The sequence below is a fragment of the Xyrauchen texanus genome, chromosome 41, assembly GCF_025860055.1.
Source record: "Xyrauchen texanus isolate HMW12.3.18 chromosome 41, RBS_HiC_50CHRs, whole genome shotgun sequence".
Taxonomy (NCBI): Eukaryota; Metazoa; Chordata; class Actinopteri; order Cypriniformes; family Catostomidae; genus Xyrauchen; species Xyrauchen texanus.
This window is the reverse complement of record NC_068316.1, coordinates 32,824,739-32,968,917: the sequence shown is the minus strand read 5'-3', so window position 1 is coordinate 32,968,917 and position 144,179 is coordinate 32,824,739. Positions and strand designations below refer to the sequence as shown.

General features: G+C 39.9%; 2 protein-coding genes across 2 annotated transcripts; one reads left to right on the top strand and one right to left on the bottom strand.

Moving 5' to 3' along the window:
* The first annotated feature begins 38,937 nt into the window (after positions 1–38,937).
* On the top strand, positions 38,938–60,829 carry txndc5 (thioredoxin domain containing 5). The gene is made up of 10 exons (XM_052113780.1): positions 38,938–39,270; positions 40,824–40,976; positions 41,210–41,315; positions 41,412–41,508; positions 44,297–44,412; positions 44,546–44,632; positions 51,442–51,591; positions 52,127–52,209; positions 58,414–58,543; positions 59,164–60,829. Exons 1-10 carry the CDS (start codon positions 39,083–39,085, stop codon positions 59,284–59,286), a joined length of 1,233 nt encoding a protein of 410 aa, XP_051969740.1. The 5' UTR covers positions 38,938–39,082; the 3' UTR covers positions 59,287–60,829.
* A 226-nt stretch (positions 60,830–61,055) lies between these two features.
* bmp6 (bone morphogenetic protein 6) lies at positions 61,056–139,400 on the bottom strand. The gene is made up of 7 exons (XM_052113779.1): positions 138,407–139,400; positions 105,391–105,583; positions 93,681–93,829; positions 91,651–91,845; positions 69,279–69,355; positions 68,991–69,101; positions 61,056–63,264 (listed from the first exon to the last, which is right to left on the bottom strand). Exons 1-7 carry the CDS (start codon positions 138,777–138,779, stop codon positions 63,115–63,117), a joined length of 1,248 nt encoding a protein of 415 aa, XP_051969739.1. The 5' UTR covers positions 138,780–139,400; the 3' UTR covers positions 61,056–63,114.
* Between the last annotated feature and the right edge of the window lie 4,779 nt (positions 139,401–144,179).

Sequence of the window (144,179 nt, the reverse complement as noted above, 5' to 3'; positions counted from 1 at the left end):
ATCCAGCAATTTGAGAACAATGTTCCCCTAAAAACAAATTGGTTGGAATTTCGGCATTTCACCCTCAACAGTGCACAATATAGTTAAAAGTTTTAAGGAATCTGGTCAAATCTCGGTGCGTAAAGGGCAAGACGAAAACCACTTCTGAATGCACGTGATCTATGATCCCTTCAGACGTCACTGTCTTTAATACGTCATTCATCTGTAATGGATATCATGAACATGGGCTTGGGATTACTTTAGTAACCTTTCTTAATCAACACCACTCACCGCTGCATCCACAGATGCAAGTTAAGACTTTACTATGTAAAGGAGTAGCACTACATCAACACTGTCCAGAAGCGTTGCCGACTTCTCTGGCTCGGTGTCATCTTAGATGGAGAGTAGAACAGTGGAACTGTGATTCTGAAGAGTCTCACATTTCAAAAAGTTTTTGAAAAACACAGCTGTAGTGTTCTCCAGGCCAAAGAGGACAAGGGCCATCCAAGCTGTTATCAGCATCATGTGTAAAAGCCAGTGTCTGTATGTGCCAGGGGTGTGTCAGTGCCAATGGGATGAGTAACTCGCACATCTGTGAGAACACCATTTTGGAGCAACGTATACTGCCATGAAGCACCGTCTTTTCCAGTGACGTCCCTGCATATTCCAGCAGGACAACTTCAAATCACATACTGCCTGGATTACAAGTGCATGTCTGTGTAAACAGAGAGTGCGGGTGCTAGATTAGCCTGCCTGCAGTCCTGACCTGTCTCCAATTGTGAATGTGTGACACATTATGAAGCATACCATATGGCAACGAAGGCCCTGTACAATTGTGCAGATAAAGACCTACATAATGGATGAATGGGGGAAAATTCCACTTTCTAAACTTACAAATTGTTTCTTAAATGGCACAGTTGGATTGGTTTCACGCTGAAGAACTGTTTAAAAGTTATTTTTTTTCTCTCGTAAATGTAAACTAGTGTAAATGCCAACACCATCATATATGTTGAAAGGATTTGATGCCTGTCAGCCAAAACATGAGCTCATTGACGTTAAATGAGTCTGCTTTTTTATTCCATCAGTTACTCCTGGTCGGAGTCTGCTGTAAATATTTTGTTTATACGTAGGATTACGTCCTACCTAAGTTTAATGGTGTAACTCTCAAATAATTAGCAGTGCATAAATTGTGACTTAGTGCCCATTTATACCACAACTAGGCTAAGTTTTAACTTATGCACAGCTAGTGTAACTGGCCCCAGATCCTCAGAGAGTGCAGAGAGTTGGCATCAGACTGATGATATGGAGATGGTTGTAGTGACGTGATCTTTTGTTTAATTTGTTGTGTCAAAAGACCTCACTCAGTTTGTCAGACCAGTGGAAACAAAAATATTATGAGTCTGCCCCAGTGCTAAAAATGTTTGACAGCTTTTGATTGGTCATTTGTTTTTATTCATTTTAACTTGAAATACGCGCTTCCAATCCCACACATTGTATACACCTGCACTCGTCCCTATCACCTGTCATTGTTTACACCTGCACTCGCCCCTATAAATACACTATCCTTCCGTTTGTATCTGGTTGGTTATTGTATTTAGTTCCCCGTATCTTTGCCCCGCTAGTCTCGTCTAGTTTTGCCCCCCCGCTAGTCTCGTCTAGTTTTGACCTCCCTACTATTCTTCCTCTTAGCTTGCCAGCTCCCCTAGTTCCCCTGTCTTTGCTCCCACTTGTTATACAACCTGTTTACCCCGGCTTTGACCCTCGCTCCCCTCGACTACTCTCCCGGATTTGCCCCCTTTACTCTCCTTGATTCCCCGGCTTTCGACTCTACGCTTTCCCTGACCATTCTTCACTGGATTTGCCCTGTTTTTGTACTGTTGCCTGCTCTTATACTAATAAAAGCAGTTTTTCTCCGACATTGTGACTGCCTCATCTTGTGTGATTGTGTGCGGGTTACAGAATAACCAACCTAACCGAAGGCAGTCACAATGCACCCCACGGATTCGCGCAGCTCACTAGAGCGGATTTTCGTGGCGTGTTCCGAGCGCGGATTTGCGGCTGGGAGAGATTACCACGCATTCACGGCCCAGGGACAGCAGGTAAGCACTTTGTTTGACTTTTGTCACCCTGTTCTGCCTGTGTCTGTCCCTGAGCCCGTTTATACTCCCAGCGCATTTCTGAGCGCCGTGAGCCTTCAACCCCCTGAGAGGTTTGACGGCTCTTTTGACGCTAACCTAGGGTTTTTTATGCGAGGCAGCGGTTGTGTAACTCATAACCCCGCCCTCGACATCATGGACCCAGCGGCCCAACTCATGGTTTTGCGTCAAGGGAGCCAAACCTTGGAGGCTTATGTTACTGATTTTTGTGCCCTGGCCAACCAGGTGAATTTTGATGAGGTGGTTCTGAAAGACATTTTTCAAGATGGACTGAATGAGCCAGCCTCATCATACATGCCTGGTGGTCGCTGCTCTCTCAACCTGGCTCAGTTTATTGACCTCGCCCTGCTGTGCGTTGGTTCCTCGTTTACTGTGGGGGAGGCAGATACTGAACCAGCGCTCTACACCACGGCCCCCGTCTCGAGGCCTACCACGGCCCCCATCTTGAAGCCTACTACGGCCCCCGTCTTGAAGCCTACTACAGCCCCCGTCTTGAAGCCTACTACGGCCCCCGTCTTGAAGCCTTACCCGGCCCCCGTCTTGAAGCCTTACCCGGCCCCCGTCTTGAAGCCTTACATGGCCCCCGTCTTGAAGCCTTACACGGCCCTAGTCCCGAAGCCGTACACAGCCCCAATCCCGAGGCCTGTCACGGCCCCAGCCTCGAAGCCTGGCACGGCCAGCGAGTCAACGCCCATGCCTGTCAGGGCCCCAGCCTCGAAGCCTGCCACGGCCAGGGAGTCAACGCCCATGCCTGCCACGGCCAACGAGCCAGCGCCCACGGCCAACGAGCCAGCGCCCATGCCCGCCACGGCCAACGAGCCAGCACCCCTGCCTGCCACGGCCAACGAGCCAACGCCCCTGCCTGCCACGGTCAGCGAGCCAGCGCCCATGTCTGCCACGGTCAGCGAGCCAGCGCCTGTAGCCTCGACCGTCCCCATGGCCACATCCCCTGTTGGCCGAAGACGTAAGAGAAGGAAGAGGGCCCCTTCTCCCCAGTCTCGTCTTGTGCTCAAGACCGCAGAGGTTCCCTCAGAGTCTTCCATGGCTCTACCGACCTCTGCTCCGCCCTCAGAGTCTTCCACGGCTCTGCCGGGTTCTGCTCCACCCTCAGAGTCTTCCACGGCTCTGCCGGGTTCTGCTCTGCCCTCAGAGTCTTCCACGGCTCTGCCGGGTTCTGCTCCGCCCTCAGAGTCTTCCACGGCTCTGCCGGGTTCTGCTCCGCCCTCAGAGTCTTCCACGGCTCTGCCGACCTCTGCTCCGCCCTCAGAGTCTTCCACGGCTCGGTCAGCCTCTGCTCGCCCCTCAGAGCCCTCCCGGGCTCCGCCTCACGAGTCTCTCAGGGCTCCTCCTCTCGAGCCTCCCAGGGCTCCTCCTCTCGAGCCTCCCAGGGCCCCTCCTCTCGAGCCTCCCAGGGCTCCTCCTCTCGAGCCTCCAAGGGCCCCTCCTCACGAGCCTCCTACGGCTCCACCACCCGAGCCTCCTACGGCTCTGCTCCCTAAGACTCCAGAGCCTTCTAGAGATTCGCCTCCCGAGCCTCCTGCGGCTCCGCCTCCCAAGCCACCTACGGCGCCACCTCCCCCAGCTCTGCCTCCAGAGCCTACCAGGGCTTCACTCCTGGAGCCTTCTACGGCGCCACCTCCCACGGCGTCACCTCCCTCGGCTCTGCCTCCAGAGCCTTCCAGGGCTTCACCTCTGGAGCCTCCTACAGCACCACCTCCATGGGCTCCACTTCCTGAGCCTTCCAGGCCTTCGCCCCTAAAGCCCCCCTTGGCTCCACCTCCAGAGCCTTCCAGGCCTTCGCCCCTAAAGCCCCCCTTGGCTCCACCTCCAGAGCCTTCCAGGCCTTCGCCCCTAAAGCCTCCTTCGGCTCCACCTCCAGAGCCTTCCAGGCCTTAGCCCCTAAAGCCTCCTTGGCTCCACCTCCAGAGCCTTCCAGGCCTTCCCTAAAGCCCCCTTCGGCTCCAACTCCAGAGCCTTCCAGGCCTTCGCCCCTAAAGCCTCCATCGGCTCCACCTCCGGAGCCTTCCAGGACCCCACCTCCAGAGCCACCTACGGTGCCACCTCTGATGGCTCCCCCTTTCACGGCTCAGCCCGGACTTCCTGACCCTCTACCTGTCCTGTGGCCTCTTCCCTGGCCTCCGGACCCTATTCCTGTCCGGTGTTCACCTTCCAGACCCCCGGACCCAGTCCCTGTTCTCCAGTCGCCTTCCAGACCCCCTGACCCAGTCTCTGCCCTAAGGCTGCCCCTAGATCTCACGACCACCCGCCTGTCCGCTATGTTCCCCTTGACCTTGCCTTGAACTGCCCATTTGACCCCCATGGACTGTTTCATTTCCCTTTGTGCCTTCTGTCCCCCTTGGACTGCCCTCATTTTGTTGGTGTGTTTCTGTTCCCTCGAGCTCACATGCTCGTTCTGCCCCCGCGAGCTCACACGCTCGTTCTGCCCCCGCGAGCTCACAGGCTCGTTCTGCCCCCCCGCGAGCTCACACGCTCGTTCTGTTCCCTCGCGCTCCACGCAACCCAGCGTGGCCGTCAGGAGCCGTCCTATTCAGAGGGGGGAGTACTGTCACAAACCCCGCTCCTCTGCCCCATCTCCGCTTGCGCGAGCACGCACACATGCACTCCGCGAGCGTGCTCGCTTCCCACTCCCTCGCTCCGCCTCCTTGAGCTCGTACGCTCTTTTTCCTCCCTCGGGCTTCCACGCCCGGTTTTGCTATTACGAGCTCTCGCTCGTAAACTATCTCCCCCCTCTGACTCATGCTCGCTTCTCACGCGCTTCAGCCAGAACATTATGACCACCTGCACTCACGCGCTTCCAATCCCCACACATTGTATACACCTGCACTCGTCCCTATCACCTGTCATTGTTTACACCTGCACTCGCCCCTATAAATACACTATCCTTCCGTTTGTATCTGGTTGGTTATTGTATTTAGTTTCCCGTATCTTTGCCCCGCTAGTCTCGTCTAGTTTTGACCTCCCTACTATTCTTCCTCTTAGCTTGCCAGCTCCCCTAGTTCCCCTGTCTTTGCTCCCACTTGTTATACATCCTGTTTACCCCGGCTTTGACCCTCGCTCCCCTCGACTACTCTCCCGGATTTGCCCCCTTTACTCTCCTTGATTCCCCGGCTTTCGACACTACGCTTTCCCTGACCATTCTTCACTGGATTTGCCCTGTTTTTGTACTGTTGCCTGCTCTTATACTAATAAAAGCAGTTTTTCTCCGACATTGTGACTGCCTCATCTTGTGTGTTTGTGTGCGGGTTACATTTATATATTTATTTTACTTTCTTAGTGATATAGTATATGAACTATTCAATTTGCATATCCATTCAACTTTCTTCTGGTTATATAACAAAAAAATGTTTAAAAACTAACAAAAAAACTGAAAAGTAATAATAAAAAGTAAAATAAACGTAACGTTCATTCATTCGATCTTTAGTCAAATTGCTGACTTTGTGATGTTGCTGTAACTTTGTCATTGTTTTCAGTTATTTTTTGCTAAATTAATTATTGGTGTATGTATTTTGTATGTAATTTACACATTGTATTTGAATTATTAGTCATTAATGAATCACTTTTTAAACCCTTGACAAAGTGAAGATTAATGTATATTGTAGCTTAACCCTGCAATTTATTCATCAACCCCCTGCAATCCAGTTTAACCAAAGTACTCTGTGTCTTGAGTATTTAAATTAAATCATTGTAATTCCTTCAGTGCAAACATCCCTCCCATACATTCTAAATTCGGCTCATTATAAATGTAATTTTTTTCCACGCTATTTGCCAGGTGAAATTAATGTTAAGCTTTCCACCCACAACAGTAGTGCATACTAACACACTTCAACTACAGCACACACACCTGGCTTTTGTGGTATAGAATCCCCTGTCTAAATCATCATGCTGTTAGGTAGCCTATGCTCTCCACTGTGATGTTTGGATTGGACAGACATCAGTGTGCAGTGAACAAATCATGGCTTAGATAAACAAAATACATCTGTGTGGAGACTTGCCCTGCTCTCTTTGGCAGGGTCACACTTGACTTCAGCAAGGCAGGGCTGTTTTCCATGAGAGTAGTAAGTGACAACATCTGCTATTTCTTTTCAAGGAGAAAATAAAAACAAACCTTGATGCATTGTAGGCTCTTGCAATATGAATAAACAGAACCAAAGGGCTCAGAGTTTCCTCCGCAGCTGAGTTAATGTCAGTAAGCGTTATGATGTTTCTGAAAGGAGACATCACTGTCATCTCTAAGCTTCATTTAATACATGACATACAAATGTTCAGCAAATCTTTGAAATTAATTTGGTGGCATTGCAGGAAACCACCCATAGTGAGCAAAAGAGACCCATGATGGGCTTGAGTTGATCATGGTATGCTGAATTGCAACAATGCTTCAATGAGTAAATGTGATGTTCAGCCAACTGTGTTCAGCCAAGGCACACCAGGGAAATATATATGATAACTTCTCACCATTACTGTAATTACATCAGTTCTCTTTTAGATACCCCACAGGTTGCTCTGTATCATCATGTGTTTATCAGAGCTGTTTATCTGCTTAGGAGGGGTCATTTACACAGGAGGCATCCTTGTGCTAAATGGATCTCCTACCGTTGTGATGCCTCTCAATGCATCTAAGATCTTTAAGATGCTTTTAAGTAAAACTGTTAACCCTTAAATGCATACATCAGGCCTTTAGTGACACAGGACCTTATTCCACCCAGTTTTCCTCATCCAGAGGCTCCAAGATGGTAATAGGGTCTGGCAGCCATGGAGGGGAATCCAGAAAAGCGGGGGGTCCAGTAAGTGGGTGGAGGACAGAGAGGTGGGTTCAGGAAGGGGGCAGGTTCCGGAGGGTGGAGAGGAGGCTCCAGGAAAGGGGAAGGGGTCTGGTGGCCAGAGAGAAGGCTCTAGGAAGGAGGCAAATCTGGCTGCTGGAGAAGAGGCTCCAGAAAGGGGAAGGGGTCTGGCAGCCAGAGAGAAGGCTCTAGGGAGGAGCCAGTGTCTGGTTGCTGGAGAGGAGGTTCCAGAAAGGGGGTGGGGTCTGCCGGTCAGGGAAGAGGCTCCAGGAAGGAGACAGGCCATTGAAGAACAGGGTAGAGGTCAGACAGCCTCAGGACAGGGATGAAGTTTAGGCAGCTCCAGGACAGGGATGAAGTCAGGGTTGACTGCGGCTTCAGGGGAGAGGTCAGACTTGGTGGTGGCCACTTGGGAATGGACACAGTCAGATTGGGCGGTAGACACCTCCTGGCGAGGCCAGATGCAGGCTCAGCAGAAGCCTCCTGATGGGGGTCAGACGCATGCTCAGCGGACACCTCCTGGTAGGTGTCAGACCCAGGCTCGGCCACCTCCTGAAATCCAATAGATTACATAACTGACCACAATTCTTGTCATGTAATTTGTAATCAGTACCAGTTTACAATTCAGAAGTAATCTACCCAGGACTGTGTGCAGTCAGCAGGTCATTGTCACAAAATAAACCCCTGAGTAGTACCCCGACACAAAGCCTTTCACCCTACAGATCAACATCTGTTGTATTGAAATCAGTGAACATCCTACAGTATGTTCGGCTCATTTTACCTATTTAAGAATTGACCGTTTAAGAGTTAAAAACAGTGAAAACTAGACTTAATTAACATTGACCAAATGAATATGTTCAAAAAGGATTTTAGGATTATTTGTTTTTTAGGATTTTATAATATTTATAAGAGATTATAAACATTATTGTTACTTTTACTTGATCAAAATCATCAAAGATTTTACCTAAAAAAGACATTATTATAATATTAAGGAAAAATATTAAGGCAGTCATTTTATGTGACCTTTTTTCAAGGTCTTTACTTCCAGAAGTACAGAAACTTTCACTGGAGTGAATTCAGTTTGAAGCACTGAAGGGACAGTGGCGTTTTGGCCACAGGGAAATGTGAGGGAGGGATCGTTCTACCCTAATAAGGGGGACACCCCCATGGAAGGGCAGGGTCGTCCCGGACAGAGGTATGAATCCTAACCACCCAGATTTAACTTAAGTCTCCCTCCAGGTTGTTTGACAGATGGGCTCCTGAGACAAATGGTGCGAGCCCCTTAGGAGAAGATTCAGCAGCCGCTCAAGCAGGCAAGTCCAGCCACAGCCGAACAGGAAGGGCCCTTGCTGTGTTTGACAGGGGGAAATACAAAAATACAAATTAACGTGAATGGCTCATGCTGCGTTCGGACAGGGAATCACTTACCGACAGGCATGATTGTGTTGGAGGGGTCTGCAACGCCCTACCACGGTCACCCGAATGGAGTCAACTTGCCCCCCCCCAGACGCAATGTGGGGGCCGTCACTGCATTCGAATGGAGAACCCCCTGCTGCACTTCGGAAGGGAGAGCCCTTGAATATTGAGTCCAACAATATGAGATTGGGGGGCTCCCGGGCTGGCTGGAGAGGCCCCTGCAGTGCCTAAATGGTGGGGCTGACCTGGTGATCTGACAAGGATAAGGCATGCGTCCCCCTGACCCTGATCGTGAATAATTTGTGATTAGCTAATTTATTTTGAGTTTGTTGAGCGTTTTTGATGTGCAGGCAGTTGATATGAATGTAGCTAAGGTAAGCGTTGGATGACCAACGGCCTAGTGAATGAAATTTGATGCTTGAGCAGGCCTTATTGGCTGCGGTGGTTGCAGCGCTGATGAGGAAGGAATGGCTTGAATATAGTTTTTCTGAGGTGCCAGATTTAAGATTGTTTTTGGAACGAAAATCGGGAAACTGCTTGGTTTTTCTCGTTTACAAAGAGTGGGTCGAGAGGTTTTTTGGATTGTGAACCTCTGTAGTGGAGGTAAAGTGCTAGTAACTGAAGGGCTGGATGGGAGTGGGCAGGTTGAAAATGAAAATTGGATGCCTTCTTTTGGTCTGATCTGTTTAACTCTGTTTGATATGGTGTCTGATTGTCTCATAGTCTATGATGTGGAGGTCCGAAATGGTGGGATGGATTCTTATGTCAAATTTTTCCATGGTAGTGAGTTCTGAACATTGTGGGAAGCCAAAGAAGGTGTGGATGAACATTGCATCTAGTGTTTTATAGGATGGAGATGTGTAGCTCTGGAGGAGTGTATTTGGACATTAGATGTTGAAATACACACCTCCACAGCTACATATGGTGAGGGGTAGCCCAGTAACGTTCTGGTGGGTTGGGATTGTGAATGCCTTTGATGAGGAGTGAGATCTGGGAATGGCTTTTTGTGGGGGGAATTTTTTCCCAAAATAATTTTTTGAATCCACAGGTGTGGACCTGCACGGCATTCGATGGTAGGATGAATGGGATCCTCGAGTGTGGACTCACATGCCGTTTAACAGGAAGAGCCCATTTTTTTGTGTGGAAAGTTTGGAAATGCTGCCAAAAAGCAAGAACTCTGCTGTATGAATGGGTTGAGCCCGGCATTCAATGTGAGGGCGTATGGTAGGCTATGTTTGAATTAAATTGATTGATGCTGAGATGCAGGCTTATGGTGAACTGTTTAGGGAAGACCTGAAACAGCCTGATTGTTATCAGTTGCTAGGTGGGTGATGATTCGTTTGGTATGACTGGCATAATATGGGTTACGCAGTCATGGAGGCAGAGACACATAATATCAAATATGTGGCGCGGTTGTGGCACATGAACAGTTGCGGCATCTGGACAGCGTGTTAGTGCTGTTTGCCGTATAGTGGAAGGTTATCGCATGGCCCTAAAGATGCCACGGTTGCAGCGGTTGAATAGTGTATTAGCACTGTTGCAGTGCGGTTGGAGGTTGGGTCGCATGGCCTGAAAGATCCCGCAGTTGCAGTGCTTGGACCGCACATTGCACTGTTTGCTGTGTAGGGGGAGGTTTAGTCGAACGGCCCGAAAGACGCAGCAGTTGTGGCACCTGGACAGCACATTTGTACCTGGATGGGAGACCTCCTGAGAAAACTAAGGTTGCTGCTGGAAGAGATATTAGGGAGTCCAATAGGGCGTGCTAACATTGCTCACCCTGTGGACTATGTAGGTCCTAATCATCAAGGTGGATGCTGCACACATACACGCACACACACACACGCACACACACACACACACACACACAATTAGTTATATGTGGTTGTTCAACTGCACAATGTTGATTTGTTAATGCAGACAAAGTATTTGCTGTACAATAATATCTGTTCTTTTTTTTTAAATATTTGTATGGTTGTAATTTTGAAAAATTTAAATCATGATTGTTTTTTCTTTCAGACTGTAAGGGGGTTAATATGGGCAAGGAGGAGGTGAGAGCTGGCTTGTCAATATAAATAATAATTTAATTAAACTCAAAACAAAAGCACAAACATAAACACACACACGATGGACATGCCCGTAATTCTCTCTCTCTCGCACAATCCTCCGCAGTCTGCCTTTATCCCTCTCGGAGGCTTGATTAGCCTGATAAGGGACCGGGTGTGTATGATCACGACCCGGCCCCACCCTCCGCCCTGCCACACAGACTAATAACATTTGTAAGTAAAATGAGTATCATCTTATTTTAAGTACTGTTAATTCAGTAAAGCAAAAAATGTACTTATCTATTGTACATGTGTAGTACTACAACTCACAAATAGGCGGCGCTCTTTCCAGTTAAAATGCTACTATATAAGCCTTTATTCAGTGTGGAAACATTTAGGTCAACCTATGCCATAATTTATACATAAGTGTGCTGAAAATTTACTGAAAATCTATTGAACTCAATATGGGTCATTTTTGACCCGAACATCACAGGTGCCATTATTTTTAAACATAACAGAAAGGTTAAAAATATCTCCTTTGGTGATTCACAGAAGAAAGAAAGTTATGGGCTTGGAATGACATTGTCTGAGTAAAAAATGACAAAATCTTCATTTTAGGGTAGAAATATTACATAACATGCTTTCGGTGTGAATGGCCACTTCAGCCCATTCACATTGCCAGTGTTTTAAACTCACACAAAAGTGACAAGGGCTACATATGAAAGGACCCCCTCCTCTACGGCCAACTCAATTGGGGTGATACCTTAAGGAGAGTCTGACAGAAACATCAAAAAGTGACCAGAAGGCTTTCAAAAAATGAGAGGCAAACTGTGGTCCTCTATAAACAATAGATGGCATCCCATGAATCATCATTACATGCTGCAGAACCAAATTGGCAGTCTCCTTAGCAGAATGTAATTTTGGGAGTGCAACAAAATTTGTTGCCTTGGAGAACCAATCTACTATCACCATGATGACACTGCTGCCAGGTGAGGAGGGTAAACTTGTTCCAAAGACAAGACTTGTTCTCTTAGCTTAGCAGAGACCACATGGATCCTCCTGAATTACAAAGAACAAAACAATGCCAATTCTGACTCTTTATTCTGGACGATAATTAGTCATGAGATCCTCATTATTCTGCAAACAGTAGCTAAAAAGGAATCCATGAATGCTGTACTTTGATGAGTTAACAGTAAAATGTACAGAATGTATTTAAACCGACAATGTACACAATATCTAGCCTTGCTAGATAATTCTGAAAATGACTCTATGACCTGTGATCACTTGTATAACTGACAAATTCATGATTACAGCAGATGTACCTTCTAAAATATGGGTATTGATTGTTAATCATTTATAAGGTTTTAGACAAATGGATGATTATAATCTTTAATCGTGCATACATGTATAATATTAATGAAAGAATGTCTTATTTAGTATGTAAATGTTTGCTTGTTTACGTAGAGAATGCTGATGACATTGAATGTCATGTCTCTTACACCGTTTTCAAGACATAACATGAAAGTCCCAAGAATCCTCCAAAAAAAGGGTTGTAAATAAATTCTGAAAAGTCACTACTGATTGGCTCAGGACACATTTGGGGTGCAGCCAATTTCAGTTCAAAACTTCCCTACTAAGGAAAAACTCTCTTCTGGACTCCTCTCTTCAGTTCTCTTGCTGCTTTCAGATCCTCCATGCCATGTAGAGTCCAATGAAAACTCAGGACACAAAAGTCCCGTGGAAGCCTCTCAGTCTCTGCTCTACGGTTCACACACCCAATGTGAGTCGCAAGTCTTCCTTACAGAAAGCCTAGCTTCAAAGCTCACTTGATCAGCCACGATCATAATAGAGTTCAAGACATCAACAGAACAAACTTTCTTCAAACTCCTAAGAACCAAGCAACACAAGAAACACAACGCAAGGAAATGCAACGACTACATCAAGTACTACATCTCCAGACTTTTGCTCAAAGTGCTGGTGTATTAGTTGAATACTTTGGGTAATCCGATTGCAAAGGAGGATAAATGGTTCTTGGTGTCAACAGACTCACATTCCTCCCTCGTTCTCTCAGGCTGTGGAGCCCCGGCATGATGTATACCCCGCCCCCCTTTCTCTGGAAAGGGCCGTGCCTGCCACGCTGTCTGCCATCAGGTCATCCCCATCTACCTGGATGAGGGAGGGGACAAGGGGAGGGAAACAAAAAAAAAGTGTGGCACCTACATGGCCTAACGGCGATCATGCCAAACTAACAAAACATTTTAAAAAGAGGGAAAGGCCAACATGGAGCAGCAGTGGAAGAGTGAGAGGAGAGAGAGAGAAAAAACACTTACTCGCCGGTTTTCCGATATGCCATGTTGCGTACAGCTTGCTCACTGGGGTTATTAATACAATTATTATTTAATTACTTATTTTTAAACACGATTAACAATCATATTTTATCTAATTACACAATGATGATTCATCGACATTATAGACATTACAGTTTTATCTTCTGTTAATGCTGATCTTCTGCAAAGCTGCTTTAAAACGATGTGTGTTGTGAAAGGCGCTATACAAATAAAATTGACTTGACATGACTTGATGGCATTCTCCATCCCCTGTTGTCTAAATCGCTCCAAACCGGTGTCATTTGTTTGTGCTCGATTTTTGCCGTTAAAATGAACACTTTATCTATTTCCATTCCTTAGAAATAACAAATATGATTCGGGATTCAGTACTTTTTATACAGATATTATAATTCTATAGTCATTGAGTTTAATAGATTTATAGGGATAATTGCATATTTTTAAGAACATTTCATATGTGTTGTGATGTCATAATATCAAATGGTTAAATTGTTTAATTGATTTATAGGGCTAATAAAATTTATATGAAAATAAAATCTTTTTAAAAAATTCAGCTTTGCACTAGGCAAAGAAAACCCATTCATGCATGACACCATGTTTGGCTTGAAAATGTGCTTTGTACAGATAGTTTAATGGGTATTGTCACGAATGTCAAATATAAAACTAACTTTACCGCACTCACAAATACAGGGCATATGGGATTTGGATTTGAAGCTTGAAGTTACTGCCAATGATCAAACTGTCAATATATATATATATATATATATATATATATATATAAAAGAAACCTGCACTGAGCGAGTACAAACGAGTCAGAAAATGAGTGCATTGGACGAGATGAGGTAAATGTATGATTGACGTCACAGATCTGGGTGATAATTTTGTTATTTCTATGTAAGGGAATTATTTAGATTGTTTGTTTCAACAGCACAATCCGGCACAAATCGAGCACAATCGAATGATTGTGTGAACAATCGTTTGGAGTGATTCGGACGACATAGGGTGGAGAGTGACGTCACTGCCCCGAATTAAATCTGTTATTTCTAAAGAAGGGAAAAAGATACACTTCATTTTCATGGCAAAAACCAGCATAAATCAAGCACAAACAAATGACACCGGTCTGGAGCGATTCGGACGACATGGGGTGGAGAGTGACATCACTGCCCTGAATTAAATCTGTTATTTCTAAAGAAGGGGAAAAGATATACTGTTAATTATAATGGCACAAACCGGAACAAATCGAGTACATACGATTGAGGGGTTTGGAGCGATTCTGGGTGGAGAGTGACGTCACTGATCTTAAGAATCTTAAGAAAAAAACAATCACAGTTACTGGTTTTTTCAACAGCACAAATCGAGCACAAACAATTGATTGACACCAGTTTGGAGTGATTTGTACGACATGGGGTGGAAAGTGACATCACCGCTCCCTAAAACATTTTTGCTATATCTAAGGAAGGGAAATAGTTACAAACTTTGTTTTAATGGCACAAACCGAGCACAAACGATCAGCAATGGTTTGGATCGGTTTGAGCGAGAAACATTGCTTAATATCTGAAACCAAATCCAAATCAGCACAAACGTTAATTTTCGTTCAAACACAGAACAAACGAATGGAAGTTTTGGTGATTATTTAATTATATGGGGTGCCAACTTCACAGAGGTTTTCTTTTGTTATCTGTCATTTATTTCAAACATCAAAATTCTAGCATACAATTTCTCACACAGGGGTATATATATATATATATATTTTAAACTTAAATTGGTCAGATGATATTGATCTTCAAATCTAGTGATGTGCATATGTTTGTGTGATGGCTATGTTTAGGTGTAGAGTTTGGAAATATAAATAATTGTTAGCCTGATATGATGTAAGTCAATGAGAGATCACTAATATAATAAAACAGACCTGTATGTGGGTGTGTTTTCTGCATTATGTTATGGATGTTTTATCAGAATCAGAATTAGCTTTATTGCCAAGTATACTTACACATATAAGGAATTTTTCTTGGTGACAGAAGCTTCCAGTGCACAAACAATACAGCAACAAGACAGAGATAATAATACAAATATTTAATAATGTATGTATGTACAATATACAAATACAAATTTGTTATATACACAAGCAAGGAAATGTAAATGGCGTAAAAGAGGTGTAGTAAGTTGGATAAATATATATAGACTAAGCTGTGTATTGCACATTAATTATTACTCAAAGGGGCAGTTTTAACTGTTCATGGGATGGATAGCCTCAAAAAAAACTGTTCCTGTGCCTGACGGTTCTGGTGCTGTGATCTGTAGTGCCTGCCAGAAGGCAACAGTTCAAAAAGGTAGTGGGCTGGGTGAGTGGAGTCCATAGTGGTGTTTGCAGCCATTTTCGTCACTCTGGAAGTGTACAGTTCTTGAAGGGAGGGCATGGGGCAATCCGAACTGTCCTTTGTAATCTTCTTATATCCGATTTCGTAGCTGCACCAAACCAGATAGTTACTGAAGTGCAGAGGACAGACTCAATGACTACAAGGTAGAACTGAATCAGCAGCCCCTGTGGCAGGTTGAACTTCCTCTGCTGGTGAAGGATGTACAACATCTGCTGGGCCTTTTTCACAATGGAGTCAATGTGGGTCTTCCACTTCAGGTCCTGTGAGCTGGTAGTGCCCAGGAACCTAAATGACTTCACTGTTGCCACATTGCTGTTTAGAGTAGTGAGCGGGGTCAATGTTGGGGTGTTCCTCCCAATCATCTCCACCATTTTGAGCATGTTCAGCTACAGGTTGTTTTGACTTCACCAATGAGCCAGCCATTCAACATCCCATCTGTATACAGACTCATCGTATTCTTGGTTGAGGCAGATGACAGTAGTGTTGTCTGCAAACTTCAGGAGCTTGACAGATGGGCCCTTGGCGGTGCAGTCATTTGTATACAGGGAGAAGAGTAGTGGGTATAGAACACATCCCTGGGGGCACCAATGCTGATTGTACATGTGCTGGAAGTTAATTTCCCCTGTCTCACTGGCTGCTGCCTGTCCGCCAGAAAGCTGGTGATCCACTGACAGATAGACATGGGAACAGAGAGTTGTGGAATTTGGTCTGGTCATCCACAGAACTGTTTGCTCAATAAGCAAATTGAAGGGGATCTAGAAAGGGTCCATTGATGTCCTTCAGGTGGGCTAACACCAGTCTCTCAAATGATTTCATGGCCACAGATGTCAGAGCGATGGGTCTGTAGACATTAAGTCTTGTGATTTTGAGTTTCTTTGCGACAGGAATAATGATTGAGTGTTTGAAGCAGCATGGGACTTCACACTGCTCCAGTAATCTATTGAGGATCAGTTTGAAGATGGGGGCCAGCTGGTTAGCACAGGATTTTAGTGGGTGAAACACAGTCTGGGACCTGTGCTTTCCTTATATTTTGTTTTCGGAAGGCACGACATACCTCCTCTTCATAGATCTTAAGTGCAGTTTGAGCAGGAGGTCTTTATAGTCTCACCCTTTTATTTATGTGTGATTGTGTTCTGCATTGTGTCTGATTTATTGTTTTTTATTTGACAAAAAAAAATCATGATGATGAGTCAGGTTCATAATGTGACCAAGAAAGGCAAATGCCTTTTATCATCAGATAAGATTGAATATTCATTTTCCATGCATCTTTTTGGAAGACAAAAGGCCCTGCAGAGCAGTTGACTTCATCACTGAACACTCTTTTGTTCACTTCCTGACCCTCATTTCTAAAACCTAGGTGTGAACAGCAACAGTACATCTCAAGATCTTATCGTAGTGGTTCTGTTTAATGGCCTGGACATTTGGCTGGAGCAATTTAAACAAAGAGATGCTCCTAAAAGAGGACAAATCTTCACATACAGAGTTTAACTCGTAAAATACACCCAAAACTGCATCACAAACACTCCATATGCATTCAAGGAATGGTATAAGCTTAACAACAACTATTTGTGACCCAAAAGTTCACACAAATGTTGCTGCTAATGTATATATGAATGCATTGTTGATAGTTCAACATTTCAGCACCATATTTGGACTCCAAAATTCTGTTGGCATTGTACAGAGTGTATATAGTGGTTTGGAAAGTGAACAATGTATAGGTAAAACCTTAAAGACACTTTTCTATCTGTGAACTTTAAACAAAATTTTCCATCCGTATATATAAGAGCGCATTGTGCATTACAGCAAAACAAACTGTAAGTTTCAGAACTGAAAACTTCATAACAGGGAAATAGCATTTATTTAAACCAAGTTGCAAAAACAGCTAGTTTGGAATTCTGGAACACAAGGACCAAATACATCTGCATATGCAATGCCTATTTTTCCATCATTGCACCCTTGACCCCGCCCACTGGTGCTCAGTAAGCCATACAGGTGAAGAGGTGAGAGATGGCCTGTTATGGGAGATTCATCCAAAGTGGACTTATACAGCACACCTTCATTTGCCTGTCTGGATTTAAATGTTTTTCTACATAAACGTGCACTAGACATATGGCTTTGACCCTTCTCATAAATCGTGCCGCTTTTAAAAGACACAATGTTATAACTCTAAAATTGAAACCACCATTGTGTTTTATTCAGCTGCGCTGTCACGCTGTTGTGCTGTTTTGAAGGTGTCCTGGACCAATTTTACACCCATCTGTGCTATTTTTAATTGTTGGCCTTTTGTAAACATGGACATCTTTGATCGTATTTGTGCATTCTGAATAACACCTGCAATATGCATCACGTTTTAAGAGTGTACAAGCATGTAACAATAACAGGGAGCAGTGACACGCATTAGGTAATGTTTTATTCTTTGGAATGTGCAGCAGATGCACTCTTTTCAGGTTCTTTTTATTCAGTTCACTCTCAGAAAATAAACTTTTTACAAACATAATAGCTTCAATACACACAATGTCATCTGTTTGGCAACTGTAGGATATTTGGTAAGCTGAATTTAGAAGGGAACCGTTAAAGTGCTCTCATTCTCACACCATTATATGTAGGTTATTTGGTACTGATGAATTTAGAAGGGAACCGTTAAAGTACCCTTATTCTCACAACATTATATGTAAGGGTCGCGTGGTCCTCGAACACTTCTCCACACTCAGGCGGACGACAGCCGCTCCAACCCCGGGCGAACCGGAGTGAAACCTTCGACCCCCAGTGGGCAGAACGCCCCCCTCCGCTCCACAGCATGGATCTGGTTCTGATGAGATTTAGAGAAGACCACGAGGGAAGAACCAGAGCGAAGTCTGAGCAGTTAGAAGAGCAGGAGAAACAAGCAGCGAGGGAAGACGACAAGAGAGGAAGAGAGATGACTTAATGTTTGGAAACATTTGAACTCAAATTGGGCCAGGGTAACATCTGGATGGGCTCGCACTGCAAATCACTGGGGATCGAGCCACTTATCCCAATTTCTAGCATCCTCATGTACGAATTTACGGATCACGTTTTTCAGGGTTTTATTAAATCGTTCCACCAACCCATTGGTTTGTGGGTGGAAACATTGGTGAGAATTGATTTAATACCTAATAATTTGTACAGTTGGCATAGTGTTCGTGACATAAATGTAGTGCCCTCGTTTGTGAGGATTTCTTTCGGAATTACAATTTGGGAGATTATTCTGAAGTATTCTGAGTGCCTCCGCAACACTATGTGCTGAGATGTTTCACAATGGCTCTGCTTCCGAATATCGCATTGCAAATTAATGCAAATGATGTCCGCATGCGGTCCATTATAATGGCCCGATGAGGTCCATACCAATTCTCTCAAAGGGTACCTCGATTAATGGTAGAGGGCGTAATGGCTTTTTTGGGGTGGCTGGTGGATTCACCAACTGACATTTACGGTAAGCCGTAATCTGCTAACGTCCCTGTGAATGCCCTGCCAATAAATTGGGCCATTAGTCGGTTGTGTTATTTCCTGTCCTAAATGGCCAGCCATTGGATTATGGTGAGGCGCCTGGAAAAGCACATCCTGACGGCATGTCAAGACTAATTACTGGGTTGTATTTTCTTTTGTTTGTGTGTCCTGCATCACTCGATACAACCTACCTTTGATCATTTAAAAATACGGGTATGTGAGTGCGACATCAGGCCGAAGGTGTTGACAATCAATTACTCTCACTTGGTCAAATGCGTGTTTCAGGGACTTGTCGTGTGACTGCTCCAGAGGGAAATCCCACTCCCTGAGGAAGGGGGCCTCCCCCCTTGCAGCATCTTGACATACAGACCAGGCGCAGACGATGTCCTGGTTGCTGCGTAGATCGTCGGCCAGGCCCATTTTGATGAGGGTGACAGGTTGGACCAGGATGGGCTCCGGGGCTGCAGCAGCAACCCCCTTTGTGTCTGACCAGGCTTGGGCCTGAAGCAGAAGTTGAAAACGCTGCTCCTTCACCTACCACAGCTCGACGAGGGCCTAATGTTGGGTTTACTGGATGCCGGTGAGGGTCTTGATCACCTCGCCAAGTGGTAAGGGCCCCATGACAACGAGTCTCCTCGTCCCGCGTACCAGTGTAACAATAACTTCAAGTTCAGGTATGGGATGGAGGAGATGAGAAGCAGTGACACGCTTTAGGTAATGTTTTATTCCTTGGAATGTGCAGCAGATGCCCTCCTTTTCAGGTTCTTTTACTCAGTTCAATAATTCACTTATAAGTTCACAATAAATTAACTTTTTACAAACACACAATGTCAGCAATTTGGAACCACTCTCTCATTTTTCTGCCATGCTTCACTGTTTTAAGGCATCTCTAAGCTATCACTGTAACGAGAAACACCTGTTATAAATCATGTCAACCAGTTTGACGAGCCACACCACTCCCTCTCTCCCGCAGACAGACACATGGCCACACCCCCATTACCACAAAGCGCAACATTTAAAAACGCATCTCATTCTGATGTTGCCACTGGATGGGTGTAAACAAACACTGAATATGTGAAATTCATTGACCTGTTGAAGCACCCAACATAATGGATTGTCTTACAGTCACAATATAATTCAAGCTTTGCAAAGGAACTGTTTTTGAAGGATGGGGCAGTTAAAACACTATCGGTATGCAAATACGTAAGTAAACAATTTTATTCATGAATATTTAATATGTCATGACTGTTTAATATTTTATGGTGCTGCTTGAGTGAACAGTTTAATATATTCAGATGAAATTTTGGGTGTGTTATTTGTAACCCTGAAATGAATTGTGGAGTTTGATAATTTACTTCAGATTGCGTTTTAAACATAGCTGTATTGGAAGGGCTGTCAGAGCATTGAAGTCTTAAAGGGCCAGGCTGCTTAAAACTGAGCATTTCATAAAGGGTGAATTATAACTGTTTTGGTGCAAAAAAAAAACCTATTCTAAAATTATATGTGGACCTCAGGGAAGATAAGAAAATTATATAAAAAAAAAAAAGAGTAAGTCATTGTAACAATGACTCAGGTTGAGTGGGATTCATGTGCAGTTTATTTAACAAAGCTTAAAGTTCAGAGTACAGACAAGCATGGGTCGAATAATCAGGGCAATAAAAAAATCTCAGAGGCAGAGCAGTAATGTGGTAAAACAGGCAGATGATCGGGGCAGGCAGCAAACAGCAATAGAAATAGAACAACACAGGAAATAATAACGGTCAGAAATGTAGCCGGGGCAAACAGGACTTTGCAACGAGTGAACAAACATACAGGGCTTAAATAGTCTGAGTGATGTCTTGACCACCAGCAAGTTTCAGCAGAGAGACATGGAAAGTGGGAGAAATACAATAATTAGCAGGTAACTGACGCAATAACTGGCGATATGACGCAGGATTAATTTGTCTCAGAATTTTGAAGGGACCCGTACCTGGGACTGAGTTTCTTGCAAGGTAAGCAGAGATGAAGGTCTGAAAGCCACACCCAATGTCCTGGAGTGTAGTTGGGACTGGGACGACGATGGCAGTCAGCTTGCTCTTTTCCCCTGTTTATGGCACATTGTAGATGGACATGTGTTTGGTCCCAACAGCCTCACTTTGTCGAAGCCAGTTGTTCACCGCAGGCACTTCGGACGGTACACCAGACCATGGAAATAGAGGGGGTTGGAACCCCAGAACACACTGAAAGGGCATTCATTTAGTGGAGGGTTTGAGGATCGAGTTCTGCGCATATTCTGCCCAGGGAAGAAAGCAGCCCCAGTCGGTTTGATTATGTTGACAGTACATGCAAAGGAATTTAGTGAGCATTAGACTGGGGTGGTAACCTGAAGTGAGACTTATATTGACATTAAGTAATCAAAAGAAGGCTGTCCAAACCCTTGAAGTGAACTGATGTCAGACACAATGTCTTCAGAAAGACCATAGTAGTGGAACACATAATGGAAGAGGTGTTCTGCGGTTTCAAAGGCTGAAGGGAGCTTAGACAGGGGTATTAGTCGACATGCCTTAGAGAATACGATCAAATATAACAGTTAATATGGTGGTGTTACCTTGAGAGGCTGGTAGATCAGTGATAAAATAAATGGCGATGTGGGACCATGGCTGTTGTGGTATGGGTAGAGGGTGTAGCAGCCCTGCCGGAAGTTTTCTGGGGGGTTTTGCTGTGGCGCAGGTGTGACAAGCATTCTAGAATGTACTGTAACGTTTCCTACCAGTACCAGTTCCTCAACAAACATACTATGGAAGTAATACCAGGATAGTCAGAGCTTGTGGAGGAGTGCACCCAATTGATTACCTTTTCTCTTAGATTTGGTGGCACAAACGTTCGGTTGGGCGGGCATTCTGGGGAAGTCGGGTCTTGTGCGTGGGCCTGAGAGATTTTGGACATGATGTCTAACTGGACCGGAGCTAGAATCAGCGTGGATGAAATGATGGGTTTTGAAGAGGGATTCTGAGGAGAATATTGATGGGATAACGGCGGCAGAGGAAAGTTTCCAAGAGTAGTAAGCACATGGAAAAGGTTTAGGAGGATTACCTTGGTGTTGAGAGAGGATAGTGCCAATACCGGTGTTTGATACATCTACTTCTACCACAAAAGGTGTGTTGGGGTCAGGATGATGCAGAATTGGAGCAGAGGTGAAGCGATTCTTCAGTTCACTGAAGGCTTGAATGGCATCAGTAGACCAGTGAAGCTTGGTGTTTCCTCCCTTTACCATGGCAGTGAGTGGAGCGGTGACAGTGCTGAAGTTTCTGATAAATCTTTTGTAAATTTAGCAAATCCTAAGAATCATTGGTGTTCCTTTACTGTAGTAGGTTGAGGCCAGTTTAGCACCGCCCGTACTTTGCCCACGTCCATAGACACCCCTTCTGGACTGCTGATTTAACTGAGGAAGTAGATTGAAGCTTGGTGGAATTCACATTTCTCCGCATTGGCATACAGTTGGTGTTCCATGAGATGCTTCAAAACTGCCTGGACCTGCTTGATGTGTTCCTCCAGAGTGTCTGAATAAATCAAGATATCATCAAATCAAATCACTTTATTGTCACACAACCATATACACAATTGCAACAGTGGTTGAAAGTCTTGTGTGCAGTTCCAAGCAACATAGCAGTCATGACAGTGACGAGACATATACCAATTTACAATAAACAACATATTTACACAACACAATTTACATATCAAATTTACACATAATTACACAATGCCATAATAATATACAATGTACAGTAAACAATACACACAGTATAGAATGCACATACAATATAAATAAAATAAATATATATATATATATATATATATATATATATATATATATATATATATATATATATATATATATATATCTGTAGTTGTATTGTGGAGAATATAATTATGACAGTCCAGTGTGAGATAATAAGATTAATAAAGTGCAGTGCTGATGTATATTGATCGGGAGAGATCAAGTTTTCAAAAGTCTGATTGCTTGGGGGAAGAAGCTGTCATGTAGTCGGCTGGTGCGGGTCCTGATGCTGCAATACAGCCTGCCTGATGGTAGCAGTGAGAGCAGCACATGACTTGGGTTGCTGGAGTCTCTGATGATCCTCTGAGCTTTCTTCACACACTGCCTGTTATAGATGTCCTGGAGGGAGAGAAGCTTACCTCCGATGATGTTTCTGGCAGTTCGCACCACCCTTTGCAGGGCATTGCTATTGTGGGCAGTGTTATTGCCATAGCAGGCGGTGATGCAGCCAGTCAGGATGCTCTCTACAGTGCTGGTGTAGAACCGTGTGAGGATGTGGTGGTATATACACAATTACGTTTAGGACTGGATGGACTAAGATGGACTATTGGACAGGTCGAATGGCATAATGAGATATTCGCAGTGCCCGCTGCTTGCTGAAAAGGCTGTTTTCCATTTATCCCCCTCTTGAATGCAAATGAGGCTGTAAGCACAGCGTAGATCAAGCTTGGTGTAAAACTTAGCAGATATCAGTTGTTCCAAAGCTGCAGGGACCAGGGGCAATGGATATCTGAATTTGACCGTTATGTCATTTAAACTACGATAATAAATACAAGGATGAAGGCCCCCAACCTTCTTACACACAAAGAAGCCTGCTGCTGCTGGTGAATTGGATGGACGAATCAAACCCTTGGCCAGTTCTTCTTCAATGTACAATTTCATTGCTTTAGCTGTTCTGACAGGGGAAAGATTCTGCCTCTAGGTGGTGAGGTATCAGGTAACAGATCAATGGTGCAGTCACTAGATCGATGCAGCGGTAGTTGCGAGGCTTTGGTTTTACTAAATGCTTCAATAAGATCAGCATACTCAGAAGGTACATGTGGTGCTATGTTGGACTCATTCGTCACCTTAGTGGTTCTCACAGGCATAGGGGTGATAGGCTTTAGACACTTGGATTAGGAGCTGGGGACCCATTGCATGATCTGCTTCTTGCGCCATGAAATTTGTGGGTTATGGTCCTGCAGCCAGGGTAAACCAAGAATGACTGATGTGAGGAGAGTGGATGACGAAGAGGCGAGTAGTTTCAGTGTGTAAAACTCCAACTCATCTAGTACTGCCACTGCCAAAGGAGAGTTGCAAGGACTTAATGGTATCTTATGCTGTCAGTCTAAGTCTTCATCAATAAAGTTTCCTGCTGCCCCTAAATCTAACAAGGTTTTGGTGGTGATGGCATCAGATAGAAATTTTTATTTTACTGGCACTTCAAAACAAGCAGTAGTTTGGATGGAGGAAATCAACAAACTCAACCTGCGACTGTGTGCTTGAGAGGGTCGTGTCCCGCTAGGCCACAATATAGACAGAGGTGATTACTGATGCATTGTTCACACCCCTTTGTGGAGAGATGAGTTCAGCCGACCTGCATGGGTTCAGCGTCATCACTGGGTGGATTAATTTGACTGAGAGGGCTGGTAAATGGGTTAGGTTTTCTCCTGTAGTGAATGAGATTGTCAATGCGAATAGCAAGGTCAATGAATTGATCCAGGGTTCTACCTTCATCATGGCAGGCCAGCTCTGATTGCATGTCTGTGTTTAATCCTTGACGAAACAGCAGTTTTAATGTGTCTTCCACCCAAACAGTTTGTGCAGCGAGAGTGCGAAAAGACAGAGCGAATTCAGCTGTGGTATTTCTTCCCTGACAAAGCGCATGCAGTTGTTCCCCAGCACTCCTTCCTCCCTCAGAATGTTCGAAAACCTCTCTTTGTCGCTGAATAAAATCATGACCCCTTTAAATGGAGTACATGCTCCATTGTTTGTATGCAAAGTCTTGTTAGTTCCACTACAATTCTGAATGTTCTCATTCTTGATTGCTGTTTATGGTTTTTGACTCTGCCTGTTTTTGCCCATGTTTGTCTTTTGCTTGCTGATTTTGATTTGTCTGCTTATTTTTGGTTTATAACAGACCTTGACCTTATTTTCTTATTTTCTCTTCTTGGATTTGTGTATTGGACGGTTTACTTGTTATCTATTAAACTCTACACATGGATCCTCAAACTGGGCATCTGACTGCTTCGTTGCAGACAAAGGGCTGTCCAAGAAATTTTCATCAACCCCAGAATCAATAAAAGCATTTAAAGCAAATTGACTAACCACTGGGCCCTTCCAACTGACTGTGATTGGGAGGTAAAATCCGCAAATGGAGCTGGAGCGAAGAATGGCACCACACCTCAGGGATTCCCCTTACCCTGAGGAGCCTCGTAATTCCCCTGCAGCTCTGTGCACTGCTGACTGAAATGTCCAGAATTAAAACAATAAAGACATCTTCACTCTTGCATGTGTCCTTCAAAGACAGCCTGGCTTTCCCCAAATGCATAGGTTCCTCTGAGGACAAGGGAACATCCTGAATGATTGTCAATATTAATGGTCATGGAGATCAGGCTCTCTAGAGATTCTCCGCAGTCTTTAGTAGCTAATTCATCATTGATGTTTTCAGAGAGGCTATGATGAAAAGAGGAAATAAGGGCTTAAGAATCCCAATGGTTCTCCTCTGCCAAGGCACATAACTGGATGGCATAATCTGCTGCTGTCTGACTCATGGGGTTCTCAGACATCTGTTGGGGCTCTGCTGGATTCATGTTGCTGGATGAGTTTTGATGTCATGGGTAGTTGATGAGGTTAGATGAATCCAAATACAGAGAATCAGACAGGAAACCGAAGTATTAAAACAGTGAGAAAGAAATGAAGACTGTTACTGGAATCTCTTGTTCAAAATAAAGTACAAACAAAAGACTCTTCAAGGGCAGCAAAACAATATTTCTTTCCAGAAGAATATTTACAGGGAACAAAGAAAGTTACTGGCACAAAGACATGAATACAAAACTCAACAAAATGGGAGTTTCATATGGTCAGGCCCAATTCCAGGACCAAATCATAGAGGGTGCTCCTAAATAATAGTGGGGGTGATTAGTAATATTGCAGATATAATATGTAGGCAATTGCTGACAAGCATCACAAGTATAAATACAGTAACACCATAACAAGCATAGTAATATAATCAAGTCAAGTCGTCCATGAAATTATACAATGGGACGTTTAATTTTTTAATACATAAACATAATACCTGACATTCAAAGAATAAAATAATTAATTTACAATTTTTACAATTTACAGCATTTCAAAAATATCACACGGGATGCAAACTTGTGGCTGACTTGATATAACAACATAAAACCATGAAAATTAACAATGGTACTGTATGTTTGAATGAATGCAAATGTTTCTATTCCTCTTGTGGTGTTGGCATTTACATCCAACATACAATGTTTTAAAATCTGAAAGAGAGTCAAGAGCTAAGATTTTATAGCAGGAAGCGTTAAAGGAAAAGAGACAACAAAATTTAGTTTATATAGAAGAATGAGTTATGTGGAAGGATGCAAATTATAGCTGGTAATAAGACCATGGGCAAGGGGCACAGCTCCTAAATTCTAATGAGAAATGTTAAAGGTAAGTGAAAGTTCCCGATTTATCTAGGAGCAGTAGTAGAAAATCAGATATTACATTTTTAACGCCTTGCCGATCCGATGTCTCGCCCACGACCCACGGTGTGTTTCAGAGGTTTATGTTTTTGAAAGATAAAACTCAAAAAAAAAAAAGTAAACATAATACATATATTTGGAAAGCTGAGATACTCGTGATTCGAACGATGTAAACCTTTTTAAGATACAATCAACACAGCGGGTACAATCTGTCTCTTTGTCAGACCACCAACAGCCACATAAACAAACCCAAACTGTAAGAAACTCACCCATGATGCCTCCTGTTAGTCCACTGATCCATTACATTACAACAAAAATGGTTTGGTTACACTGTAAAGGGTCCATACAATCCAATTTAATGAAGTATTTAGTCCATAATACATTTATATATCAATAAACATCCACGGAATATAGTAGTAGCATTTCGCGTTAGCCGACAGCGCTATCACAACTTCGACGCATTCTATGATCTAGTTTCATTTGAAAAGTAAAAATTGAAGAAAATGTGATATCAAAATGGCCACTGACCCCTGAACTTTTGATAGACAAGTCATTTGAGCCAATCGGTCCATGACACAGGGGTCACCGGGTATCAATAGCCAAGGAGCACAATGACCAAGAATGACCAAGAATGGTACCTCCCTCTCTTTGAGTGACAGTAAATCAACCCAGTTGCAATATTGAATGGAAATGACAGTCTTTTCTGATAGCCAATGAATTTCTGTAAAGATTGATATGCAGATTTAGTGGGTCGATTCCTCAGGTCATGCGTGAAGTTCATGCGCAAAGTACCATAGTGGTTCATGTGCCCGTGCGTAAACACAGCATTGTACGAGTTGACGAGAGAAAGTAGCTAACAGGTGTAAAATGGCAAAGAGGACTAGTAAAACACACTTTTTACTCGAAGAAGTGATTGAACAATGTACTCGCCGTGACAGTGACGAGACGGAGGATGACATTTCTGACGAAGAGAGTGATGTTTCATCCATTGTAGCAGAGGATATATTTTTGGATGGTGGCGACGTCACTCTCGACAAGTAAGTTTTATTATATTATACAACACATTTGACTGTATATACTAAGGTATGTGTTTGTTTTGAGGTGTATTTGTCAGCTTATGTCGTGTGTTTGGTGTTTTATGTCGAGTGTGTGTGTTTTTTACGTGTAACGTTACCTGCTAACTTCTTTCGTGTGCGCTTGTGCAGGATTGTTTGTTTATGTGGGCTCAAGCACAGTTGTGTGTGTGTGTGTGTGCGTGTGTGTGTGTGTGTGTGTGTGCGCGCTCATTAACCGTATAACCTGATTGTTTGTGTGCATGTTGTTCTGTTTATATGCTTGTGAATACAGAAACAATGTAAATGTTTTGTAAATTACTTATTTCTTTGTTGTTGTTGTTTTACATCACAGACCATCATCTGAAAATGAATCGGATGAAGTCTGGGAGCCTGTCAGAAAAAACAGTCAGGCTGGATGCAGAGAGAGAGTGATCTCAAATGTGAGCGCTAGTTTTGTTAAGATGACGATGTCATCGGTCATAGGCCGCTTTTGACCAATGAGATTGAGTCCATGGGCGGGACTTCCTTCCGGTTGCGGTGCATTCTGGGAAACCGAGTTCAATGTCTCACCTTTGATCATAGAACAAAAGGGCCATGATGTCTCTGCTGCCATTTTCAGTGGGGCAAGGCCCTACAATTGCAACATTGCCACGAAGCCTTGACCCCACCAGTTTGCCTACAGAGCGAACCGATCCACGGAGGACGTCGTGGCCACAGCACTACCTGCTGCACTGTCACACCTGGAGCAGCAGGGAGCTATGTGCGGATGCTCTTCGTGATTACAGTTCTGCATTCAACACCATCCTCCCACACAAACTGGTGGTAAAACTGGCCGACCTGGGGCTTCCACATTCCACCTGCATGTGGATACATAGCTTCCTCTCGGGCCACAGACAGAGGGTCAGAGTGGGTCGTCATACATCCACAGCCCTGAGCCTCAGCACTGGCTCACCCCAGGGCTGTGTACTGAGCCCCCTGCTCTACTCCCTCTACACACATGACTGTGGCCCCGTCCACCATAGCAACACCATTGTGAAGTTTGCTGATGACACAACAGTGGTGGGGCTCATCTCTGGGGGGGATGAGTCTGCCTACAGGGACGAGGTGGAGCGGCTGACAGCATGGTGCAGGGGCAACAACCTGCTCCTTAACACCACAAAGACCAAGGAGCTCATAATAGACTACAGAAGAAAGAAAACGGACACTCCACCACTAATCATCAACGGGGACTGTGTGGAGAGGGTGGCAGACTTCCGCTTCCTGGGAGTCCACATTGAGGAGGGCCTGACCTGGAGCGCCAACTGAAAAACTGAAAAACTGAGCTACTGAAAAAGGCCCAGCAGAGACTTTACTTCCTGAGAATACTCAGGAAGAATAACATCACACAGAAACTGCTATTGTCCTTCTATCGAGCCTCCATCGAAAGCATTCTTACATACTGCATCTGTGTATGGTACACCAGCTGCACAGTGGCTCAGAGGAAAGCACTGCAGTGGGTCATCAACACGGCCCAAAAAATCGCCGGCTGCCCTCTCCCCACACTGCAAGAACTACACAGCTCCAGATGCATCAGAAAAGCACAGAACATTATAAAGGACTCTTCACACCCTGAACACTCTCTGTTTGAGTTGTTGCCATCAGGCAGACGATTCAGATCAGCCAAAACAAGGACAAATAGATTCAGATACTTACTGTTTTGTATCGGGTCTTAGTGTTTTTAACTGCCCCATCCTTCAACAACAGTTCCTTTGCAGAGCTTGAATCATTGTTTAATGACTGGTTCACAAACAATCCATGCTGATATACAAAAAAACATGCAATCCACACTGAAATACACTGAAGACACATCCACATACACATACATAGTCCAAAGCACGGTGTAAACTAGACGCATAAAGTTTCCAGTATCATCATACACTAAAATAATGAACATCACCGGAACGCATCTAAACGGCCAAAGATGTTCATCCAGTTTTCATACATCAACAATTAAAATAGCACAGATGGTTAAAGACTGTGTCCTTGACACGTATGTGCTCAAAACAGAAAGAGGCAGCAGCTGAATGACAGAGAATACATTCTCCTCTTCAGAGTTGTAACTTGACTCTGCCTCTTTTAAAAGCGACCCCAGATATATATCAAGCAGTCAAAGACATCTGTCTGTGCATATTTAAATACAAAAATAATTGAAAATAATCTAGATGGGTCCCCTTTGGTGTTCAGTAATAGTTAGGCCACAGTAGGCCTTGTTTGTCCTTCTCTCTCAGTTTACGAAATGAAGCACCAGTAGGCTGGGACAAGGTGTGTTGACGTAAAAGCAGGTGTTGATGTTGTTGCTGTTGAGGTATTTATGAATTAATGTACCCCTAGTGGGTAGTAGCAGATGTAGAGAACAAGGTGTTTTTGCTGCTTGGTTTCAATACATACTTTTACTGCATTGGGGACACACCCCTGGCCCATACAGACACTGGCTTTTGGACCTGACACTGATAACAGCTTGGATGGTCAAGTCAAGTCAAGTCAAGTGGTTTTTATTGTCGTTTCAACCATATACAGTTAGTACAGTACACAGCAAAATGAGACAACGTTCCTCCAGGACCATGGTGCTACATAAAAACAACAAAGGACCAACACAGGACCACATGAGACAACACAAAGAAATAAAATACCTATATAAAATACCTATATATATACCTATATAAAGTGCACGTGCAAACATGTGCAAAGTACGGGACAGTACAACAAATTACTGACAATGAACAGGACAATAGACACAGTGCAGTGCCGACCAGTACTCAGTAGTGCAAAAAGATGACAGTTTCTAAAAACGTAAACATAACATACTATGAGATAATGTTCTATGCACATAGCAGTTATTGAGGTAGCAGACAGTTATAAAGTGACAGTAATTAAAGTGCAACTCAGGACACATGTGTGTGTGTGTGTGTCAAACCAGTCTCTGAGTATTGAGGAGTCTGATGGCTTGGGGGAAGAAGCTGTTACACAGCCTGGCCGTGAGGGCCCGAATGCTTCGCTACCTCTTGCCAGACGGCAGGATGGTCCTTTTCCTATTTGACCCAGAGAACACGACGGCTGTGTTTTTGAAAACCTCTTTGAAATGTAGACTCATCGAACCAAAAACACTGTTCCACAGTTCTACTTTTCATCAAAGATGTGACCGAGCCCAGAGAAGTAGCCGTTCCAGTAGCAGCGCTTCTGGACAGTGTTATGGCTTCTCCTTTACATAGTAAAGTCTTAACATGCATCTGTGGATGCAGTGGCGAGTGGTTTTGAATAACAAAGGTCCCAAGCCCATATTCATGATATCCATCACAGATGAATAATGTTTTTTAAGACAGTGACGTCTGAGGGATCAGTGATCACACACATTCAGAAGTGGTTTTCATCTTGCCCTTTACGCACCGAGATTTGACCAGATTCCTTAAAACTTTGAACTATATTGTGCACTGTAAAGGGTGAAATGCCCAGGATCCTTCCAGTTTTTCTTTTGAGGATTATTTAATGCGGCATCTGTTGGCAAATTGACGATTCTCAAATTATCCTTGCTCTTGAAGGACTAGGCTGTTTTTAGAGGCTCCTTATATACTATGATCCGATTGTCTCACCGGTTTAACATCTCCCGTTTCACATTGCCTTGTTATTTTAACTCTACAAATTGTTATTAGACATAAATTTCCCCTGTCTCAACTTTTTTGGAGCATGTTCAACCATCTGATTTTGAAATTACTGTACATAAAACTATGAAATTCACAAGGTAAAACATCATATAATATTTAGTTGAAGTGTTTTCAATTTAGTAAAGGTGAATATAATTTACAAATAATTACTATTTGTTTTGATTAGCAATTTTCTGGAATTGGGGTTGTAAATTTGTAATCAAAATGCACTGCAGCTCAACTGATAGAGGATTGTACTGAAGTGCACACGAGCCGACTCATGAACCGGAAGTGTGACAAAGAATGAGGATCTAAGTGCAGCTTTATTAAAATAAACACAAAAACTCAGAGTAACGAAAAACACAGGGAACCTAGCACCAAGCATAACAAAACATGCAAGAACTGACAAACTATCTTCTTCTTCTTCTTCTTCTTTTGTTTTTTATGGCGGTTGGCAAACCAACTTAACGGTGCATTACCGCCACCGACTGGGCTGGAATGTGAATCAAGAGATATTGGAACTTAGCTAAAAAAAAAAAAAAAAAAAAAAATAATTTAAATCCTTTTGTCTAAGTCTATGTCTCTCAGATACTTAATAACAAAGTGATAAATGTTACTAGATGTTTTCCCTAATAAACCTTGCATTGTGAAATTATTCTGATTGATCATTCTGAGAGACTGAAAAAGCTGGTTTCTTTCTTGACTGTATTTTGTGCACTGAAATAAAATTGACAAACTATCTGGGGACAGCAAAGGCTTAAATATACAAGGGAACAAACAAGGGAACGAGGAACACCTGGGGAAACAATCAGGGAATTAAATTACAAGGAACTACAAAAATCTAACAGGAAACAGGAACAAAACAAGAACTTCAACATAAAAGCACAAAAACAAAAGACAACAGGGAATGTGACCAGACGTATCTTAGATGCACCACAATATGGTGGCAATAAAAAGAGGTTACTTTAGAAGGTAGGGAGGGTAGGAAGATATAGTTATTATTGATAATAAAGTATAGATAGAGTATTGATAGAGCATTAACCTTAAAAACCAAATCTGTTTGTGAAAACATTTAACTCTATTTTAGCGCCACACAGTGAACATTTCACCTTGAAACTGCCACAATATGTGCGATGAACTATGTTATGTCATTTTGCAGAAATGTTGCCAAAATCATGTTTGTATGTTTTTTTCTTTAAATGAGATTAGGCTGGGATAAATGCCCAGTTAAGGTTTTTATTTATGCATTCTTTGTGCTGACAAAATGGTTGGGTTAGTGAAAACAGGCAGTTAGTGAATAAGCACTGACATTTCGCACTGGTCAATTTTCGTTCCTACCCTCACCTATGGTCATGAAGGCTGGGTCATGACCGAAAGAACTATGTCACGAGTACAAGCGGCCGAAATGGGCTTCCTCAGAAGGGTGGCGGGTTTCTCCCTTAGAGATAGGGTGAGGAGCTCAGTCATCCGTGAGGAGCTCGGAGTAGAGCCGCTGCTCCTTTGCGTCGAAAGGAGTCAGTTGAGGTGGTTTGGGCATCTGGTAAGGATGCCCCCTGGCCGCCTCCCTAGGGAGGTGTTTCAGGCACGTCCAGCTGGGAGGAGGCCTCGGGGAAGACCCAGGATTAGGTGGAGAGATTACATCTCCACACTGGCCTGGGAACGCCTCGGGGTCCCCCAGTCAGAGCTGGTTAATGTGGCTCGGGATAGGGAAGTTTGGGGCCCCCTGCTGGAGCAGCTGCCCCCGCTACCCGACTTCGGATAAGCGGTTGAAGATGGATGGATGGATGGATGGATGGATGGATGGATTTCGCACTGACTACATTACTGCCATAACTACTTTTCATAACTAATTTTCCCCTAATTTTTAAGTGGACTAAAACTATTTGATCAATTTTGTTCAGTATATAACCAGCTTTTTATAATCAACATTTCACTTGAGTCATCCTCCAACTTGAAATTTGTACATGTGATGCAGTCTTAGAATTTGGCCAAAACATAAAGGTATCTTAGACGATATCCACAGTACATTTTCTTCTGAAAACACATTAACTTTGTTACATTTAAGCCTCTCATCCAGACTGAAACATTGTTTTCCTCCCTGAAAATGGAGCCCTTTGAAAAGGCTCTACATTAATGCAAACTTTGAAAAACTATGACAATTGGAAACTGAAAACCAAGTTTTCAAATGAAAACAAATTGGTGTGGATGTTGCCTTAGAAGGTATAATTATGCTGTGCACCTTTTGGAACAGCCTTGGCATCTGGAGCACCCCTATGATGTGAGTGGAGTGTGGAATTACAGAGTGTGTCACCTCACCCATAATCAACAGCATGTGGTGTGAACAAGATAAGCTACTAAACATGCGATCCCTGAAGTGTGTGTGTGTGTGTGTGTGTGTGTGTGTGTGTGTCTATACACAAGTGTTGATCTTTCAAGAATTCCAAACAGGAAAATTTATAATTATCACAGAATTCAAGCTTGAGATTACATTATCAGCAGAAGAGATCCCATAAAACCACAATACAACACTGATAACCATGGCAATGTCTCACTGCTGTGACCATCATTCCAGATGAAAGCCTGTCTGAGACTGTTTCCATACCGACTGGTTGGCGTGAACCGCCAAAATGAATTTTCCCATAGTGGATTTAATAGCATTTTTTCAGCATCCATTCAAACGCTTGCTTCCTTCAACCCTGAACTTAAAAATAAAACTAGAATGCGCTGTCACTTTTTTGTACAAAAATATTTATCACATGTTTATGGACTGTATAGGTTCAGATATTGTTCTTCTATGAGGGAAACAATCAGGAAATAACGTTATTTTCAGTGTGTTGATAAAGGTTTAAAAGGATATCCTGCAGTAGGCAGTGAATCGCTGAATTTAGATGATGTGTAAGTCCACAAAAAAGCATGTTTCTCTTTATAAAACACTATTTGGCACACTTGATTTGCTCTCACATGAATTGTCAGGAAACACTTATTGCTGAATATTAAAACAAAATAATGTGCTGTAACTATGGATACAGTAACTGACCACTGAAATTTTGCTGACATATGTGGTATTATTTCTTTCTTTTACCATGACTTTATGTGCTTTCTCTTGGACTTTCCAGTGTTTGAATAGTGTGTGTTCTGTGTTCAGTGTTTGCAATTCTATGCCGAAAGATGTAAAAGAGGAGTAGGTGTCATTTTGGTCCCATTTCAGTTAATGATTTCACTCACTTGATTAACTTGACCTTAAAGCTGTTATGAACAGTCTATATACTACTTATACTTTTGCCATTACCTAAAACATCTGCTTGTATGTTATAAACATGAGTATTCAGAACAAAGATAAACACAAGGACAATTTAGTAACTGAAGAGAAGTACATTAATGAAGATTTGTACCTTCACGTGAAGATGGGGATCAATGGTGTCAAGCCCATTCTGTGCTAAACTATACATGGCACGCTTCTGTGTGTTAAGAACATTCTAAAAACAATTTATGATCACTGATGAAAAAACGGGTCAATAAAAAGCAAACACAATAACATGCATGTTATCTGAGATCTACACTTAAAGCTCACAATCAGACTCATGACCGTGCGCAGGAGAATAACGGTCAATGAAAATGTTTACTAAACAATACCTCACATTTCAGTTTGTTCCACACCAAACCTCATCATATGCTTTCATAACAATCATGAGTCTCATGGAATATTTTATTTGACTTCTGAATTACACTTTTTGTGTTCTTTTGAAGCTTGAAGTGGTGGTCACCATAAACTGCTGTTGTATGACATCACTGAGCACAATATTTATTTATTTTTTCACAATTTATCCCTTTGTGTTAAGAAAAAGAAAGAAAGAAATTTAGGGTTATAACAATGACTGAATTTTTTTTTGTGGATAAACTATCCCTTAACCTGAGTGTTAATGGTCATTGTAAAGCAGTTCAATGAAAAGGAGGAGGCGAGAACCGGCTTGATGACATAAATAATATTTTAATGATTAACTTAAACAAAAGACAAACACACACACGACGGACATGTCCGTAAATGATCTCTCTCTCCCGCACAACCCTCCGCAGTCAGCCTTTATCTCTCTCGGGAGGCTTGATTAGCCTGATAAGGGACCGGGTGTGTAGAATCACAACCCGGCCCCGCCCTCTGCCCTGCCACATTCCCTACCTGGATGAGGGGAGGGAAACAGAAATAATAAAAATGGGGGAGTACTTCCTGTAACAGTGTAGTACCCCCCCCCAAAAAACACTGTAAAATTTAAACGAGAAGGAAAAAACACTTACTCGCCAGTTCTCCGATACGCCGTAGCTTATTCCCCGTAGAGCCCGAAGCCATTTGTTTTGAGAATAATGGCTGGCTGATGAAGTTATTGGCTGGCTAGCTGGCTCAGCCAAAACCTAAATGGCTGCTGCAGCCGCCAAACTTTTCATAGCTGCAAATGGCTGAAGCTGCCACTTCATGTCTACAGATGTCTATGTTATACTGATTTACTAGATCTCAATATTTCCAAGCAATGCATGGCTTACACTATATTTCTACAAAATGCAATACTGTGATGAGAGGGTGACGGCAGAGATCACGGAGAAGTATGTTGATTAAGAACGCAAACTTTTGTTGAATTTATGAGAAATCTACAGACGCAAACAGACGAAGTGTAGTAAAATAAAGACCTAAATGTGTATTTCAGACTTTTTTTCACCACAAGTCTGAAAGAAGACATGTTATTGAAGACAAATATCCAAAAATCTCAAAATTGACCAGTAAAAAAAAAACTATGTTTTTGCCTGCCGTGTCTCGCCTTAATATAAACACACACTGTTATCAGTATTATTTTGGACAAAGTTTTGCACATTTCACTTCAATGTACACTAAAGCATGCGTCGTGAATTAGCAATGTGGAAACGGTGGTTTGTTACTGCAGTAATATCACGTTCAGTGCTATACATCTCTCCGTTCCAGAATATTTGGTTCATAACATCAATCTTTGATTCAGGTGTTTGTGCAACCGTGCCCTGAAGATTTAACAAAAGTCTGGGTAGGCCTAAGTTAAAAAAAAATAAAGTAAGTAGGAATTAGGAAAGTATGTGAGAAGTGAGATCAAAATTACCTTGCTTGCTTCTTTCCGCCATTTCACCTCAGTGCGAGAAAAACATGCATCGCTTCTTCTGTACGGAAAACGAGCAATTTTAATTGGTCGTTGTGGAGCGGAGGGGGGCGGGGCCGGTCGGAATATCGCGCGCCCGGTCCCCAATCAGCCTGATGAGGCGCGCGAGGGATAAAGGCGGCCGGTGACGATTGTTCGAGAGAGAGAGAATTACGGACATGTCCGTCATGTGTGTTTGTTTCTGTGTTTTTGAGTTTAAGTTTCTCATTAAAATATAATTTATGTAGACAAGCCGGTTCTCGCCTCCTCCTTGCCCATCCTTCAACAGTGTTACAGTCGTCAATTCACTGTGAGTCTGTGTATCGTAGCAACGAGCACAAGACTGTGCTGTTATGAATCCAGTGGGAAAATAGATCTCGTGTATTGTTTATATATTTCGTGTGTGTATGTCTCTATGTGATAGAATTATTATTTGATGCAAATAATTCTAGCCGGCTCAGCCAAACTTTATCAGATGGCGGCTCAATTTGGCTTACGAAATTATTGGCTGGCGGCGGCTGAAATTCTAAATGGCGCAAATGGCAACTCCTCCACCCTCTAACGGACGACAGCCACGTCTCTCTGGGCGGATTGGAGGCAGTCCTCCAGCCCCTGGCGGACGGAACGCTCCGCCACGTTCTCGGGGAACAGAAGGGGTCTCCCCCGCCCCTGGCAGCGGTTCTCCTGCTCCAGGCGGTTGGCAGCAAGCCCCTCCCCACTCACGGTCGGCGGCCGTTCCACCGATTCCAGGCGGCCGGGCACCTCGTCCCCCAGCAGATGGCCGTGGCTGCTCCGTTGGTGTGGACAGTAGTGCTGAGAACTCTACTACGGCGTATCCCTCCTCCTTCACGGATTTCGGCACCAGTGTAATGCAGTTCAATGGAAAGGAGGAGGCAAGAACCGGCTTGACGACATAAATAATATTTTATTATTAAGATTAACTTAAACAAAAGACACAAACACACACATGATGGACATGTCCGTAACCGAACTCTCTCTCCTGCACCATCCTCCACAGTCTGCCTTTATCCCTATCGGAGGCTTTATTAGCCTGATAAGGGACCGGGTGTGTATGATCACGACCCAGCCCCACCCTCCGCCGTGCAGTCATTTAATATGCTACATTTAAAAATTATTTTCATAACAAAATGTAATGAGTAATCTAAATGTAATCAAAAAGAGATTAGATTACCTAAAAGTGTAATCCTCTAAAAGGTTATGTAACATTTAATATTATATTTTAAGTTGAGTAATTTGTGATCAGTACTGATCACATCTTGACATGTTGTCATGAACTGTTATTGAATGGACAAGAGCTGAGTGAAGATTACAAACCTTTTACTTTTATGTTTGACAGAAAATAAAATAGCATATGGGATTAGCACAACAAGAGGGTGAATAATTAATGACAGATTTTTTTTGTTTTTAGGTGAACTTTAATATGGTAGGGCTCTTACAGCATGCTGCTCGTTTGGAAGGATGCGTCTATGGCAAGCCGTTTTATTCATTTGCAGAATATGAATTGTTGATATCAACAATACAATTTTCACTAGTTAAAATTCTAATTCTTGTTATCAAGAATGTAATTTTCACAAGTGGAAATGACAATTGTTGATATCAATCATTACATTTCCACAAGTGAAAACAGGTATTCTTGATATCAACAATGATGTCCCCCCTCGCAGAAATACATTCTTGAGATCAGAAATGAGATTTAAACTAGTAAAAAATATAATTCTTGATATCTGTGACTGAATTCTTACATGACATTTTTAATATTTTTTTTTAAGTATTTTAAGACATTTAAGAAATTTGTATTGTTTATATCAACAGTCCATATCCTGCGAATTAATAAAAGTGAATTCGACATGCCATATCACGTCCTTTGCAGGCTGCAGTATGCTGAGTCTTTAAACAAGCCTCGATTAAAGAAGACGGCCTTCGTAGTACGGAAACAGAACGTAACATTGTTGCTATGACAGCTTGCCACTCTTTAACAAGCGCCAGCGCTTTGAGTGAGAAGGGAACAAAGTCCCTTTAGAAGGGAACGTATGAGGTAAAATTTATGAGAGTTATAATGATGTAAATAGAAAAGAAAATAGGTTTTACAGGTGTACTTTTAGTCTAGTACTTTATTTTAATTATATTAATATAATTATACAGATTATATACTCTACTGAGGTAGGCCTACTTAAACTTGGGAATGAACATTCATTGCGTTTGAACATCATATTTACCGACAAATTGGCGTTATTTAATTTTTTTTTTAACATTTCCGTTGAAGCAAAGAAATATGGGTTGTGAGTGCCCACGAACGATACATCATGCATACTCAGAATTTCCGTGAAAGTCGCATTCGAAGTGTCCTACTCGCTTTTATTTATTTATAAAAAAATTACAAGAAAATAACTATTGTACATTTATAATTGCATATACAAAAAGGCAATAACAATATAAGAAAAATAAATAAATAAAAACTGGAAAAAATTAAAAAGAAAATAATAATATTTGTCCTAGTTCATGGCTCATACAAAAATATTATCATAATACCTTAAAAAAGAAGAACATTTCTTATTCGTGAGCAATTTTGAAGATTTTACCAAGTAGCCTACTGCACATCAACTAAGAACTGGGTGAGCCTGGGTAGCTTTTTAAGATACTTCTGCTTGTGCAAATACAATTTTGCTACAAGAATAAAAAAAAATAAACAATTCAAACTAATGCTTTATTCTCGTGTTCAAAATAACAGATAATATCTTTCATGCAAAAAATATAATTTTTATCAATTGTAGAAAAACAATAATTACTCAATTCACACCAAAAGAATTCTACTCGATTTTCTGAACCGAGACAGCCTCGATGACGCATGCGGCCGACAAATGCCTTCCAAACGAGACAGTACGGTACACCGGTGTCCCGGATGCATAGCTGTAGCATAATGCATTGATAAATGCGCCTGCGCAGTGAACAGATCTACACATCAGACGGAGCTTCATCAAGCACTGCTGATCGCCGCAGCGAGCTCCCGGATGTTCAATAGACCAGAGTATTCACACTCGTTCACACTCATTTAAAGTCAGCGCTCCCGTTAATTCAAACGGGAGCTGGATCATGGCTTCCTCGCTAATGAACATGATGCCATTTTTAATGACAACATTTCTTGTCTCGCTGTTTTTTACGGAGATTTGCTGCGATAATGACACAGAGGAGGATGAGCACGCCAAGCACACGTACACGGTGGAGATGTTTAATGATGCCGTGTCTACTGCTCCTCACTTCGTCATGTTCTACGCGCCCCGGTAAAATCAAACTGCTTTAATTCATTATCAAATTCACGTGAAACAGCAAATGCATTGAAACCAATGTCTGTGTGTTAGAACAGGCGCTGTAGTGATGTTTTAAGTAACTTTGAACTCCATGAAGCTATAGTGTAGAGTTATGCTCAGTCATTCTGCAATTTAAATGAGTTTTCTTATAACGTGTGTGTAAAGTTTATTATGCATGCTCTTCTGAAGACCCAAAGCACAATGTTTAAATTGTTTGAAATTAGAGAGTGATTTATTATAACGATGATGAACACCGGCATGTGAAGTCTTCAGTGTACGTGGCAGAGCACGAACAGCCATAAATGCACCGCACAATATATCCCTTCACATCTTCTTGCATCCTTTCTGGAGCACGACATCATGCAGGCATTCTAAATATTGTTCAAGTAATGAACTGCATTTACTGTGACATGCAGGTTTTTGCTCTCCTTTAACTAGAATGTCAACCCTAAAATATGCAGCCCTGATAAAAAAGTGCTAAAAAGTCACGTCCCTGCTAAAAAAAACAAACATCTAAACTGGTTTGCTGGTCTTAGCTGGTCGACTGTACACCCAGTCTGACCAGTTGAGCACAAACAATGCCCCAAACCCTTCTTAAACTAGCAAACTGACATGCAAGACCATAGCTTAAGCCCAGCAAACCAGCTTAGACTAGTTTAAGTGATGGTGTTTTTGACATGTTAGCGTGGTAATATAATGGCTTTTTGCACGTTTAAACTTTAACTGTGGTAATGCCATGACATTACATACCTCAGATTGCCATGTATATACCATGGTACATGAATATGGTAAACAATATGATGTTGTAGTCAAAATTAAGCAGTTACATTTTTATTTTAAATATATTAAATAGCAAATCAAAGTCACAAACATTTTTGTCATGTCAAAAATATCAAACGGAGAAGACACCTTTACACCCTCAAGACTGAATGTGAAGTAAAAAAAGAAGGAAAAAAAATATATATGTATATCATTTTTTTTTTTTTTTTACTTCATACTTGTATATCAATATTTTGACATTTTTATGAAAGCTGAAATCTGTTCAGGTCAAATGGTGTAGCTCTGAGAAAACTTGATATATTTGACTCACATTTCAACTTAAGATATTTTTTACCTTGAAAATATGCTTGAAATAAACTTCTTTGAAATTAAGTTCATTTCATGCATTCTAGTGCAAGGAAAGTATTTTTAATACCTTTTACTCAATGTTAAAGTATTTAACATTTTTTAAGTAATTACATTTGTGAAACCAACATGAACACAAAGATTACATTTCTACAAACTTCACATGTTTTTTTTGAAAGATTTCTAATCATCACCTCTGACAACTTGGCTCTCTCTAATGTTGAGAGAAATTCACTAAAGCAGGTTCCTCTTGAGAGTAATCTTACTTTACCAACAAAAGTTTTAGCTGCATTAGAACAAATGTTTGGAAGTTAGGTGTGGTTATGACTAGGTTGTAAAAAATGAAATAAGAGAAAATAGTAGTGTAATAAAAGTGTATCGTATGTGTTTGTCTTGTGCAGGTGTGGGCACTGTCAGAGGCTACAAGGCACATGGAATGAGCTGGCCGAGAAATACAATGGTATGGAGTCTCCTCCAGCCTTTGTTGCGAAATTTGACTGCACTAAAGACACAAAGTTCTGCTCCAGTGAACATGGCATCCGCGGATACCCCACGTAAGTATTTTTTACTGCTTTGGTACTGTGTGCTTTTTGTATCTTGTTTGAGGAGTATGATGCATTTTAACAAGTTATTCTGCACAGTAAGATTTTGCAATGTAGTTGCATGATAGTCATGTGCTTGCAGGGAAAAGTCAAAAGTGCACAGCAGTTACTCATTGACTGAGCTTTAATGTTGCCTAAGTGTCTGAGCTGTCCTTTTTAACTTATTTTTGCTCTGTGTGTTTTAGTCTAAAGTTGTTTAAGCCAGAGCATGAGGCAATGAAGTATCAGGGCCCCAGAGACCTGCAGTCACTGGAGACCTGGATGCTGAAAACCCTGCAGGAGGAGCCTGAGGTATGATCACATAACTCGACTGAAATCAGAATTCTGGGTTACTTGATCTTACATATTCACTAATTCTCTTTCCCTGTTCCCACCATTCTTCCTCAGGAGCCTCAGAGTGAGCCTGAGCCCCCCAAAGTCCCTGAACCCAAACAGGGCCTGTATGAACTCACAGCCACTAACTTCAAATTGCACATCTCTAAAGGTACTGCAACACAACCAAACTCTCTATACACCTTAAAAATGTACAAACAAGTATGGCTGTCCCAATCCCTTTATCCAATGGTTCTGTACTGGTGGGTTGCAGGTCTGTTCTGATAAGGTCACACACAAACAAAACAATGCTAATGCAAATAATTAAATGGAATTAAACAATCATGTATAGTTAGGATTGCAAAATAAATGTTTATCAACTTTTAAAAGGGAGAATTATAAAGCACTTCCCATTTATTTTGTTGTTGATGTTACAGGCTTTGCCATCCATCTATAAGTAATTTTCTATAACTGCTTGTCCTATGGAGGGAGTGCTGGAGCCTGTCCCATTTAGAGTCTCCAATTCACTTGACCTGTGTTTCTTCTGCATTATTTATATAAGTTGGGAAAACCTAAGGGCTGTCCCAAAAAATGCTCTTGTGTGCAGAACTTCACTACAGATTCAGGATCTGTTGTTGCTAGTCCAAAAGATGTACCCAAGCCTCTGTTTCTAATTTGAAATCCACACATTAGAACTAGTAACAACAGCTTGGTCTGTTCTAACAAGTTATTGGAGAAACGTGTGTGAGAGAAAGAGAAGAGTACACAAATGTTCATTAAAGTGTTATATAGGGCTGCACAATAATCAAAAATATAATCGCGATAACGGCTGCCACAATTATGTAATTGTGAAAAATGACGATTGCAGCGGTCGATTTAAGTCTGATCCTGTTACGTCAATGGTTTCTATTTCTATTGTTTTTACAGCAGTTGAGTATTCCATCTAATCACTAACATGTCTGTTGAGCATTGAAAATGCAATGGCCAATCAGAGCCACTTAGAGTAGTCCTCTGTCCTATCTGTAATGACAGCCTATCTGTAATGACAGTTTTAAACTATCTAAATATCCTGATGCTTGCGTTATGTTCTTGCTCTGTTTGCGTAGCACTCGAAAATGAATACTGAAGAAACATCACCTGACACTTGAAAAGAAGCTGTAGAACAAGAGCGAAAATTATTTTGGATTCATTACATATTGCACCGCTTGCTTTGAATGTAGATGTTGAATACACTGCAAATGAGTAGCACAACAAAACTAAAACTGTCCTGTTCTAATCAAGGTACAGACGCGGTGTAAATAATTGATTTATTATGCTGATTAGACCACTTTCTTTTTAATGAGAGCATTCGCGAGAGTGCAGCCCTAGTGTTATATTTTGTAAGTAATGTCATTATAGGTGCTTTTAAGCAATTTAATTTATTTTTATGGAATGGTATGCAAAAAAGTTCCTTCCCCCTGAAAGATATCACTGAAATAAGTGTCCTGAGATATCTCACCGGTCTCTGTGACAGCACTAGGGCCATGGACACATTCTTTGTTCAGCCAATCAGAAGACTTGTGCTTCCTGCCTGTCAATCATTTTGCACGTTCTCATTAGCCACTTTTCCACTATCATGCAAGTGCGAGCCAGGGCTATAAAATCAGGGCTAATAGCCTCGAGGCTTGAGACCAAAATCGTTCTGCGTTCCCACCATCAGGCCAATAGACCCACAGCGTTGCCCTAAATCCCACTCTTAATACACCACACCATGCGGTTAGCCACCCACGGTTCAGTAAGCATTTGCACTGTGGTTCATTTGAAGAATAAAATTTGGTGGATTTCATGGTGATCTCTTGTACAGTGTAAATGCATTTTCATTTTTAATATTTTTATAACGTTGTGCTGTTTAAATGTATTTAAATTCTTCATATTTTTATACTGGCCTTTAGCGGTAAATCCCGCTGACTCTTTTGAGAATTGAATGTATCTCTCCCTTTCCATGTTTCACACGATTAGCTGTTCACGGCAAATGTTGCTCATTCACGTGCACGCGTGTATGAACTAATCTTAAGCTCAGGATCAAAGCCTGAGTTGACCGAGGAAGTTGATGAGCAGCATCATGGTATCAATTAAGCCTGATTGGTTTGAGTTTAACTAGTTTTATGTTATAGGCCCCTGGTGAAATGATAGAAAACAACATCCAGGTTGCTGAGCCAAACCAAATTTACCAATTTACAGTTTACTTGGGCAGAGAAACAAAATTCAAATTGTTACCTTAAATATTACTAAAATTTTAACTTTAATGTCAGCACATTTTTGAATTGATGTTGTTTCCTTATTCCACAAGAGGATACCATACAGCACAATGTTATATTAATGCAAAGAACATTCCTTGTGGTTAAAAAAGATTCTATTTTGAATGAATGTGCATAAAATAATCTACACTTTTTAGTTGATCTTTCATGAAGTTTTTAATTTTCTATTATTCCCATAGTGTTCACTTTACGACTTGGGCCGCTGAGGTGAATTATGGTGTTGGATGTAGTAACATGACAAATGCAGCTCTTGACTTACTCTGTTACATGTGTCGTCTGTTATTCAAATAATACAAACTGGTGTTTGGAGCAGAGGCAGTATATGGCAGGTGCTGACTTCAGAGATGTTTATGGGTCCATTTTCAGATATTGTAGCAGATGTAAATGATGTTACATAACCCTCAAGCTCTTCAAAACCTCCCAGTGAAACTTTTTCCATTCATGCATTTATCCACCGCTTTTACTTAAATTAATTTAAGGTTTATGGATTTGTTACCATTGTGCTCCTTTTCACACATAAAGGAGCGTGGTCAATGCAATAAAATGCTTTTAAAGGACACATTTGACAATTTGTAATCTGGGTTGTTAATGATGCCATGCAGAATATTTTGTCCCTCATGGGTCACTAAACTGTGGTTTTAACTATGTATTTGTCCTCTGCAGGTTCTCATTTTGTGAAGTTCTTTGCGCCATGGTGTGGTCACTGCAAAGCCTTGGCTTCTATATGGGAACAGCTCGCCACCGTCTTTGAACATTCAGACACTGTCAAGATCAGCAAGGTGAGAAAAGTAGCATCATTGCTTTTTAGTTGTTGAAATCTTTGTCAGATGTTATGGTTTATTTGCTACATTTGATCATGTTCTGTGTTGTATGAAAATAGTCTTCTGCTTTGTGATTGGTTGATTGTTAAAGGTGGATTGTACGCAGCATTATGAGGTGTGTTCAGATAATCAGGTGCGCGGTTACCCTACACTACTGTTCTTCACGGATGGACAGAAGGTAAGAACGTCTTTACCTGATTTCCTCTATAGCGTATTTCATTTCTTAAATTTTTTGTAGGTTACTTTTTATGTTTATAGTTGTATAATTATATCATCACGATGAAAAGTCAATAATACATGAATACAATAAATACAATACATGAATACAATAAAATTCCCTTGGATGCAAGTGGTGCAGAAATTATACAATGTCAATTAGACATATAAATTAAATCCATATTGACAAATAGAATTACTATTATACCACAGGTGGTTGAATGCTTGATTCTGATTTTTTTTATAGACATTTTAATGCGTGCAATTACTTTTTAATAAACCAACGGCTTTGAAGTAGTTGCCGATCTTGACCTCATAACGGGTCCATATCACTTCGACAAATTATTTCAGTTATTTCAAAGAGCTGTTCAGGATACCACAGCAAAATAACGAATTAAAACAAAGACATTGGTTAAGAACATCAGATAAAAATGACAATGACCTTAATATGCAAAATGTATTTCAATTTCTCTCTCACTCTAGTCTCAACCACACTCACACATGCTGACTCAAATCACAACCATCAAACAGAGCCACATCCCCTTGATTTGATTAATACAACAATTTCTAAATGATCCTAAATAACTTTTAATATGTGGAAGTGTTTCAATGTATTTCGCCCAAATCAGCCTCCAATATCCGAAAGCACCCTCGTGATCCCCATCTCTTTCTCTCTCTCTCCCTCTCTCACCCACACTTTCACACATGGGGATCCATTTTTTTTTCATACACATACTCGCGAGACTGAAAAATAACAATGTCAGCGTACCCACGTAACTTAAAACAGTTGTGTAGTAACAGGAAAGCTATATACAAGAATAGCGACACTGAGTAATATACTTAAACTTACATTGTGGCGATTTGAAGCAATGTTTCTGCTGACTCTGACTCTATTTTCTTAAATTTTCTTGCTTTCGCTCATGCGCATACACGCACAAAGCTCTACCTTGCTACTTCAGTAAGTACTCTAAAGCAGAGCAAGCCTCGCAGTCCTCCGTTTCTAGTTCTAAAGTGACGTTTTTCGAACTAGTAATGGAGGATTGAGCTGTATCAAAACATGATGCTGTATCTGTCGCAGAAGAAAGTAGTTCCATTCACGAGTGTTTTATGGATGAAAACCAGAAAATGTCTTAATATAAAACTTGTGGTGTGGTAACTGTGGTATAAGTGGAATAATTGACTCCGGTTCATTGAATTATTAAAAAATAATGCACACCTGAGGTGTAACGGCCATTCCGCTGTGTGTTGTGACCTCATTACCACCTCAGGGTGTGCATTATTTTTCTATAATGCAATGGTCTGTCATCAATTATTCCTTATAAACCCATTGTATTAATATTAATATGCTGTGACACTTTACACATGAAGGAGGACAGGAAACACGTCTTCCTCACAAGGTAAGCTTTTTAATTCTCGTTGTTCTTTACAATATAATTTATCACATACAACACAATAACAGCGCACTGGGTTAGTCTGTCATCTCTCTCGACTGGAGGCTCTGTGTCTGCTTTTATGCCGCTCTCCTCGTGCTCACTGGAATTAGAGACAGGTGTTAGGCATAATTTAGCTCAGGTGTAAGCGCCCTTACCGCTTTCCCGGACGGGCGCTTGACCACGCCCCCGCTGCCACATACCCCCACCGCCCGACTCAGGCCGGGGCCCCATCCGGCCTGTCTACCAGCCCCGCCCGCCGCAGCGATCTCAGGATGGCCCTCAGATGTTGCATGTGCCGCTGCCAATCATTGCTATAAATGATAATATCATCTAAATAGGCAGCAGCGTACGCGGTGTGAGGTCTGAGGATCCGATCCACGAGTCGCTGAAACGTGGCCGGAGCCCCAAAAAAAACGAAAGGAAGCGTCACAAATTGGTGTAATCCAAACGGCGTCGTGAAGGCTGTTTTCTCACGGGACATTGGTGTCAAGGGGATCTGCCAATAACCCTTTGTTTAATCCAAGGTCGAATAAAATCGAGCAGTACCTAACCGATCGAGCAGTTCATCAACACGGGGCATTGGGTACGCGTCAAATTTAGACACCGCGTTGACTTTTCTGTAATCCACACAGAATCGAACAGACCCGATGCTCTTCGGAACAAGAACAACCGGGCTGGACCAATCACTGTGGGATTCCTCTATTACGCCCATATCAAGCATCGCATCTAATTCCTCCCGAACTATTTTCTTTTTATGTTCGGGTAAGCGATAGGGGCGGCTACGTACCACCACGCCCGGTTCGGTCTCGATGTGGTGCTGTATGATGTTGGTACGGCCCGGTAGAGGGGAAAACACATCTGCAAATTCCATTTGTAAATCGGAAACCTCTGTGAGTTGACGTGGTGAGAGGTGGTCTCCACAAGTAACCGGGGTGTTGAGATTGCGAGCTTTGTTTACCTCCGGTCCGAGCTCCGCCCTCTCCGGAACTAGCGTGGCCAACGTCACAGAGGCCGCCTCTTCTCTCCACAATTTCAGGAGGTTGAGATGGTATATTTGACGAGCGCCCCCTCAATCGGTTCTTTTAACTTCATAATCGAGATCCCCCACTCGTTGTGTGACCTCAAAGGGTCCTTGCCACTTGGCGAGTAATTTAGAGCTCGATGTTGGGAGTAATAGGAGTACCTTATCTCCCGGTGCGAATTCCCGTAGCCGAGCACCCCTGTCATACAGCCGGCGTTGGCGTTCTTGAGCCTGGAGCAAATTCTCCTGTGTTAATTGCCCCAGTGTGTGGAGTTTTGCTCTAAGATCAAGAACGTATTGAATTTCATTGTTGCTATTAGAAGGTCCCTCCTCCCAAGCTTCGCGGATGAAGTCGAGGACCCCGCGTGGGCGTCGCCCATACAGCAGCTCAAACGGGGAGAACCCTGTGGAGGCTTGTGGGACCTCTCGTACTGCAAACAACAGGGGGTCCAGCCACTTATCCCAATTTCTAGCGGCATCGTGTACGAATTTACGAATCATGTTCTTGAGAGTCTTATTAAATCGTTCCACTAGGCCATCCGTCTGCGGATGGTACACGCTAGTGCGAATCGACTTAATGCCCAAGAGCTCGTAAAGTTTGCGGTGTGTTCGTGACATAAAAGTCGTGCCTTGATCGGTGAGGATTTCTTTTGGAATCCCCACCCGGGAGATTATCTTGAAGAGTGCCCCTGCAACACTACGTGCGGAGATGTTGCTCAGAGGCACTGCTTCCGGATATCGCGTCGCGTAATCCACTAGGACTAACACGAAGCGATGTCCGCGTGCCGTCCGTTCTAATGGCCCGACTCTTTCCATCCCAATTCTTTCGAAGGGGACCTCGATCAATGGTAGAGGGCGCAATGGCGCTTTTGGGGTGGCCGGTGGGTTTACCAGCTGACATTCACGGCACGCCGCACACCATCTGCGGACGTCACCGCCAATGCCCGGCCAATAGAAACGGGCTATTAGACTGAGAAGTGTTTTTCGTTCCCCTAGGTGACCGGCCATAGGATTATAGTGAGCCGCCTGGAAAATAATTTCCGGCGGCTCCGTGGAATCAACAATTGTGTCACTTCCTCTTTTGTTTGAGCGTCCTGCGTCACTCTATATAGCCGATCTTTAATCACGGCAAAATACGGGTATGAAATGGCGATGCCCGGCCGAAGCTGTTGATCATCAATTACTCTCACTTGGTCAAGAGCATGTTTAAGGGTTTCGTACCGCGACTGCTCTAGAGGGAAGTCCCCCTCAGGGAATTCCCTGAGAGGAGGGGTGGCCACCTCGCCCCTTTCCTCGTCATTCAGAGCAGCCGAGGACGGCCCCGGCTCCGCCTCCCCTGCCAAAGCATCGCACACCGCACACCTCTTTATGCAGGACCCATCCGCACAAATACCCTCTAAAATATCTTTAAAGCTCGGCCAATCAGTACCCAAGATTAGCGGATGAGTGAGGCGGGAACTAACCGCTGCCTCCACACTATGGTTTCTTCCCCTGAATTTAATCGCCAAAGTCACCATGGGATACTTGTGAACATCCCCATGCACACACCTCACCCTCACCAGTTTAGCTAAACCCAAAGCCCCGGGTTGAACCAAGCGTTGGTGGATGGTGGTCTGATTGCAGCCGGTATCCAGCAAAGCTTGGTAAATACCCCCGATCCTTACCGGAATCCGGTATGCTCCAGCCCGATAGGGGGCAGCCTGCGGGACGTCGGAGACCCGCACCACCGTCCCCACCTCCATCAGCGGACACTGATCCCGGAAGTGGTCCAGGTCTCGGCACCTCCGACAGGCCGGCCCAGGCGTTGCGGCCGCACTTATGCTGGCGGGCGCCCCCACCTGAGGAGGAGAGCGGCTGAATGATGGGTAATGGGTGGGTACATTCTCCCAAGGCCGGGAAGTTGGTCTCCGGAACCCTCCACGCCTGCGCGGGGCAGGAACGGGCCCTGGGGAGAGAACAGAGGGAGAGAACATAGGGGAGGGGGAGGGGGAGAGGGCAGGGGCAGACACAAGGGAAGGGGAAAGAGAGAGAGAAGAAGAGGGCTCGTCCGCCCTCGGGATCGCCGCCAAGTGGTCCTCCGCCAGCCGAAGAGCTTCCTCCAGCGACGCCGGGCGATGGCACTGGACCCACCCCGTCGTCTTCCGAGGCAGCCGTTGAACGAACTGTTCCAGTACCACCTGGTCGATTACTCCCTCGACGTCGTGGTTCCCCGCGAGCAGCCACCTCCGACAGGCGTCCCGGAGCCGTTGAGCGAACGCGAACGGGCGATCGGACATTTCTAATTTCATGCCCCGGAAGAGCTGCCGATTCTCTTCCGGGCTCCGACCGACCCGCTGCAGAATAGACCTCTTCAGGTCGGCATAGGCCAGGAGGTTCGTCGCCGGCAGCTGCTGTGCCGCAAGTTGAGCTTCCCCGGACAGGAGGGGAATCAGGCGGGCTGCCCACTGTTCGAGGGGCCAGCCCCAGATTTCTGCTGAGCGCTCGAACAAATCGAGGAAGGCCTCAGGATCATCTGCTGCCCCCATCTTCTGTAGCATGGGGGCAGCGTAGCTGGTGTCCGGAGTCGCTGGTTGTGACCGGCGCGCCTCCTGGCTGAGGAGGCTCCGGATGGCGTGCCGGTCGCTCTGCCTGAGCCCGCATGATTTCGAAAAACCGGCGATCTTGGTCCTGCCGGAGCTCAAGCAGGGATTGCTGGTGGCCTTGATGCAGCGTCGCGAGGGACTGGAGGACTTCTGCCAGCTGGGAGGACTCTATGGGGCGACCACTTTCCATGCTTTGAATGTTGTTTCCTTTAAATTCCCTGGTTTCGGCACCAGTGTGACACTTTACACATGAAGGAGGACAGGAAACACGCCTTCCTCACAAGGTAAGCTTTTTAATTCTCGTTGTTCTTTACAATATAATTTATCACATACAATACAGCGACCGGGTTAGTCTGTCATCTCTCTCGACTGGAGGCTCTGTGTCTGCTTTTATGCTGCTCTCCTCGTGCTCACTGGAATTAGAGACAGGTGTTAGGCATAATTTAGCTCAGGTGTAAGCGCCCTTACCGCTTTCCTCTCCCGGACGGGCGCTTGACCACGCCCCCGCTGCCACATATGCATTTCTTCTCAAACTATTAAAATGCTTAACTTATTTGTAAAATGCCTTATTGTACCAAAATACTCCATTGAATTAAATCACACCAGATTTAAAACTTATTTACGACTGATACCAGTTATTTTTTAAATTGTTTTTTTTAAATAGTTTTGCGTTCCTTTTGGGTTCCTTCGCAATAACTATCCATCCCTTATGATAATGAATCATGGTTTTACTACAGTAGCTATAGTTCAATTGGTATTTGTAGTAAAACCATTGTAACAATATAGGTAAACCAAAACTTTGCTAATATAATCATTCTACCAAAAAAACATGGTAACTACAGTTTTACTATAGTAACACCATGGTAATTTGTGGTTCAAGTGCCATGATCTTTAAAACCACGGTTCCTATAAAAAAGAAAAAATGACCTTGTGAAAATTGTTTCACTTTAGTAAATAAAGAACAATGTTTATGGGTCTGTGCCAAAACTTATCGACCTGCCTACCTAGTCTTCTATGCCAGCATTCTTTCTGGAATGGAGCCTCGTAAGAACCAATTTAAAACACTCTTCATAGGTAGCAACCCCACGCAACATTCAATTAGTGCTCCTCATGCACAGCGCACGTGTCACTTTACTCGCAACTGACTTCATTACTGGTGACGCAAGAGAAACAACACAATATTTAATGAGTACAAATAAATCCGTTTTCTGTAATATTAATCTATTTATCTCTACTTTTCAGTATTGAATGGTTTTGAAGTTTATTTATAATAAAAATTTCTCACAGTGACCCGGGGAACGATACATACAATGCTACCTTTTAGAATTTGGCCAAAACTAGATATCTTAAGCTGCAGCTTAATTAAGATTGCTTCCTTTTGGAACAGCCTTTGTGTCGTGTGTGCGCCAATGATGTAACTGATCCATACATTCATACATTTTCATAAATGATTTAAGCTATTGCAAGGGAATGCAAAAATATTTTAGAAAATATATTCACTCCCTGTCCTCCTAAGGGATCCTTAAAAAATACTTTGAGTGCACTGTGGTGTAATATTGTTGTTGGGTGTTATTTGTAAGAGTCTTGATGTATGATTTATTGGTGAACCTAATATTTAAGAATTATAACTAACTAAATAGAACAATGTCTCTTAACGAAACACAATCAGATAATTGTCAAAGGAAATATTACACCTCTAACAGTAGCAGTAATCTCTGCACATGCTGTTTTCCAGGTGGATCAGTACAGAGGCAAACGTGATCTGGACTCTTTTAAAGAGTTTGTGGATAATCTTGTGAAAGCTTCAGTATCTAAAGATGAACCAACAGCAGAGGAGGACCACACTCATGACATCCCACCCAGTGCTGAGCCCGACAAACAAGAGGTCTGTCTGACAAACAAGAGTTTTTGTGCAATATAGGCTTTGTTTGTGCAACTCGTTTCAAATTTGAAGAGGATAGTAAAGCAGTAAGTAACCATTGTTACTAACAGTGTCTAATCGTATCCGTCATTTTACCACAGGTAAGGGTGCGACATTTTTTCATGTTTGATATATATGTTATATGTTAATAGTAACCTCTAAAAAAGGTATGTAGTAACCATTTAGATGATAATTTTAAGAGATTTTAAAATTAGATGTAGTGATGATGACCTTGCTTTTGAACAATGTTCAGATTTTGTGCGCTAAGGACACCAATCTAAGGCAATGAGATGTATTAAAGTTTTGCAGGATAAGATCACCTGTGACAATTTTCAAGGGTTCATCTTTTGAGCTTTCCTGATGTGTTACACTTATAGTTTGCTACACAATTGACTAATTAATACAGAGTAGTTGGCATATTAACATTCTAGTTATAATTATTCTAGTGTTTATTGTGTAGGAAGTTTGTTGCCTCAAATAATTTTTTTGTTCCCCTCAGTCCAATGTTCTGGTGCTAACCGAGAGCAACTTCGATGAGACCGTTGCCAAAGGTTTCAGCTTCATCAAGTTTTATTCCCCATGGTAAGTGTTGGGAGGGTCTCTTTACATTTCTGCTGTCAATCTATCAAGGGCCAGGCTCCGTGAGTGCTGTATCAAATATTGATATATTAACAGTGATTTTGTTAGTGATATAAAATTAAGTAACATTTATATTGCAGTGGTCCTAATGTCCTAAACACATTTTTACATAAATCAAATCACTTTATTGTCACACTACTGTGTACAGAAGTGCAACAGTAGGTGAAAGTCTTGTGTGCAGTGCCGAATAACATAGCAGTACCATTTACAATAAACAACATATTTACACAACACAATTTACATATCGAATGTACACATAATTACACAACACAATACTAATATACAATGTACAGTAAACAATACACACAATATAGAATACACATACAATAATAAAAAATAAGGGTAAGGGTATATACAATATATATACTAATATAAATAAATAAATAATTGGGGAGAATATATTTGACAGTCCAGCGTGTGATACAAGATGATAATTAATAAAGTGCAGTGCTGATTGTTGATCGTGAGAGATCAAGTGTTCAAAAGTCTAATTGCTTGGGGAAGAAGCTGTCATGTAGTCGGCTGGTGCGTGTCCTGATGCTGCGATACCGCCTGCCTGATGGTAGCAGTGAGAGCAGCACATGACTTGGGTTGCTGGAGTCTCTGATGATCCTCCTAGCTTTCTTCACACACCGCCTGTTATAGATGTCCTGGAGGGAGAGAAGCTCACCTCCGATAATGTTTCTGGCAGTTCGCACCACCCTTTGCAGGTCTTTGCGGTTGTGGGCGGTGCTATTCTTCACAACGGCCTCAGTGTGGACGTGACCATGTGAGTTCCTCAGTAATGTGGACACAGAGGAACTTGAAACTGCTGACTCTCTCCACTGGTGCTCCATTAATGGTGATGGGGCTGTGTACTCTGTCTTTCCTCCTGAAGTCCACCACAAGCTCCTTGGTTTTACTGACGTTGAGGGAGAGGTTGTGCTCCTGACACCAGCATGTCAGAGTGTGCACCTCCTCTCTGTAGGCTCTTTCATCATTGTCAGTGATCAGACCTACCACCGTCGTATCGTCAGCAGACTTAATGAGGGCATGAAATGCGTCACAATAATGAACTGAAACTCACTTTTAAATAAAACAATTCAAATTTTAAAACAAATATTCTCCTGCAATGTAATCTGTATGAAACAAAGTGATGTACAGTTTTTCTGGCTCAGCTAATTTATCTGTAATGTTTTCACACCCACCAGCAGAGCGCGCTATTCATATGCTAATGTGCTGAGATGATCAATGCAAATGGTAAATGCCCCCCACTTTGTCTTAAAAACAAGTTTGTAAATTTTTCTGCGCATTTGAAACGTGGCACGATACACAAGTGAGAGAGCTCCTGGATATTGACGAAGAGTTACAATTTTCCTCAGAAGAAGAGCGGGACACTGATGAACATTTGTATTTTGAAGAGACTTGATCCAGCCGAGGATACAATTTTGGATGAGTAAGTCATTTAGTTTTAGTTGACATGATATTTTTTATAAACATGTACATATTTTACTAGTCGGGACTGTTTCCAGACTTGCAAGCCAGGATTCAGAGTATTGAAATTTGAAATGTATCCTAATAAGCAAGTTTTAGTTACATTTAAATGCTGTTTCGGCTAAAGCAGGTATTTAAATTGTATGATATAAATATGATATGTAATATGATATAAAAATAATATGAATGTATTTTATCTACTGCCTCATTATCATCAACAAAGCTTGTGCTTGCAAATATCTGTTCAGGTGTAAATGAGTAAAATTCACTTTAAATATGCCCATATTAGAAAATCAGCATATTATAATGATTTCTGAAGGATCATGTAACACTGAAGACAGCAGTAATGATGCTGAAGATTCAGCTTTGATCACAAATTGCATTTTACAATATATTCAAATAGAAAACTGTTCTTTTTAAATTGTAAATATAGTTCAAAATATCACTGTTTTTAATGTATTTTGGATCAAATAAATGCAGTGTTGTGAGCAGAAGAGACTTCTTTTAAACAGTAGTGTAGGTCTAAAATTAAGTAAAGTTTTATGTAAAGAAAATGTATAGTCAGATTACTTTTAACTTAAAACTTGATTTTGATCATTAAGTCTACTCACACTCATTCTCTCTGTCACATTCCTCATTGATTGGCCCAGGGGAGGGGTCTTTGTCTCCTCAGATGTGAATCACCTCAATATTCATGATAGTTCACGCCTCCTCGCATATGACCATTCTAACACTAAAAGTGTCTTGAAATATGTCAAAAAGTGCAAAAGTCTTGGGCACATAAGATGTTTCACAAAAACATTTGTCTATTAGATGGTTATTTATATCTGCTACTTTATTGTGTCAATAAAAAATATACATTTTATACTCCCAAACATTTTGCAAATAGAAAAGATTAGAATAGAAGAACATTGAACCCTGCAACAGATGGCATGACCCCAACAGTGCCCTACTGAACATTGGTCAGTCTGGGATTACACAAAGAGATCTAAGTAATTAAGAATTACTAAATAAATAAAAGAACTGTGGCGAATTCTCCAAGAAGCTTGGAACATCCTATCTGCCTACAACCAAGAAAAATTGTGTTCAGGTGCAAGTAGGAGAAAATCTTTTTTGTTTTTTAAGGTCCTATGTGAAATCTGAACTTAATTTAATTAACCCCTTTTTTTCTATAGGACATTCCCTTTCAAGTCACTTACGCTGCGTCAGTAGCTGACGCTATGGGAGAATTTGTACGATCATGCTGTGCTACTGATTCACATGCACAAGGCAATGCCGACTTGTTATTTGGGTAGTTAAAAGACATTGACAAAGTCTCCCCTTCGTATTGAACAAAAGGAAAAGAAATTCAATAACCATGCATTGTTAGAAAAATAACAATGCCATACTGGGTAGTGAAACACTGTACAGAAATTCCCATCCACATCACAGTGGGGAAATGAGTTGAGAAAGTTCATCGACTGACAATATGGTGTAATGCCACTAGCCGAAAAGGTAGTAGAACTTTAAAACAAGGGCTTTCAGAATCAACGCATTAACACATGCAATTTATTAAAGTTTAACATGTTAATTTTTCTTTAACGCATTTACCTGCGTAAAAGCCCTACTACCAAGAGGAGCCTACAAGGCCAGCATAAAACAACATAACGTGGCGGTCCCATAGGCATTCTATAGGCGGTACTGTCGTAATGCGCAAGTTGATATCTCATGATAGAATGTGGAGGAGGTTATCTCAGTAAATTTAAAGAATCTCTAACAGCACTACGATCACCAAAACGCAGAATGAGACTTGTTTGTTTGCAAGTGCTTTTAATGGTGCGTTCAAAGAGGCGCTCGGTGCTGGCGTTGACGCTCTGACGGGAATCATGAATGCAGCTTAACAGTTGCTGTAACAAGGTGGATAGCCACAGTCTACTGGCATATTAAGATTGTTGAGCATGAGAGTAAGGGATTTAATGCCCATTGCAATTAATATACAACCTATGTGGGGACTAGTTCTTTCAATTAGTCAAACCCCCCCTTAGAATTTGGGAAACGTTTAATGTTACTTAAATTGGTGATATTTTAGTGCATTTCTATCTTTTATATTGTGGAATAATGTTTTATTATTTTATTTATACACCTTTCCAAAAGCTCAAAGTTGCTTTACAATCAGTGTTCATTCAATTATAACACAAAAATTACAAAGGTCTAAGGGGAATTTTATTTTTGTATCATATTGCTACATATTGTTTTCTTTCCTAAGATGGAAATAAAGTAATTTTGACAAAGTATGTGTAAAATTTCAGCGCTTTTAAAATCTGCTATTACTTGAGATTAACTACTAAAAATGATGCAAATAATCGTAATTAAAAAAAAATTGAATCGACTGACGGCAGTATTTAAAACATTGCTCTTTGCTCTGAAAAGAGTCAACAAATGGCATATTCATAAGACCAATAACCAGAACACAATGGTAAAAGTGTTCGGGGAAGCAGACAGATGCCCTGCACACGCTTTTCTCAAGCCCAGGTAGAGGCCAATCTCCTGGTAGAGTGGACCTTAACACCCATGGAACACTGCACACCTGTGAATCATGAGCGTAGCGCAATGGCATCGACGACCCAGTGAGAAAGTCTTTGCTGAGAGATGACCAAACCTTTTGAAAGGTCTCCAAAGCAAACAAAAAGCTGATCAATCAGCCTGAATTGACACGTACTACCAATGTACATGCATAGTGATCTCACAGGGCAGAGGAGAAAAGAAAGCATGTTGTTACCAGCTGAGCTCCCAAGTGAGTGGCCAAAACCTTGGGCACTTAACCCTCCTTAGGCTTGAGAATGACTTTTGACTAGGGCTAACAATAACTAGCAATTATTTTGATAATCGATTAATCGTAACAATTAGTAGAACGATTATTCTGCAGTTATTGCAATGATTTATCATTAGCTCTTAACCGTTTATTCAGCTTGTGCCCTGATTTAAAAGGTCTATTAAATATGCTTACTAACAATAAAGAGGACAAAATCATCTTTTAAAAATACCTCTAAATTACATTGAATTAAAGGGGAAAAATACTTCAAGATTAATTCAGTAAAGAATTTCACTGCAAAAAATCGTATTATCAAATGTTTTTGTCTTGTTTTCCATTTAAAATTGTCTAAAAATCCTTAAAATACATTTACTTGAGAAGCAACATAAGATATTTAGACTTTTTCTAATAGAATTTATCTTTTTCTCCCCAATTTGGAATGCCCGATGCGTTCCAAGTCCTCGCTTTTGTGTAGTGACTCCCCTCACTCCGGATGGGAGAGGATGAATCTCAGAATCTCAGACCGTCAGTCCGCGCATCTTAGCATGTGGCTTGTTGATCGCATGTGGAGGCTTCATGTTATTCTCTGTGGGATCCGCGCACAATTCGCCACGTGCCACACCGAGAGTGAGAACCACATTAAAGTGACCACGAGAAGGTTACCCCATGTCACGAGCCATCACGTTATAATCTAGCTGCATTAAGTGTGCGTGCTCGAGGGATGAGCGGCGCTGCAACAGAGTGTGCCTCAGACAAGTGCAGTTTCAATCTCCCCCTTAGATTTGGACATTCGTGCAACTCATAGAAAAGGTGCTTCCTGCACGGAGAAATGCCATTTTCGGAGTTTGTGGTTATTTACATGATCTACTTCTGTATTATTTGAAATGTAATAAATCTAGAATGCATTAAATATAACTATTTAAGATATAATGCTAAGGTGTTTCATTTAAAGTGCATTTAAAGACAAATTTTTGTAGACAATTTTTTTATTGACTAAGTTGTCAATAACGTTGGCTAATCGTTTAAGCCCTGCTTTTGTCAAGTTGGGTCTGAATCGAGATGCCCAGCACAAACAACAGCACAATCTTCAGTGAGAATACGCACAAGCTTACTTCATCAGTTGGCTTAAACGGGGAACCCTTAAGGTCATTCTGTACAAGCGCCAAGTCCCAGACCGGGACCCTTTTGTGGGGTGATGGGGTCTCACTCCTCGCAAGAATTTAATGACCAATGAATGCTTCTGCGTTATTGAGTCTTTTGGCTTGCTGAAGTGGTCCATTTTGCGCCATTTTATCTTAGTAGCGTACTTATCAAGGGAAGCCTGGTTGATACAATTATACAGTAGGATAAAGCAGAGCAGATCATTCTTGCCTCGCAAATAAGCATTTCAGATGAGAAGCATACTTGCCGTATATAAAGTGGCGAACACGAGATAAATGTAAAATAAAAGTTAAATGTAGGGGATACCCTTGTCTTTTGAAACAGTGAGGATTTTAAAGTTTATGGACTGGCCTCATTCACACATCACTTTCTTTTTTTAATAAATCAGGGCAGGTCAAAATAATTTTTTAGTGGTAATCAAATTATGCCACAAATACTGTCAACTGATCTTAACTTGTATTGAGCTCAGAACATTCCTTTTAATATAGTTATACTTTGAAAAATCATCAAAATGCTGAAAAGTCAGTTATTTAGCTGCCTTACTCATTGGCCCCTTTGTTTCAACCAATACGGATGTGTATAAACACACTCAGAGTCTACTCCAATATCAGTTCCACTGATCATCTCAATCTCTTTTTCTGATCAAAAGAGCTGACAGTCCCTGATTGGCTGAGCTGTTCCTGTGTTGAGTGACTCGAGTGATGTGTGTTTGTGTGTTTAAGGTGTGGTCACTGTAAGAAACTGGCCCCTACCTGGGAGGATCTATCCAAGAAAGAGTTTCCAGGTCTAACTGATGTGAAGATTGCTAAGGTGGACTGCACAGTGGAGAGATCGCTCTGCAACAGATTCTCTGTGAGTCTGACACTGAACGTCTAATGTACAGTAGGGCTTTCAGGCTTGGAAATTGTAGATGTTTGAGGGATTGGGGTCATCATAACTTAATATAATTGTGAGAGAGTGTAGAGAATGTTCTAATTTCAGAAAATTACAAAGCATAATAAGGTGCCTACTGGCCACATAGGAAGTAACTACAATCTGAATGATGGAAACACATCTAAATTAGGGCTTTAAATGGATTAATTATTTAAATGTAACCAGAGTGCTTGCAGTCACAGGATGATCCTTGTCTGCATTCAAAACCGCAGAACTGTTACAGCAATATTTGGTTCACGGCATCCAACTGTTTAAGGCATTTTGTTTTTTTACTGTAACTATTTATTAGAGTGTCAGACAGAATCTGCAGAATGACTCCTAAAAAATGTTGTCCACAACAACTCTCAAATAAACCTGTGGATTATGCATAATATCAGGAACATTACCCATAGCAGAGGATTTGATATCTGACAGTGATGTTTTGAAGGATGTAGCAGCAGTGCATTAAAAAACGAAAGAATTAAAATATGAAACTTCTTGGGGAGAGAACCTGTTCGCTTGGAACTCTGCAGTGTAAATATTTGATTTTTCTTCTGTAGGTGCATGGATACCCAACACTCCTGATGTTCCGGGCTGGGCAGCAGGGGGAGGAGCATAATGGTGGGCGGGACTTGGAGAGCCTGCACAATTTTGTGATGAAACAGGCCAGGGATGAGCTGTAGCTCCATCCTCATTCTCATCTCACCACAAACCTACACTCATCAGTCTCCATATAACACATACTGTCAAACAGACTGCTCTTCTTTTTCTCATATCTGCAGAGGTGAGGACAATCCATCTGCTTATCACATCATGAAATATGAATGTACGTGATTTCAACGTAACTTGTTTGATTGTAGACCATTTGATGAAATCATTAGTAACTAACAACCATATTACTTGTACTTTTGATTTGTCCTTCCTCTTTTTAAAGTAACAATTTGAGTATGGTGTAAAGAAAATGCCACCAAAGTTTTAGATCATTACATTAATAGCTTGCTTGCTTAAGATCCACTAAGAAAATATGACCTCAGGGAGACCATTGTGTACTGTTTAAAGAGAACAATGTGTATTGGCATTTTTTTTTCTTTCATTATAATGTAAAATACACTATATCCAGTGCAATTTCAAATGTGTTTATTTGAAAAGACAAAAAATGCTTAAACCAGATGAAGGTGGTTTGCTGGTCTTAGCTGGTTTGGCTAACGCCCTCAGTCTGAGAAATGCCCATAACACTCTCAAAAGCCATCAAAGCAGGCCATACTAACAATCTTGACAGCCAGCTCAGCTAGGACCACCGAATTACTAACCAATGTCTGGTTTAAGCTGTTTTTTGTTGTTTTTCCATTAGGGAGGCCATTTGCTTAACTGAAACAAAAGCCTTTAGTTCTCATAAATGTTTATAGCATTTAAAATGTTTCCCCTGTATTGTCATTATGTAATCCATGTTTTTTTTTTTCTCACCCCCCATCAGTGCAGAATATACTTTGTGTTTGCCGTTTATTGAAATACAGTTTGCTTAACATTTTCAATCATGGTAGTGAGCTTGTGAAAACTAAAAAATATGGCACAGTAAAATCTGTTTCTTAACATTTGTTTATTCTGCAAATAGGGCTTTTGTTTAGCCTATGAGGCATTTATCATTTAAAGGGGACATTTTCTTCTGATTGGAATTGCTTCATTTATGATGTTCAAATGATACCACCATCTCAGTATTTCTCAGTAATGCTGTGGTAACATCTTTCGCATGCAGTTAATGATTTTAATACCACTTCTGACCTGATTAAAGACATTTTCTGATGGTGAAATACTGACGCTAGCGGTGCCAGGTAATAAGTTCTAAAGAAACACTGAAAGTGCTTGTATATGAGATTGGGTGCTCTTGAATAGTATAAATGATTTGAACAAATGCAAATGTTCCCACACTGAGATGTTTATTTTTCTCTTTTACTGGATCCAAAAGTCAAGGAAGGGTAAAGCAACCAGACAAACTACAGATTAACTGAAGTCTTTTGAGGCACATTGTCAAGCCAACCTCAGTGAAGAAGAAAAAAAAATATATATATATTTTTGTGATGGGGGTACACCCACTGCCCAGGGGGTTTTGTACAAAAAGGCACATTTCATAATAAAATGTCTTTTTCCAAAAATAGATGTTTTAATTTTTCGGTTACTCGTGTCTTTGTGGTATATGGTTCATAAAAGTTGCAATAAATAAACTGTAAAATGTACAAGTATTTACATACATGTAAAGAGACATGTAAACAGCAGTTTACTAGAGGTATGTGAAATAATTAGGAATGAGAATTGTAGTAATTAAAAAATTCTTGTTCTAATTCAGTAATTTTGTGGACAGCTAAATGAATTGAGGACAATGTTTTGAAAATGGAATGAATGTTTCTTAGTGAATGCAATATCCTTTTGTCAGCGGTCTGCCATCTTGAAAGAACCTAAATTACAATTAAATTGAATTGGCCTATTCTTTAAAGGTGCACTTTGTAACTTTTGTCTTTGTGTGATCTTGAACTTGCACTGCCACCTAGTGGCTTGGATGCAGCCTCATTTCAAATCAATAGTTTTCAGTTTCAGTGCACCTTTGAAAACATAAAGAAAAGAAATGGGTAAATATAACTTTAAATATATTGTCTCTAGCTGCTTCACTCTTCTCAATCTGTGAGGAATGTCATGTGAAAAGAAATAATGATTGAGGCGCTCCAAGATTGATAGTTGGTTCATGTGCCCATCCAACAGAAAGGGATGTGCACTGATTATCATGACAGCCCATTATCACCACATGAAAACATAATTATCTCAAACTTTTTCACTCAAATCATTAATTATAATTTTGACTCATAAATTTGACTCAATTATGATTCTCATAAATATATAATTTTCACTATCTCTATTTTTATCTCATAATTATGACATGACTTAAATCATTTTTCCCCCAATGTGGAGTAAATTAGCTTCCATAGATGGCAGGGTTGCCAGCTGTGCTGTATGTTAGCGCCATGATGCTTGAGGGACGGTCAGCGAAACGATCCATATTGTGGCGGGCACAGCACTTGAGGAGGATTTCCTTCTCATATTGAATGCTCAAAATGCTCAAGTGTCCCATATTATCATGGTGAAAAGTTAACTCCTATATTTTCCATCCATATCGGCAGAAGAATACAGACATTCCAAAACCTTTAACATAACTGAGCATCATACAAATGATTTGGTTTCTGTGTGTTACCAAAATGTGCCTCTCAATTCCTAAATCTAGAGATAATGCTGACTGTAAAACTGGGCAACATCAAATAAATCTTTTCAATGTTTTGTACCATTTAAAAGCCTCACAGTGGAAAAAAGGAAATTTATAGTGTCATAGTAAGAGTTTCACCAAATTACAAACAATAAATATTGGCATAAGATGGTTGGGAAATTTACAGCCCTTCAGAGGACCATAGTGCGGAATACAGTTTTGTTGCTGAAAAACAGGAAATGATCCGTAGCACATCTCGTCTTGTGGGAGGTTTTGGATTTATGCCATCCAAGGTGCAGGTGCTGATGGGAAACTATAGATCTGTGGTGTCGGACAGCATCAAATGCAGTTTCTGTCTCCGGAACACCAACATAATGGATCCGTTCTTTGAGTTCTGTTAAAGTGTGTAACCACTTGCTCTGACTCACGAATGCAAACCACAGCTAGTGGAGAGCAAATATTGAGAAACTCAAAATAATTAGATTTTGTTGAGATCTAAAATAGTCTTGTGGGTTCAAGTGAGTTTAGGGATGACTGAAAATACACAAAAAAAAAGGAGAAAATGTGTCTTCTGTGCATCAAGACACACTATTATGACAGTTTCCAATGTTACATTTTAAGTAATATTTCTCTCAAAATGAAAATTCTGTCATCATTTACTCACCCTCATGTCATTACGAACCTTTATGCTGTTATTATTTAGTGGAACTCAAAAGGAGAAAGTTTGAAGAATCTTTACATATCTTTTTCTATACAAAGTTCATAGTGACCACATCTGCCAAGCTACAAATAGCACAAAAAGATCAGAAAAAATAACGTATGAAATTAAATAGAAGATGGTAAATAAATAATGACAGATTTTTCCTTTAAGATTTGGTTCGTCAAATACAATATTAAATACAGACTGAATGTTAGCTCATAATTTACATTTCTGTGTGTGTTTGGTCTATTTTAGACATTTGGCATCAGGTTCTGTTTATAGGTTCATCTGTTCATCCTCATGGCATTTTAAAGGATTTGAAATATGTAACTTATGTGAACTGGCTGTGTGTATGAAGATGAGTAAAAGCAGCACGAATATCTATTCTCTCTCAAACATACTTGTTTGTTCATAAACACTTGTGTTTTTAAAATGAGTGTTCTCTCTCTCACACACACACACACACACACACACACACACACACACACACACACACACACACACACACATATATTTAGTCTCTCTGCAGTGCAGTGGTTGGGCGGGTGGCACACAGCTCTCGTGTCACTGACAGCCGCAAGCACGCACCACCATGTTCTTGTATTTCTTTAGAATTACGTTGGAGTTGTCATCATAATAGAGTACAGAGATGGCGTGCAGTTTGGTGGGTGCACAGCACGGCTTCGGGACGTTCTCTGGATTCATCAGATGGACCTGACAAGAAAAGCGAGATACAGTAACACAATTCAAATAGTACAATAATCCACAAGAGGCCTCACACCATGCCTTACCCTTGTAAATCATTATAATGCACAGCCTTGAGTGGCATATTGCTTTTATAAAATTGTGGCAACAGTAAATAAGACACCAATGTTCATAAAATACTTAAATGTATTAATAATAATCATTAAAAACAATTCTGCTGCCAACTAATATAGTTCTAACAGTTAGTCTAACTAGTTTTTGGTTGCCAAGCATCACAGCACCTTTATTTTGCATTAGAGCTTTAATACAGAATGTTCACTCACAAGTGTGTCTTTACCATTGTTTTACTTCAAACACGGCTCATCCAATCAGAATTCAGAGAAATCAGAGTCAAAATGATCTATTTTATAACCAAAATTGGTAACACTTTACATTAGGGTTTATAAAGGGGTCATTAATGACCAATATCTTATTTACAAATGCATTACAAATTAAAATGCACTTTTAACAACATGTATGTCAAATGTATGCAATAACTGCCAAATAGTGAGCCATATTACCTCACAGTATAAATGCTTAATAACACTTATTCAACATGAGTAACCTGTGAAAATGTACCTTAACCCTTTCAATCTGGTGCATTTTTGTGCTGCCGCCCACTCAAATTTAAAAGCTCATCATTCACACAAAGCGACATAATCATTCCTTTTAATCATTTAATCATCACAGCATAGTGACAGAAATCATGAATTAGGGCATTTATGTATTAGTGTATTAATTATGCATTTATAACATGTCAAAATGTTCACCGTTTGGGAAGTATTGCAGAAAAGTCACCCTTTTATACATGTTGCTTTAGACAGGCCGAGTCCATAACAGACCGGGTCCATAACAGACCGAGTCCATAACAGACCGAGTCCTTAACAGACCGGGTCCTTAACAGACCGGGTCCATAAAAGACCGGGTCCATAACAGGCCGGGTCCTTAACAGACCGGGTCCATAACAGACCGGGTCCATAACAGACCGAGTCCATAACAGACCGGGTCCTTAACAGACCGGGTCCATAAAAGACCGGGTCCATAACAGACAAAGTCCATAACAGACCGAGTCCTTAACAGACCGGGTCCTTAACAGACCGGGTCCATAACAGACCGGGTCCATAACAGACCGGGTCCTTAACAGACCGAGTCCTTAACAGACCGAGTCCTTAACAGACCGAGTCCTTAACAGACCGGGTCCTTAACAGACCGAGTCCATAACAGACCGGGTCCATAACAGACCGAGTCCATAACAGACCGAGTCCTTAACAGACCGGGTCCATAACAGACCGGGTCCATAACAGACCGAGTCCTTAACAGACCGGGTCCTTAACAGACCGGGTCCATAACAGACCGAGTCCTTAACAGACCGAGTCCTTAACAGACCGGGTCCTTAACAGACCGAATCCATAACAGACCGGGTCCATAACAGACCGGGTCCATAACAGACCGAGTCCATAACAGACCGAGTCCTTAACAGACCGGGTCCTTAACAGACCGGGTCCATAAAAGACCTTGTCCGTAACAGACCGAGTCCTTAACAGACCGGGTCCTTAACATACCGGGTCCATAACAGACCGAGTCCATAACAGACCGAGTCCTTAACAGGCCGGCTCCATAACAGACCGGGTCCATAACAGACCGAGTTCATAACAGACCGGGTCCATAACAGACCGAGTCCATAACAGACCGAGTCCTTAACAGACCGAGTCCATATCAGACCGGGTCCATAACAGAATGAGTTCATAACAGACCGATTCCATAACAGGCCGAGTCCATAACACACCGAGTCCATAACAGGCCGAGACCATAACACACCGAGTCCATAACAGGCCGAGACCATAACACACCGAGACCATAACAGACCGAGTCTGTGTCTGAATGAATCTGTTCATGAATCTGAATTCAAATTGTAACTGTAAACTCAACATCAATATTTTAATCTTATTTTAAATTTCACAACTCAGAAAACACAATTGTCAATATAAATGTAACACAAACATTTCTATATTTTATGATTTGTTTCCTGCTGAACAAACTTCAAAGTGTTTTCATTATGAAAGCAAGACAGAACTGTCCTTCAACACACTTCTTACTGTGTTCTGTTGACATTTGAATTCTGTTTTTTATTTCTACTTCATTTTCAATTTCGTTTAGTTTTATCTCAAATTAATCCTATCTAAAAATGATATATATTGCCGACTGGTTTGGGAAAATAAAGAGTCAACACAGTAATTAACACTCGCTGAGAAGATCCATCTCACGACTGACTGCAAACAACGCTACATCTGAAAACACCGCTAAAACACAACTGCTAATATTAGTGACTGTTAATTCATGGAAAACATGGGGCAGTTCTTAAACGCTGATGTGCCGTGAGTTATCACTTAAAAATGTATTTAGTACTAGCTTGAAGAAGATATTTGACAACAGATATTCCACCAGATTAAATAAAAACAGAATTTAAACAAATTATCCAGTTCAAAAGTTTACATACCCTTGATTCTAAAAGGATTAGTTCACCCTAACGTTTACTCACCCCTGTGTTGTTATAAATCATCAAAAAATATTTTTTTCTTAAAACAAAGGGAGAAATTGTGAAAAAATTATGCTCAGTGATGTCACTCAATGGCAGTTTATGGTGACCACCTCTTCAAGTTGCAAAAGAATGCAAAAGTATCATTCAGAAGTCTGATAAATTATTCCATGAGACTCATGATTGTTCTGAAGGAATACGATAAGGTTTGGTGAGAATTATTAAGTGTAACTCCTGTGCACGTTCATGAGACTTCAGAGCTTCTGGCATGAGAGCAAACCCTTTAATATGATGTGTTGCTTTCTCCATGATTAATGACTGTTTGTGTAAGAATTGTTCATGAGACTCTGCTTTCTCCTGAGCTGTGAGCTGCACACTCTTCTTAAGAAAATACTGTTCATTCTTTGCTTTCCAGCAACTTCTGCACATTTCAGTTCTTCCCAAAAGTGTCTAAATGATACAGACATCCAGCTTTTGACACATTCACAACCATTACAAAACGTGCAAACATTCACTGATGCTCAAGAACAAAGGGGATGCAAACTTTTGAACAGGATGATTTGTGTAAATGACAGTACATTTTGCGTGATGTAGCTTTTGAAGGGCAGTACTACATAAAATATCTCATCTTTTATCTCGTATATTTGCATACATTCTGAAAGGGGTGTGTAAACGTAGGCCTGAAACAAAAAACTAACTTCTGTAATATATTTTTTAATTTACAAATTCCACGTAGCCTATTCTATCCAATTAATTTCATATTGCATGTGTAATGATTAGTACACATGTCATATCAGGTACACATTTTATGATGATGAATCAGATGATCAGTGGGAGAGTGAGATAAAGGAGAGCCGGAGGTGCCAGTTTGAGAGAGAGAGATGCACACGGCCACGATGCATGTGTGTCTGTGTTTGTTTATGTTTATGTTTGTTTTATGTTGAGTTTCTTATTAAACTTTACAGCCGGTTCCTGCTTTCTCCTAGCCTGTCCTTATACAGTTACATTTAGCAAAAAATCCCCCCCCAACGCATGTGTGGAGTGGAGTGGTGGTGGCGTAGTGGGCTAACGCACATAACTGGTAATCAGAAGGTTACTGGTTCAATCCCCACAGCCATCACCATTGTGTCCTTGAGCAAGACACTTAACTCCAGGTTGCTCTGGGGGGATTGTCCCTGTAATAAGGGCTCTGTAAGTCGCTTTGGATAAAAGCATCTGCCAAATGCATCATTGTAAATGTAAATGTAACAATGCCTAAAAGAGTTAATAGCCCAATATTAATAATATTTTTCTGAATTTATATTTTTATATGTTGTGTTATTAGACTGTGAGAGACATGATGTCATTCATAATGTAGCCAGAGGGGAACTGGCCCCCACAGTGAGTCTGGTTTCTCCCAAGGTTATTTTTCTCCATTAATCAACATCTTATGGAGTTTTGTGTTCCTTGCCACAGTCGCCTACAGCTTGCTCACTGGGGTTATTAATACAATTATCATTTAATTATTTTTAAACACGATTAAGAATCGTATTTTATCTAAATTACACAATGATGATTCATCGACTTTATAGACATTACAGTTTTATCATCTGTTAATGCTGATCTTCTGTAAAGCTGCTTTGAAACGATGTGTGTTGTGAAAGGTGCTATACAAATAAAATTGACTTGACTTGACATGATGTGGGTGACTTGACTTAATGAATTTCTTAACCACGGCGAAACCACAATGTGAGCTTGCTGCACAAGCGGAGCGTGCGATTTTACCAGTTGTCAGGTCCCGTGTCGTGTGAAACTGGCGTGTAGTTTCTAGTACATTTGCTACATTCCTGTCTTTATGTGTTCGGCGTGCCAGCCACCTCGTAATCGATGTTATACACCAGTCTCTGTAGTAACATTCGAGCGTATTGGTTGACTGAGTGTGTCGCACTGCAGGTGTGTTTGCTCAACACGGTGAAACAAACTCTGGCTACATCTATGACATCAGGGGGTGATACAACTGCTTGCAGACAGAGTGTCCATTTATTTCATTATTTATATTTGTTTACTTTGTTCATTGCATCAGAAATCAAATGCCATGGACTCGGCTGGACTCGGAAATAAATCCAGAGACCCTCGAGTCCGAGTCAAGTCCGAGTAAAATGCATCCGAGTCCGTGACAACTCCAAATCCATTAAAATTGGACTCGTGACTTGGCCACGGAATCAGGATCTGCCGTTGCTAGTTTGAAAGATTCACCCAAGCCTCTGTTACTAATCCATAAACAAATCCTTAGAACTAGTAATGACAGCTTGGGCTGTTCTAACAAGTTATTGGAGAAACAAGGATGTGTGTGTGCATGAGAGAGAGAGAGAGAGAGAGAGAGAGAAAGTGAGCATGTGTTTACCTGCATCTGTTAGTTTAACTCTATTTTTCAGCTGTAGTGTGATAGTAATCTGCTCAGATTGTGGAGGGATGCTGCCTTATGTGTTATCAGAATTATCCTATGAATATTTCACTCACGAGATAGAAAGCTTTCTCTCCTTTGCCATGTTGAAAGTGTATGTCTCCCCAACGCACCTGAGTGTGATCTCTCAGCTATGATCAGCAGTAATGCTGAAGCTGATAGTTTAACTCTATTTCTCAGCAGTAGTGTAGTAGAATCCCAAGCAATCATGGAGTGAGAGACAAATCCCGATGACTTCAAAACAATTGACATACTGACTGACACAGTTTGTCAACGCCAGCTCAACTCACTTGAAGAACACACAAGACGTTCTTTTGTCGCCACCTGCTGGCTCAAATCTTTTATGTCACAGGGATAAATGAAAATTCAAAAATCCAGCTGCTCTCTTATACATCTGCACTGCTCTTACACTTAAGTTTGAAATGCCATGAACACAAGCAGAGAGATACAAACAGTAAAGCATCCCAGTGCTGATGGTCTGAGCTATCAGCACTGTTGGAACGCCACCTGTCCAATCAGATTTGATGACCGGAACCAACTGATGTATAATGATTTATAATGCATTTGTAAATGAGGTATAGGTTATTTATGAACCACTTTATAAAACCTTAACATAGAGAACAGCCCTATAGTTTTTAGAAATGCTTTACTGTGAAATAAATGTTAAAATTACTTGGTATGTTAGAGCTGGTGTTTATTTAAAAATCCAGGACTCACCAGTGTCTGTACTATAGCGTGATTAGTAGCATTCATGTGGGCATTTAGGGGGAAAGAGCATTCTCCATCACAGTAGTTTGCTGCGTAGCCCTCTGGTGCAATAATCCAGTCCTGGAAAAAAGACATACAGTATCTAGGTCAAAGGGGTTGACACACTTCACTAATAATCTGTAAAATAGGTTCAACACTCATTCTTGTATGTGTAAAACCTGTAAGCCACTGAATAGAACTCCAGTCTAAGGTCTTTAATAATGTTTATATGTGTGTACTGTATGTATTGATGTTTACCTGCCAGCCGAGCTCTCTGAAGCTGACGTACAGTTCATGCTTTTTGCATGCGCTCTTCTGATCACTGCTGTTGTAATCTGGATTTGCAGAGAAGACAGACACTAATATGAGCCAAATTACAGTATAAAATATTACAAACATAATATAGAAGAGAAAAAAATAAAATACATTTAATGGAATGAGATTTTGCTTTTATACCCTTTAAGCTTGGATGGGCCCACGAGGAAAAAACATTATTGTCAAAATATTAATAACTACAGTCTTGACTAACACAAAATAGGTATCTTTTGAAATCTTAGAAGCTGTATTTTCCAATGCATGCCGGCTTTATGACCAAATCTGAACAAATGCTTTGAAATTAGCAGACAATTCAGTTTTGTTCTGTTTTGATCATTTATATATATATATAAAACTGCACTGTGTATATTATTGCAATCAGTAAAAACATCAATCTGATCAAATAGCCATGTGTCATGTGTTGTTGGAAATCTCTCGAAGAGTAAAATACATCCACACTATTTGTTTTACTCACAGACAACAATATTGCAAGTAATAGTTAAAAATATGTCTTTGACATTTATGTTGGTGTTGCTTAAATGCTGCACTTTCACTTATAACTTCACGTAAAATAAACGGAACATAAAATATCACAAAACATTATTTAGAGGGGGTGATTATCTTTCAAACAAGCCCTCACACAAGATAATCGGATGCATGGATCATTATATAATCCACATGAAGCACAATGTTACATATGGTCACCATGTAAATGACACAGACTCATTGATGAAGACTCATTGAGTCAAAATGTACTCATTACTAAAATCATTCCTCTATGCTATACAAACCTTTAGTCATTGTTGTGTTCGCATGTGTAATTGGTTCTTATGTACAATTATTATGTTTGATTAGTTTGGAGAGGCGTTTGGACACATGGAAAGGTTTTTGGACACTGATAAATTACCTTTTGTAATGCTATAAACTTTTATTGCCTCATCGTATCAACACAACATTTTTCTCAGATGCAACTGAGATGATTGGGAACAAAATGAAAGCAGTTTTCGGAGCCACATTATTTACAACCAGAGATATATAATGTAAAATAAAAAATTGCTCAATGGCTAAATTTATTTGTGATTTTTCAGCAGTTTCTTAGGCTAGGTAAATATTTTGATTAAATAGTGTTTTTACAATGATGCCAAACACTTGACCCTCACAAACAGCAAATCTTTAAAAACACCTTCAGAGATTAAAGGGTTAACAAAATGTTTGTCTTAAATGAATAATTCACCCAAATATTTGTCATAATTGTATTTTGTATTCTGCTAATTTACGACTATCTGACCCTGTTTTACACCAATTTTTGCAGTAGTATCAAAGTCATCATAACATACAAAAACAGATGGTAACCAGGTCATATTACGGCCAGGTATAGTGTGTTAGTACATTAGCATCATTAGAGCAGAACGTAAACATGACAAATTAAACATTATATTCTGCATATATGTATCGATTGATTAAAACAGCATCTTTTACCAATCGAATGTGGATTTTTAATCATAGAATGAGGGATGCAGTCATTGATAACTAATTTTTATGTTAATTAATTAGATGTGTTGTGCCTCATGTACTCAGATATGAAACAAAGGCAAGCCTACATACAGTCATAAAGCCTGACTGAGGCCTACATAAAGTCATAAGCCTGATAACAACAACCGTGCCAAAATCAAACAAAGGGAGGTCAAAACAGACTACAGATCCCATGAAGCCTTGCTCACTTTACACCTATGTGTGACATTGTGACGGATCGAACTCTCAACTCCAATTGGATGAGGCGCACGACAGGACATCTTTCTGGGCATTGCTTCCAGCGATAGTATGTGCCGCGACTAGTTGCAGCTCTGCTGCACCCAGATGTAGCCTTGTCGTCCAAGGAAGTAACGTACCTACTTGAAACTTTGGCCATACAATCTTCATCTCGCTGGATGAGTTGAGATATCTCTGTGTTCCACCGAGCACCCTAACGGTGATAAAGGAGACTGCGAGCAATCCGTGTCTTCACCCTTTTGCCTGCATAAGTGAAGAAATAAGATTTCTCTTCCTTCTTCAACCGAGTTGACTTAGCTGGTTTTCTCCGCTGACCCGCCGAGAATCAGCTGTTGTTCAAGGAACCGAGTTGTAGTCAAATGATGGACGAACACACATTCTACCCGCGTCCTCATGCGACTCATGTAAGAGGTTTATATCTGGGCAGAGATAGATTATCATAGTGTGTTATTCTTGTGTCAGTTTACAGACCGCTGAGTCCGCTCACTGTAACGTACTGTTACCACGAATGAGATTTGCTGTGTTGTCGTCCAACCACGTTGGATTGTTTGTGCATATCCGCCATCGCGGGTGAGACCGACACACTGAGTTTATCCATTAAAGAACCAACAACCGCGGTAGATGGATTATGAGCTGTTCACCGTGTCTCTGAGTGATAAATTAACAGTTGCCTTCTCTTCCACGATCACTAAAAACGGCTTCGGTGCCGTCACTCTTCTCTCTCTCATACTAACAACACACACACACACACACAAACATACCCGCAAACACATTTGGTAAACAGATAACTTGGCGATAGAGCAAGCTTTGTCCCCAAGTTATCGTATCACGTGAGTTAAATGGGCAGACTCCATTAAACAGTCTCTCCGCCGACATTTGCGGCCACCTTCTATGGCCAGAAACCCCGCGTGACTTACTCTCCAGGAGAGTCACCCACCATTTTGTGCACTCCACTGCACTCGGCTGGCAGGGGATGTCAGTGCTCAGATTCAAGCCTTCATTGTTTACCTTTTGAATGTTGATGTCTCCAGACATCGACTTTCCTAAGAGAACAATCCTATAGTGAGACTGTTATACTGTCTGGTTATTAGTCCCCGATTCCACCCCGCTCCTGAACGAAGCGCCCAACAGATGTTAGATGTTTACATGTAGTCTTGTGCATCCTCATATTGAATTGCTCCTCTAACACCTTCCCCAGCTGTGTCACCGGTGTCTGATTTTGCAAACAGTATACCGTTGCTCGACAACTTCTTTTTAGCTCAGAGCAAAGAACGGAGAAGAACTTTGCAGTGAGTATATGATTTACATTCCTTTGTAATAGTTTTGCATACCAAGCAATCTTTTTTTATGGTTAAACCACAAATATTATGGTCAAATATTGTTACTGTTGTAAAACCATGACACATTTTGTGATTATGATTTTATTAAAAATACCATAGTTGAACTATGGTTACTGCAGTAAAACCATGGTTAATTTTCATTTGGGATGGATTTTGAGGGAACACACAATAATTGCGAGGGAATGCAAAACATTGTTCCCTCTCTATCCTCTATGGGTCTCCATTGATTTGAGAGCTATGGTAAAGAGGAAGCTTATCAGTAAACAACGACTTGAGTCTGTTCCTCAAACAAAGCTATTACATGACTTCAGAGGATTTAGAGTCATATGCACTACATTAATGGTGCTTTTTTTGTCAGTTTTGGAGCTGGGCAGTATCAATCAATGTCCTTTTTTGTTTGTAAGGAAAACAGAATCTCTCAAATTCTGCCTAACATCAGTAGGGGTTTTTTGGGTAAGGAATAACATTTGATAATCCTTTAAAAAGGCCTAATTCAAAGTTTAGCTCAATGCAAGAAAAAAGTGACAATTAGTGTGTGCATGCTAATCCTTGTCATCACCACAACATATTTACTCTGCAACATAAGACGTACTAAGCACATGCTGTCAGCAACATTTAGTATTACAATTAGTTTTGATTCTCTGTGCTGCCCCACCCCTGTGTCCTATGAGCCTCATGGCAGCAGCAGGTAGGTTTGTGTTTTGTGAAGGGGCAGGTCATCGCTGGCTCTGACTCCTGCTCTAAAGTCAAACTCTGACACATTCTTTCCACTGCTGCTCTCATATGCTGCATTTTTTTTGGTCATTTTTGCTAAGTGCAGTAGAGTGAGAGTGGAGAGAAAACTCTATGATATCAGTTCAGACCAGCTGCAGAATCCCTTCCTGTTGTTTTGAGTTCCCGCCCAAAGAGCAGCACTTTGGCCATCCAGAGAACTCACTGACCACAACCCGGACAAGAAGTGCCATGCAAGACAAGTGATAATTTTTAGGCTGGAGTTAGAAGAGGTACCATGTCTACACCATTTGTTCAAAACCACCCTAACACACACTTATAAATAATTATGCTTGCCTTGTCCGAGAGCATACTTGATGTTGTAATGTTTGTTTTCATTTAAAACAGGCAGCTACGCCTTCCCAAATGAAAGACATAATTTATTTCTGTAATTTATTTTAATGGTGTAAGTAAACTGAATTTACAGCACTAATAAAGTCACAATAAAAAGGATGTTGATTCACCATGACAATGAAACTCTGCCACAGATTGCAGCAAAAACAAATAAATAAATACACACCTTTTTAAATGAATGCAGCTGTTTGAATGTACAGCTGTCCAACACAACAAACCTATATTTATGAGAATTTCACTTTTGAGAACATAATCGGGACCTTAAAGCCCTGGGTATACTTACAATTTATTCACCCAGCTATTAGTAGAAATATGTGATTATTTATTTGTGTTACAACAGTAGCACATGCTGAAAGAGAAACCACTACACAGTGACGTTGTGACCTCCTCTAAAGACAGGCACACAAGTTATCACAATGAACACAGAAATACGTTCTTAAAACACTACCCAGCGATTAGTAGAAATATGTGATTATTTATTTGTTACAACAGTAGCACATACTGAAAGAGAAACCACTACTGTCTCTACCTCACTAAACTTGTTTTCCACCCTGGATGTAAACACTGCCACAGACACACTAGGCTCTACTTTAACAACCTGTCTAGACAGCATCTGCCCTCTCTCCTCTAGGCCAGCATGTATGACACCACCCAGCCCCTGGCTCTCTGACGTCCTTTGTGAACATCTGACTAACCTCAGGGCGGCTGAGAGGAAATCTAAAGATCCAGCAGATCTGAGTAAGTATCAGTCTCTGCTTGCAACCTTTTCAGATAACATTAAATCTGCAAAATCTTCCTATTACCAGAACAAGATAAACCGCACCACAGACACTCCACAGACACTCCTCTGTCCTCCCTCTCCACCACCTGACACCTAACTGATGTCTTTGCCACATTTTTTACTAATAAGTTTACAGCTATCAGCAATACATTCTCAGAACCACACCCTCTCAAACACCTGCTTTCTGTATGCAGTTTTTCTATCTCTATGTTCTCTCCTCTGACTGACACTGAGGTCTCTTAGCTCCTCTCCAAACAACCCACCACCTGTCTCCCTTGACCCCATTCCCTCCCACCTTCTCAAGCCATTTCTCCATCCATCCTACCTGCACTCACACACGATTAACACATCTCTACTTACAGGCATTTTCTCACCACATTTAAGCAGGTTTGAGTAACCCCGCTGCTTAAAAATCTGCACCTAACCCCACACAAGTAGAACACTACAGATCAGTCTCTCTCATCCGATTCATGGCAAAAACGCTTGAAAGGGAAGTTTTTAATCAGATCTCTGCCTATCTCTCTCAGAACAAGCTGCTGGATGACAATCAATCAGGCTTCAAAAGTTGACATTCCACCAACACTGCCTTGCTCTCTGTCACCGACTCGCTGAGACAGGCGAGAGCTGGATCCAGATCATCTGTCCTGATTCTACTGGCCCTTTCTGCAGTCTATGACACAGTCAACAATCAGATTCTACTCTCCACCCTCTCTTCGCTGGGCTTCACAGGAACTGTGCTTGACTGGTTTAAGTCCTATCTCTTAGGTAGGTCCTTCAAGGTAGCCTGGAGTGATGAGGTGACCAAGTCACATCAGCTACTCAATGGGGTAACACAGGGCTCAGTGCTTGGGCCATTTCTCTCCTCTATATACACAACATCACTGGGACCCATCATTCAAGCACATGTGTTCTCTTACCACTGCTATGCCAATGACACACAGCTCTGTTTTCTTTCCAGCCTAACGCCACCATGGTGACTGCATGAATCTCAGCCTGTTTGGCAGACATCTCCGTCTGGATTACAGAATATCACCTGCAACTTAACCCAGCGAAGACTCTGCCAATTCTGCTGTTGAACAAAACATCATCGTTCAGCTGAGTTCAACTACAATAACACCTTTTAAAACGGTCAGAAATCTAGGGGGTAACCATCGATAGCCAACTAAATTTCACAGACCAGATCTCAAAGACAGCATGATCATGTAGATTTAGATTTTCAATTTCAGGAAAATAACACCTTCCTCTCTGAACATGCCAAACAACATCTTGTTTGGTCACTTGTCATAACTACACTGGATTAATATAACGCTCTAATCGCAGACCTCCCTACATGAGCAGTTAGGCCCCTGCAAAAGATCCAGAATGCAGCACCATGTCTGGTCTTTAATGAACCAAAGGTAGTGCATGTTACACCACTCCTTGTCTCTCTTCACTGGCTGTCGGTTGATACCAAAACAAAGAGCCAACAAAACACTTTCCAGGACTTTTGGTTTCACTGTACCACATTGGTGGACTGACCTTCCCAACTTCATCCGAGAAGCAGACTCACTCTCTGTCTTCAAAAAACTGCTTAAAACACATGTTTTCCATGAGCACTTCACCATGCACTCATAAAAATATTTTAAAAAATGATATATATCATATATATACACAGGTATATAGTTGAAGTCAGAAGATTACATACACTTACACTGAAGTCATTAAAACTAATTTTATAATCACTCCACAGATTTAATATTAGCAAACTATAGTTTTGGCAAGTCGTTTAGGACATCTACTCTGTGCATAACATGAGTCGTTTTTCCAACAATTGTTTACAGACAGATTGTTTCACTTTTAATTGACTATATCACAATTCCAGTTGGTCAGAAGTTTACAAACATTAAATTAACTGTGCCTTTAAGCAGCTTGGAAAATTCCAGAAAATGATGTCAAGCCTTAAGACAATTTGCTTCTGATAGGAGGTGTACTGAATTGTCCCTCTGGATGTATATTAAGACCTACCTTCAAACTCAGTGCCTTTTTGCTTGACATCATGGAAAAATTGAAAGAAATCAGCCAAGAAAAATTGTGGACCTCCACAAGTCTGGTTCATCATTGGGAGCAATTTCCAAACGTCTGAAGGTACCATGTTCATCTGTACAAAAAATAGGAAGGCGACGCATTCTGTCTCTTAGAGATGAACGTAGTTGCGAAAGTGCAAATCAATCCCAGAACAACAGCAAAGGACCTTGTGAAGATGCTGGAGGAAGCAGATAGACAAGCATCTCTATCCACAGTAAAACAAGTCCTATATCGGCATCAGCAAGGAAGAAGGCACTGCTCCAAAACGACCATAAAAAAGCCAGATTACAGTTTGCAAGTGCATATGGGAAAAAATACTGTATCTTACTTTCGTCCTCTGGTCTAATGAAACAAAAATGTAACTGTTTGGCTATAATGACAATTGTTATGTTTGGAGGAAACGGGTGAAGCTTTCAGCCGAAAACACCATCCCAACCGTGAAGCATAGGGGTGGCAGCATCATGTTGTGGGGTGCTTTGCTGCAGGAGGGACTTGTGCACATCACAAAAAAGATGGCATTATCTGTTAATATATGGAAATTATGTGGATATATTGAAGCAACATCTCAAGGCATCAGCCAGGAATTTAAAGCTCGGGTGATCATCTTCCAAATGGACAATGACCCAATCATACCTCCAAAGTTGTGGCAAAATGGCTGAAGGACAAAAAAGTCAAGGTATTGGAGTGGCCAGGAGGCCTACAAACCTGATTCAGTTACACCAGTTCTGTCTGGAGGAATGGGCCAAAATTCCAGCAACTTATTGTGAGAAGCTTGTGGAAGGATACCCACAACGTTTGACCCAAGTTAAACAATTTAAAGGGAATAATACCAGATACTAACAAAGTGTATGTAAACTTCTGACCCACTGGAAATGTGTTGAAATAAATCCTTCTCACTACTATTATTATTTCACATTCTTAAAGTAAAGTGATCTAAGACAGGGAATGTTTTCTACGATTACATTTCAGGAATTGTGAAAACGTTTGAAATGTTGAGTTGAAATGTATTTGTAAAACAGTTAAAGGATGGGCAAGGAGGAGGCGAGAACCGGCTTGTCAACATAAATAATAATTTAATAAGAAACTTAAAACACAACATAAACAAACACACATGCGGACATGCCCGTAATTCTCTCTCTCTCGAACAATCGTCACCGGCCGCCTTTATCCCTCGCGCGCCTCATCAGGCCGATTGGGGACCGGGCGCGCAATATTCTGACTCGGCCCCGCCCCCCTCCGCTCCACAGTATTTAGCTAAGGTGTATGTAACTTCTGACTTCAACTGTGTGTGTGTGTATATATATATATATATTCTTGTTGCACTCTAATCTGTCTTGGATACTACTATTCTGATGCTAGTGAAACTTTATAATGCAGCAATTTTCGTACCACTGTCTCCATAATATGAATCGCTTATAATGTATTATTCCTTTTTTGTAAGTCGCTTGGATAAAAGCATCTGCCAAATGAATAAAAGTAAATGTAAATGTACACAGTGATGTAGTGCATCTCTCTACGGACAGCCACACAAGTTATGTCAGCTCTACTGGAAACAACACAGCCACTTGATAAATACATTTGTATAACCAGAAGAAACATGCTTATGTGAAGTTATAACCTACAAACAATGTTACATTACTAGCCTTTTTAAAGAACATTTAATCACTCCATCTGTACCAAAAGACGCAACCATACACAGAGACAAAGCCATGAAAATTATGCAGTTGTCTTACCTAATGTAGAGTTAAACACCTTTTCTGTCGACCTGTGAAGATATCCCCCCAAATATTTGGTGACAGAGTAAATGTAATGTCTGCTTCAATTGGAGAATCCCAAGAGCAAAAATCTTTGTTCACTTGTGGTTGTGCGTAGATTTTCAGATTTAGAGATTTTCCGCATTGTTGAAAAACATAGCTGTCACAGAGGCAGAAGTCTTAACGACGTCCATCTCCGCTCTCACCAGCAGTGGGAGAATGCACAGGGGTTCAGTGTACGAGTGTAGAAGATGTTTCCTTCTTTGTCATATTTAAACACTGCGACACATGCTTTTGCAAGGTCAATAGCCTCTCCTGTGAATTGCTTGTCCTGCTCAGAGATCACAGCATCCAACACAGGAAGATAGAGATGCTGTTGCATATTCCATGCCAAGGATTTTGATGGTTCAGTGGGTGCATCACATTCATTCTTTTCTCTATGGCAATGGTTCCCAAACCTGTTCCTGGAGGAGCCCCAACACTACACATTTTGGATATCTCCCTAATCAAACACACCTGATTCAACTCATTAACTTGTTAGTAGAGACTCCACAGCCTGAATTGAGTGTGAGATATGCAAAATGTGCAGTATTCGGGGGCTTCCAGGAATAGGCTTGGGAAACGCTTCGCGCTGTTGCCAAGTGAAGTATGTACTATGTAACCGAACAAGGTTCTAGGGGCTTTAGTAGCCCATTTCATTTGTGCGAAAACAGATTGGGAGCCTCTCCTTGCTGTGTGTCCTATTTTTGCAAAAAAATAATCACGTTACTAAGTATAGTAACGTGATTCTATGAGACCAGGTTATCTAAAATCTTGTACTTGTCTTGCCAACTTTGGAGCTTTTGTATCACAGCACTGTCTCATTATGAATTACTCTTGTTGTACGACTTTTAACTTAATTGAATTACTTCTTTGAGAAACAATATGTAAAACTAGACATCTACATTGACCTTGATTATTAATGAAGACCTTTACAGAGACTTTTTAAAGTGATTTACTTTTTATTAAAGTATATAAAATATATAATGTAATGTAAAGTGAATTATAACATCTAAATCTGAGGTGTTTCCCATATTCCCACAAGTCAGAGTAATTTCTATCTGGAAATACTCAGGATGATTGGAATTAATATGATATTTTCAGCATTTGCCGTAAGCCCCATCTTATGGTTCAGCGCTCAGATACTTGCTCAAACTGTCAGATCCTGCCGGAAGGCGAAGACGGCAGGGGAGAGGAGTATACTCCTTCAACAGGATGGGAATAAACTGGTGGTGATGGGGTGGTGGGGGATGCACCAATGACGCATTAAAGGTGATGAAGGCAGCTGTGTGAGCTTATAAAGGAGAGACTGGAATGTGATTGATGAAAGCATAAAGACTATGAGTCTTCCTGATAGAATTACCGCTTACACTTCCATTTCTTGTAAAAACGAAAAGCCCTTCAGACCACAATGGCTACAGAATTTTATACCAAATGACGTCTTTTTAAAGTATTAAGAGCTAGTGGGCTTGAAGTTCAGTATATGGTATGAAATCTCTGACCATGTTCTGTAGCCCCCCCAAATAAGACCCCTTCTTGTGTTTCTTTCACTCTGTCTGGCAGGACTAGGGTAAATATTTACTGAGATAAATCCGACAGCAGGAGTGGCCCCCGAGCTCTCCCCAGTGGCCTTTTAGCCGTTCTCATAAGGGTCCTTCCTCTCTGATCCCGAGCACTGAACCTGTCCTATACACAGACCCCCTACAGAGACATTTATAGCCTAGAATGTTCTACACCTCACCACAGGCCTGAGAATGAGGCCAAATACCACTCAACAATGGAAGAGTTTGACACACACATTAGTTTCACATACACTCATATATATATTTGTGAAAATCAGATTGAGCTTAATGGGTGACTCTTTTTTCCTTCTTCATGCATGAATATAATTTTTTTTTTTTTTATTATTTTGGGGTGATAAGACCTGGACATGTTTTCATGAGACTCGCCTCACCCAAATATGTGACGATGCTGAAAATTGTATTTGTTTTTGTATTGACCATGAACGTGCATGCACAACATGTACTCAGATATAAACCCACTGACTTCACTGTATTCATACACAGATTTTGTTTAGCTCTGCCTTTATTTACTGCCAGTAGTTACAGTGAGGGGCTATTTAGGTGTCCAGCAGATATTTAGTGTGGAGTTTCATTGAGTGTAAAGGCCAGATTTGTGGTACCTCACAAAGCAAGTCTCTTCCTGTCTGTAAAATTTTATGTCACAGTTACTGCTGAGCGGGTCATGTGGGCCTCCGCTGCCCCTCGACTGAAGACTGCCCACCTGCTTATCATGTAGGGATGGGAATCATAAGGAATTTAATGATCATGGTTCCAAATCAATTTCACTTAATGCTTCAATTTCATCAACAATTTCATTAGATTAATTCTTCACCCAAAAATGAAAATTCTGTCATTATTTCTATATTATGTCACTCCAAACCTGCAAGACTTGCTTTCATATTTTACTAAGTCTTCACATGGTTTACCTGCCATATTATAATAGTGACTCTAGTCTGTCAAGCTTGAAAAAACAGTAAAAGTAATCAACTCATAAAATATATTCCAAGTCTTTTGAAGAAATATGATCACTTTGTGTGATGAATTTAACTAAATTTAAGTTATTTAATATCTAATCATATTAATAAAGTTAGCAACTATGCTGATTACACCCTTATTCTAGTGTCTGTTTGGGCAGAAGACACAATGAGAACCAACCAATGAGATTTAATGTTACTCACGTAGCCGCCATATCTGATTTAAGCGTTTTACTTTATAAATATGATTTTATTTGTGAATGATGACTCACAACTCAACTACAATATAATGTCTGTTGCCATGGCACTGTAGATTCCATTAGAACCGTTAACAGAACTGAATGTTCTGAAAGTTATTCGGTTCAGTCTGTTTTAGTTATAAATGGAACCCTTTCTGAATAAGAAGTTTCTTTAATCCAAACCTGAATTATAGATTTTCACAGTCAGACTATTTACTTGCGTCACAAAGTCTGGTCAAGTCATTTTTATTTGTAAAGTGCTTTTCACAACATACCATTTCAAAGCAGCTTTACAGAAAAATAAGCTATAACATTGTAATGTATAAGTGGTCCAAAAAAAAAATATGGTTATTCTGAGCTGCTCAGTCATACAAATCATGTCTGACCGATATATAAAGTGACCAGCCAAAATTCATCTAGTTGGTAAATTTTACATCCATTTTTAGGGTTTATAAAGGGGTTAATAAATGATTAATAATTAATTTACAAAAGCATTATAACAACATGCATAAAAAAAGTGTAACTTCATGACCAATATTGACCAATATTAAACCATTTGACCTCATGTTATAAATGCATATCAATGATTTATAATGCATTTGTAAATTACTTAGTCATTAATAAATACCTTTATAAACCCCTAACAAAGGGAACATTCAAATAAAGTGCTACCATTTTGTTTTTCTGTGACATTTAGGGGCGGGCTTATCTGAAATAGATTATACAACAATGATAGACCAGTCTTAAAAAATACAGAAAATAATAGAAAATGCGTGTAGACGTCTGTCAAAAAATTATAAAACACAGATTATTTCACAGATATAACTGTTTTTTTGTTGCAAATACATGCCTCAAACAACTACCTTGGCAAACGTTGACGAATGCTGTGATTATATTGATATGCCATTGTATCATCCAGATACCTGGTAAACACAGCTTTGTTTCCAGGTGGACCTGTGTGCACTTACTCCCAGAAGCCTGCCGATCAGATAGATGATTTCAGAAGCTCTTGCCATTTTGTATGCAATATGTTTTATATGGTTAGTTAGCTGACTATGGTCGGCCTGTGAGCCATTTGAGGATGAGACTAAATGCCAAATGCACACCTCTTTAAGGCTATATTAGCTTCATTAGCTGTTCAATTTCATATTGGTTGTCATATATCAACACTGCTCTCAATTAAAACATCAAAATCATATTCAAAGATATGCAGTACATGTAAAGATAAATATGTGACTTCTTGACCAAAGAACAAAATGGTAAAAACCACTATGAAATCAGTTCACTCACAAAAAGCTTCTTGGAATTTGGCCTCTACTGCAATAATTACACAATGACATTCCTGTTGGTGACGGCATGATGGACTAATGGACACGACGTTCCGCATGGAATAACATCCATCCTGGAGAGAGCTGAATCAGGGACGCTTGCTCACTCCACTCCCATGATCACTTGAAAGTGAATAAGAGGTCTGTCTGCATCCATGTGAACTTTATCTTCTTCCTGTCTTTCATCACTGCGGTTATTAAAGCTCCGTTCACAGAACTCGCCCATGTCTAATTACACCAAAGGTAAACAAAAGGAGGGTCGAGGGAGGGGAGATGAAAAACCGCCGCTGGACACTGCCATGTTATTATAATTCTTTAAGCGATACTGTTAACGTGGTCAGGCGTTTTAGGCCAGCAGCTAATAACAGTTCTGAGGTAATTACAGGTCTGGCGGTGGGGCGGCCCTCTGCTGAGTTGAGCTAGATGCTTGTTAACTTCCCTCGGGCCAAAGGCCAGCAATCTCCTCCACACCTCGAACCGTGCATTTCTGCTAAAAGTCTTGCTTTGTTTTCACAGATAACCAAAGCTTAAGAAACAGCATGAAACATTCAATCATGAATAATGTACTTCGTCTGAACTGGAAACTCATAAACAGAGAGAGACTATTATACTGTAAGTCATGTTTCCATACAAGTAACAAATTTAATGTCTGCGCAAAATTGGAAAATTAAAAATGTCAGAACTGAAAACTTCTTAATAGAAAAATAACATTTATTTAAACCAAGCTACAAAAATGGCTCGTTTGGAATTTGTGGAAATTATGACGTCCCAAGGACCAAATACATCTGCATATGCAACGTATATTTTTCCGTCATTGCACCCTTGGCCCCGCCCACTGGTGCTCAGTCAATCACACAGGTGAAGAGAAGAGAGATGGGCCTGTTATGGGATATTCTTCCAAAGTGGACAATGTGCCTATCTGGATTTAAATGTTTTTTCTACATAAACATGCACAGACAGACATCTTTGACAGCTTGATGCATATCTTGGGCCGCTTTTAAAAGACACTGTGTCAAGTTACAACTCTGAAGAGAAGCTCTCTGCCATTCAGCTACTGCCTCACGTTCTTTCATCTATCTGCGCTATTTTTATTTCTATTTTTTCATATGTTGAAAAACAAAAAAACTTAAATAATACAAATACATAATTAATAAGATAAATATCAAATAGGCTGAAAAATATAGAGATATAGCCTAATTTTTGTAGCCCTTCTGTTAAAAAGGCACACTATTTTATTTATTTATTATTCAACCAGAATCTTATTATTGACAATATGGATGATGAGGGAGAGCAATCCACAGTTGACAAAACCAAATCAGCTTTATCTTGTAAGAAAAAAAGAATAAAAATAACATTAATTAAATACTGTATAATACTGTAATAATAAGAAGAAATCATTTGTTTAATTATATAAGATATATTTGTTATGTGGAAACTAAAAATGGAATAGAGTCACATTTAAAATGGGCTACTGATACAGAACATTTTGCCAATGCAACAGATACATATATGGATTACAACTTCACTGCTCAACCCTAGTTTCCATCTCATGTGTTTAAGAGAACAAAATCGGGACTTCTGGGGAAACTGGCTTAAAACCAGAGATGAAAATGGAAGTTGAATCCACTGCGGCTCTTTTATTAAATGTAATGGATTACTTGCGGTTTAGAGTGGGCAAATAAAATGCTCTGTCAAACTTCATGTTGTGCAAAGATTTGTGTCTGTGTTCCAGAGCAACTTTTGAGATGTTATATGATGATATTGATGATTTCAGTATGTATTCACATGGCGAGTTTCATGCGATATACCAAAATTTGCATACTTTCAAAATGTGAATCACACAAACTTGAAAGGATGTTCATGTCATATTTCACCTCAAAATAAAAAAGAAATTAGAAGTTATGTTGTTTTGTAGAGAAAATGAAGCCTACTTTTAAGACCAATTTTACATTGTGACAACGTAAGCACATTTTCCCACTAATTTGTCATTACTGTAATGCAAAGATAATATTACTAATGTAATGTGAAATTAAAAAAGATATTATTTACATGAAGTATTTATGCATTAAAGAAGAACTGGTGCTGCTTTAAAGGCATAGGGTGCTCACACCAAATATCAATTTAGTATTTGTATGTTTATACTTTGTATAAAGTTAATTGATAAATAAATATTCATGGATTTATACAGTATATTACAGTGATGGATATTGAGAGGGAGCATTTGCTTAGTTGTTCTAAAAATAATACCATAAAAAATATTGATAGTCCTAACAATAGGCTTAATTTCTTTGTGTATATATTTTGTTATTTGGGTAACACTTCACAGTAACGTTTCATTCATTAACAGTTAATGCATTTAGTTAATACATAGTTATCAATAACTAACAATGAACAATATATTTTTTACAGCATTTAAAATCTTTGTTAATGTTACTTAATAAAAATACAATTGTTAAATGTTTGTTCATAGTGCTTTAACCACTGTTACCAAATACAACTTTTGATTTTAAAAATGTATTACTATATGTTAATAATTAAAATGAACCAAGATTAATAAATGCAGTAAAAGTATGTTCAGAGTTTTTAACAAATGTTAACAAATGAACCTCACTGTAAAGTGTTATCGTAATTTGTTTTCTTGAGATTCACCCCAAGTTATTTCTTAAAATTGTAATCAGCGATTAGAGAGAACACAATATAGTGCACTTCTGAATATACAGCGCTCACAGGCTGTCATTGAACACTTTGAAAACACTGATTTCATATTGGCACCACATGCACGCTCAACACCACTACGAGGGAAGCGCTGTCACAACGGCCTCGCAACTTCCTGCTCCAAATGTAAATATTTATGCTCCAGACATCCCAAGCAGAGCTGGGAGAGGGGCTGATGTTTTGGGTTACATAAAGTCCAAACCTTCAGAACAAATTAAGCAGATTTTACTTATTAGCCTGGACACGTAGCATATGAGGTTTAGGAGCTGTGAGTTTCAGTACTACTGTACAAGCAAGTGAAACATGTGATGTCCGACTCGCACATGGACATCAACACTGATGTGAAATAATCCCAACAACATTTTACATACAGTCCCCAAATATATTTAATAACATTCACGTCAGTAGGGAACATGCAGTGAATGTATTGTCATTTACAAACACAAATCACTTAAAGTCAACATGAAATTGCATTTGTAAACCCATTTTACATTCGTAATCTGTCATATAGTATTTCTGAGTTAAACTGGACCATTAACAACAAAAGACTTCAGGAATTGATTAGATGGTGAAAAGTTGTTTCTGTTTGACAGGTGGTTGGAGAGGAGGGGTTGAAAAATAAGAGGGTTTCATAACATCAGCAATAAAGGAAAGTAATTTCAGAAGTAGAACAAGTGATTACATTTTGGTGAAAGATTGAACTAACATTTACTTTATCATTGAAATAACACTAATGCACTGATGAATCGTTCACACTGAAAACCCTAATAAGTAGGGCTGTCGATTTAACATGTTAATTCAGTGCGAATAATTATTACAAAAATAACACGTTAAAAAAATAGTGCAATGAATCATGTCCCTGGACCGTAATAAGGAATAATCCTTCCATATAAGCAATTCAAGCATGGAGTATGTGGTAGTAGAGGCATGGTCGAGCACCAGCTTGTGAATGGAGAGCCCAAGATGAGCCGGAGGCGTTCATCGTGGTATTTGTACAAGCATTTACCGCCTCCGGCTGGCCGAGGTCATGATGGGCACTGACGCTGCTCTCCGGGATGTCACAACTCACGGCTGATCAGCTTCCAGCAGAAACTCGCCTGGCCTATGATGACCTGAAGAAGGCCATCCTTCAGTGAGTCGGGCGTACCCCTGAACAACACTGCCACTTGTGGGCGGCTGGGGCTCAGGTGATAGAGCGGGTCGGCCACTATTTGCGGGGTTGGTGGTTCGAATCCCGGCCCACACAACTCCACATGCCGAAGTGTCCTTGGGCAAGACACTGAACCCCATGTTGCTCCCAATGGCAGGCTAGCACCTTACATAGCAGCTCTGCCACCATTGGTGTATGAACGTGTGTGTGTGAATGGGTGAATGAGTCACAGTGTAAAGCACTTTGAATACTGTTAAGGCTTAAAAAGGCACTATATAAGTGCACACCATTTACCACTGCCAGCAGTTCCGTTTCCTGAGGCTGGAGGAGGTTGGATGCCCATTTGTGAATGATCAGCTGCTCTGCAATGCCTGCCGGATGTGGGTCCTGGCCAAGGAGGGTTGTGACGTCAGGATGTGATAGATCTGATGATACTGGAGCAACTCATCGCCCGTTTACTGAGGAGAACTGCAGAGTGGGTCAAGTGCCATTGCCCGGCATCGCTGGATGACGATTTGCTGGCGTTGTGGGGAGACTGGGCATTTCCAGGACCAATGCCCAGGTGGAGACTGTGATCCGGCACCCCGATGAGCCACAAGCCCCCAAAATGAGCTGGGACATACCGCATACCTGTGAGTATTAATGGGGGTACATGGATTCGGGTTGCAGCCAGACATCCATCCATCAATGACTGGTTCAAATCAAGATTTTGGATGCTAGTCAGAAGGTAAGTTAAGGATTATCATGTAGTGGCTATGACAATTCAATTCTGGGGTCAAAGTGTCGAGGCTGTGGTTAGTCCCCGCCTCACAGATCCGCTAATTTTGGTTATGAATTGGCCAACTTTTACCACTTTATTTAGGGCAATTTGTGCAGGTAGGTCCTGCAACAAAGCATCTCTGTGTGAGATTTGTGATGCGCTGCCTGGGGAGGCGGAGCAGGGGCAGTCTACGTCAGCTCCGCATCAGGATGATGTAACAGAGGGGGAAGTTTCGGCTTCCCCAGCTCTTATAGGATTCCCTGCTGGGGATATCCCTCTGGAGCTGGCATGAAACAAGACCCTTAGGCATGCCTCTGATCAAGTGAAAGTGCTTGATTGTCAACATTTTCAGCCAGACATCACACTCTCGTATTTTTCTATTATAAATGATCAGTTGTATTGAGTGACGCAGGATGCTCCGACAAATGAGCATGCAACCCATTTGGTGATTCCAAAGAGGAAAATATTATTCCAGACGGCTCATCATAATTTGATGGCTGGCCACTTATGGCGAGAAAAAAACCCTAAACCATCTTTTTGATTTCAACCCATTTTTATTGTCCAGGCATTCACAAGGATGTTCACAGGTTGTGTGTGAAATGCCATGTATGCCAGCAGGTGAATCTGCCGGCCACCTAAAGAGTGCCTTTGCGCCCCCTTCCTTTAATCGAGGTCCCCTTTGAAAGAATTGTTACGGACCTTGTCGGACAATTAGAGTGGCTGGCACGTGGATATTGCTTTGTGTTGGTTTTGGTGGACTATGCAACGTGATACTTGGAAGCAGTGCCTCTACGCAACATTTCAGCATGTAGTGTTGTGGAGGCACTCTTCAGAATGATCTCCCAAGTGGGGATTCTGAAAGAAATCCTCACTGATCAAGGCACTACTTTCATGTCACGTACACAAGCTCTACGAATTATTGGGAATTAAATAGATTCAGACAAGTGTGTACTACCCACAAATGCACGGCCTGGTCGAACGGTTTAATAAAACCCTCAAAAACATGATTTGTAAGTTCGTGCACGAAGTTGCTCGAAATTGGGATAAGTGGCTTGAACCCCTGTTATCCGTAGTTCGAGAGGTCCCCTAAGCCTCCACGGAGTTCTCCCCATTTTAATTATTGTATGGGCGTAAGTCTTACGGTGTCTTAGGTGTTGTGATGGAAAATTGGGAGGAGGGACCTTCAAACAGCAAAAAAAATTAAATACGTTCTTCACCTGAGAGCAAAAAATTAAATACGTTCTTCACCGTGTTCTCGCCCCTTCCAGGTCTTATGAACCTCATAAAACACCATATAAAACAAGCCCAGGGGTAGTGGTACGCAGTCATGGTACGCAAATCCGAAGGCAGGGAACTCATTATCTGCTTTTCCAAGTATAAAACTTTGTACATTGACACAGCGACCTAAAAATGGTATGTTTATGACGCAACGCAACCGAGACACTCCAAAAGCGTGTCTGAAGCAGGTGTACATTGACACTTAGATAAGCCCTTATAATAAATATTGGACTGATTGATGAATTCAGAAGAGAAATTGATTACTATGAGCTGTAGACCAATGATAGCCCTATGTTCAATTATATATACAGTATATATACACAGTTGAAGACAAAATTATTAGCCCCCCTATGAAATTTCCATTCTTTTTCAAATATTTCCCAAGTGATGTTTAACAGAGCAAGGGGATTTTAACACAGTATTTCTTATTATATTTTCCTCTGGAGAAAGCCTAATTTATTTCAATTTGCCTGGAATAAAATAATTATAAAAAAAAAACTGCTAAGGTCAATATTATTAGCCCCCTTAAGAAATTATCTGTTTGATTGGCTATGGAACCTACCAACCAACCAACCTAACTCACCTAATTAAACTAATTAATCCCCCAAGCCTTTAAGTTGTACTTCAAACTGATTATTAGTATCTTGCAAAACAACTAGTGAAGTAATATAAAACTGTCATCATGGCAAAGACAAAATAAATTTGTTTAGACTTGAGAAAAAGAATAGTTAATGCTCACAAAGCAGGAGAAGTATATGCACGTTTATCAAATCAGGTGTCAAGAACTGCCATGAGAAGCATTATAAAGAAGTTTGAAGAGACCCACACAGTGGTGATCAAGACTGGTAGAGGCAGGAAGCAAAAGTTTTCAAAAACCTTGGAAAGAAAACTGGTGAGAGAGGTTTCTAAAAACCCAAGAACATCTGCCAAGACACTAGTGAATGATTTAGCCAAGTCTGGGATTGATGCCTCAACGAAGACAGTCACTAGAGCCCTGCAAAGGAATGGACTGCGAGGTTGCAGACCAAGAAAAACTCCTCTTCTGAAGAAGAGACACCTCCAAGCTAGACTGAAGTTTGCCAAGGACAACCTAGAGAAAAATGATGCATACTGGAAACGTGTCCTTTGGCCAGATGAGTCAAAACTAGAGCTCTTTGGCCATAGAGATATTGCCTATATTTGGAGAAAGAAGGGAGAGGCGTTCAACCCAAAGAACACCGTTCCCACAGTGAAGCATGGCGGTGGGAGTATAATGCTGTGGGGATGTTTCAGTGCGTCTGGAACTGGGAATATCATCAGGGTCGAAGTAATCATAAAAAAGGAAGACTACGAGAAGATTTTGAAAGACAACCTCAGGCAATCTGCAACAAAACTTGATTTGGGTCGACATTTCATCTTCCAGCATGATAACGACCCAAAGCATACCTCACTTCTGGTGAAAAACTACCACCTAATGAGAAAAGTGAACATCCTTGACTGGCCTGCACAAAGCCCAGACTTGAATCCCATAGAAAATCAATGGGCCACACTGAAGTCCATGCCAGGAGACCAGCAAATCTGGAGGAGCTTGAGAGATTTGCTAGAGTCACATGGGGTAACCTCCTCTTGGTCGCTATAATGTGGTTCTCACTCTCGGTGGGGGCGTGTGGTGAGTTGTGCATGGATGCCATAGAGAATAGCATGAAGCATCCACACGTTCTATGTCTCCACGCTCACCAAGCCGTGTGATAAAATGCACAGATTGATGGTCTCAGATGCTAAGGCAACTGAGATTTGTCCTCTGCTACCCAGATTGAAGCGAGTTACTACGCCACCAAAAGGATTTAGAACGCATTGGGAATTGGGCATTCCAAACTGGGAAAAACAGTTGAGAAAAAAACGAAAAGAATGTGCTTTAAAGGAATATTCTGGGTTTAATACAAGTTAAACTCAATTGACAGCATTTGTAGTATAATATTGATTACCACAAAAATGTATTTAGACTCATCCCTCCTTTTCTTTAAAAAAAGCACAAATCTGGGTTCCAGTGAGACACTTATAATGGAAGTGAATGGGGGCAATTGATTTGTTAAAATAATCACTGTTTCAAAAGTATAGCCACAAGACCAAAACAATATGTGTGTTAACATGATTTTAATGCGATACAATCACTTACTAACCGCCAATTTTACAACTTCGTTGCTATGACCTAAAACCACTGTAAATATGACGATTTAAACAACTTTACAGCTTAAATAATACACAAGTTTTAACAGAAGAATTAATGTAAGTGCTTTTATATAATTATAAGCTTCACATTTCGGCTTTTAAACCCTCCAAAAATTGGCCCCATTCACTGTCAATGTAAGTTAAATCAGTCACATCCACACTGTAACCTTGATATTTGCTTTTTTTTTTTTTTAAGAAAAGGAGGGATGAGTTGAATTTTTTTTTTTTTTGTGGTAATCAATATTATACTACAAATGCTAAACTTGTATTGAACCCAGAACACTCCTTTAACAAAGTAAATAAGATCCACTTTGACTTTGGGAATGCTTCAATTATTTTTAAAGTTATTTTAAATTACTTCCATAATTCCACTTTAGATTCATCCGGAATTGTAAATATGAAACTCATGAACTTGTGTTCAATTGGATCGGGATTCTGTTTGTATTAGCATTAAGCTGACTCTCAACTTGTGTAAAGACCACCCCAAACCAGAACGATAATGAATAACAGAAACTGTATAAAGACCTTCTCTAACTGTCCCTAGTGGTTTCTAGAAAGGTACATATTTAAATAATAAAGGTCTTCTGCCAGCTATCCTCAATTCTTAAGGCTGTTTATTGGCACTTTTTTCCTGATTTGATTTGATTTGATTTGATACGGAGTCACAAGCTCTCAGTTGTCATAATTCTGATTTGGATTTAGATTATACAGTACGTCAATTCACTTGGGTATATTTAAGCTACAATGTCATCAAATTTGATTAAATTCAAAATCACATAACTGAATGACTAACTCAATTTTTAAAGATCTAGCTTTAGATTTTAAAAATCTATATCAGATCATTCAAATAAAGATTAAGTACGTGATAAATTGGAAAATGATTATTTTTACCCAGCTCTAGTAATGCTAATATCACTGGACACTGGATGCTTGTATAAGAAATATAAGTCACATCAGGATACAGGATGTCAGAGATACATATGTGCTGCTTCCTAAATCTCAAAAGGGTCTTAAAGAGATTTATTGAGTCCAGATCCTCAACATGCAGGATTATGAAGATCTGGACTTAATAAACCTCACCAAAAACAAAAACATCCCTTTCAACATTCACTTGTAAAAATGGAATATGATTGGAGAGATTTCTACTATAGGTGTATGTTCAACTTGTCTTGAATATACGTAGTTTAGTTAACAATATGCAAAATTAACAGAAATGTGAAAGTCTGACCTGTATGAGCCATTCCCTTTGACGCATCCTGTGGACTGTTGGAGCGATTGCGGTTTTGATGACGCCGTTTTCCCGTGGACCGGACGGTTCGGATACGGACTTCACTCACTTTGAAAAAGGCCACCATGAAAGGCTGCTTCTCCAGAGCGCCATCACGCCCCACTAACCCTGCTTCTTCAGGACTGATGCTCCAGCCTACGCAAACCAAAGGAAAAATACTTTTATAGCTCCAGTCCTGTTTTAGATACAAAGATTTCAAGTGTCTACAGCCGTGGCCAAAAGTATTGGAAGTGACATAAATTTTGTGTTTTGCAAAGTTTGCTGCTTGAGTATTTGTAGATTATTTGTGGGATTCTATTTGTCCCCTCGCCTTTTGAGTATTGACCACAGGTTCTCTATGGAATTAAGATCTGGGAAGTTGATTGGCTACGGATCCAAAATTTCAATGTAATGATCTCTGAGCCACTTCATTATCACTCTTGCCTTGTGACATAGTGCTCAATCATGCTGCAAAATGCACAGATCATCACCAAATTGCTCCTGGATTGTTGGGCTCTTACAGGACATTTTGATACCATTCTTTATTCATGGCAGTGTTTTTGGGTAGAATTGTGAGAGACCCCACTCCCTTGCATGAAAAGCAACCCCACACATGGATGGTCTCAGGATTCTTCACTTTTGGCACTACACAGGACTCATGGCAGCATTCACCTTTTCTTCTCCGGACCATCTATTTTCCAGATGTCCCAAACAGTCGGAAGGGGGCTTCATCAGAGAAAATATCTTTGCACCAGTCTTCTGCAGTCCAATCCTTTTATTTCCTGCAGAATTTAAGTCTGTCCTTGATGTTTTTCTTGGCTTCTCTGCTGCCCTTCTTGACACTAGGCCATTGTCCAAAAGTCTTCGCCTCACTATGCGTGCAGATGCACTCAACCAACCTGCTGCCAATATTGAGCAAGTTCTAAACTGGTGGTGACACGATTCCGTAGCTGACTCCTCAGGAGGAGATGGTCCTGGCACTTGCTGGACACTCTGGGATGTCCTGAAGCCTTCTTCTCTGCAGTTGAACCTCTCTCCTTGAAGTTCTTGATGATTCGGTAAATGTTCTTTCAGGTGTAATATTCTGTGCAGCAATTTCCTTGCACGTGAGGCCATTTTGATGCAAAGTGATGATGGCTGCATTTCTTTCATTAGAGGTAACCATTGCTAACAAGAACACAACAATTGGAAGCACTTCTTCCCTCCATTTATATCAATCAGTCTGCTCTTATAATCCAATCAGAATGATAGAGTGATTTCACCTGACTAGTACTCGTTCACACTTTCCCAGGTACTGCTGATATGATTTGTGAAATTATGTTGGCTGGTCATTTTGTGCCAGGACCAAAAAACAGTGAAATTTGGGTTTTTGTAATTAAATAAATTTTTTATGGCCAATGAAGCTTTTTGCAATTATTTAAAATGCATCTGATCACTCTGCACAATAATTTAGAAACAATGTGAATCAACACCACAACAACTGAAGCAGAAAACTTTGCATATAATTTATGTCACTTCTAATACATTTGGTCACGGCTGTACAAGGATAGTGCACCACTTTCATTATCCCCATTACAGCCACAAAATCTTGAATCCATTAATTCACAAAAAAATTACAATTGCCACCTTATCTAATATAATAAAACACAGTGATAAACTAAACTGTTTTGTCAAAAAAAACTGTTTTGTCATATATTTGTATGATGATAATCATACAAATATATTAGCAAATATATATTAGTAATCATTGAATCTTTTTTTGTGCTACCACCGTTTTCTTTTTTTAAAGAGGTTATAGTTTTTTATATTTTACAAATCAAAGCACAAGCTTCTCAATATCCTAAAGATCATCACTGACAACAACACTACTGTTTATACATTATGTGGCATCATCTTTTTCTGTGCAGTAATTCATATAGTTTATATGAGTTTTACATAAAATGTATATTGAATGAATGAGTAAAACATAATTGTGGTTGATCTCATCTTACCACTGCTGGTCTCCACACTGATCTGTAAACCCAGATTATGATATGGGCTCGTCACCCACAGATTACTGGTGGCTGTGATGTCAAACTCCAGCCAACCTTCTTCTGCCGCCCACAACCTGCGAGACTCCAGCAGAAACAGATCCGGATTCCTGCAAACAAGCATGTTAGGAGGTTATTAACTGTTATACTACTAATAATGCTAATACTATATTAATGTAAAAAATAATAAATATATAAATATAAAATGAAAAATACATGTTTTATTTTAAACAAGACACAAGAAAAAGTATGTGAACCCTTTGGAATTAGCTGTTTTTCTGCATTAATTATAATAAAATGAGATCTAATTTTCATTAAAGTCACAAGTATAGACAAACAAATAAGAACAAACAAACATATTATCTATAAATGGAGATGATTTAATACTGTGGCTACTCTTCCTAGAGGTGGTCGTCCAGCCAAGATGACTCAAAGGACACGCCACAGAATGCTCAATGAGGTAAAAATGACCCTAGAGTGACAACTAAAGACTCGAAGGAATCCTTAGAACTGGTTAACATCTCTGTTCATGAGTCTGTGATATGGAAAACATTAAACAGGTATGGTGTCTATGGCATAGCCCCACGAAGGAAGATGCTGCTTTCTAACATAAACATTGCTGCACACCTGAAGTTTGCCAGAGACCACATTTACACTCCACAACGCAACTGTAAAAATGCTTTATGGACTGATGAAACTATGGTTGGATTGTTTGGAAAAAAAAACAGCACTACATATGGTGTACAAAGGGCACCGCATACCAACATGAAAACATCATCTCAACAGTGAAGTACAGTAAAGGGAACATCATTATTTAGGGCTGCTTTGCTGCTGCCGGTACCACTTGCAATCATTGAGGGAAAAATTAATTACCAAGTTTATAAAGATATCCTACAGGATAATGTCTGGGTGTCTGTGTGCAGTGTTCATTTTTTCAATCCGCAAAATGGACAGAAATTGTGTCAAACTGTAACAGACCAAACTTTAATCAAATATTCAAACATTTAGGGAAAATATATAAAAAATGTCTAAATACTAATTACTAAATTCCTATAATTACATAAATATAAAAAAAATAATGAATAGACTGAAGTATTCACAACTTTTGTGAAGTTAGCATCCTGTACTCTGAATTATTAATTTTCGGTGAAAGGATACATTGCGTGTAGCGTTTCTTATGGAAATGAACACTGGCTGTGCACTAGCTGAAGCTCAGTAGAAGTTGGGTGATGCAGCAGGACCATGACCACAAACATAAAAAAAAAAATAATAATAATTCACCTTTTGGAGTGGCCCAGTTAGAGCCAGACCTTAACCCAATAGAGATGCTGTGGAATGAAAAAGTGCACTCCACATTAGATATTATAATAATATGGCTGAGCTGAAACAGTTCTGTATGGGAAAATTGTCCAAAATTCCTTCTGAATGTTGTGCAGGTGTAATTCGTATCTACCAGATACACTTGGTTGAGGTTACTACTGCCTAAGGAAGATTGAACAGTTATACAATTGTAGGGTTCGCTTACTTTTACCACAGCACTGCGAATGTTTAATGGGATATGTTCAATAAAGACATGACAGATTATAATTGTGTGTTGTTATCTTAAGCACATTGTGTTTGACTATACTTGTGACTTTGATGAAGATATCATATTTTATGACCAATTACTGCAGAAAACCAGCTAATTCCAAAGGGTTCACATACTTTTTCTTGCCACTGTATGTATAAATATATATATATATATATATATATATATATATATATATATATATATTTTTTTTTTAAATAGAGGAACTTGAGTTGGTAACAGAAGCAACATTTTAAAGGCAGTAGTCTTATAGGGAGGCCTGCTTCCATTACAGTAATTACACACTATGAAAGCGAGCAGTTTCTCATTGGCCCGGTCACTTCAAAGTGTGCTGCTCACACAGGTGTTGTGAGAATGCCCCTGCAGCCCCTTGTTATTGCTCATTAATTACAGCTGCTCTCTGAGGAGCTCCACATGAGCTTCAGCCCTGCGGTGGTTCACACATCACGTTCAGCGTGAACTCTTCACTAACGCTGACTCAAACTGTTCAGTGCCACCAGTCACACACCCTCACCTGGGACAGGGTCCGTACGAGACCACAGGGTAGCTGCCCGCTCTAAAGCCCCACTGTAAAGCCTCTTATAGACACATTAAATTAAGTGGAATAATAGAGTTAGAAGTGTCAGGCTTTTTATCTTTACATAAATCGCATTTATTACCTCTGTCGTAGGCTGACATTAGAATCTGCCTATAGTTTAATAGCTTCGTGCTGTGCTGCATGCATACAGGACCATCACATATGGCTCAGAAGAATTGTTCGTGAGGCCAGACATCCATGAAAACAACCAAGGATTGAAAAATATACAAACAGAATTCTACAGTCCTGCCAAGCATGATTTTTCATGAGGTATTGATGGATCCTCGTAAAAACAGAAAAAATATGTGTGCCATATGATTTCAAGATGAATACAATTTATACAGTGTTCTCTCTCTCTTCTCTAAAACAGTCTTATCCCTATATAATGATAAACACACATACAAGTTTGGAATTCAACATTTTAATGAATGGACTTTCTCTCCAATATATAAGGTGCAGAGTGTAATTTTTGAGCCACTAGTTTTTGGCACAAAACTGAATTACAATGTTTGGAATAGCACACTACCATACTACTCTTATTATTTCTGCAGGATATGCTGAGTTCCACTTTAAGTCAGATGTTGGATATTCCAAGTCGATGCCTGATCTCATAAGGGCATTCAATTGCTTGATGTTCTGAAGAATATACTTGTGGCCAATAGTTTGGAATAATGAACAGATTTTGCTCTTATGGAAAGAAATTGGTACTTTTATTTACCAAAGTGGCATTCAACTGATGTTATAGTCAATGTATACAATGTATAGTCAGGATTAATAATTTGAAATTAATATAACAATTTGAAAAGAATGTTCAGAATTTCTTAAACTGCTTCAAAGAGTTCTCATCAAAAAATCCTCCACGTGCAGCAATGACAGCTTTGCAGATCCTTGACATTCTAGCTGTCAGTTTGTCCAGATAGTCAGAAGACATTTCACCCCACACTTCCTGTAGCACTTGCCATAGATGTGACTGTCTTGTCGGACACTTCTCACTCACCTTAAAATCTAACTGATCCCACAAAAGCTCAATGGGGTTTAGATCCATAACACTCTTTTCCAATTATCTGTTGTCCAATGTCTGTTTCTTTGCCCACTCTAACATTTTCTTTTTGTTTTTCTGTTTTAAAAGTGTCTTTTTCTTTGCAATTCTTCCCATAAAGCCTGCACCCCTGAGTCTTCTCTTCACTGTTATTCATGAAACTGGTGTTGAGCGGGTAGAATTCAATGAAGCTGTCAGCTGAGGACATGTGAGACATCTATTTCTCAAACTAGAGACTCTGATGTACTTCTCTTGTTTAGCTGTACATCTGGTCTTCCACATCTCTTTCTGTGCTTGTTAGAGACAGTTGTCCTTTATTTTTGAAGACTGTAGTGTAAACCTTGTATGAAATCTTCAATTTTTTGTCAATTTCAAGCATTGTAAAGCCTTCATTCCTCAAAACAATGATTGACTGATGAGTTTCTAGAGAAAGCTGTTTCTTTTTTTGCCATTTTTGACCTAATATTGACCTTAAGACATGCCAGTCTATTGCATAATGTGGCAACTCAAAAACAAACACAAAGACAATGTTAAGGTTCATTTAACAAACCAAATATCTTTCAACTGTGTTTTATATAATGGCAAGTGATTTTCTTCGTCTCGATTTTATCAAAAAATGTCTTTTTTCAAATAGTGATGCTGTTTTTACATCAGTAATGTCCTATACATGTCCTGACTGTACTTTGTGATGAGTTGAATGCCACTTTGTTGAATTAAAGTATCAATTTCCTACCAAAACAGCAAAATCTGTACATTATTCCAAACTTTTGGCATACAAAACTGCAACACTCCTGTTAGCTTATCAGGTGTTCAATTATCAGGAGACGACTCAAAGAAACCAGATTGCAAAGGATAAACAATATTATGCAATGCTAGCATTTGTTGTCTATGTGTACAATCATCAAAAGAGTAATTTACAGTGTTTTACACACCTGTCTCTGCAAACATTTGCTAAACAAGTTTTATTATCATGTGATGTCAGAACTTAAACTAAGTGGGTTTAAAAATGAAAGTTTACATGTTTGTGTGACATCATGCACTTGCATCATGGCAAAATCTGAGGTTTTCTGCACGTAGTTGGAAGTCCGACTTCAATTGGTGTTCTATTGCACTTTTCCAAGCAGGAAGTTGGAAATTCACACGTTCTTGAATGGAATAGTACTGTGCACAGCATTCAAATATTTTGAAAGCATAGAATACCCAGATCACCACCAACATATGCCAAAAAGTGTAGTGTACCGATGAACCAAAACATTAAGATCGCAATATGACCATTATGTCTAATATGCTGTTGGTCCTCAAATTGTGCCAAAACAGTGCCGACCCTCCAAGGCATGGACTCAACAAGACCCCTGAAGGTATAATTTGGTATCTGACACCAAGACATTAGAAGCAGATCCTTCAAGTCATGGATCGGACTTGTTGGTCCAGCACATTCCACAGATGCTCAATCAGATTGAGATCTGGGGAATTTGGTGGACAAGGAAACACCTTGAATTCTTCATCATGCCATTGTTCCTCAAAACATTCCCGAACAATGTGTACAGTGTGGCAGTGTGCATTATACTGTAAAAGAGGCCACTGCCATCAGGGAATACCATTGCCATGAAGGGGCATGCCTTTTCTACAATGAGGTTTAGGTAGGTGTCACATGTCAAATTGACGTCCACATGAATGGCCGGACCCAGGGTGATGAATGAACTGGAAGTAAAATTATCCACAAATGATATTTGAAAAAATATAAAGTTCTGAATAGCATACTACTATATTACTCATAATATTTCTGCAGTATGCATACTAAGCAGAGTATACAACCAGAGATCAGATACTGCAGATAAGAGACAACTCAAATACTTAAAAAAAAAAAACTAAAAAAACACAAACTTACAAAATAACCATTTTTAATTATGAGACATTATGGGATGCTACTCGTTGAATTAAACATGGAATGTAATGTGATATCACGACAACAACAGAATGTAACTTACTACTGTTTGATATGTTTATCAATTAATACTGCATACTATTTCCCATACTTACAAATAATATATATATATATATATATATATATATATATATATATATATATACACACAAGTAGACAGTATGTAGCAGTACGCCAGTATTCCATTCCAAAGATAGCCATTCTGTTAATTTCAGCGGCCTTACATTGCACATATTTCTTTCAACAATGGAGTGAGTTTGAGGTGGGAATACCTTTGTCCAAACAATAGCATACAGGGGAGTGTTTGACAATTTAAAAAATTATCATTATTTTTGCAATTTCGTTTGGTGCTGCTAGTGGTACACCTATATTACGGTCCTGGCAAAACTGTTTTCAACCTAATATGTTTTTGTTAGTTTGGGTAACAACATTATTAGAGTAAAGTATTTTTTTAAAAAGAAGGCATTACATGCTATTGTTTCCTTACATTTAAGGCCATGTGAAGATAGCAGACTTGAGGTTCCCTATGCTGCACTTTTAGGTCAAATCGTCTTGCCACATAAGCTAAACTGAGCCAGATTTTCAGCCCCTCTGCACCACCTCCAGAACCAAGATATTTTTTGCTTCATGGATTAAAGACTTCCACACTTCAGAAGTTCCTCTCAGCCATACCATGCATCTGCTTAGCTTAGCTAGTTCTACCGCATTTCCCTAACCAGTGTTTTTTTTTTAAAGATCACAAACTATAAACACAGTAATTATGCCGTTAGTACTTGACAAGTTTGCAAATGAATCTGTTTGTTAGCAAATACATTTTGCAAGCCGCACAGCACTTGAGATTTACTGGCATCAAATTGGTATGTAGGGAAATACCACAAAGCATGCTATAATCTGCATCAAGGTGAACGTTGTTGTACAGTGATACAATGACTGCTGATAAAAAAACTCAAGATTTCGATAAAAATAAAAGCCTCCCACTGCAGGTTGGGGAAAAAACATTGTGTCCATTGTTCAACCCAGGATGTACACCAATGAACACTTTGTGATAAAAATTAGAAACAATTTGCAAGAGATATGCAGTTCATTTAGCCAGAGAATTTGGTTTTGTAACAGAACGTAGAGAGTGAGACCTATTTTACAAAGATAACAACTTTTGTTATGTACAGCATGTTGTTTTGTGTCTTTTGTTTTTTCAGTTAAATATAGAATGAATGGCTAGTGTCATAGTCATTGGCTTGTTTTTTGACATTATACCAGTCATGCCATTTGCCTTTCTCAAGTAGATATCCCTCCCACCACCCACAAAGTCAATGTTTGACGTGTGTTGGTGGGTTCTTTTTTAGATGCCAAACTAAAGCTATTTCAGTTGTGCGTTGTGGTCATGGCTTAAGTCTGCATAAAGTACACGGCAGACAAGCTGTGCTGTGTTCAGTGAGGGACGCTTGAGCTCCATTTAAAACACATAGTCAATTATTCCGATCAAAAACAGAGGATGAGCAAAAACAGATAAACATTTCAATGCCTGATGGGGGTTTAACAGTCCCTAAAATTGATCAGATAAAAATATTAACCTCTAAATCAAGCATCAGAATACAACACTGCATTCTGTTTCATAAAGCCTGTATTTTTGCATTCATTTAAAGCTGCACTATGAAAGATGTTTTTGGTGACAATTACAAAATAGTCATTATTTAGTGAGAACATTAAAAAAAAAAAATCACCAAAGTGTTCAAAACCCTGTCTTTGTCTTACCCAGATTCAATATGGTGAGCCTTCAATAATGTTTTTTATTTAGAGCTGTCGGGTTGGATCACAGGCTTACTTCATGTCCGAAAGCTCCGAAAGTGTCTTCACCTGAACTCATCACATATGTTTGATGTGTGTATTATAATACAAACATTAATGTGTAGAGGATAAACCATTTAAATAATCATATGACAATATGTAAATAAGAGTGATGTTTACCTTCCTCAAATCAAGTAATATCTCTGTTACAAATGTTTAAACAAATAACATAATATTAACATGAAAATAGCACGTTATGACTCTGGCTCTGCAGGTGAAGATCTCTGATTTATGATTACAGGCAAAGAAGCTAACCTCAAACCGTGAGATTCTTCCATGCAGAAGAGCAGTCCTTAAAAACAACTTACGGAAAATGTTCCTCCGCAAGATGTTTGAAATTTTAGGTTGCAGCCACAGATGTCGCTAGGGTGCCAAACGTTCCGTAGTGCAGCTTTAACAACCAATGCAACTATCTGGCAACATGTTACACCACTGCAGAATATGAATGGTAATATTAGTGGCTATATGGTTTAGAGTCAAAATGTAACAGAACATAACAGTAAAAATAATAACACAATAGAGTTACAATATACACGGATGAGCCAAAACATTATAACCATAATGTTTTGGCTCAATGCTTAATATGCTGTTGGAACTCCACATGCCACCAAAACAGCACTGACCTGCCGAGGCATGGACTCTACAAGACCTCTGGAGGTGTCCTGTGGTATCTGAAAGAGGCCACTGCTATCAGTGAATACCATTGCCATGAAGGTGTTTTCCTGGTCCGCTACGATGTTTCGGTAGGTAGCACGTGTCAAATTAACATCCACATGAATGGCTGAACCCAGGGTTTCCCAACAGAACATTGCCCAAAGCATCGCACTGACTCCACCGACTTGTCGTCTTTGCACAGTGCATCCTGGTGCCATCACTTCCTCCCGTAACCATCATTAAAATATTCTGTGACTTATGCCACAGTAGACCTTCTGTTGGTTCGGACAAGATGGGATAGCCTTCGATGCCCTCACGCATCCATGAAACTTGGGCACCCAACACACTGTTGCCGGTTTGTCCCTACTCGGACCACTGTCACTCACCACTGCTGTCCTGGAGCACCCCACAAGCCTTGCTGTATCAGAGATGCTCTGACCCAGTCATCTGGCCATACATGTCAAAGTCACTCAGGTCTTTACTTCTGCCCATTTCTCCTACATTCAACATGTCGACTACGAGAACTGATTGTTCACTTACCATCTAATCTACCCAAACATTGACATGTGGCCTTGTTAGGAAATTATCAAAGTTATTCTCTTCACCTGTGAGTGGTCATAATGTTTTGGCTCATCAGTGTAAATACCATAAATCAGGGGTGTCAAACTCAAATAACCCATGGGCCACTAGCCATGTGGTGTTCTCATTGAGGGCCAGTTGAATCAATCAATCAGTGCTTAGTATAATTATTTACCAAAAAACTGATATATATATATATATATATATATAGTCTCATTTACCTTAAGTACACGCTATAATACAGTATTTTGTTTGATAGCATCCAAAACTTTTTAGGCCTGCTGTGCCCAGTTGAGCTTCCCTGAAGATCACATTTTTATTAAAACCTCTCCTTTGGCTGATGTGTTTCATGCTTGTCAGATAATAGTATGGATAATGTGTGAATAGAGATGAAGGGCTTGTTTCTTCCCTCAAATGTTCTGATGTTCTTTTTCATGGTGTTTTCTGAAGTGGTGGTGGTGTAGTGGTCTAACGCACATCAAATGGTCACTGGTTCGATCCCCACAGCCACCACCATTGTGTCCTTGAGCAAGGCACTTAACTCCAGGTTGCTCTGGGGGGATTGTCCCTGTAATAAGGGCTCTGTAAGTTGCTTTGGATAAAAGTGTCTGCCAAATGCATAAATGTAAATGTTCTGACTTTTTTGACATTGACACGCAAGTGCCAGCTTTACAAATATCTGACTGAGTTGTAAAATGTAACATCTATTTTTAGTCTATCATGGTCTATTTTTATCTATCATATTAGTTTAAATTTCCTTGATACGCAGGATCTCGTTACAATCAACATTTTCAGTAAAATGTGACAACATGTAGTAAGTGTGAGTCTGATGAAGCAGGTGTTCAGTTTAATCATTTGCACAGCACTCACAGAGAGCATACAAGCAAGTGATAGAGAGAATTCTAGTGCCAGAATAAACACATAAGTACACAAACACATCGATGTGCAGTACGAAATACACAGAATGTATGACTGTAGAAAGAACATCGATATGTAGACAAAGACAATTAGCCAGCACACAGCAATCAGTTAACACAGAGTCACCTAAATGAGCGTTGCATCAATGGATGCTTCCAGTACGCTACAGACAGCTCAGTAGATCATGATGGAAGAGATAGTTTTGTTAAGTGTGTATTAGCCATGTGGAATATACTGTAGTAGTCTACGGTTTAATAATCCTTTAAGAGAACTATAGGGAACATTAAAGTCCTAAACTAAATGTAGAAAGTATAAAATACTTTTGCGTGCCGGGTTTGAGGATAAATTATTAACACACACACACTGGGCATATGAAACTATGTCACAGGCCGAATTTGGCCCGTGGACTGGTGGTTTGAGACCCCTGCCATAAATCAACAGTGGCCCTGAAAAATATTTGGACACTTAAAGAAATTTCTGGGTTTGATACAAGTTAAACTCAATTAAAAGCAAAAATAAACACATGAATATATGAACAATTTAGCCTGTCCATTCTTTATTTAAAAAAATTAAATAAAATTGTGGTTACAGTTAGCAGTGAATAGGGAATAGTAAATAATCCCGTGTGTCCTTTGGTGATGATTTTGGTTGAATTTAATGGAAAATATGCGAGTTGCACTCCGTGGCATGGCAGAAATTTGAGCAGCCTCCGGAGTTGAAGCTGGGTACCGCTGACAGACGGCGAGTGGTGGCGGCAGTGTGCTTACCTTTTTTAGAATTTTTAGAACGCAGCATGTTGTCCGCCAGACATGTCCAGTGTGTGACCCCCTTAAGTGCCTCATTGTAATAGTTATATATATATATAGTTATATATATACACTCACCTAAAGGATTATTAGGAACACCTGTTCAATTTCTCATTAATGCAATTATCTAATCAACCAATCACATGGCAGTTGCTTCAATGCATTTAGGGGTGTGGTCCTGGTCAAGACAATCTCCTGAAATCCAAACTTAATGTCAGAATGGGAAAGAAAGGTGATTTAAGCAATTTTGAGCGTGGCATGGTTGTTGGTGCCAGACAGGCCGGTCTGAGTATTTCACAATCTGCTCAGTTACTGGGATTTTCACGCACAACCATTTCTAGGGTTTACAAAGAATGGTGTGAAAAGGAAAAACATCCAGTATGCGGCAGTCCTGTGGGCTGAAAATGCCTTGTTGATGCTAGAGGTCAGAGGAGAATGGGCCGACTGATTCAAGCTGATAGAAGAGCAACTTTGCCTGAAATAACCACTCGTTACAACCGAGGTATGCAGCAAAGCATTTGTGAAGCCACAACACGCACAACCTTGAGGCGGATGGGCTACAACAGCAGAAGACCCCACCGGGTACCACTCATCTCCACTACAAATAGGAAAAAGAGGCTAAAATTTGCAAGAGCTCACCAAAATTGGACAGTTGAAGACTGGAAAAATGTTGCCTGGTCTGATGAGTCTCGATTTCTGTTGAGACATTCAGATGGTAGAGTCAGAATTTGGCGTAAACAGAATGAGAACATGGATCCATCATGCCTTGTTACCACTGTGCAGGCTGGTGGTGGTGGTGTAATGGTGTGGGGGATGTTTTCTTGGCACACTTTAGGCCCCTTAGTGCCAACTGGGAATCGTTTAAATGCCACGGCCTACCTGAGCATTGTTTCTGACCATGTCCATCCCTTTATGGCCACCATGTACCCATCCTCTGATGGCTACTTCCAGCAGGATAATGCACCACATCACAAAGCTCGAATCATTTCAAATTGGTTTCTTGAACATGACAATGAGTTCACTGTACTAAAATGGCCCCCACAGTCACCAGATCTCAACCCAATAGAGCATCTTTGGGATGTGGTGGAACGGGAGCTTCGTGCCCTGGATGTGCATCCCACAAATCTCCATCAACTGCAAGATGCTATCCTAACAATATGGGCCAACATTTCTAAATAATGCTTTCAGCACCTTGTTGAATCACTGCCACGTAGAATTAAGGCAGTTCTGAAGGCTGAAAGGGGTCAAACACAGTATTAGTATGTGTTCCTAATAATCCTTTAGGTGAGTGTGTGTATATATATATATATATATATATATATATATATATATATATATAGAGAGAGAGAGAGAGAGAGATATATATATATATATATATATATATATATATATATATATATATATATATATATATGAGTTATATATAGAGATAGATATATATAAACAAGGGACGAGTCAAAATATTTTTTGGTGGTAATCAACATTATACCACAAATGATGTTGATAGAGCTGAACTTGTACTGAACCTGGAACATTGCTTAAAGTCACACTTAATGTCTGGATATAACTGCAATGTATCACAAAATAACAAAGCAAGCATCATTTTAGGTTTTGAAGTCATGATGACTTCAACATTTTGCTCGCTACTGTAAATGTACTCCAAAAATCATGGTTTGAGGTTACCTATCGAGCAATATTTTGACTCTGACTGTTTACCTACCTGTCAGGGTGTTCCCCAACCACCTGGAAGACACGAAGCAGGAATGTCTCATTGCGGAATGCTCTGGTCACACATTCCTTGTAGATCCTGAATTCTGAACCTGTGATGGCCTCACCCTCTGGGATCTGGGACAGGTTGAATTTGAACTCTTTATGGTGTCTTCTCTGTTGAGACAGCTCCCTGTCAAACTCCACTGTCCAAAGAGACACATAAAGACACTGTGAGAGATGATTTAGAGCACCGCAGTTCTACATAAAGTCAACAGAAATGTGTTATTGTTTAGTCACAATATTTTATAATGATGGAAGAAAATGTCCTGCATGATGATTTGTCAATAAAGCATTCAGTTGTGTTAAAATACACAATATAGTAAGTGTAGTGAACTTAAACACCAGTTCAGCAACTGTAGCTACTAATATCACGAAGCCAAGTATCAACTTTTATGCCATTTTCAAATAATTATATTCTGTGTACTTTTATAAAAAGGAATAAAGTACTTGAATGCAGTTTTTCTGTCTTGTTTTCCAGTAAAAATATGCAAATATTCTTGGCAGTGTGCTCTGCAAAAAAAGTGCATAACAACTCTCTTTAGCCATCACTGTATTAACATAGTCTCTCACACCTTATTGCTTAAAAATAAAATCCATGTTCTGTTATTATAAAATATCGAGACCTATAGCTACATCTTTGACGCTTAATATAAAACAAATCACACAGGTTTCAACCCAATAACATTTCAGTCTCTTATTAACATAAACTTAAATGAAACATTATTAAGATGTGGTAAGCTATGTATGCTCAATAATGGCCTATAGTTGACTGACCTAATTCACCCATATGGTCTATACATATGCATTTATATTACAGTACCACTTCACAGAGCATCCAGATGTGCAGAGCATGTGCTGTAATAATGATTCACTATTTCTGGTAGAATGCTAATTCTCTATTTATTCAAGCTGTTCCCACAGCAAAGGACTTCATGGCAGTTCAGTTTTAAGTGCTAGCAGCTTCTTGCAGAGAAAAAGGAAAAGGGGAAATTGTGCGCAGAGAGTGTTTTTACATCAGATGACAGCTTTGTCATGCTATCGTGCCCCTCTTCCTCACACGATGTCACCAACAGCTCTTCCTGTGGTTCCTATGGTCAGCGCATGAGCTGTATTTCTTACCTAAGTACAGATCCAGCCGGATGCCCCTCTTGTGGGCCTGGGGTGAACTATCTTGCTCTGATTGTATTTCCATGCCTCCCTAGGTGAGGAACACACACTTCCATGTCAACCCTCCCTCCTCTCAGAGGAAGAGAGAGTCGAGGAGTTTACCAAATTGTGGAGTGGACAGGACTGCCCCATTTTCACTGTTTGGTGAATTCCAGTTTCTGTTTAAAGTTCTCCACTGTCACAAGGGAGAAACTTCTATGATCACTGGCCTTCCAAAAAGGAGTTACACTCTGCTGTCCAGACACATGCGTTACCAATTAAAATCAAGCCTCTTGAGGAAAACTCAAAAGGGCCTAAGATGGAACCTTGGGGGACACCCTTTCCTTGTGATACATACTCAGTTCTAATTGACTGGCTAACCTTGAAAAACCCACCGGCAAAGGATGAAATAGAGAACAGCATCAGCTAAAGGGACTTTTGACCCCTAGTAAGGGCTTACAACCAACAAAAAAAGAAGAAGAAGAGAAATAGGTGGAGGGAGAGAATTTTAGAGCAGTTCCAGCTGCTAGGTTCACATAGTGATGGTTTGACACCAGGATGTTCTTACTCACAATATGCCCAAGTAATTCATCTTTGAGAGGAATTTCCAGTGGTTCCTTTTGTTATGTTTTTCATATCAGTACAGCAGGTCTGAATGTGGCCATTTCAAATGCTGCTTAGACTTCTTCATTAACAACTTCTACAGGTGTTTTATTAACAGAAGTCAGTCCAGCAATAGCAAAAACATCAGAGATAACAGAAATATTAAAGGCCTTATGAATTCAAAATAGAGTCCATGTATATTACTGTAGCTTTAATATATAGGTGCTCTATATCAGTGATTCCCAACCAGGTTTACACGTACCCTAGGGGTACAGAATCCAGAGGGTATGTAAAAATTATTTTATTTTGCTTTGTTTTACCCATAAAACAATACTTATAACTTATAATAATAAGGATTAGGGCTGGGTAAAAATGTAGATTTTCCAATCAATCACGATCTTCATTTGAACATTCTTTTTTTTTCATTCATAGGTTACTTTTCTCGAAGTTCCTGTTAGAAACTGTTCCTGTGTTTCTTTTGAGGCTTATATATATATATATATATATATATATATATATATATATATATATATATATATATATATATCAGTGGGGATTTCTTTAAGACTGCAAGGGAAGCTCAGCTTCCCTATAATGTCAAAAAAATAATGGTCAAATATGTACTATTGTGTAAACAATTTATTGACTAAAAATGCGTTAGAACACGTTCATCTCGAAGACGAGTTCGTTCAGAATCAGCTACATTACATATAGCAGGTCGGCTGACTCGATTTACTTCTCATACATTCCCGTAAGCGTCAGTGCATTTCCCTGTTGAAGCCGAGCGTCCATTGACTTCAATGGGGCTGCTCTGAACAGTTTTTTTCAGTGCTCCGAAAATAGACGGTCATTGGATAAATGCTGCGATTATGTCCCGCCCACGGACGCTCAGCGTCTCTGGGGGTGAATGAGGAGTGGGCTGGCCCAGACTCCGGGCTTCCGCGTGATGATTGGAGGATCTGTCGAAAGACTGCATCTCCTTTTGATTGACAGCGAATCTGTACTATAAGAAGTCACTGAAGCTATTTCGCGCTCAGACCCATCGCAGATTCCTCAAGTGTAGTCGAAAGACAAACTGCTGCAACATATTTCTTTACATTTGTTTGGCGAAATTGCTAGTCAAGTTGCATAATACATTTCACACAATTATACACCACATTACTTGTTTCAGTTTTACCAAGTTTAATATATTTTGTTTTAGATCGTTCGTTCGTTCGTTCATTCATTCATTCATTCATACAGTAGGCTAGGCTAGCGTCGTACGGGTGAAACTACGCACGATGGCAGACGGTGCTAATATTGTCGACCTGATTTTGGCGAAGCCATTTGAAAGTCTTCCTTACGAGGAAAAAATTAGAATTAAACAGCAGGGCAGATCAACACCTAAGATTGATTTAGTGCAAAAAAAATAGGGTAAATAAGCTTATAATGTAGGCCGAAAATGAGCTTCCCCTCTTTGAAAGACCAGCAGCCGCCACTGATATATATATATATAAAGCATGAAAAACTAATGGAAAATTATATTTGTAAAATTAATATTTCGAAATGTTTAGAAAAGTTAGAAGGTCCCCTGTATAATTAACAGCATTAGTCTGTCCTAATCGCGAGTATCACAACTTAAATTGGCTGATTTTTAAATCAAATTAATTACATGGAATGCCAATTAATTAATCACAATTAAATCACACATAATTATTTGCTGAGAAAGCCCCACAAATAACAATAATTTAATATTTAAGCAATATCACACGTGCAAGAGTGGGACCTACATCAGCACTGCAGTGATTCGCAGGCCGAGTGTCGTAGGTAATCACAGCAGTTCTGATGTAGGGCCATATAGCACGATTACGAGTGTGATATTGCTTATATACAACAGTTAAATGTACAAAGTACATTTATAAAAATTAGGAAAAACTTAAGTATGGTCACAAAAAACGCATTTGTGCATGGAACTACTTACTTATGCAATGGATCAGAATCTGCCGTTGCTGGTTCAAAACAAATGATGCATCCAATCCTTCATTAGTAATTCAAAAAGTTCACTTCAGAACTACTAGTATCACAGCTTGGGCTGTTTCTAATATGTTATTGGAGAAACAAGGATGTGTGAGTGTGTGTGTTTGAGAGAGAGAGAGAGAGAGAGAGAGAGAGAGATATGGAGCATGTGTGATCACCTGTTGATGATGCTGTAGTTCTTTCTAAAGATAATGTCATTTTGATGAAATGCATCCTATTTTCTCAGTGGAAAAATAGCATCCAAGCGAGGTATTCCTCCCTATTACTGGAGCCAGTGCGCAAGTGTCTTTCACTATAGAAACCGCAATGTCCTCTGCCATTGTGTCCTCTTCAATGTGGAAACTCCGGTAAGAGGTAAGCACCTTGAGTTTGTGTAATTAATCAGTCTGTTGTGTATTTCAGCTGTGATGAGCCTTAATGCTGAAGTTGTATTTCCTAGCTTTAGTAATGTCCTCCACCTGCTGGCTAAAATATGTCACAAAAATAAATGTAATGAGACAGGTGGCTCTTAACACATCTGCACTGCTCTTACACTTTAGTTTAGAAAAGGACAAACACAAGTGGAGTGATACACACACACAGTGAAGCATCCGAGTGCTGATATTGTCAGACCATCAGTGCTCACGGGACGTCTCTCGTCCAATCAGATTTGAGGACCGGAACTAACTGATGTATATATATTAATAATTTATATAAATATAAAAATTATTAAATGAATAAATAATTATAAATAGTTATATTTAAATAATTATGAATAAAATACATCCAGTATATATTGATAATATAGATAATTACAATGCATTACATTATTTTGGCACACAAGTAAAGCATTGAAAAAGACAATACAAAAAGTGGCTTTAGAATCCAATATATTGTTTCTTTCCATATTACCGAACATAAGCCTATCAGTGGCCTACATTTCATAGCAATCCACTTTGCAATTGAATTTGTCAATTGGTACGAGATTTATTATAAAGGCTTGACGCGTCAATATACACCCGCATCAGGTGTCACATTTGCGTCGCATCATAAACTTACCATTTTTAGGCCGCTGTGTCAATTTAAACGAAGCTTGAAACTTACAGTAGAAAAACACATCTTTAGATCCCTGCATTCTGATTTTCCATCCAAGAAGCTGTGTTTGAATGCAAGAAAGTGTTCTCATCTTGTGTTGTCTGCTTTCGGTAAGTGTGGTTTGTTCTCTGTCTGTATAAGCTGTGCGTTGTCTATAGAACGAGTTTTGCTTACTGCCCCCTGGAGAAAACAGGTGGTACTCCAAGCTTGAATTGCTCAGATATAATGAATAATCCATATTAAGGGGGACATGATAAATTGCGTACATTTTTTTATAAAATGAATCGCTCCTAATTTACACGTTAAATCAACAGCCCAAATGATAACGTTAAATTATATTTAGTCTTTGGCACACATCTTTTGCTTTGTATTGATGAAGGGTTACTTGAGCCTTACTGATGGTGCTGTGGTGGACTTATAGCAAAAAGGCTGGGAAACACTGATCAATATGCTAATATTCTCCTAAAACTTATTGCATATAGGTCTACTATATGCATTTCAAATTGACAGTTTTTCTCTTTAAGGTCTGTTTAGACCAGTAGTTCAATTTGCACTACACATATTTTTGTCCAATAAAATGATCTCTAGAATGAGAATGTACATCCCCAAATATCATCTACAACTGACAAATCATGGTACAGGGTACGTGACATAATTGAAGCCTATTGGCTACTTAATAACAAAAGAGACAAGCCCTTCGATAAGTCACACTGAAACTTTGTGTTTCAATTGGAAATATTTTTACACAGGACAGAAAATGTTGATTGGCATGCTATTTCATGGGGTCTTTAAAGGTCATCAGCATATGCAGTAATGAGGGCCACTGGTCTAAAAATGTATTTGGCCCCTTTGCATTTGTCAAAAAACAAATTGTAATTGAAATCAGACTACCCTATATACTCTGCCAATGCCATTCTCATATTTTCATAAGCTTTCATTGCCTTTGTTCTAACTAAACTAAAGCGGAAATTTACCGAGGTCCCAACTGGCCAAGTGTTTTAAATGAGTCCTCTGTAAATGCTGTTGCCTTGTTGGGAGGATAATGGAAAAAAGGAGGTTTGCTGAATGATGGATAATACTTATATAAAGGACTTGGCCACGACAGTAAGAAACATAACCAAAACCACAGAACCCATATGATCTGATACAACTGATGTGGTTTTTAGCAAACAGACCCCGAGAGGAACCACAACAATAACTGTGAGACCACATACAACACAGAAATGTGAAAGTGCACATGGTTGCTTGAGCAAAGGACGTTTATGTGAGACAAAGCGGAAAGTGTTGAGTGTTCGTTGAGTTGGCGTTCTTTATCATATTCACAGATACACTTCTCCCACACGGTAATAGGAAAAGAGAGGACGTAATGACAGAGGTCCATGGAGAGGGACACAGAATAAGAGATGGCTTTAGAACAAACACTATAGAAAAATATGACAGACACAGTAAAAAGAAAGAAAGAAGAAAAAATCATGTTAAAATTAAGATAAAACATTGGCATGTGCGGCTGCCAGAAATTCATAGTAAATAAAAAAATGCTAAGAAAACATTTCAGACATTAGAGGATGCCATTTTTGGTGTGTCCTTCAAATCCTTTAATGTTAATCTACTTGAATTATTTTGAAATGATAATCAGCATAACAGTACAGGTGATAAAATAGAAGGCCACATGATAAATTAACTTTTTTCAAAATTGGCCGTCCCATCAACCAAGACTAATAAACATGCAGACAGCACAGGGTGTTACTGACACAAGACAAACAGAATTGCAGTACCGGCAACAATGTCACAATGATGACACAGAACCGGCAGCACTTCTGCAATGGCGGTATTGTCACCTAGATGGAGAAAAGCTCATGGGCGCTCCACAACCGCAGTACCGGCACTGATTTCATTCCACTTTGAGCACTGGTTGGTCTAGTATATTAAGCTAGGAGAGGAAAAATATCAACTTTAAATATAGTATAAATTAAATATAATCAAATGTGATACCTCGACTTCTGGAAATATTCTATACAGTTTTTTAGTGAAAACATTTTAAAATTGCATGTATTTGTTTTGATAATTAAAAAAAAAAAAATTCCACAGACAATAAGGTGCAAGTGTTTTTTACTGCAGTATTTAAAAATTTCTATAGTGGATAAAGAGAAGGGGTGTGGAATAAAGCTCTAATTAGGGCTGATTCTCCATGTCTACCTGTAACATCTGTTTCTTTCCTTCTGTGCTTTTGTCATTAACCCACACAGCACAAAAGAGGGAGGGCTGTGACCTACACAGAAGATATGAAAACCACTTACAGATACACAGAGAAACAGATACATGAAGAGAGAGCGAGAGAGAGAGAGAGAATAAATGAATAGGGCTGCCTTTTCCAAAAGTATCATAATCCTAAGTAGATCGTAGAAACCAGTGGCGCCTTATGATCAATTTAATCTTGATATGCTTTTGGAGAGAGATGTGTTAAGTGCCACTTCCTAGACCGTATGCTATTTTACATGTATCATCTAGAGACCCTCATGACAAAAATGTATCAAAAGAATTTTGATACAATTTAATCATTCAGGTTGATAAGTTCATTGGGCCACTGCCAAAAAAATATTTGGCTTATACAGTGATGAGCCAAAACATTATGACTATACCTAAAATGCTGTTGGTCTGCCACAAAACAACGCTGATCCACCGAGATATGGACTCTACAAGACACTTTAAAGTGTCCTGTGATATCTGGCACCGATACATTAGCAGCAGATCCTTCAAGTCCTGTAAATTGCGTGATGGAGCCGCCGTGGATTGGACTTGTTTGGAGGCCAGAGCAACACCTTGAACTCTTCATCATGTTCCTCAAACCATTCCCCAACAACGTGTGCTGAGTGGCAGGGCACATTATCCTGCTGAAAGAGGCCACTGCAATCAGGGAAAACCATTGGCATGAAGGGGTATACCTGGTCTGCAACCATGTTTAGGTAGGTGGCACGCGTCAAATTTAGGTCCACGTGAAACAGACAGTCGCATGAGCGCCAGTTAGGCATCAGTGTGGTTCGAGTCACACATTTAAATGTTTTACATCATATCTCAAGTAGACCAGCGGTCATTTGCATATAATTCATCCACCACATCTTTAATTTTTCCTCACTGCCTGTAAAGACATTTACATATTTGCCTCTCCTCCAGGACCAAAGGTGGTGCAGCACTGACCGTGTGTCTGTGTTGATCCTACAAATGGTTTTGACCTATATTCCAGACATTTTGTTGTAGGAAGTGTAAAGGAGGTGATGTAGACAGTTCTGACTGTGTAGGAGGACAGAGCATAGTAACACTATGAAAGTAAATCGGTTGCAAAACTCGAGAGCTTGTAGATTTGAGAACTTGTACAATAAATATTTATATTCGTAAGTTGAAATTTACTCACAACAATGATGTGAATACTTGTCAAATAAAAAAATCTGAAGTTGAATGTTGCAATCTGCACACAGACAATAACCAAAAACCTGTGTTTGAATTCAAAGTTGTAGACAAATAATCACAAATGTGTAAAATGACATTCACATAAATACAATGACAGACACAAATTGTGTTACATATTTACTTTTGTACTTTAATTCATTTTTACAGTACAACCACAAATCAGCACTTACAACCTCTCAAATCTGGCACTGCAACTTCAAATCCTCCCACCTTGACATTTGTAAATACGTTTGCAATAATCCAGTAGCAAAACTCACTTGTGCACTTGTAAACCCAGATGAGAGAAGAGAGAGCATGCTACCGGTACTGGGCAGGGCCAACAAAGTTATTACCTTCATTTAACACTTCCTTGGATGAATCACACTACTGGATGAATCTAACAGAATTGTTTCCATATTTCACTTCCAAATCAAAACTGCACTGTGATATTATCCCACCTTTAAAGCTAGTTGCTCAATTTGAATGAGTTTCCTACTGGGAGAACTGATAAAATGTGTTGAATATACACATTATGGTCATTTTTCCACAACATAAGCCTTCACTTTACAAATACTATGGTGCTAAACAAGTCACTGCCAACACATTTCTGTCAAGTATTAAGGCATAATTAAAATGTAAAGCTTTTTAATTATTCTGCCCAAACCACAAACTTGCAAGAAAAAATGTTGACTGCCAGTTATGGAGTTTTGTATTAAGGTTTGAGACAGTATTCCCTAGGTGTTTCCAAAAACACTGATCTCGGTCAATGACCCACACAAAGCATCAAAGGCATCACTACAGGAGTCAGAGCAAGGAGTATGGGTCAGCATGAGTTACGGTAGTTTATGGCAAACCACAGATGAGATGACCCAAGTGAATGGTCATAAATATACATCACTCACAGTGAGCACCAGGAAAGAGGCACCCTGAGAATGAGGAATCCCACTCAAAACATTTAGAGATTGCAATCCTTTCAATGCAAGTTATACAGTTAAATATTGTAAACCTAATATATTGTATGCACCTTTTGTCAAACTTTTCTTTACGGTTTTAGTGAAACTATATCATTACCTCGTCTCTTGTATGCTACGATCAGCTAATGTTACTCAATCTACACCACACTATCGTTCAGGTAGAACTATTCTTTCGACCACTAAAGATATCTTCAATAATAATCTTCCAGATCTATCTCATACACTCAATAAACCCCAAAGCCCAGAACAACTTGATTAAATAACAAAAAATATAAATGCAGACATCTCTAGCACTCTTGATAGTATCGCCCCCTTCCATTAAAGAAAATTAAAGAAATAAGCACTGCACCATGGTACAATGATCACACTCATGCTCTCAAGAGAGCAGTTCGGAAAAAGGATCGCATGTGGAAGAATACAAAATTAGAAGTATTTCATGGTGCATGGAAGGATAGTGTCTGTGCTACAGACAGGCACTAAAAGCTGCCAGGTCAACATATTTTAGTAAACTCATAGAAAATAACCACAACATTCCTAGGCGTTTATTCAGTACTGTGGCTAAATTGGTTAGGAATAAAGCCTCAACAGAACCAGATATTATGTCGCAGCACAAGAGAAATAAATTAATTTTGAAATAAAAAATAAAATAAAATCAGATATAAAATTGGAATTATGCAATCATCTGTCATAGCACCTCAGAAAACAGTGTCTCATAATTTTCCTCACGTGCAACTTCAATCCTTCGCTGTAATAGGTCATGAAGAGCTAACAAATCTTATCCAAACATCAAAAGCCACAACATGTTTTTTAGATCCAAAACCAACTAAGATCTTTAAAGAGGTATCTCCTGTAATTTCAAAACCTCTTCTTAATATTATTAACGCCTCGCTATCCTTAGGACATGTCCCAAGAGACTTTAAAATGGCAGTTATCAAACCGCTTATTAAGAAGTCACAACTTGATCCTGGAGAACTGGCTAATTATAGGCCGATTCAAATCTCCCGTTTATGTCGAAAATACTAGAAAAGGTAGTATCCTCCCAAATTTGTTCATTTCTACATAGAAATAGTATATATATGATCAATTTCAGTCAGGACTTAGGCCTCATCACAGTACAGAGACTGCACTTATCAGAGTTACAAATTACTTGCTCTTATCATCTGATCACGGCTGCATTTCTCTTCTAGTGCTTTTAGATCTTAGTGCTGCATTCAACATGATTTATCACAACATAATCTTGAATAGGCTGGAGAATTATGTTGGCATTAGTGGAGTTGCATTAGCATGGTTTAGGTTCTATTTAGCTATGTAAATGAGGAATTGTCCAACCAAACAAAAGTAAAGTATGGAATGCCACAGGGACAGTTCACAATCCTACAAATTAGCAGAGTGTATCAATGAAATAAAAGATTGAATGGCCAGAAATTTCCTTCTACTCAATTACGACAAAATAGAGGTACTAATTATTGGACCAAAAACCTCTAAAAATAAGCAGCTAAAATATAATTTGACTCTTGATGCATATACTGTTACATCATCTTCAACAGCGAAGAATTAGATGTTATATTTGATACCAATCTGTCCTTTGAAAATGAAATTACCAATATTTGTAGAACAGCATTCTTCCACCTAAGAAATATTGCTAAATTACGGCACATGCTCTTTGTTGCTGATGCCGAAAAACGAATTAATGCGTTCATGACGTCAAGACTAGGATATTGTAATGCATTACTGGGGGATGTCCAGCAAGATAAATAAATAAACAAACTTCAATTAGTTCAAAATGCAAGTCTAGACTAAAGACTCATCTATTTAGCCAGGCATACACCTAATTTATCCTTCAACCCACAATTAGGCTGCTTTAGTTTGGTCTGCCGGAAACAGAAACATTGATCATGATCAATAACTCTGCAATAAATTGGATGGCACCTATGCCATTATTATTTTATTTGTTTCCCTGTCTCAACCTCGGGACTCTTATCCTGAGATCACCAGAACTGGCTGGATCCAGCTCAATTCCTGCTTCGTGTTGGACTCCACTGCTACGTGTCGCTGTGTGATATATTATGATGGACTTCATAGGATGAACTGATGCCAACTCCAACCATAAGAAATGGGATACTTCATATGCCATTGTCTGAACCTTGGATTTAGGATGGACCACACTCAACCTCAACGAAATTACCGGCCAGGTTGAACTGCGATGCACCTCACTGATCTCTGACTGCCTCACCTCGGTCTATTGTTGGTCTACACTCTTGAAATGGAATACATAGACTATCAATTGCAACAAAATCCATCATCAGCCAATTAACAAGGACAATTGAATCTATGTGAACATTCTGCAATTAATACAGGATGAACTTCAAAGACATTAGTCTTTGACAAAATCTATGTTTAAACACTGTCCCTTAACACTTAGTTTAATCATTTGAAACCAGGATTGCACTATACATAACTAATATTAGCATTATATTCATGTTGTTTAGTCAGAGGGGAACTGGCCCCCACAGTGAGTCTGGTTTCTCACAAGGTTATTTTTCTCCCATTAACAAACATCTTACAGAGTTTTGTGTTCCTTGCCACAGTCTCTTTGGCTTGCTCACTGGGGTTATAAATTATTATTTAATTACTTATTTTTAAACACAATTCACAATCATATTTTATCTTATTACACAATGAAGACTCATCGACATTATAGACATTACAGTTTTATCGTCTGTTAATGCTGATCTTCTGTAAAGCTGCTTTGAAACGATGTGTGTTGTGAAAGGCACTATACAAATAAAATCGACTTGACTATATAATGAAGTACATCAGACTGCTATAATTGGTTTATGAATTAATATAATGCAATGTAAAAAAACAAAAAACTGCATATATTAATATAAACAAATAAACACTGATGAGTCAAAACATTACGACCACTCACAGGTGAAGAGAATAACGTTGAACATCTCCTAACAAGGCCACATGTCAAGGTCTGGGTAGATTAGATGGTAAACGAACAATCAGTTCTCGTAGTCAAAATGTTGAATGCAGGAGAACTGGGCAGAAGTAAAGACCTGAGTGACTTTTACAAGGGCCAAATTGTTATGACCAGACGACTGGGTCAGAGCATCTCTGAAACAGCAAGGCTTGAGGGGTGCTCCCGGTCATCAGTTGTGAGTACCTACCGACAGTGGCCGAGGAGAGACAAACCACAAACCGGCAACAAGGTGTTGGGCCCCCAAGTCTCATCAAAGCGCAAGGGTAACGAAGGCTATCCCCTCTGGTCTGAACCAACAGAAGGGCAACTGTGAAACAAGTCACAGAACATTTTAATGATGGTTATGGAAGGAATGTCACACCACACTATGCATCACCCCTACTGCGTTTGGAGCTGTGTAGCCGCAGACTGGTCAGAGTGCCCATGATGACCCCTGTCTATTGGAAAAGCGCATACAATGGGCACGTGAATGTTGAAACTGGAACTTGGTCCGATGAGTTTTTTTACATCATGTGGACGGCTGTGTAAGTGTGCGCCGTTTACCTGGGGTAGTGATGGCACCAGGATGCACTGTGGGAAGAGGTCAAGCCAGTGTAAGGAGTGTGATACTCTGGGCAATGTTCTGCTGGGAAACTCTGGGTCTGGCTATTCATGTGGATGTCAGTTTGACATGTGCCACCAACCTAAACATCGTTGCAGACCAGGTACACCCCTTCATGGCAATGGTATTCCCTGATGGCAGTGGCCTCTTTCAGCAGGATAATATGCCCTGCCACACTGCTCACATTGTTTGGGAATGTTTTAGGAACATGATGAAGAGTTCAAGATGTTGCCCTGGATCTGAATCTGATTGAGCATCTGTGGGATGAGCTGGACCAACAAGTCCGATCCATGACAGTTCCACCATGCAACCTACAGGATTTGAAGGATCTGCTGCTAAAGTCTTGGTGCCAGATACCTTCAGGGGTCTTGTAGAGTCCATGCCTCGGCGGGTTGGAGCTTTTTTGGCGGGACTCAGAGGACCAACAGCATATTAGGCAGATGGTCATAATACTTTGGTTCATCAGTGTATATTGCAAATTGGCAGCAACTTTATTACAGTGTTATCATTGAAATTTAGTTTAATTATATAGATTATATAGAGCAGATAAGATTGTGATTGTCAATAGCAGCATTCTGTGGTCAAATATGACCACTAAACTGACCATTGTTCCAGGAAAACAATTTCCTACATAAATGTATTTGTTTCATGTCTTTTTTTAATGAAAGCACTTATTCATATGGTCCTGGAGTGTTTTAAGGTAAATAAATTTGGTGTGCTGTCCATAATGGAGGGGCTCATGCACAATACTGGGCTTGAGCTCTGAGATCCCCCCAACCCAACAGTCAACTGCTTCATGTTGGTGTCTTGATCACTCTGTTGAGGTTTATTTTGAGTTAATGACCAGCTGACTATCCTTTATCCTCCACCTTATTTTATGTTTAAAGGCAATGATACTTTATCTTTTAAACTTTCATTTATGTTTGTGAAATGTAACTAATAAATGATAAGATTAATCAAATATGCCTCACTTGTTATCCATGTTATCATACAGAACTTTAAATAATCAAAAATTTAATTTTTAAAAGTCCAGAGGTATTTGATCAATAAAAACCTATAGATGCCTCTTTCCAAAAGCTTTTCACATAGCTACAATGCCAGAAATGGTGGGGTACAGTTTACCAGTTGCAAAGAGCAAAAAGAACATTTGACATGAATATCCTTCTTAAGACCCAGATATACTTCCCATGAAATCAAAGAATGAATGGGTGTGATTCAAAAGCTGGCCAAAAAGAAGGTGTTTTTGCATTAGTTTCGGTGGTTCATAACTTTTAGGAGAAATCCTTACCGGCTTCTAAACACCTTCCTACTGCCGTTGGTCTACACTTCATCAGTAGGTGTGACCTGGAGCTCTACCTACCTTGAGGCTGACAGCTAATTGTTTTGTTGTTTAGCCAGTCAAAATCAGCCAATGTGAACACATATAATTATATATATATTATAATGAGCGAGCTGGTGCAAATTACCTACTTCTGTACGATCGTTTACTTATGAGACATTTTCCTTGACCATGTCAAGCGATTTTTGTTTTGTTTTATTAGTCTACAAAAGGAATCAAATCTACTCAAATTCTATCAAGTGCCCATTCACTATTTTGGTTTATATGCTGTTTCACTCATATGCCATCTGCAGAGAAAGCCATTTACAAATCAGCCCAAAGTAAGATATGCCTCCATCATCATTCTTTTGTATTTATTCTGCACATCAACATGTTAATACGCTCATCTTTGCAGTAGTATCAGTGTCATCATACATTAGTTTAATAGGCGTATATTGTGGCCATGTATAGAGGGTTAGTGCATTAATGTCATGAAGTAATAATATAAACAAGACAAATTAAAAATGTTCTACTGCATGTATATTACTTTAAATTATTATTAAGTGGAAAAGAAAAATAAATCTTTTACATTGTTTGTAAAAAAATATATATATATTTTCACAATTAAGGTCACTTATTTGATCCGATAAACAACCGTATATGATTTGGTGGCTACCTCCTTTTGAAAACAAGAGCGAATAGCTTTGTTATTGTAACTAACCTATATAAAAACAGATTTTACCACACACAGTATCAAAAGGGTTGATTAAGGAAAGTCAGGTAACAGAACTGCAAGATAACACAGGCACACATCTAGTTCATGACATCAAACGGTTTAAACATATTTTACTGCGACAGAATCTGCAAAAGACTTTAATCTCTCCAAAGCACCTCAAATACAAAATTACTAACAGCAGAGGATTTAACATCCGGGAGTGATCGTCTTGTTGATATGGCACTTTGATGGCTGAAACAGCAGCGGTGCATAAATGGACTAAACTTAAACTTAAAGGGTTTTACAGAGCTGACTATTAATCACTTTTAAACAAAGCAAGCTATAATGGAGCAAAAACACCCTTCAAGAAGTTCAGTCTCTCAATTTATATGAGACGTATAAAACCACCTCCAAAAATCATAATGTTAGTAATCGGCCCAACTTAATCGATTAGTCAGCTGTTGGACGACTAGTCATTTAGTCGACCACCCTGCCACATCCCTACTTTGAAGCTTGACACCTGACCTTTTAAGGAAATAAAGTCAGCATAAACCTAATCCATCAGACTCCAGTGGTTTAATCAATGTCTTCTGAAGTGTCCAGTTGGTTTTGGGTGAGTACAGACCAAAATATATCTCCTTTTCACTGTCAGCTTGACAGGAGTCTCCTTGGCGATCATGATATCAAGCTCAATTTCACTTCCAATAGTGCCATCTGCGCATGCGTCAAGCACTAGGAAGTGTAATCGAGCTTGAAATCATGATTGTGCCTTGAGACTGCTATGACAAGATGTACATTTTTTGGAGCTTCAAATGCCTGAACACCATTCACTTGCATTGTTTTGACCTACAGAGCTGAGATATTCTACTAAAAATCTTAATTAATCATACACATCTGAAATGGCATGAGGGGGGGGTAAATGATGAGATAATTCTCATTACTGTAATTTAACTATCCCTTTAAGCCTTCAATGCATCTACAATACTATGAGAACATGAAAGTCAGGCAGAAAGTGCCAGAGAAGAGACTGCAGACACATTTTTGTTTGCTGTTTACAGAGTCCAAGCAATCACAGAGACCGGTGATATAGCTCACGACACTTATTTCATGAATATCTTTCAGTGAGAAGGAAACATTTTTGCATACCATTCCATAAAAATAAAAATAATTGTTTACAGCACCTTTAAGTTTGAGAACCCCCGTCTAAAACTGTCAAAGATCATTTTCTCTGTGTCCTCACTAACATTCCATGCAGGACTGATTGAAATCTGGCTGCATTTCTCTATAGCAGAGCAGTCATTTGTGATCATTCTGAATGTGTTAAAAGATGTCTAATGTCTCTCATCGTCTTTATCCCTTAGACAGTAACCCGCAGCTACTATCTGAAGCTGATCGTCGCCATGGTGAATGGCAGCAGTCAGATGCTCATACCTGTGTGTCAGTAACAGGAGTAAAACAAATCCATTTTTACTGTGTCAGTGCAAGCCAGCAGCCTGTCAACAAATTTCATTAAGTCTTTTTTTTTTTTGTATAAGAAGGAAATTCCATAAAATGGAGGAAATGGTCTGGAAAATAAACATTCCCATTCTTTCCTTCTATTGGGCATATAGAAACCTTAATAAAGGCATAATCCATGAGTCCAGCTGACAAAACATTTTGGGATAAACTAATGGTGCTTTGGCAACTCCACAAAAGAAGATTTCTGAGTAGTGTTACTTGAGCATAGACTCTAGAGAACAAAGATGATTGCACTTATATTCTTGGGGACAAATAATGTTGTCTAAACATAGACCAACAAATTCAGTCCGTTATTGAGGATTTAGACAATCAGTTTGCGAAAGAATAAAAAGTGTGGGAAAATTGTCCTTTTATGATATCATTGTCATCTTTCATAACAAAATGTCTCATAACAATAGCAAATTATAACTCTGATTTCTTTTCGTGAGGTTTGGATGGATGACATGTGAATAATTTCTTTGTCAAACACTATGATGAAAAATTTGAATCACAAGAGGAACATGGTAAAATAGAGTTGCCTTGTCGTCACTAAATTGTTATGAGCAGTGTTATGTAATCCATTACAGATTACTAATTACTTCATTAAAGAAATCACAATACTAATTACTTTACTTTTACAATACTTTCTAAAACACATTTCACAGAAAAATGTGTTCCCTGTCAAAAAGCTACACTTTGATGCAGCGCTGATTTATCACTTTGGGAACAACTTTAGGTGTGACCAGCAGTGAATGTGTGTGCAACAAGTCAATGAAATTGACCAGAATTTATAGCTGCTGCTGGTGACATCATTGGATGCACCTGTAGCAGGGCTATAAATAGATGCGTCACAGGTGCATAGTCAGATCTTTTGTCTTCAGATCACTCTGTGTGTGTTGTGCTTCATGAGCCTGTCAGAAACTCTCTATTTTCCTCTCTTAGGAGTTAGATTTTGTTAGGCAGTGCGCAGAAACCTTTCTCTTTAAAAAAAATACAAAATAAAAAATGTTTTGTATGTTTGGGGGGAAGAGCATGCTGCTCTTGCTATTGCATTGGGACGGGGCGGGTGCGAGCATTGCAATCTGTTCTCAGTCAAAATGCTTCGCACTCGTCTTGCTTACTTCCGAGAGTCAACGTCCACACTTCCATCATGGGGCTCTCGTATGGATTTGGCTGAGGAGCAAGAGACGGGTCCGTCCCTATCGCTTGCTCTCTCCCAGATCCAGCTGGTCCTTCCAGTGATCCTGAAGCGCGCTACGGTGCCTCTTCGGTTCATGAGGGGGACCATGACTCTCTTGAGTCTGCGGACTTCGAGTTACCGACCTCCGAGCATTCTGTGCATGATAATAAATCATCCGAGGAATTACTCGAGGCTTCAATTAGACCAAGCAGACAGCCCATGCCATTGGCTGGTCTCTGTCTGCTTTAGTCAGCACGGAGAGACACTTATGGCTCCACCTGTTGGGCATCAGACACAAGGACAACGTTTTCCTTCTCGATGCCCCGATTTCGCCTTCTGGCATATTTGGTGACGCTATGAATGTAGTTATCACCAGGTTCCAGGAGCCGAAAAGTCAAGAGGAGGCCTTCGGGCAATTCCTTACTCACCACACTCAGGGGATGTAGATGTAGATTTATGTAGAGCAACAATTCTTTTTTCAGATCCTCAGAGAGTTCTTTGCCATGAGGTGCCATGTTGAACTTCCAGTGACCAGTTTGAAGGGGTGTGAGAGCGATGACACCAAATTTAACACACCTGCTCCCCATTCATACCTGAGACCTTGTAACACTAATCAGTCACATGACACCAGGGAGGGAAAATGGCTAATTGGGCCCAATTTGGAAATTTTCACTTAGGGATGTACTCACTTTTGTTGCCAGCGGTTTATACATTAATGGCTGTGTGTTGAGTTATTTTGAGGGAACAGCAAATTTACACTGTTATACAAGCTCTACACTCACTACTTTACATTGTAGTAAAGTGTCATTTCTTCAGTGTTGTCACATGAAAAGATGTAATCAAATATTTACAAAAATGTGAGGTGTGGACTCACTTTTGTGAGATACTGTATATATATCTGTACATATTGGAATATTTAGCAATAAATGTAAAATATATTGTTTCTATACTTAATCAACAACCTATTATCAATAGTTATATATATTCATATCGTTTTTTAATGACATCTTTCACAATGCTTCATGGGATTGCAGTTTGTGCCCTCATGAAAGACGGTATGTACACAGCCTTGCACCTTTGTCTTTCGTCATCTGTCGGATCTTCCTGAGGGTCTCTTGCCCAAAAGATGTAAGGCAGAAAGAGAGATGAGGACATATTTGCTGTATGCTGATATACCTGTGCCATGTGTTGAGGTATATTGTTTTTCTGTGTTTCTCTCCTGCTCTGTTGCTACCTGTCTCTCTGTCTGTGTGTGTGTGTGTGTGTGTGTGTGTGTGTGTGTGTGTGTGTGTGTGTGTGTGTGTGTGTGTGTGTGTGTGTGAGAGCTCAGTGCTGGCCACAGACAAGGAAGTGCATCACAGACAGCAGAGATGGATCTCCCCTAAGAGATCTGATAAATAAGGAAAAAATATCTTTGAAAAAGGAAACGCAGCTGTTTCCAAAGAATGGGTCAAAATATTGGTGGCTTTGCATTCCGTAGCAGCAAGTACTAGAGCCAAAATCTCTCTCTCCTCTGATATTCACCTCCCTAGATTTCTTCTTCTTGGAATCCCTTTGGAAATGTTAGGTATAGGACATGTTCTATGCGTAAACGCTAATAAATCCAACATATCGTGTAAATATCACAGTGCAGCTTTGTTCCAAAACCTAGTAAGCTCTCTTGCTGTCTTCTGTCTAGAAAGGCAGCTCCCTTTAAAAGGCAACATCCTAACTTAAAAGGAACCTCATAAGTGACTTATTTGGAAGACTCTATATAGCCTGTGAAGACATGTAAAGAGCAAGGAAGACTCGATTCACAACTGATTTCAGACGTTTGCCATTGGCAAGTTGCAAAGTTAGCAATATGTGATACTCAAATAAGCAAATAAAATACACATCAAACAAACATATTGGGTAAAACAGTGAATTTTAAATTAGATTGAACTATTTTTAATTGATACATTTTAATATTGAATGAATAATAATCAACATACCTGACTGTCCGCAATCTTGGATGTATTGTTTTCACTGAGCTTGTTGCTGTGCGTTCTTGGATTGCCTTAAATGTGATGCTGCTTTAGATTTTGGTCAAAACTAGACATTGAAGAAGGCAGTGTAATATTGGTATAGCTTTTGCATTAGGAGTCTGCCAATAGAAGAAATTTGACTAGACTTTGGAACAGAGCTAGTATTTGTTCAGACACCTCTTATCTTCTAACCCTCATCGATTTACACTGTGTACAGGTAATCAGCATCATCAACATCAGTACCACAATCAGTACTAGCACTAGATGTTTACCACTGTAATAACATCTCAGGAGGGGAAGATGCCAGTGCCAGTGTCATTGTGTTTTTAAAGTATTTATCTCTTTGGATTTACCATCAAATATGTACATGCACAAAACATCACTTGAGTTTCCAAATCAGATGTAGTTTGCTGATGTGCATATGAGTTCAGAAAACAGCTTTCAAAGCAAATAAAAACCAAATAAACTCTGACATCAAGTGGACGTCCGCACCAAAAGTTAAAGTGTGAATGTGCCCTTAATTTCCAGTGTGATCACACACCTGATTAATGAAAGCATCAATAGGCAACATTATTGACTTTAATTGTTTGTTAAATACATGCGTGTGTATGTTTTGTATGGCCAAGGTAAACCCATCCCCAACTTCCACAATGCATCTTTTTGTTTTTTTGTGGCAACAGCTCTGTGATTTCTATTTTAAAGATCTAACAGTTCAACATGCTACTGACTCAGCACAATAAGGGACACTTCATTGTGCTACTGACCATTCAATTCCAGCTTAAAGAAAACAGCGAAGACATAAATCTAGAGCTTTCATGCATTTCCTCTTCACTTGTGGAGGACACTGCATGACATTCCACCACGGGTGGACATTGTGTTTGTAGTAGAGTGCTGGTGAGGAATGGAGATATAGTGGGTGTGTGTTAATCGAAGTTCTGCTGACTAATGCCTGTCACATTGCAAAAATGTATAAATAGACGTATAGCTACCCAATGTTCCAAGAGAAACATGGATTCTGGTCCCATGGAAACCATGAAGAAATCGTGTTTACATAACCAATGATGAACCTGATTCAGAGGTTGCATTTTCTTTCTAAGATTACATGCCACTGATGGCACGGTTTATGGTTGGGGTTTGGTAACGGTGTATGGTTAATAAATATGCATTCCTGTTGACTGGGTTACATCATTTACAAATACAAACAACTTGCATTACAACAAATGTTTGGCACCACTCTGTGGACAGTTCTCAAGGAAACTGGAGCTTACAGTCCTGTACATGTGACCATACATTCAACAACACTTCCAGCTTCAGCCACTGTGAGCAGTGGTTTATATTTCCATAAGCACAGAACGATTCCAGCAGAAGAACTTTCGACCTACTATCACGGAATTCACTAAAAAAACACAAAAAAAAATTCAAGATATTGGGCTCCATTTCCATGATCGCACTAGGCATAGAGTTACATGCAATTTTGGTGAGAGCACTAATTCTTAAATGCAATTTTCGTGCCAGCAAATCCAACCCTATCCAATTAGTCATGCCGAGCACCACATTACCATGCATATATAAGGAGCGTGTCACTTTCATAGAAATATGCCTGAAATTCAACAAGGTCTGTAACTTAGTTAATGCGCAAAAGAACATTAGACACATTTACACTATCAAATTCTAATGAATAGGCGGTCTTCGTTTATATTGACGTTGTTTGACAGGGAATGGGATACATAATAGGTTGCAAATGCTGAATTAACTGGAGAAGAACCAAAGAATTCAAATGCACTTGACCAAACCCATTCTCGCTTTGTGCACGCTACTTCGACAACCCACTAACAACTAATACGTAGCACATGCTTGCACAAAAATACCAAAACTACACTGCCATGTCTACTTACTTTGCACATATGACATGTCATATTGCACTGCGCATAAGATGTGGTAGTCTTAAAAAGGGCCCAAGTTTGCAGAAAATAAGTATTTTTATCTTAAACAATTTAGCATCCCTAGTAAATTTTTTGTTTTAAGAATGTTTAGTTTTTGTACCTGAGAAGAAAAAATAACAATTATTTGTTTGCTATGCAGGTCAAATATACTTGAGGTAGACTAGAGAGTGCAAAAGTGGCCATGAACCAATCCATATCTACTGGTGTCTATGTTTCTCCTATCATACATGGGAAGTGTTCCCTAAACCAGAGACTATTTAGCCTTTAAAATTAATGGATCAAATAGGAACACCCAATATGGCGTATGTAGAAAAGAAAGCCCGACCTTCCTACAGGTAAAAGAGCAAATCACCTTTTAGATACAGACATCAATTAACTTGAGAACATGCATCTGCATTAGCTGGACCAGCCTAAAAAAATACATATTCTAAAAAAGCATAATTTAAGACACTATTGTTGTCAGATGTAATGGCTGATTTGAAATATGCCCACTGAGAACTTTATTGGGAACAATATAGTCTTAATAAATTGCCCGGCGTGGTCTTCTACTGTTGTTGCCCATTCGCCTCAAGGTTCGACATGTTGTGCATTCTGAGATGCTATTCTCACTACAATTGTACAGAGTGGTTATCTGAGTTACTGTAGACTTTCTGTCAGCTTGAACCAGTCTGGCCATTCTCTGTTGACCTCTGTCATCAACAAGGCTTTTCCATCCACAGAACTGCCGCTCATTGGATGTTTTTTGTTTTTGGCACCATTCAAAGTAAATTCTAGAGACTGTTGTGTGTGAAAATCCCAGGAGAACAACAATTACAGAAATAGACAAACCAGTCCATCTGGCACCCCAGTGTCCTCCTCAAATCTCTGATGACAAACAGATTCCCTGACCCTATACAGGTCATTCTCTTTATCCACATTTCTCCTACTTTCCCTTTTGCTTAGTTTCTATACCCTTTGTGTTATTAATGCACTTGTCTTTGATTTTCATTTTCTTACTCTTTTTCACAAAAATGTGTTTTTCTTTATAATCCCTCACTCTATGATCTGTCCTCATCTATGTATACCGTACTTTTCATTTAATAATAATGAACCCTTCCCATATCAGTCAGGGTTGGAATTTCACCAACTCATTCCTGTCTGTTCTCACTCTTTACTCTCTCCAGATCTGAATATCTGTCACCAAATGGAATTCATTCATGCCTTTAAACACTGAAGATTATTCAAAATCATCTGTATGGTTTGTTGAAGCATACAGCATTAACTTGTAGACACTGCACTCTGAACAAAAGGTGGCTGGTTTTTCCCAGTAGGATGTAATCTTCTGTTGGTCCTGAACAACATATCTGTCACACTATTCCTTACCTTAAACATAAAGTTTTCAATGAAGCAAGGCACTTGTGGGTTCAACTGTAATATGTGATTGCAAAAATTTGAAGTGTTGCAATCCCAACCACAGCCATAACCCTAACCTAAACCATACTCTAGCCCGTTTCCCTATCCTTAAAATCTGATTGGTTGATAGGAATGGTATGCCATGACCAATAACAATGTGAATCCAGACACATGCCCTACGTGGCTGAATCATGGTAAGCCTGAAGAAAATAACAACAGACAATAAGATCAAGACACTACTGATCACGTGTAAAGACCTAATCATCAAATGCTCAAATACGCAAATCGCAGATGCTTCTAGCTACGCACGCTTGATTTTGTGTGTTGCTGCATTTCAAAATGTGTAAGACCGCAATTTATAACTCAATTCAAGAATGTGTTGCTTTCTCAATGTTGCCACAAGGGGTATTACAGTGGACATAAGAGTGAACTGTCTTCGTCTACGGTGAGTTTTCTATTTTAAGTCAACTGCTGCCATGGCGGAGCAACAGTTTGAAGAGAATATTGCTCAGCAAGTAAGGTATTGTTAATATATTAATAATATATACTATAATACATTATAGTATATCTATAGCAACTTACCAGAATCCAGTTTTGTGGCACAATCTGTTGAAGGTAACTCTATTGCCCCTTTGAGTACTGAGGTGTCACCACCACAGTAAAACAAGAATGCACATTAAACACATTAATATTTAACCGAATGCCGCATTGGCAATGTGTTGGCCAAGCACTTGCATTTACATACACCCACTTAACGTGACCCACTTGCTGAACGTCTGGCGATACAGATTTCATAATGTTATATGTAAACATACTGTATTATGCATGCATCTCAACCTAGTGGTAATTTGTCAGTTGTGACCTCATCATTGGGTTCAAAAGTAGTTACATTTTTGCTTTCTGTACCTGAATACTGGAAGTTTAACCCTTAAAATGAGTGCAGTCATGGTTCAAGACAAAAGTGCTTTACATCAAGTCATTGAACAAACTGGACAAAATGTAAGCTCACTTGGCTCTGAGAAAGAGCAGTGTACTTCCCTACAGACCCAAGTTAGTGTAGACACCATTTTTAAATGGCCGTGAGTGAATAAATGAAAACAGTTTTAAGATACAAGGTGAAATCCAATTTTCACAACCAAAGTTTTCCGCCACTCTAATTTTTTAGAAAGATGCATTTTCAATGTTTCACTGGCTGAATGATTAGCTGGGTTTCTATCAAAAAGTTTCACACATTTACGCACATTTCTAAAAATTACACTAAAGAAAATGCGAATCATTGCACGTTTCCATCCACAATGTCATGTCCATTATCTTGAGGGAGCCTACCTCCTTGCTTGTATTTGCAGTATTGGAGCAATTGTCCATCATTTTATATGCAGCAGAATGAATGTAATATTTATATCATATTAATTTCATAAATTGGTGGCTGAAATGGTTGCTATGCCCATACGCCTCCAGCCTTCGTGTACCCCAATGTTGTTATAGGCCTGCATTCAAACTGTTCTGTTGGATTGTAAAGAACCACTTTAACAACCAGCTGTGGGTTAAACACTTCCAAATATCAAGGGCTATGTTCGAAGAATTGTGTACCAAGTTCTGACCTTGATCGTGCCAGTCACATCAAGCCATCACACACAAATAACATGTGCACAAAAGGCATATCAAGTGGTTCTATTCAGGTTTTCTTAAAGGGATAGTTCACCCAAAAAAATGTATATTCTCTCACCATTTATTCATCCTCATGTCATCCTAGATTTGTGACTTTCTTTCTTCAGCAGAAAACAAACGAATATTTATAGAAGAATATCTCACCTCTGTAGGTCCATACAATGCACATTAATGGTGACCAGACCTTTCAATCTCCAAAAATCACATAAAAGCAGCTGTGACGAGGAGGAGGGCTTGGCCGGGTCGTGAGGATGCACGGCCGATGCTGAGTTGCCCAATCAGTGGGAGCGAGATAAAGGAGGAGCTGGGGATGCCAGAGAGAGAGAGACACACATGGCCGCTGTGTGTGTGTGCGCGTGTCTGTGTGTTTTATGTTATGTTTAAGTTAGTTGTATTATTACATTTTACGTTGACTATTCAGCCGGTTCCTTCCTCCTCCCATCCTTGAATCATGTTACAGCAGCATAAAATTAATCCATATGACTTCAGTGGTTAAATCCATATCTTCATAAGCAATATGACAGGTGTGGGTGAGAAACATATTTAAGTCCTTTTTTACTATAAATCTCCACTTTGATACTTACACTTGAATTTTGTAGTATAAAGGATTTACATTTTGATCTGTTTTTCACCCAAATGATTACATAGCTTCAGAAGACATGTATATTAAACCACTGGAGTTGTATGGATTACTTTTATGCTGCCTTTGTGATTTTTGGAGCTTTAAAGTTCTGGCCATCATTTACTTGCATTGAAAGGACCTTCAGAGCTGAGATATTCTTTTCAAAATCTTTGTTTGTGTTCAAATTAACCATTTGCATAAAAATTGTTGTATGGAAACCCACCAATTGACACAAGGTACTCAGCCGTACAACCCACTGAACAGACTGTGTCTATCGCTCACATCCTTTTTGTCAAATTAAATATTGTGTCTACCCTAAGATCTGTTATTTTTAGGCTATTCCCTCTCTGGGCAATTCCTTGGCTGTTGGCCAACATGTAAAACGCCATGATATGACATCTCAAGCAACAAGAGATTCCTCATGATATCAGATGGTTCTGCATTTTCTCTTTCTCACATCCTATTCTGTCAGTCTGATGAAAATATTATCTGACAGATTCAAAGCCCAGAGGAATCACCGCACAAGTTCTATTATCCTGAGATCATTATTCAGGAAGAATCTGAAGGAGAACATGATCTCTGATAACACAAGGGGCTTCAGTCACAGACTGCAGATTACCAGCAGAAAACACCACTGCATTCCTCGGAGCAGAGCGCAGGAACAGCAGTCGTGGGGGCATGTCTGACGGCTATGGCGTGAGACACATAGATAGCATCAGGACTTCACGACTAAGACAGAAGCTAAGAGGACGGCATTTGAAAGAAGTTTATCTCCTGACCTCACGAGGATCAACATCAGTGTGCCTGTTTAACTGAGATTAAAACTCACATTCCTTGTCAGATAATCTCAGTCCAAAAATGTTTAGATCAGTCAAAGATCTCTGGGAGTTGCCCCAGGATAAGAGGGAAGAGCACAAGGTATTTTTTTTGAAAAATGCAAGAAAACAATGCAAAGCATTGATGTTAGAAAGACTAATGGGACATTGACCAATCCATAACATGACCCAGCTCTGTGACAAGCTGCATGTTTGTGGTTGTCTGCGACTGGCAAGAACAGTGCAATAGAAAGTATTTTTGTTTTTGTAGTATTTTGAAGCACCCTCACTTATCACATTCAATTGAGACTTCAAACTCACAGCTCAGATAAAACATTTATTTTGCCGTGGTGCCGCAGATTCAATAGCAGGGCAGGAAACACTGTCAGAGTATTTTAGTACAGTGTTTTGCTCCAGCAGAAGAACTAGAGGTCTGCAACGCGACCAGGGCCCGATGGGACATGAGAAACATACGGGTTTCGGGCCAGGTTCGGGTCAGTTTTTCCAAGTAGGACCTCGGGTTCGGGTTTGTAATTAATGAAAAAATAAACAGGCTTATTTAACTTGTTTCACGCTCTCACTCACAGACACATGCGAACGGACGAGTTACAGCCCATTCACACAAAACTGTTCTGTTTTCCCATTGTTTTCCTATGTAAACACATGCTGGACGAATGTCTTTGACTGTTGCCGCATGTCTCGCTGTTTCTTCAGCATCTCGCACAGGACCGGCACTGTTTAAACACCATGTCAAGTTAAAAAGAACTTTACATTTTCAAAAACGTATGTCCAGACACTTGCGCGGTTTCATTTATTGCTCTGCGTATAGATTATTTCTAGTGCAGGTGTCACAAATGTTCAACAATCTGAACAAGTTCAGGCTGTAAATAAGGGACTGTTACATTGTTTAAAATTATTCTAGATTGTTCTGCACCAAGCAAAGTATCAGTGCATAAATGGTAAGTTTATTTTCCCTCCACTTTTCTCCCCAATACGGAATGCCCAATTCCCAAAGTGCTCCAAGTCCTCATGGTGGCGTAGTGACTCAATCCGGGTGGTGGAGGATGAATCTCAGTTGCCTCCGCGTCTGAGACAGTCAATCCGTGCATCTTATCACGTGGCTTGTTGAGCGCGTTACCGTGGAGAATAGCGAGGGCCTTCATCCACGCACAACTCACCACATGCCCCACCGCGAGCGAGAACCACACATTGTAGCGACCACGAGGAGGTTACCCCATGTGACTCTACCCTCCCTGGCAACCAGGCCAATTTGATTGCTTAGGAGACATGGCTGAAGTCACTCAGCACGCCATGGATTCAAACTCACGATCCCAAGGGTAGTCAGTGTCTTTACTCGCTGAGCTACACAAGCTGTATCCAGGCCTTACAGATTTAACCCAACTGTATAAGTTTACGGTTTCAGTACTGTTACGAATATTGCATATATGCTTACATAAAATATAGCCTATTGCAACAGTAATTGCAAGGAGAAGAAATTATAAAGATATTGAGCGATTACGGGTTCAGGCTTAAAATCTGACGGTATTCTTTTGGCCCGTGTAGGGACACGGTCTCGGATATGGTTCAGGTTTAATTTTAAGGCCCGTTCTGACCTCTTAGAAGAACTCTAAGAACTATTAATGGAACCAATAAAAGTGCAGTACTCTCAGTCCCATTGCACATTTTATATCCGTGTTTAAAGTAGAATTCTGCAGATTTCTTGCAGTAGAACAGCACAAAAAATGGTGGAAATAAATCTGCAGGTTCTGTCCGGGCCTGCTCATTAGATGTCTCATTTGCTGTGCTATTTCAACAGTTCTTATCTGTCTGCTGAGTCACTCCTGAGAAAATCCCTTTCCTTTTTCACAGAGCTAGAGCATAACTCAGATTCCTGACTTAATTTCCATATTAACGCCCGCATGCAGACTAGAAGTGATTCAGTACTCCGCAGGCAGTCTTTCAGACATGGTCATCAGTGTTGTGCTAAACCTGCCAACATCAAACAATTCATTGACTGATTGTGGCAAACTAATTACGTGATAAAATGTGGGTTTAGAAACACAGTGTGGTGCAAAATAAACAGCTTAGCCCAGATTTGGAGCTGAAAGCACTGAAAGACATTATTAAGACAGGAAGAACAAAATGAAAGTACATTGAGAAATATAGGATTCATACAGTTATAAGAAGCCATGGTTGTCTAGACCTTATTAAGCTCCTGAGAAACCCCCGAAATATCTGTGTGTGGGACACATTTATTACTTTACAAGCCTAAAACAAGGCTTACCTGTGCTTTCATGGGTGGCTGTTGACTTTGCTAAGTGGGTAACTGACAGCTAGGCTCTAGTTAAGACGTGCGGTGCAGAAAAGAATGATTTTGAAACCAGTGTGTGTTTGTGTGCAAGAGAGTTCTAAAAGGAAATGCAAGTGAACAGCTCCAGGTGGAAAAAGCATTGATGTACTAAAGGAGAGAAAACAGGGATACTTTTTCCTTGTGGATTTTCCCTGGATTACTGGAAGATCCCCCCCTTGTCCAGAAATAAAGACAAACACAAAATTAGCAGCGATATGAGATGGGAGTTTCCTCAAATATCTCTGTGCCAAGAGAAACTGTGGGCATCCTCTAGCCTTCTGTAAACACAGCAAGACTCATCAGGAACAATTGGGATGGACAGAGAACAATGTTGGATATTCCAAACTCTGTGCCACAAGGATCAATTCTTGAGAAACTCTGAATTGGGCTTCAGTTAACTGCATGCAGCATGCTCGTATGTTCATTATGAGCATTTGAAGGCTTCAATTCTGACTCTTTTTATAGTTATTCTCAAAGCGTTAGGCACTGTAAATGGGGAACGGAAGATTGCCGTTATTAAGTTATGCAGAACGGACCACAAAACGCAGAAAAGAACAGTGAAATTGATCCACTGGTTAAATCCATATCTTCAGAAGTGATATGACAGGTGGGGGGAGAAACAGATCAAAATTTAAGTCCATTTTTGCTAGAAACTCCTAAATTGGTGTCAAAGGTGTTGATCAACATAAGAATAAATGATGCCAGACTTATCATTTTAGAGAGAAATATTAATGGCATTCTGGCTTTAACTTCTTTGTTGAATATTTAGGTTTTATATCACAGGGCTGTTGAAGGCTTTATTCAGATTGTTTGACAAACGTTCTAAGGTGTGCACATATTTTTTAGTAAATCAACGGCTATGAAGTAGTTCCAGGTCTTGACCGCAAAACGGTTCCATATAACTTCGCCAAATTATTTCAGTTATTTGAAATAGCTCTACACACTACCACAGCAAAATAACCAGTTAAAACAAAGACATAGTTTGAGTAAATTGATAAAGAACGTCTAACAATGTCTGTAATATCCAAAATGTATTTCAATTAGAGTTGAACAGCGCCCTCGAACTGCCCCCTCTCTCTCTTTCAATCTTGTATCATAGTCACACACACACAGAGAGAGAGAGAGAGAGAGAGAGAGAGAGAGAGAGAGAGAGAGAGAGAGAGAGAGACTCGAGCCGCAACCAACAAACAGAGCCTTAGTGTAAACTGTCAATACAACAGTTTTTATATAATCCAAAACAACTTTTAATATCTCTGGAAAGCACCATCGTGTTCCGCCTAACCCCCCCCCCCCCTCACACACATGGGCAAACACACACATACTCATGCGCAGGGCACAGAGCCTTGATTTAAACGGACCCACGCGGCTTAATAAAACAGATGTGTAAAGCTATTTACAAGAATGGTGACACTGAGAAATATATTTAACTTTACATCTTGGCAATTTAAAGCAATGTTTCTGCTGACGAGAGCCCAAGTCCTCTGTTGCTAGCTCTAAAGTGACATCTATGAACTAGCAATGGAGGCTCTGGCTGTATTAAAACAATACGCTGAATCCGAGGTGGAAGAAAGCAGTTCCACTCACAAGAGTGTTTTACAGACAAAAAACGAATAATATTTTGACATAAAACCCTGAGCGATGTCTTAAGATGTGGTAACCGTGGTATAAGCAGAATAATTAACTCCTGCCCATTGAATTATTAAAAAATAATGCACACCCTGTGGTGGTAATGAGGTCACGACATGCAGCGGAGTGTCCGTTACAACTCATTATTATTTTTCAATATTTCAATGGGCCATCGTGCCCGCATTACCACCTTGGGAGTGCATTATTTTTCAATAATTCAACAGGCTGGAATCAATTATTCTTTACATAATAAATAACATGTTACTCTTTGGAGAAATCCTGACTGAAATCAAGAGGTCACACCATAAAACATCAGCAAAGCAAATTTGCACAGGATTGTACTGTTACAACATGATTTTGGATACTCTGGAGTGTTAAAAACACTGGTGAGTTTCGGTACACCAAATAAATGCCCATGCTTCCCTTTTCTCCTATATTTGGAGATTAGTCATAGGTGTGCTAGACAGATGACCACTCGAATCATACAAAAGTCACCCATAAAAATTATAGACTTCCCTTGCAAGAGACTAGAACAAAGCCTTGTTAAATACAAGTACATAATCATTTGTCCAGTACTCTATAAATGTTAACATACATGTATAGTTTGTCTCGGATAACACATTGTGGTCAATTCACAAGGGATTAAGCTAATTTCCAAGCACCTTTTAAAAATGTGGCCAACATGTCAATCGATGGTATGTTTCCATTATAGAGTGTTCAGTCCACTGCAGAAAACCAGTACTGGATCTCGAAAGGCTGCGGTTATTGTATATTTCTTTAGTGCATGATATAAACCTAAGAGAGACAGTGACAAATGAGCTTTGAAATGAAACCAACCAACAACATACCGTCACAACACACACACAAAAGCATATCTGGCAACCAACCGACCAATTGGCTCAAGGCTGCTGATTAGAACTAGAAAAGTTTGTGTTGTTATAATGAACTTTAATTAGGCAACTCTTGGACCCTGTAAAGGGAAGTTCACATAAACAAGTAAATCCTGCACACAAATACTCCCTCCATTAATGAGGTGTGTGTTTACTGAAGCAAACCACACAGAAATACTGAGCATAAACAGACTTGTGGCCTGACACTGTGGTCAGGGTCACTGTGAGCTTGATTGATGTCAGTTGCAGAGTGTTGCAATATCCATTAAGACCTTACAAATCAGTACTGTGGCCTTACCATGGTGCAGTGATGGTATCAAAATCAGATAATATTACCATGGACTGAATGATAATGTATTTACAGTGATTCTCCCAAAACATGCCAAGAAAATCATTACGAATATTTTTTTTCATTAAAATGTTACATTTACGACTATGAAGATTTTTGGCATTTTAATATTATTTTTAGGACATTTAAGCACATTTAACCCCCCCCCAACACACAATTCTTATTACCGTAACAAACTGACAATTCACTTTTACTATTTGTTTTGAATGATGATACTCATTCCATATCAGTCATGTTTTTACTGTATTACAATAAAAAAAGAAACTGTTGTACAATGCTTCTGTCAATTATAATCAGCGGAAAGAAAGGGTAGTAACAAGATAGTACTACTATAATGTATCCTTTACAATTTAAATCAAATATAATCTTTTTACATTGGTAATGAGAATATTATAATGTGAATTGGGGGGCTAAATAATAATAGTGAATAATGTCACAATAAAAATACAAATAATGGCCCTTAAAATAAGCTTTATTTTCTGTTTGCAAAATATAATGTCCATTAAGTCCATAAATCCATTAAGATGATTTCTGTATGATTCTTGAATCAATTTGTTTTAAACGCTTTTTATGCAAAGCAAAATGGCCCCAAAATATATGTGGACACTTAAGACACACTCAAAAATACAATTATCAGTGCAATACATACACAGCACAGCAACATTTCAGAGCAAGTGTCATTTATTTTAAATAAAGTTAGCACAAGGACACGTTTCAAGCAAAACTTTGCACAAAAAATAAAAATAAATAGTTAATATGATTAAACAAAACAAAAAGACTAAAAGTCCCTTGAAAATGTCTGAATGTCATTGCATAATATAGCAAAAAAAATTGGCTTTTTTTTCAGAACTAAGTTCACATTTGGAAGCCATTATAATTGGCTTTTAAGCAGCTGGTGTGATTTTTAGTGGATGTACCAAAGGTGTAGTTCATCACATTAAGTAAACATGTTCCACTAATGTTTGACAAACACAAAGTATCACAATACTTTTGCCTTCATTGCCAACACTATTTCTAGTTTTTATAACTTGAACCCGTACAAAACATGTTTTATTTCATTTGAATTTTTTTTGTCATTAAATTAATTATACCTGCTTTGATATGTTATAATCTAATGCAACATACTGTATTTGTGATTTAAATGTCCAGATACTTTTGGGGGGACTATATTTGAGCATATTGCTCCAGTCCTCATGTCTTTACACTGGCTTCCAGTTCCATTTAGATTTTAAAGTACTTTTAATAATTTATCAATCAGTCAATGGCCTAGGACCTAAATACATTGGAGATATGCAGACCTCTCCGATCATTAGGATCAAGTCCGTTAGAAATTCCAAGGGTTTAGTTAAAACAAGGTGAGACAGCGTTTAGCTATTATGCCACCTGCAGCTGGACATAAGACCAACATGTGTTGAGCTCTGTTGTCCTGGTTTAAAATAAAGTTTTCACTTTATAGCCTGTGCCAATATGGGGTTGGTTGGCACAAATGCACGTCATAAATTAAATCATTAATTAACAAATTGCAATAAATAATTTGGTGCCATTGAATGCGTTTGTTTTTTACCCAAGAACTAGTTGATGTATCTTAACGTTTGTTCACCAGAGATATTTAACAAAGAATACAAAGTGTGTCTCCCCTATTCTATAAACACATCATTCTCATCAATATGAACGCTGATGGGGTTATAGCTGAGGCCCTTCTGGATACTACATAAGAGTGAAAGAGGAAAAGTAAATGTGTGTCTTACCCAAATTGACAAAACTCATGACCATGTCGGCGTCATGAAGAAACTCAGTGTCCTGAAGTGAAGCCACAGAGGGTCTTGTGGTGGTGATCAGGGATCTGTACTGATCCACGTCGCTTTTCTCCTCAGTGGATATCGTGTTATAGAGATCCAGCATGAAGAGAGGTGCGGAATTATATTTGCCGCTGTTCACATGCGGTCTGGGTCTGTGGTTCAGTCCCAGGATAGACAGGATCTCTTTCTGCATCTCTCGCTTCTCCTGAGTCCGTAACCTCCGATGCATGAAGTTCGGCTGAAGCTCAGCGCCATCAAACACAGAACTGCTGAGACAGGAGCTCCAGAAACAGCTCACCAGAGCAAACCAGATGCTCTTCATCTTCACTATAAGGTGATGAGGGTGATGAGGATGTATCAACTTCGAAATATAAAGGCACTTAGTTCTTCTGTAAATATTCTGCTTCACGCCATGTGTCCCTTAAAAAATGAAGGTTCTTCAGTAATGAACCCTCCTCTTATCAAGAAGCATTTTGACTGAATAGGATCTAGCTATATGCTTCTTTGGAGGTGAAACCGTTATTAATGTTACATAATAGGTTGTTTCGCTAAGTGATTTGATTTCTGGGTTCTTTAAAGCACCAGAACTAGATCATAAAAAGGTAGCCCAATTGAAGAACTTGGTTGCCCGATGGCATCAGGCAGTTCTAATATGTAAGTGTATTATCCAGTGCTAAACAAATGCTGTTGTCTTCCATGGAGCTTTTCAATGGGCAAAATCTCCATCAATTCCTCGGCGTGGTGCTTCAATCCGGACAGAAGACAACTGGAAACTTCTGTGTGTCCCATCAAATGTCAATTATTTCTTTTTGTCGTGTAATATCTAGACACTTTTCCCCTTCTTTGACACGAGGAATAAACAAAAAAGTATCCGTCACTTGTCTTGTCCTTATTCTCTGCTAGATTCAGCTTTTTAATTTGACCTCAGAGTGATCCTCGCAGCGCGTTGCTCCAGAGTGGACCGCGCGTCTGTCTCTTGAGTTTTAAATAACGGGGCTGAAGCAGGTAGACGCGTCTCGAGCCCGCCCCGGTGCTCGCGCAGAGGTGGAGCTATACGGGACAACTTTAACATCCTCTCGTGTTCACTTACGCGTCTACGTGTCTTCATTTGACATATTTAATATCAGCTTCCAGGTGTCCGTGATTGAAGACGCGACGCGACTAGAACGCACAAAGGACGCTTTCTTGCATTCAAAAACAATTGAACGCAGGGGTCTCACTAAGTTATTTTTAAACGCTACACGCCGTCTTAAAAACGCGACGCTCGTAATGTTAATAAAAAAATTTTTTTTTAAAAATTATATATATTAAAAATCAGCCAGACCCGACATCTGTTGACGCACGAACAACTCACAACATTGATTGAAGGGAACTGAACTCACACGTCTAAAGACGCGTTTTAAAAGTTGAAGTAGTCTATTTTAAAACGTTTCACGACAGCGTTCATCATGAAATAAACAAACAAACAGCGAGTCCTGAAGTCCCGAGTTTTATCGCGCGTAAACAGCCACGTTCATTATAACAGGAGCGTTCAAGTTGTGACGCGTTAAGTCCTAGTCACTTTTAAAGACAGCTTTTCTGATGCGTCGCGTGGCCAATAAATTCATTTGAACGAGACTCGACTGTTTTATCTTTAAATGATGCATTACTAGATAACGAGGTAATTATCGAGTGATTTTTGATTACCATCATGTCGGTACAAAAGTTCTTAAATGAACCGAGAGAAGTTATTTACGGCTGAAGTGCGACCTCTAACGACACAGAAAATAATGACATACTGGAAACTTAACATAGTACCAAACAGTACAGTGTGATTGACATGTACAATGATAATACATTTATTTATTTGGCACACAACTTAACCCAAAGCAATCTAGTGAATTCAAGATACCTATACACTCTTGACGGTGAGTTACTGTAGCCTACTGGAGACCTACTGTACATGGTACTACATGAAAAAAATTACCATGGTAAATAAATGTAATAATCATTCAGTACCATGATATATATCCACCACATACAAAGATATCTGATACCATTACTGTAGCTACCATGGTAGCCTATCATCACAGCTTTTCTCTAATATGTGGATTTTTGACAAGGCACTGAACCCTGTAATGTTTTATCATATGTAAAATCATAATCTGCTTGACTCTTAGACAGGTATTTTAAAAGAGTGCTCTGATGTGTTAGATACAGACATCACATAGATAGACAGCTCACTGGAGTTTGCGGTCAGATCAGGTGCAAGATGAGACACTCTACTGAACTTACTATATACAGTAAGAGAATAAAGACAGAGAACTTTCATGTTTATGTTATGGAGACAGATGTGAGAAAACACACTCACACTATGTTGTGTCTGGTGAGATTCAGATGGATAAGATGGCTGTGTTGTTATCTATAACATACTAATCTTATCTAGTGGGGCAGAAACGCATGCATCAAAGACCAACGATGCAAACTAATTCAGTCACCCCCTTCCCTTCATCAGCCCAATCACTGATAGCCCAACACTCACTCAAACACACATTGTTTTAATACACAGTTTGGCTTGAAAAAATACTTTTAAACACATTCCATGTGGGATAAAAGTCAAAGAAATAATCTAAAGCAATAGTGTATGCCAAAATGAAAATGATAAGGAAGACTTTTAAGTGAAAACAACTAAAATATTGGTATGCTCCCTTACACAAAGCTATCATAGGTCTTCAGAGGACTTGAAATATAGTGCATAAGTCATACATGTCTTTTTGTCCTTTATGAAGCTTGACCGATGTGGTCATTATGAATTTGTGTAGAAAAGATTCTACAAAAAAAATCTCCTAGTGTGCGTCACTGAAATAATAACAGCATACATGTTTGGAACAACATGAGGGTGAGTAAATAATTTAAATTGTTGGGTGAACTATTCCTTTAAGACTGAAAGAATCTGGAGCAGTGAAAGGAAGCAGAGACAGTGAAAAGATAAGTGGGTTAGGGAGCTAAAAGGATCACATTCCTCAGTAAATGGATTTCAATCAATAGCTGATAGTTAAACACTTGCACACAGCCATTGGCCAAAGTGTGTGAACAATATGTCATTTTGACGTTCCTTTGTAACATTTGTAACAGCAAGACACTAAACTGATTGTTTATTAGTTTTTTTTAGTAATCCTCACTATATATATATATATATATATATATATATATATATATATATATATATATATAGTCAGTTTGTTTAAAAAAAAAATTTAGAAATCATTTTGCAGTGGTTTATGTTTATTTAATTCATTCTTTAGATTATCATAGGTTTAAAATGAAATAGTTTGTATCAGACTAATTCATAGTTTAATATTGAAAGTCTGGTTCTGGGACAAGGATACAACTGTAAAAATAATGCATAAAAGGTATTTGAAAAGTACCAAAAATCAATGATGAAGTCCTGGTAAAAGTGTTCATGTCCTTTTTAATGAGAACTTCATATAACAAAAATAAATACATGTTGAAATCTGTTCATTTAATAACAAAACAACCCCTGAGACATTTGCCTGAAGTTGAAGAAATAAACATTATTGTCTTTCCTCTGTAAAACACAAAATAATATGTTCAGAAGAATAATATGTTTTTATTTTAATAACGGCTTAAATTTTGGTCTGTTCCTTACATAAAGCTCTTGTATGACATTAGGAGACTTGGAATGTATCATATGAGTCATATGGACTACTTTATTAGTGATTATCACCATCCACATTTCAAATATCTCATTTTGTGTTTAATTTTTCTTTTTGAAGAAAGTCATACAGGTTTGGAACAAAGCTAGCTCTAACTGGGGGACTTGACAATCAAATTTATTTCAGGGGGTCCTACGTGATGTTTCAAATAAGAATATGATAACAGAGAGGATATTTAAAAAGATTAGTTCTCCCAAAAATAGAAATTCAGTCATTGTTTACTCATCCCTGTGTTGTTATAACCCGACATGACTTTCTTTTTCTTAACACAAAGGGAGAAATTGTAAAAAAACAAAAAACAAAAGTGCATCGGCAGTTTGTAGAGCTAAAAACAATAGTATAACAGTATAATTCAGAAGTCTAATAAATTATTCCATGAGAATCATGACTGTTATGAAAGCATACAATAAGGTGACAACAGAACACAACACAGCTGCACACAAAACAGAGAACAGAACTTACTAAACATGTCTGAAGTGTTTGTAGTTGAAGAATTGATGCATTTCTATGCCCAGCCTTATTTTTTTGAACATAATACTAATAAATCAAACAGAAACACAGAGGAGTCTACAGGCAGCCACAGTCACTCCGTGTCCTAAACTAATGGCAAACGACACACAAAATAAAAGGTAGATTTTCTATGGTAAACAGAGTTTTTGTCCTAACCATCCGTGACGAGTGACAGTACATTATATTCATTGTTCGTTTTCAATTTTCGGTAATTGGCACCAGTCGAAAAACTTAAATAAGAAAATTAATAAAATAAATAGATAAATAAGGCTGAGAATAGAAATTCATACATTTCTTCATACTATCAACTCTTCAGTCATGTTTAAAATTATTTGTTTTCTGTTTTGTGTGCAGCTGTGTTGTGTTCTGTTGTCGCTGTGGCAGATCTGATTTTAGATAAACAAAAGATTTTTCGCTTGAACACCCCAATGTCGCGAGGGGGCAGCGTGAACTGTTGCTCTCGTGCCCTATTATGAACGTGCACAGGAGATCAACGGTCAGTGAACATTTTCACGAAATAATACATTCAGTTTATTTCTCATCAAAACCTTATTGTATGCTTTCATAACAATCATGAGTTTAATGGAATAAATTATTAGACTTCTGAATTATATTTTTGTGTCCTTTTGAAGCTTGAAGAGGAGGTCACCATAAACTGCCATTGTATAACATCACTGAGCTCAACGTTTATTCACAATTTCTCCCTTTGTGTTCAGAAAAAGAAAGTCACACAGGGTTATAACAACATGAGTTGAGATGAGTAAACAATGATTGAATTTTTATTTTTGGGTGAACTATCCCTTTAAAGCATTAAGGAATGCAAAAGTGCTATTTTCATGTTTGAACTCATCCATTCTTCAAGGGTCAGTTGCTAATCGTCTGTCAGTGGTGTGATGAATGACGTGTGTGTTTCTGTGTGGGGTCAGTTAACACACCAACTCTCCTGTCAATATATTGTCTAGACAAAGCCTCACCTTAACAAACTCACTTTTTTATCTGTCTTGTGTCGGATGCTGTGTTAAAGGTTATGTTGTACTGGCTGATGTGACAGTCACATTGGACTCATACTGACAGTTTGTAGCATGGATGCAGCATCACGCAAATGTTCTCAGTTACCGATAAAATTGAAGAAATGTGCTATTTGCTGTCAGCCATGATTCATGTATTATACGAGTGCAAGTGTTTGCTAATAGGAGAGATATTGAGATAAAATGAGAAGTTCATCCCATTAGGGTACATCGTTTTATAAAGGTTATTAAAAGCACTACTCGTATATGTAGAGGTACAACTTTCTTAAAAAGGAAAGTATCAGAGTATTTGCTTGAACTCTCTCAATTCACACTAATTATGAGGGTAAAAAATGAACTTTTGAGGATGGTAATCAAAAGGTTGCTGGTTCGAGCTGATACAAACAGTCCTGTAACCTAAAGCTTTTGATCTAATTCGATTTATGTATGAGGTTGAATGCTTTGAAGTCATTTTGTTCATACTTGGTT

Bases quoted from the DNA above. Each gene is read 5' to 3' on its own strand.
- txndc5 (XM_052113780.1), top strand. From the start codon at position 39,083: ATGGCTTCCTCGCTAATGAACATGATGCCATTTTTAATGACAACATTT. The intron at 44,633-51,441 runs GTAAGAACGTCT...GCTGTTTTCCAG, and splicing joins TCTTCACGGATGGACAGAAG to GTGGATCAGTACAGAGGCAA. The intron at 58,544-59,163 runs GTGAGTCTGACA...TTTCTTCTGTAG, and splicing joins CGCTCTGCAACAGATTCTCT to GTGCATGGATACCCAACACT.
- bmp6 (XM_052113779.1), bottom strand. From the start codon at position 138,779: ATGAAGAGCATCTGGTTTGCTCTGGTGAGCTGTTTCTGGAGCTCCTGT. The intron at 91,846-93,680 runs GTAAGATGAGAT...TGGTTTGCGTAG, and splicing joins CAGTGTGGAGACCAGCAGTG to GCTGGAGCATCAGTCCTGAA. The intron at 69,102-69,278 runs GTAAACATCAAT...TCTTTTTTCCAG, and splicing joins TCAGAGAGCTCGGCTGGCAG to GACTGGATTATTGCACCAGA.